The sequence below is a fragment of the Epinephelus lanceolatus genome, chromosome 24 (genome assembly GCF_041903045.1).
Source record: "Epinephelus lanceolatus isolate andai-2023 chromosome 24, ASM4190304v1, whole genome shotgun sequence".
Taxonomy (NCBI): domain Eukaryota; kingdom Metazoa; phylum Chordata; class Actinopteri; order Perciformes; family Serranidae; genus Epinephelus; species Epinephelus lanceolatus.
The window spans coordinates 12816286-12919805 of NC_135757.1; the positions used below are offsets into that span (position 1 = coordinate 12816286).

At 40.3% G+C, this 103520-nt stretch overlaps 6 protein-coding genes across 12 annotated transcripts; 4 read left to right on the top strand and 2 right to left on the bottom strand.

Annotated features, from left to right (window-relative positions):
- Positions 1 to 3475: 3475 nt before the first annotated feature.
- On the top strand, positions 3476 to 9456 carry mmadhca (metabolism of cobalamin associated Da). 2 transcript variants are annotated; one of them, XM_033615429.2, is made up of 8 exons: positions 3476 to 3547; positions 4055 to 4099; positions 5897 to 6038; positions 6352 to 6569; positions 8076 to 8181; positions 8269 to 8387; positions 8471 to 8557; positions 8736 to 9456. In XM_033615429.2, exons 3-8 carry the CDS (start codon positions 5897 to 5899, stop codon positions 8952 to 8954), a joined length of 891 nt encoding a protein of 296 aa, XP_033471320.2. In that variant the 5' UTR covers positions 3476 to 3547; positions 4055 to 4099; the 3' UTR covers positions 8955 to 9456. The 2 variants fall into 2 exon arrangements, with proteins under 2 accessions (XP_033471320.2, XP_033471321.2); XM_033615430.2 differs by having other exon boundaries at positions 3482 to 3547; positions 4058 to 4099.
- Positions 9457 to 12622: 3166 nt separating this feature from the next.
- Positions 12623 to 21451, bottom strand: lypd6 (LY6/PLAUR domain containing 6). Of its 2 annotated transcripts, XM_078165908.1 has the most exons (6): positions 21370 to 21407; positions 18411 to 18473; positions 15405 to 15571; positions 13546 to 13644; positions 13291 to 13421; positions 12623 to 13189 (listed from the first exon to the last, which is right to left on the bottom strand). In XM_078165908.1, exons 3-6 carry the CDS (start codon positions 15523 to 15525, stop codon positions 13022 to 13024), a joined length of 519 nt encoding a protein of 172 aa, XP_078022034.1. In that variant the 5' UTR covers positions 15526 to 15571; positions 18411 to 18473; positions 21370 to 21407; the 3' UTR covers positions 12623 to 13021. The 2 variants fall into 2 exon arrangements, with proteins under 2 accessions (XP_078022034.1, XP_033471525.1); XM_033615634.1 differs by lacking the exon at positions 18411 to 18473 and having other exon boundaries at positions 21370 to 21451.
- A 1419-nt stretch (positions 21452 to 22870) lies between these two features.
- pspc1 (paraspeckle component 1) lies at positions 22871 to 53774 on the top strand. 4 transcript variants are annotated; one of them, XM_033615934.2, is made up of 10 exons: positions 22871 to 23364; positions 23982 to 24131; positions 25232 to 25383; positions 25633 to 25728; positions 25932 to 26128; positions 27205 to 27289; positions 27395 to 27500; positions 38103 to 38160; positions 42554 to 42690; positions 44227 to 45112. In XM_033615934.2, exons 1-10 carry the CDS (start codon positions 22981 to 22983, stop codon positions 44440 to 44442), a joined length of 1581 nt encoding a protein of 526 aa, XP_033471825.1. In that variant the 5' UTR covers positions 22871 to 22980; the 3' UTR covers positions 44443 to 45112. The 4 variants fall into 4 exon arrangements, 3 of the variants coding, with proteins under 3 accessions (XP_033471825.1, XP_078022038.1, XP_033471826.1); XR_004501039.2 differs by lacking the exon at positions 38103 to 38160 and having other exon boundaries at positions 44227 to 44366; XM_078165912.1 differs by lacking the exons at positions 38103 to 38160; positions 42554 to 42690; positions 44227 to 45112 and adding exons at positions 47988 to 48022; positions 53638 to 53774.
- LOC117250006 (rho GTPase-activating protein 20-like) lies at positions 53755 to 85231 on the top strand. Its single transcript, XM_033615933.2, has 16 exons — positions 53755 to 53889; positions 59826 to 59911; positions 60953 to 61126; positions 61256 to 61405; positions 64053 to 64094; positions 64194 to 64278; positions 65934 to 66011; positions 71729 to 71795; positions 71994 to 72170; positions 72255 to 72427; positions 73401 to 73565; positions 74202 to 74314; positions 74419 to 74611; positions 75498 to 75612; positions 76053 to 77011; positions 82104 to 85231. Exons 1-16 carry the CDS (start codon positions 53818 to 53820, stop codon positions 82914 to 82916), a joined length of 3462 nt encoding a protein of 1153 aa, XP_033471824.1. The 5' UTR covers positions 53755 to 53817; the 3' UTR covers positions 82917 to 85231.
- Positions 75818 to 94162, bottom strand: LOC117250009 (adrenodoxin-like). Of its 2 annotated transcripts, XR_013490516.1 has the most exons (5): positions 93647 to 94162; positions 89144 to 89268; positions 88778 to 88907; positions 86176 to 86341; positions 75818 to 82008 (listed from the first exon to the last, which is right to left on the bottom strand). XR_013490516.1 is itself a non-coding variant. In XM_033615936.2 (4 exons), exons 1-4 carry the CDS (start codon positions 93778 to 93780, stop codon positions 86233 to 86235), a joined length of 498 nt encoding a protein of 165 aa, XP_033471827.1. In that variant the 5' UTR covers positions 93781 to 94162; the 3' UTR covers positions 85339 to 86232. The 2 variants fall into 2 exon arrangements, 1 of the variants encoding a protein (XP_033471827.1); XM_033615936.2 differs by lacking the exon at positions 75818 to 82008 and having other exon boundaries at positions 85339 to 86341.
- A 2157-nt stretch (positions 94163 to 96319) lies between these two features.
- LOC117249793 (uncharacterized) lies at positions 96320 to 101205 on the top strand. Its single transcript, XM_033615517.2, has 7 exons — positions 96320 to 96416; positions 96543 to 96580; positions 97540 to 97758; positions 98362 to 99494; positions 99666 to 99803; positions 100388 to 100499; positions 100985 to 101205. The coding sequence occupies exons 1-7, from the start codon at positions 96352 to 96354 to the stop codon at positions 101056 to 101058; spliced, it is 1779 nt and encodes a 592-aa protein (XP_033471408.2). The 5' UTR covers positions 96320 to 96351; the 3' UTR covers positions 101059 to 101205.
- The last annotated feature ends 2315 nt before the right edge of the window (positions 101206 to 103520 follow it).

Consider the following 103520-nt stretch of genomic DNA (forward strand, 5'->3'; position numbering starts at 1 on the left):
AAAATCAGTGTTGTCTGAAGAGCTGTAGGTCACATAGATATGCCAGGTTACCCTTTGTGTTGCTATGAGCTGCCGAGGGGAATGACAAAGTGTCGATATTTGACGTGCTGAATGAGTACAAATTTGGCAACCAGTGAAGACTCCAGAGAGTCACTGCTTCCATCCAAAAATGGTCCAAAATTTAACCCCTGTAATACCACAACTTATCATTTTTACTTTGGCTTTGTGCGAATCAAACAAACAAGATAAAACATGTTACTTTGACTGGATGATTTGTTAGAGCGTAGTAGCTGTTCCCCCCATTTCCAATCTTTACGCTTAACTAAGTTATTCAGCTTTATACTGAACCAACAAATATGACAGTGGTATTGATTAGGGATGTTCCTGGCGACTAATTTCCTTGTTGACTAAACAAAAATTTTAGTAAAGACTAGTCGACGAGTCTTAAAAAAAGAAAAAAAAAAGAAAAGGAAAACACTCAGAAAACAGTCCAAATTTAGCACAATTTATTAAGTATTTGAAACATTGTCCCAAAAAATATTGTGTGCTTTGAAGCCTTTAATAACGATCCTCAACAACCATGTTGGATTTTAAATGCCGCTTAAGTACGAGACACTTTGCGCCGTGCGTTATGAATGTGAACATGACAGCAGTCAAAAGTTAACCACTAGAATAACATCTAAAATACATTAATTGCCTCTAAAATGTGGGGCATATTGAACCTTGCAGATTATCTGACAGAAATGATAGCAATTCACTTTAAAGTTAATAAAACAACATCATAAATTATAATTAAATTTCAGCTGAAATGAGAGGCATTTTGCGCCGTGCAGTATGGTTGTAAACCTGCACATTATCTTACAACAACTCACTTAAAGTTAACAAATAATATAACATTTCAGAAACATTAATTGCTGCTGAATTCATTTTCTAGATCAGAGTTCTGCCAAACTGCGCTGGTTTAAAACTCCAGTCTCCTTTAGTATTACTGCAGCACCCACTAGTGGCGGGTGGTTGCATGACAGTTAAGCAGCCTTGTACATGAATAAAACACCAATAGGTTTAACTGACTAATATTTCTGGTGCCTACTAGCGAGGTGGTGGACGTTGAATCGTTAAGATGTCGAATCGTGCACATCCCTAGTATTGATCTTCTCATCTAACTCTCGACAAGATAGCAAATAAAGGTAGCTCCCAGGTTCTGCATCAAATTCTGCAAGCCTAGATTTTGTATTTTATACTTTTTGTATTTAGGTAAATACTGTCTGTCCTGACAGGTGTTGGTTTACAGCTGCAAGCCAGTAAGTAACCACTTGCAGGAATGTAAATGTCAGTGCCTTAGGGTTAAGTTTATAGTAGTGGCAAAGAGTAAACAAGGGCTGACATGGGGGACTAGACTGTAGCCTGGAGATACAGCCTTACACATGAATACCAGGGTTTTAAATCCAGCACCATCGAGCATGGATAAACAGTCAGGTGGAGGTGTTGGGAAACATGACCAAGTCCTGTTCTCTGGAATCCTATGTTTGTCATCCTCACATGCTGAGGAGATGGGTTATAGACTCTTCATGGCTCTCAATATATCATTAGTTAAGGAGTGAGTGCAGTTAATAGCATGCTGCTGACACAGGCAGGTAGCTCCGAATGCGACGTGGAAATGTGGTTTTCGACAGTGGATGAAATGGTAATAGAAAAGTGCTGATTCCAGACAAGATCCGATGTGGCCTGACAGCGCAGCAATAAAAGCAACTCGTCTGAGTCATGGCTTTGTCTGGAGGTCTCAAGGCTGCACCGCACTTAGGAATTCCACTCACAAGACCAGTCTCAGCTGTCCAGGGAAAAGTCTTTCACAGAAACAATTAGGCCTGATATTGAACTATTATATCACATTAAGTCCAGGCTGGTATGATAGGTTCCTCCCTGATCACAGCCAGAAATCAACAGACTGAAAAATGCTTAGTAAATTGTTTCTGTTTGCAAGTTTCGGTTTGATTACACAGTTATGTCAGACAAAACAAGCAAATTGAAGACGTCACCTTGGGATCAGGAACTTGTGATTTAGAGTTTGACTATTTTCTGATGTTTTATTGATAAATCGATTCATTTCAAGCACATTAATAATAAAAGAATTGTTAGATGCAGCTTTACTGTCAGAGCAGCTGCACATTATCTTACTACAAATCTGAGTATTGAATTTCCACCAGACTCAACTCGTCTTGATTCATTCAGTACTTTTCACCACCAAATAACAACACTGTGGAGAGAGCCTGAGGTGAAGAATTCATTTGGAAACTACTTTGGGATGCTGGTGCATATCAGTGTGTGTGTGTGTGTGTGTGTGTGTGTGTGTGTGTGTGTACATCCCACAGGGGCTCCATCTAGGGTGGATGCTGCGTTGCTGTTACAAATGATCCTGTGGGAGACTCACTGACAGCCAAGCTCTGTGCGGTTCCACATGCCTCATCACCACACACACATACACACACTTGATGTTGCTGCAGTAGCCCACAATGAGTGAAGCATGTTGGTCCCCGGGTAAACTCCCACTGCATATCCTGTCAGTTCAGAGAAAGTGTCAATCAGCTTGTCCAAGTCAGCTAAAGAGATGTGTCTACGCCAGCAAAATGTACTTTACTAGCTGTCCTTGTCCTTCACGTCTTCTGAAAGCAAGCGACACTGTTCTTGCCAGGACAATTCCTCTATTCTAGTTTTGAAACTTTATTGATCAAGGGAGGGGATTTTGCTGAGCATGTGTACCCTTTCTCCACAGTTTCCCGCCTGGGAGTTGCCCAGTACAAACACATTGTGTCTTTGATTCTGGACATTATACAGAGGTTAGCCAAGGTAAAGAGAAATAAAGGAGTTCTGGGAAATGAAGTAAAAGTGCTATTAATGCATTTTCCTGCCCTTTATTGTCCATTAAAGTTGTTTTCATGACACTGAGAGCAATGGGTGTTGATGTATATCGATATCTAAGAGTTCAAGTCTGTGACATCATCAGCCTAATCAATGCAGCTAGACAATCATCTGCCACACCTGGCATTAATTAGCTGCTGTTTCCCAACATAGTTAGTAAAGCTAAAGCTGGCAACAACCAATAGTCCCTTTTTTTGTCGGACACTTCCGTTATCATCATGATTTAACCAATAACTGTCAACAAAAGTAAGTCAGTGCCAACTAATACACTACTTTAAGGCCACAATGCAAAGCAGTGAGGAGCAGGGCTGCTGTTGTAATGAAGTCCTTGCTCTTGTTAACTTATAATTTGCCGCCATCTTGTGGTGAAACATTCGTAAAGACGGTCTGTAATATCTAAAGTGCAGCACTAGTTAAAAGTATAAGTGTATAAAGACAATGATTAAAAGTTTATGGTGTTATAAATTTAATATTGTTTCAAAAATAACACAATTTTACGCTGTTTAAAACCTTATTATGAAAATGTGAGTTGATATAACTGTTACGCAAACTGCGCACGAGCATTTTGTCCTTCGTCACTTCCCGTCGGTGTTTTGCGATAGCATAGAGTCGCGGACGTGCAAGTTGACAGGTAAGAACAACGTGTACTTTTCATAATATAATCCCATTAACAGGTGTATGTTTGTCCTTTTTAAAGCAAGGATATGATCGTGTTTACTATCCAGGTTGTGCTGTGTTTGTTGAAAGATGATATGACTTTAGGAAGTGTACAAAACAGTTTAAAAAGGGAAAGTGACATAAGAAGATCAGCTGACCTACCGTATGGGCTAATGTTAGCAAACAACGCGCTAAAGACAGTTAGCTGTTTTGTTTGTGTTAATCCCCTGACATTTTATGAGCATTTATTTATCTCTTACAAGTCAACCGCTGCTGTCACTCCTGAAGCAAATGTATATAGTCTCGACAGTTGATTCTTTTGCAGCCTCGTGAAAGATACATGTAACCGTTGCATCATGTCAGCTAGCAAATGCCAGGATAGCCTAGCAAATGTAAAGCTAACTTAGAGGTTGTTGTTTTTACTCAGTAAACACAGTGGAAGGTTTATTCTGTTGTACCAATCGTTGCTGTTTTTATCCAGCAGGTTTAAGCAAGCAGAAGAAGACGAACCTCAGTGTCTTGCAGTGTAAGTGACATAACAACAGTAGTTAGGTTAGCTAGTTAGCATGGTGCAGCTACTTAAACCCCTGTCCTTTTATGTAAAGAGTGTCAGTCAAACTTAAATTAAAACAGGCTTTTTTCAGGATATTGCTTATCGTACAAATTACATGCAAAATACAAAATGTCTCAGGGTCAGTGTTGCCAGATCTCACAGACAAATAAGCAACCAGGCCTGTGAAAACAAGCCCAAAACAAGCGACTTTTTCTACGGAGCCCCCCTAGGTTCCGGTGAGAGAAAATTAAATAAACTCTGTGCACGGTTTTACAATCCGTGGGGACGGATTTTAAACTGTGGGTACAGATTGTCAATTTACATCCATGTGGACAGATAAGTAAACTGTGCGCAGTTTTGCCAAACTGTACCCACGGTACACACTTTATTTATTTTTCTCCCCCCAGAGCTTCAGGACAATGACTACAAGAGGGAGTTTTTAACATTATTTAACATTAGAAAACAGATGGGATATCAAATATAGACTGATGTACCAAGTACATTATATACACAGTAAACCTCTGATAATTAAAATTTGCACACAAATAAATATCATCCTGAATTCACAAATTCTTTATTTATTATTGCTTTTTATGCACTTATCTAACTTTTTTCTTTTAGTTACAGGACTGATGTTTTCCTAACCAGAAAAAAAACACATTGCCCTGCTCTGCCTCTGATTGGCTAGTACTCGTTGCCATCAGGGTCAGAGCCAATTAGAAGCAGGATGCGGGTGGGAAAAAATCTCTGCTGTCTCCTGTGTGTATGGGGAAAGGGGAGGGACAGAGGGAACAGGCAAGACAAACTATCCTACGTTTAAATAACATATCGAAAATATCTGCTTGACAACTTATTATGGAGCTGGGAACAAGCCCAAATAAGCAACTACGCTTTAGAAACAAGCCCAAAAAAAAACGCGACCCGCGTCTACCAATATTTGTAAGTGACTTTACAGAAAAACAAGCCCAGAGTCGCTTATAATAACCGGACTTGGCAACACTGCTCAGCACATTTGTTTTTTTTTTGGTTGTTGTTGTTGTTGTTTTTTTGCACAATGTCTTTATTAGGTCTTTTTCAAAGTAGTGCAAGACATACAAGAAAAATAAGGATAAAGGTTAAAAAAAAGGCAAATAAAAGGAGTGAGTAAAACAAGAGCAAAAACTGAACAGGGCGTACACTTCAAGCAATGACATACATTGTTGCATCACTAGTACTCCAAGTTAAAACACAAATTCTCAAGGAAGAGGTGAGTGGCCTATTATAGATCTTATCAATGATCAGGGTCCCCATTAAACTTAGTAAGATAGTCTAAAAATGGCTGCCAAGTCTGGTAGAACTTCTTAAGATTGTTCATCATGCCATATCGAATTTTCTCCATGTGCAGTACAGAGGTAAGTTCTGTCAGCCATGTCTTGAAAACGGGTAGTCTCAGGATATTTCTGTATGCATATTTAGGTTATGACATTAGCTTGGCATTTGTTCAGTGTTAAAGCATTATGTGTTCTCTAGCTGTACACTTTACCCCCAACATTTCAGCATTAACTTTGGATTTTTGTTGAATCATCCAAATACTGAATTCACCATAACATTTCAAGCAAAAAGGAGGTTAAATTACATGTGCATGTTTACATAAAACAAGCAGGAGGAGTGTGTAGCTGCAGGGATACTGTTCACCATACTTAGAAGTAATCAAATACTGTCCCTGTTTTATGGAACAGGCTTTTTTAAAAATGTTTCTGACTGTTAACAGATGCTTTGATTTCTGTGTAGATGCTGTGTGGTCGAGGCAGGTTGGTCCTATCCAAGGCCAGTGGCCATCAAACATTTGCTGCCCGATGTGTCGGCAGAACCAGAACCTTCTCTGCTGCGAGCTCAGATGAGCCTTACATCGCCGTATCACCCACAGACTCAGGTGAGTCAAGCTGTGAATGAAACAGTCACCAGTTGCTGGTAAATGTGATCATAGTGTGAACAGTTTACAGCAGGATGTAATTTAGATCTGAAGGGATGTTATGAATTTCATTTTAGTGCAGTTGTTTCCTTGTGCTTGCTCCAGTCTGTTGGCTTGTGTTTCCAAAACAACATTTGACACAGTGAAGGGTTGGCGGGTCAAACATGGCTACAGACAGTGTTACAGATATGTTTTCAGCAGCAAACTGAGGGAGGAAAAAGCAAAGAAAAACAAAGGAGCAAACACACTCATATCTTTGTCACATTCCCTCCAGGCCCCAGGACTGTGTGGCCTGATGAGAACATGGGACCATTTGGACCTCAGGACCAGCGCTTTCAGTTACCAGGTAACTCGGGTTTTGACTGCCACCTGGAAGGCATGGGCAACCAAAAGAAGACCCCAGTCCACAGGACAGTGCCTGATGTACTGACAGTCCCAAGCAGCATTGAAAGACACCAGTTCATACTGGCCCAGTTTGTTAATGAGTTTCAGGTACGCTTTTGAATATATTTTTTTAATTGCAGCAGGGCTGCAGCTACTTTTATTCATTTATTTATTTGTGGGTTTCAGCAACTGGGCAGGGACTTAACATTTATCAGTGAAAAATCCCCAAACCACCTGTGAAGATTATAAAACTGTAAAGAAATTATAATATCTGGCTAATGTAACACTAAGATTTTGTTCTTATATTACCTGCCATGTATTTCATTAGTAGGTACATTTAACAATACGTTTTTAGTAGGGCTGAAACGATTCCTTGAGTAACTCGAATAATTCGATGACTTAAAAGCTGCAAGGCAAATTACTTGTCTTGAAGCTTCGTTAAATCCAGTGCAATTGGTTATTGGTTGGTTGGTTGGTTGGTTATTTCTGTGGCACGACACACTTATGTTACTTTTGCTGTTGATAGCCTACACAGCTGTCCTCAATGCTACAACATCTAAGTAGAAAACATCCAGTGTATGCGTCAAGTTCGCCGAGCGGACCCCACATGTCATGTTTAATTGCATTTAACCTCAGTCAGTGATTGCTAGCTGAGATTCCTAACGCATGTAAAGAACGTACGTGTATTATGGCCTTATATTGACTGATTAATAACAGAAATCAATGTGTTGGCCAGGGTTACCTGATGATGTATCGCGCGTATTAGCTAAGTTTTGCTAGAGAAAATCGCAACACATGGAGAATGAAATGCAGTTGTCAGTTGGTTAAATCTTTAGCTTCATTCGTGTTATGTTATGTCACACACAAATTAACACATATGCATCCTTTACTCACTCATGCACACATGCACCCCATCAATCATTCTCAGACACACACACAGTAGAAAATAGAGCCTAAATGCACCAATCAAGTATAGCAGGTATATTAATTGGATTGCAGTCAGTAGGGTCAGCAGGTGTAAGGCACCTTTGACCCCTTGAGTTTAAAGTAGCCAGTCACAGGAACTTAAAGTATGATATTTATGAAGGCCACATAGTAAATATCAATTCAAAGAAAAATGATTATACTCTTAAGTCGCAGAGTCGCACTTTGGACAGCTTTGTGCAGAGGGTTCCACTTGGGTTCAGCTGAGCTTAGCTTAGCTGAGTTTACAGACAGCAGATGCATCATTTGATCTGTCACAACTGTTAAAGTGCACACTGCAGACAAATGTTTTGCAGTTAAAGCAATGAAAAAGTTTCCTCTCACTTTTATTATTCTCTCTTTTATATATTACTCTTGTCCTTAAATGAAGCTACAGTAATTTAATAAAAACGTATTTCTTATCTGATTACTTGATAAATCGGCAGAATACTCAATTACTAAAAGAATCAATAGCTGCAGCCCAAGTTTTTAGCCATTCAATGGAATTACCTTTGGAAAGATTATGATTATTATGACACATGATAAAAAAACAACTATTACAAACATTATCCAAAACAGCTTTTGACACTGCATGTATTCCCAGGCCTCACAGCTGCTTTATCAATGTGTATTTGTGTGTTTGTTCTTCAGGGAACCTTGGGTACGATAGACATGCGAGTCAACAAAGCCGAGCAATACTTTAATCAGACAGACACGGACTGCTCCATAAATTCCTGCCCCGAGCTGTTAAGAAAAGGTAAGGGATGGTGACTTGGCATTAACTCATCTTACACACTGACTCATCATAAACTGAATTACCAAACTCTCTTTCTCTCTGTGTTAGAGCTTGAGCTCATGTTCCCCTCAGCGCCCACCAATTCCATCACAGTCGTGACGGTCACACAGAGTAACAGTTGGTGCGAGGGGGCAGTAGAACAGGACAGAGACCAGCTGCTCCACAAAGTGAGTCCTGTGATATTATCTTGTTATTATAGATGTGATGTAATGTTGAAACAGCTGCTGACTGAGTGTTCTTCTAACTGCAGTTTGTGAACGGAGCAAAGGAAATGTGCTTCGCTCTGTGGACTGCAGGCTACTGGGCGGACTTCATCGACCCAACAACAGGGGAAGCTGTGAGTTATTCTGCTTGTGGTTGAATTTCTTGCATTAACAGGGAATTCCAGGGCATTTTGAGTATTTGTAATTGTGGGGTATAGATTAATAAGAGAAGAAATGAATTTAAATGAAAGGGGGTCTGTATACTTTCTGAATGAGTCCAGTACATCACCATCACTTTATGTTCCTCAACAGTTCTTTGCATCACCACAAAGTCAACCCAAACTACGGACAGAGGAGGAACTGAGAGACTTGGGCTTCCACATCGAAGTGTCGGGCTCCTGCACAGTTATTCGCCACATCCTGAGAGGAACGCCTTTGTTTGTGGGGACTGTTTTCACCAATGCACCCACTCACAGTGCTGCTATCGCAAGACTACAAGGACTTTCAAATGCGCTCCCTGATGAGGAGTAGGCTTTTTACAATGCCTCTATTTATGGTTTGAAGAAGCTTGGAACTTAATATATGGTAGTGTTGGTACATCGTTGTGTCAGTGAGAGGTTATGCTGAGTTTGTCTTACTGTAACAAGGATTTGACGGAGACTCTAATGTCGACCTCGATGCTGTGCCTAACTGACAAGAGGTCAACGCTGCACTAAATCCAGGGACAAACACACACTCAGTGCAGCGTGAAGAGTTCTCATGACAAATGAAAGGCATTTCAACATGTGATATCTGCTGTTAGAAAACTTTACAGATGATGTTGATGCTTCAAAGGATGACAAAATCCATGTTTTATGATAGTAGGATCATGGATTTGAAATGTAAACCAAGTTGTCAGGTCAATAACTTTTCATACGAACATGTACAGTGTTATTTTTTTCTGTTGCACATAATCAAAAGAAACATGGACACTGTTTCTGTTTAAGCATCACAGTTGTGACAGAACTGTTGCAAATAAAGTGACTTCTCATCAGGTTGCAGTGACACTGTATTTCCTGTGCCTGTGAGTGTGTGCTCCTTCACATAAGTGCTTTCCCAAATTTACCGCTCCATTTTTCGTACATTGATAGCTGAGGAAAAGAGAATTCCTGCACTGTCTTTCTGCTTGCAAACAACTTTTGGTCCTCAGACCTTTATGAGGTTAAGTCAAATTTTCCCAGACTGAAATGTAATTCTCATAATGAAGAGTTACCTGTACTTTTATATGATAAAATGAGATTTGTACCTTAATAAAAGAAACAATCCAAATGTAATTTCAGATGTTGTGAGCAAAAAGACAAACTCAACAAAAGTATTCTGACAGTGGAGCCTGGCATTTAATTTGCCTGGCACACACACACACCAACAACACAAACTAATGTATTACTTTTGTGTACCTTTCATGAGAACATGGTCGAGTTGCATATATTCAAGCAAGCACTTCAGTCAAGTGGTGGATGCAAAGAAAATACAGAGTTCAGATAATATTTTCAGACCATCCCTTGTTGCAGATGCTTGTCACATATTTTCAAAATTCCCAAATACGCCAGTAACCCTCAGAATATGAATTCGACCGCGTCTATCATGGACATGGTGTTACTTTCCTTAACAACATACTGTATATGATATGCAAGGGGCTGATTTTGAATGTATTTGAATTTTAGGTTGTAGTGGTGAAAGAAATGGTAGAAACCTCAGGAGGAGCACCTTAAAAGCAATCCCATTCCCAGGACGGACAGACATGCAATAGATGTCGTACAGAACATAATAAAATTACAGTACTCCATCTGACAAAATCATACATAGAGATGCACAGCAACAACAATGATAATGATTGACAGTAATTATAGAAATATGAATAATAAGAAAAGTAGTTTATGATAGTATATGCCTGTGACAATAATAATCACACTTCCACTATATATATATATATAGTGGAAGTGTGACTTAAAATAATAGCAGTAGTAGTAGGCTTCAGACAGAACCATGGCAGCAGCGCAAACTGGACCAATAATCGAAGTGCAACTGTGATCCAAGGGAACCTGCCAGACATCAGAGCACAAAGGCTCCAGGGAAGAAGCTTGAGTTAGTGACATGCAGTAATATGATGCCTGATCTTAACTCAACTTTTGCCCATTTTCAAAGCCAAGTGTAATGGCAAATATTGGGCGTTATGAATAATATTTACAGGACTTTTTGTCTCTGACATTGTAACGGAAATCACTGTATAAAAAAATATATATATCAAAGTGATGTCTCAGTGTATGGAATGCAAAGAGATTTTATCACTATGCTATAACCCACTAATATTTATAGATAATTAATGTTAACAAAATGACCATTTTATGTTCTCTGCGAGGGAGAATTGTATGAGTGGACTGGTTTGGTTTGGTTTGGTTTGGTTTGGTTTGACTGCTGGATGCAACAAGGAACATTTGATTTGTCTGGATTTTGAACCTGAAACAAATTTAATGTTTGGAGACACATCTGGTACATTTGGCTACAGTTGGTAGCTTTTATGAAAATAACTCTTCATCATATTTGCTGAAACTGTCACTATAATCTACTCAGCTTTGTGGATCTGAGATAGTTTGTGAAAAAATGATGTTCCTTCTCCTCTTCCTTCTGCCTCTAATGGCATTCACTAGAATCAGACTGCAGGGCGGCAGCAACAACCAATCAAAGCCAACGAGTCTCTAACACACATCTGTAATGTCAGTCACCCCATGAACTGCAAACTATCAAAGTAGGCAGCCCTAATCAAATATGAATTGATATTCTTTTACTGCGTTTCCTCATGTTTTCAGAAACCTATTTTAGTGTACTGTTTAGCTGTCAAATGAGAAGGTTGGTCTGGCTGGTGGACGGCGTTTGGTACTTCAGTTCACTGTGTCCATTATGGTCTTTTGTTATAAACCTTTCTTATCATTGCAGATTTGTAATTTTCACCTGTGTCTTTTTTTCTTTTGTGTAAAATATATTCCTACTCAGGGCAGACTGCAGACGCCTCAGTGTAACGAATCAATCATCCCCCTGTTTCAAGGATAGTGTGCCAGCTATTGAGCCTTTCAAGAAGTGCAGACCAAATTTCACTGCACGTGTTGTACCCCAGTGATATGACATGATAGGACACCTTGACTTCTCCTTTTAACCTCCTGGGTTAGTACACCTTAATTTGACATTTGTCAGTGAATTCACTGTCCCAGCCTTCCTGATCCTCAGCTAGGGGGTAGCTAAGGGGCCACCTGTCACTTTAGCCCTATTTCCACCAAGCAGTGTGGTACAGTTCAGTTCAGTTCGGTACACATTTTTTCTGTTTCTACTGTGAAAAGTTGTGGATTGTACCAATGGAACCGTTCTGTACCGTCCCCATTTTTGGTCCCCCCTCTGTTGGGATACCTAGCACACAGATCTGGTACTAAAGGGTGGAGCTGTGAACACTGCAGTTTGTTGGTCAATAGAGGACTCTGTTCAGGGCTGAGTTGTGGCTGGTTTTGAGGCTCATATAACCACTGTTCATACCTTAAATATTTTAGTAAACTATAACTACAAAATAAAAGGATGTTTTGCTGTCTCTAGCAGTAGCTGTAGTCTGAGAAAAAAAAACCTTAAGTCACTGGGCCGACTGCCGGCAACTTTTAAGGTGGAACGTTAACTTGTAATGTTACTCAATGCATGAGTTGAAGACATGAATCCATCAGCACACCCTAAATTTCTGTGACAACTTCGACCATTACTTTTATTGTCTCTCTTGGATGACATTCACTTTCAGTAATGAATGGATCTTCAACAATTTAAAAATATATATTAATTTCAACCAGATTATGTGAACTGCATATATACTAATCCTATCGACAATAAACGAGGTCCAGTTTTCCATCTGTGCCACTGGCCGCCCACATATAAGTACTGTTTGAGGTGGAAACGCTAGGGTGGAGGCAGGGCCTTTAAGACCCTTAACCCGTGCCTGGTGGCTTTGCTCAGTAATCCATCCATAGCACATCCATACTCTGGTAAGGGGCCGATGAGGTTGCACTGGGGGCTCCTGACCCCCCCGGCCGTCACTTTGGCCTTGCCCTCCCAAAAGATGATTGCAGTTATGTCACTTGACATCAGTCTACATTTTGTATTCTCTTCTAACATACTAAAAAAGATTAGAATCAGTTACACAATCAATTTAATATTACAACCTTATAAAATACACACTGACATGGTTAAACAACACAGTCACATTAATACTGTTACAGCACACTTATCATGAATAAATTAACAGAAAAGCTTACACAAATTGTAAAATTGTCTGAGAGGAGGAAGGGAACCTAATTTGAAAGGAGTATGGTATAGTATTAACAGTTTTTTCTTTAATTCGATCGGCCCTAATTTTCTAAACATCCACATGATGGTAATCTAATAAATCTGGTACTCTGAGCAAGGTGAAATAAACATGAACTGATGATGCATGTAGCAGGTTTGTTAAAAAATTACAGTCACAGTTACACAAAAAGTGTCCTTTATCAAGTTGGGTTTGATATGCGATACATGTCCCACAGGTGTGGAGTTTAAACATGTCCAGCTGTGAAGAGGCCGATGATAATGTAGCTCAGCGTTGCAGGAAGAACCCCTCTGCTCGAGCTGACCAGAGGAGAAGTCGAGGAGAAGATGGCACTGCTCGCATTCCTCGGCACCAAAACGTTACAGATGTTCCCCTCACAGCAGGACGAGCACATCTGACCAATGAAATTTAAATGGTAAGAAGACGTCCTTATTTTGGAAAATCTTTTTCATAACATGAGCATCAGGTTGTTGATGCACTTTAATCTCCACACACCTTATAGCCATTATCAGTGACATCAGCACAGCCGGTAAACTGGCAGTCCTCCAGGGTCGCACAGCGCTTGGTCACAGAAACGCTGTCTCCGTGGTTATCCATCATGTGGAGTGTGTGGCAGTATCTGGCATCTGGAAGACATGGTACGCCTTCATCTCTGCATTATTTTACTACTGAGAAAAAACAGATCTTGTCTATAGGGAGGTTATTGTGTTGACTCATTCTTGCTGCACAGATGAGAAAAGTCCGACATACCTTTTGGACAGTAAATGTCCGGTGCCCAGCGGTTACACTCATAGTTATCTGCAGCATCTTCACACGTGAAGCACTTGAAGCTGCCAGGATGAGGAGTAGCTGTGGACATACACACGCACACACACACAATATCGTTTTAAAATCAAATTAATCATCATTGACGCTGAATAGAATAGTGACATTTTCTTCATATCTTTATTACTTACTTACTTAATTAATTAATTGAATTAATGCACAATTTAAATGCTAATTTAACTGAGTACTTCCTTACACCCATCGTTGGTAGAAATGAAAAAGAGGCAGTCTGCTTGGTCAAGTGGCATCAGCATTAAAGGAAAGAGTTTGGAGGCTTGGCTGCACTAAGTTGCTGTTAACAGTAATGGATTGACTTAAGGCAGCTCTTGCCAACCATAGATATAGAAAATTAGATGCTCAGTTGGCTCCCACCATATTGGGAAGAGAAAGAACTCCCTGTAAACAAATACAAGTAAAATGGGGAGTTGCATTTTTTTCTAGATAAAAAGTTCTTTAACATTACATTTTTCAAGTGATTGCAGTTACTTATTTTTATATTCATGGGTTTATTATCAACGTGTAGCAGAGGAAAAATAAAGTTTTGTCTCCTGTTAAGTAAAATCTCGATATTTTGGCTATAATCCTTGCTGGATGCTTAAAAGGGGAATGTGTGTTAGGCTTATATGAACTGAATACTTAGGTGGTGGGAAACAATTTATCGTCATGAGGAATGTAAAAACTAGTTGGTTTTGTTTTGTTTGCTCTGGGTAATACTTGACAGAGATATCCTCTATTTGATCTAATTTAATGTGGAAGTAGACAACTTTTCAACTAGTTAGCACTCTACCTAGCTACAGCTGTCTGGTTGTCAACTCCTTGATCATAACGGGACATAATAACTTTCACATTACTCATTTCAGAAAGGCCATCGCAAGAAAAACTGTTCCTTGTTTATGTAATATAATGTGCATTTAAATGTAGGAATGATCCTGGGAGAATAACTAGGCCCACTTAAGTTAGCATGCTAGCTCAGTTAGCTATCGCAAATAGCTGGCAGCAAGAAACACACATCTATGATCCATTGTCCATTTGATAATTTATACAAAGTACACTTTTTTCTTGCGGTGGCCTTTCTAAATGTGCAGTGGTGAAAGTTACTGTATTATGTTACCATCAATAGGTTGATAAGCAGACAGTGTTAGCTAGCAAGTTGAAAAGTTCCACATTAAATTATATATAGGGACCTATCCACGAGTATTAACCAAAGAAAATGAACCAACTCAATGCTGAACAAATGTGAGTTGAATTATAAATTATTTTCAACCACGTAACATTAATGTTGATTCAGTTTATGCCTATCACACACTCTCTTTTCAGCATCCAGCAGCGATTTTAGCCAAAATATTGAGATTCTCATTAACTGGAGACAAAATGTTTTTTTAATACTATACAGAGATCATAAACCTACACATATAAAAATGACACGTTGACATTGTTTGAGAAATATAAATGTTATACTGCTTTATCCAGAAAAATACTGCACAAAGGATGTGATCTCTATACTTGCTGGGAAACAGCAATTTTGGATGAAAAGGGCAGCTATGAAACAGGCTACAAAGCCTGTTAAATACAGTTCCCAAAGCTTTTGTCTCATGATTCTGTTGGAAGCAGGTTTGAACAAATATTTTTTAAGAATTAAAAAAGATGGGAATGTTTACTATTTTATTGACATCATTATGTGAATTTGAGAACATCTCCAAACACCTGCCAAAAGGTGATAAAGCAGCCCTAATGTTTTCACATTAAAAACGCACATTATGCACATAGTTTTATCATGCTCCTACTTGAGGGATGCAGCAGGATGATGTCCGTCATTGTAAAGTCCCGTGACTGGGCAGTTTTCAGCCAATCACCAATGCTGGTCATGAGCAGGACCCAGGCCACTGTCGGCCAGGCCTCCATCATCGCCCCAGAGTTCCCTCATGCACTTTTCTTTTTGGGCAGGCAAACTCTGTGGGAGAGAAGAGACTGTAAGCAGCTGAAACACACCACAGAGGTGGTTTCAAATAAATCCACAAGAAGACTATCTCAATAAATAGACTTTTTTTAACACCTTTATATTTATATTTCATAATTTTGGAGTTGCAGTGAATGGAGAAAATGAAAACAAATGTCTTGAATGAGTAAAGCAAAGCCAGCATCTAATAATAGAAAGAATTAGTCTATTAAAGTGATCAGCTGTGTGCTGCTCATGCTGCGAGCTCCCTTCATTATTTAAACGTCAAAAAGGACCCCTACCAGTCTGCAGACAAAGCACAGGAAGACATCTATTATAACTATTAACACTGTCACTTCTGACATAAACATGAGTAATGTTTCAATTACAAGCCCCTTTTGCCCTCCGGGAATTTAGCCATTAGTCCTTGCTCGCCAGATGGTTTTTTTTTTTTTTTTCGGTCATGCAATAGGTCATTTATTGGTAAAACCAAGTCAGCATGTGTATTGTCTTTTACTCTGACTTCTTTGCAACAGCAGGTCTGCTCAAGGAGGAAACATCCCCCTCCCAGACCTCCTTTACTTCCAAATTGGTTCCTTAGATAAATAGATTCACAGCCCCATTAATAAAGTCCTGGTGTTGGCCCTTTAGAGAGGGAGAGATTGGAAGCAGATATTTTTTGAGTGTGGAGCCAAGTGCTAATGTATCTCTAACAGAAATGTCAATTTCAGAAAAATCACTTCAAAAAATGTGGGAATAGTAATGACATCCAAAATGTTTTTTATTTATTTGAAAAAGGAAAAACTGTTAACCCTTTGAAACAACAGCCTGAGGCAGGAAGCAATTTGTTTTCATTCCAGACTCCAAAGGAGGATTTGACAAGTCAGTTACAAGCATATACTGTAGAGAATAAATCACGTCTCTCCCCAAACGTTTGAACTACATTCGGAATATCCGACAGCTTATTACTTCAAACAGGGCATGTGACACGTATCGTTTTAACACTGGACAGTCAGATGAGCTTTAAGAGGGGGCATTCCAGTTTGCAGAAATGTGAATGCTTTGTCACTATATGGGAGTAATTTACATAGTCTGAGAGACAATACCTGAATGTCCTTGGTTTATTAAGACTGAAAGTATTTTTTGTTTGCAAGAAAAAAACCTGAAATGTAAAATATGAAATTCATTGAAGTTATTTTCCTTGATGACATCTAATAATATTCACTTCAAATATTCAGTTACAGGCAGGACACACTCTGATAAATGTTCCTCTAAGATTCCTTGAGACATCAGTCAACGAATTAAATACCAGATGACCTGGTTTTGCCCCGTACATCAGAAGTGTAAGATCAGCGATGAGTTCAGATGCCTCTCTGACTCCATTTTATATTTTATCCCCAGGCATTGTGTGGTTGTAAATGCTTGTTTTCTTAGCGTTATGCATGCCCCAATAACATTGATCCATGTCTTGGGGGCAGACAGAACAACTACTGTACACAGAATACTTATTTTTGGTATCAAAGGCTCTGATTATTCAGTGTATCGTAAAAAATAATCAGTTTGACCACATTTAACATGTTGGCCCTGTGATAACAATATTACACCAAGAAAATACAGCATCTAAATCAATAATTCCAATATGTTATTTCCATGACCCAGGGGAGTTCAGTCAGTATTGGTGAATAAGATCTACTCTCTTACAAAGCCAGAAACTAGAGAAGTCAGAGAAGTAAGTCTCAGACTGATGATGTCATCAAGTATAAAATATAAAAATCACCCAAATGAGCAGTGTTCTCAGTTCTGACACATAAAATGTACCCATATACTCAGAACATTCCCCTGGGTGCTCTCTGTGTCATCTGTAACATCTTTCCCAATTCATTGTCATTGTCCAGACTTTACACTTGATGACATCACAACTCTGAGTGTCAGCACTCTAGTTCTTGGATTTGGGGGAGAGCTGTGAATGTACTAATATTTTTGGACTGTATTAGACCATGGGAATAACGTCTGAATTTTGGAAATTGGTTCCTCTTAAAGAGTAAGATCAGGTTGAATATTTTGCAAATATTTTTATTTTAAATATTTTTTTATATATTTTTCATCATGGGAAAGGTTACAATCGCCATACACATCCAAGTCAAATGATTCTACAGTAGTCAAGGGTGTTAATTGACTCTGGCTCCGACTGACATTGATGGCTCCGACTGACATTGATGGGACATTGTACCCCTTTAAAGTAAAATATCACTCCTAATGGGTCTGCACAGAGTTTGAAAAAGAGACTGAGTAAGTGAGAGATTTGTAAAGAAGTAACCACTGTAATATTTTACTGGCCTCCATGCTGCTCTCTACTGTTTACAAATCTGTATTCCGGCCTGTCTGTGACATCAAACCTGACACACCAGAAAACAAACAAAAAAACAGAAAGAGCAGTGTTTACAGCTCTAGTCTACTGCCAATGGGGAAGGAGTCTATAACCTATTTTCAGTAGGTTTTCCTGTGTTTAAAAAAAACAGAATACATGCGCTAATTTTTTGTGGGAAAAGGGGGTATTACAAAACCACTGTGTATTTACAGAAAGACAGCATGATGACACCTAGAGCTGAAACAATCAGTTGATTAATCAATTAGACGATTCATATTGATTGCCCAAGTCATTTTTTAGCTGCGACCTGTAGCTCTTCGGTTGCTCAGTCTGTCGGTCGGTTGGTTGGTCAGTCCACAAAATTTCCTTTAGTGTGTGTGTGAAGGTGTGTGTTTGTGTTCATGCCAATTGGTAAAAAGGAACATGGTAATGAGAATGGCTTATTGCAAAAAGTTGCATAACTTCCAAATGGATTCAGAGATTTACCCAAGATTTTGTGGAAAAATGGGTCATGAGCCAGAGGACAGCAGATTAACTGTTCATGCCAATCTGCAAAAAAAAAACACATGGATGCATGCGAGTATGTGATTGTAGCTACTGCAAATTCATGCTCATTTAGGCAAAAATGGCAAATTTTCACTGTTTCTACAGTCTCAGATATAAATATTTGCTGGTTTCCACATGTTTTATGATTGTAAACTGAATAAATTTGGAGTTTTGATAGCTGTTTTGACGAAACAAGACATTTCAATAGGTTAACCAGAGACTCTGAAATTATACAGACCAAACAAAACAATCCCAACGTTCTGGTATGAAGACCCATCACTTTGTACGCCCAACATCCTCAACAGCCACCTCATTCCAAAACCTATGTAGTACATGAATGTAGTGTTTTGTTACCTGAAAGAAACGTTGTCTCTGAACATAATCCAGGCAGCAACCTTTAGTTTTAATTTCTTGAACCTAGATTTCACTACAGAAGCTGAGTTCTGGGGACGCGGCTTAATAACATCATGAAACGATTCAGAGTCTTTTGGTCCATGGGTTTGCATTCATTAAGCTCCTCAGAGCACAACTGCTACTGTATAGCTCATAATGCCATTCTGTGTGCTGAAAGAAAAACTTTGAGCCGTCTCAGAGATGCAGAGCCTTCCCTGGAGTAAAATTTGGTCTGAGTCTGAGAGGCAGGGCCGTGGGGATTAGGCACAATAGCTCCCTGTTACAACTGGAGTGGGATGGAGAGGGTTTATATCACTCAGGGTTCAATCGGCGCCGACCAACTCCTTCGGGTCACAGGACTGAAAGAATCTGAAGGAGAGCAGGGTTTTAAATCTTTCTGTCACCCCTGACAACAGGACATTAAATCTGTAGATTGTGAGTGTCAAAGTTGGTGAGAAGAAGACTTTAAAATACTGTTTGCCTCATGACCCTGCCTATGACCTCTTCATACCAGAGAGAACTTGGGTTATCTCCAGTGCTCTAAATCAGTCATCAGAAGTACAGAGGTTGTTTTCTGAATATATATTACTTTAAAGGTGTTTCCAAGAGAAGACTCTTTCGGTAACATTCTGACAAACCTGTGACCAATTACTTCACACCTTCTGTCTGCAGGTACTGCTGTCAAAGATATTTATGACTGAAACCCACAGGAATGACCCAACTAATCGTAAATATCACTGGGAGAGTCATCCTCACCAAATTCTTGACGTCTTTCTCATAGATGTGCTAGTTTATGTGAGTGATTGATGTTTTTGCATATACAGGAGTGTTCGGTAAATACATTTTTTAGACGTCAGCTGTCCTTGTGCGCATTTTGTCAGAAACAGAGACGTTTAAATGTGCAAAAACACACCACTTGTGTAGGAGAGCATGAGGAACACATGAACGCAAGTTTACCAACAGACAAGACTTAAGAAAACTGGTTTAAACACCCAGAGGCCTCTACAGCTGTTCAAACTCATCTGTCAAACCTGAGAGCATCACATACTGTACAATTAAACATTACGAGCAGCTTTAGGAAATAATTTTCTTAGTTAAAAATCACTAGAATAATCCCAAAGTGATGTTGGCTGCTGTAGGGGGTAAAACAAATTGTCAAACGTGAACTGTTTAATTCCTTAGATGAAGGATAATTGCTCATGGTCGGTCATGCGTGTCAAAAGAATTCCAGATTTACACCACCAAGGTTGCCTTTGAAGATCAGCCGACGTCCAGCAGCTCAGCCCCATCGACCAGACACATATGGCAGAGGCTTAACTTCTGACATACAACTGCTCGTGTTTTTCAGCCCTGCGCCGAGGTCGGGGATACATGACTGCACTGGAGAAATTGCGGTAAGTGTTGCTGAATTCTCATGTCTTAAGCAGTTTAACACTTCACTGTTGACTGACACCTAAGTACTGTGTGTAAAGTTCAGCCTTCCAACACAAATACTGCAATGTGAAATCACTCTGCAACAAGCAATAGTCCTGAATTTAATAAATCCACTTAAGTATCAAAACTATGGATTATTCAAGAACATAGACATGGTGTCAACGCAAGGGGGGACCAACCTTGACCCACCCCCCACAAAAAATACGATGAATAAATAAAAAATCAAAACTTGAAAACCAATTTACTATTATATCATTTATCATAAGTATATGTATGATTATGGTTACATTTACCAATTATTATTCAAACCAGGGGTTACAGAAAGCCCAATTTATTTCACAATCACGGCTTGCTAAGTATGCAGAATTTTCTTTTAGTGTTTTATCATTACATACTATATTATTGTATTTCTATCACTGATGGATACTGTGACAGCAATATTTTAAATTATAGCTGGTGGAGGTGAAGCAACTGTTATATATTTTGGATATTTTCATCTTGTCAAATTAATATTGTGGAGAAAAAAATAAGTATTTCCCTCTGAATTGTGGTTATAGTAAGTTTTTAATAAGCCTTTCATGCACAACCACCATAATCACAATCACTGCACAGTGTAAATATGTGGCTCCATTCATATAGATAAATGTGCAGATATAGCAGTCTACATGTATTAAATGGCATTAATTATACAAAAATACCCCCTTTGTACTGTTGTGTCAGCGCACATGTGATGAAAGAGACCTGCTCAAAATGCGCTTCACATCTCAGCCACATAAATTAAAACAGCCTGAATAATTCAAAGCCTATAGGACGGTATACACACTACACTATTACACTATCTTACACTATCACACTCTGATATATCCTCACATGACGATTATTATACCTAATATTTATTCTCATAAATATGACTATAAACGCGATTGAATCAATTCACAAGTGGGTTTCAAATGTGATATCCTTAATTAACCTTAAATTAGTGCGCAGATTTTGACCAAAGCATGACATTTACAAACGCATTGACTTCTCATGTTCACACAGGCAGTCTGCGGTACTTTATAATACAACTTACCGGCTGTGTGTCCTCGGTCAGCCCGCAGGAGACTTGCAGCGCAGATGAAAAACAGAAGAAAGTACCGTGCGCTGTTCTGTGGAGCAGAGGGGGGAGGGTACTGTAGCGTCACTGTGACGTCAGTACTACTCCCATCAGCAGCACAGCAGCTGGACCAGTAAGGATCTATATTTACATTTCCTGGATCTTATCAGTAAACACTGAATTGGCATTATCAGTACTTATAATTGGATTTTAAAGTTGCTTCTAACATTCAGCATTGGCAGGTGCATGCACTGTGTTCAAGTGTACATGCAGCCAATACACGTCTAACAAACGAAACTTAATGAATCCTAAGATCAGTGTTATTCAGTTATGTACAAAATGCCCTAGGGCCTTGCTCAGGATCAAAAGAGATCAAACAGCAAGTCTTCCCTGTGCTATAATGAGCACACATTATATCTGTAGGCGAGTTACAAGACCCTATAAACCACTTGCTTGTTCACATTCCTTAAGTGAAAAACATGGTTTGCTGCCAACAGAGTCACACATCTGCTCATCAGCCACAGGCAGCAGTCCTCTGAACTGTCTGGATGTGGGATCCCTGACAGAAAAGCAAAGACCCTTGTCAAATAGAGGAATTTAAGTAGCATATGCACACAGATGTGCTTAATATCTGGACAGATGGCCAGTCCATCATGGAGACAGCTTTCAGCATGCGCCTCAGAAACTTGAACACTGCTGGAGTGACAAAAACTTAAAGCAAAAGACAAATGGTGGGTCAAAATGTTGGGTAGTGACTCCTGGATGAATTGATTAATAATACTGACTGATAATCAAAAGTTAATATTGTGATTCCTTTTCTCTGTAGTTTGATTTTCCTACTGTTATTTCTGTTTGGTCATATGGCATCTATTGCATGACCTGTCCACTCTGTCAGAGAGATCCCTCCTCTATTAAAGTTTTTTTGAGGGAGTATTTACCTATACAAACCAATGTCATAGGCTTTATTAAACCAAATTTGTGATTTTGGGTCATTTTCTTTTATAGTCAAAGCTTTGAAGTCTCTCCACATATTTATGTCATCACCATAAAAACCATCAGTTTGAATAAATTGATTTATCACATTCAATAAGTTAGTCTTTTTAAACTAAATCAACTTTCTTTAATGAATAATTGTAATTGATGGTGCTTTTAAATTGCTGCTAGACTGCCCTGTGCACAAACTAGTGTCCAAATATTCTCTTTATGCCCCTAGGTGGGTCCAAATATCAAATGCGCGCACCAACCGTTGCCACGAAGGGCGTTGCTAAGGGAGCTGTCAGATGTGGGTCTATCGGTTTACTCCTTCAAATCTATTTTTGCGTCTGAAGTGGAGTCCTGAACTTTCTCCGTGCTTCTGGACTACTCGCTTCTGGGCTTGAAATATAGGGTGCATTGTAAACTCTCACCTGTGGGGGGCAGCATTACGCTTTATTAGTGCACAGACTGCCGGAACTTGATTAGAAAAAGAAGAAGCATCGCGGCCATCTTTGAAAGTTGGGAGGTGTACATCACTACCGCTGGTCCTCAAGCCTTCTCTTCAAAGTTAGTTTAATTAAGATAACGTCACATAAACTGCTTTGCCCGAGCATGGCTAGCCGAAATATGCAACAAGCGAACATGCAGAGCTCTAACTCTCCACAACCGGCCAAACGCGGGACCGACTCCCCGGCCCCGGAGCAGTCACCGGCGAACAAAGACAGCCCAGCGCCGCCGCAGCAGCAGCAGTCACCGGCGGCCGAACAAACGGAGGGAGCCGGGGAAAGTAACGAAGAAGCCCGGGCTGAAATGACTCTGGATATCACCAATTTTCGGAAGCCCGGCGAGAAGACGTTCACCCAGCGCTCACGTCTTTTTGTCGGTAATCTCCCGCTGGATATCCCGGAGGACGAGTTCAAAAACATGTTTGCTAAATATGGGAACATTAGCGAGGTGTTCATCAACAGAGACCGGGGGTTCGGTTTCATCCGCCTGGTAAGTGCTGCTTATTGGGTTTGAAGTGTGCTGTTGTACCACAGTGTGTGCTGGTTTTAATTGTATTAAACTATTTCTGTATGTGGACCGAAATGTCTTAACTAAGAGGAGCTAGCTGCTATGTTAGCATTAGCACAAGGTGCATATTGACTTGACTGTATCTATCATTTAACAATAAAATATTAGCAGTTACTTCGTGTGACCAGTTGTATGTTTCTAAATTAGAAAGGTTCAACATATTTATTTTACATTTTATAGAGTATATTATCAAGGTTATGACCTATATTTCCACTTTAATGTGTTAAAATGATAGTAGGTTACATGAAATTCTTGTTTACCCTCTCTTCTGTGACATTACAATGCAGTATACTTGTTTCTACACAGAGCTATGTTAATAGAGCAAATAATACAGAAACATATTGTTTGAACTTAGGTGTGACACTCTTATTGATCATAGGAAATATAGAGCTGCAAGTTTTATACTCAGGTGCAAATTCTGGACTGTAAATAGCTTTAAGTGAAGATAACAATTCATTTATTCTACAGTCTTTGTGAATCCCAGAATGTGCCTTACTGCATATTCGTCATCCTTTTCCTGTTTATTCTATGTCTTCCAGGAAACCCGGACGCTGGCAGAGATTGCTAAAGCTGAACTGGATGGGACTATTTTGAATAATCGACCAATGAGGGTCCGCTTTGCGACACATGGTGCTGCGCTCACAGTGCGCAACCTGTTGCCTGCTGTCACAAATGAGCTGCTGGAACAGGTACGCTGGACAAGAGCTTCAAAGATATAGTATGCAGGATTCTCTTAAAAAAAACAGAACAGTGTATAGATGTATACAAAAATAATCCCTCTTAATCATCCCTTATGACCCACCAGAAGTGTGTAGCAGTGTATCTTTCAGCAGAGACTCATTTACCACTCCTGGTTCCCTCGTTTCAAAGTCGATACCCCCTATACCCCCACAGCGCTCAGGTTAGGTTGCGGCTTCATAAGAAGGTAGTAGGGTTGGGTCGGTATGAGGAAAAAAAAAGGGTCCGGTTTTTGTGAAAAACCGCATCAAGTCGGTAATACCAGATTTTTGCCACTTGGGGGCGCAATTGACTCATTTAAAATAAAAAACGACCATAGGACAAGTAACACGTTGTTTCTTTTATTCCTTACAAATAAATTTGCAGGTTTAGCTTACTCAGTTAGTGCAAACAAGGGCTACCTCCTTCGTCTGGCTCAAAGCCAAAGTGTTGCCATAATGGCGCATTCTTTGATTTCTTCGAGACTAAATTGTCCGCCATTATCGACTCCCCGTCACTGTTAAACAAACTCCAGGCTACAGTAGAGGCCTCGGCGCATGCGCACTCGCACTCGCACCCCCTAGCTCAGAGCTTTGTGCGCACAGGGCTTGCGGATGTCCGCTTTTAGTCCGGATGGACTTCCGTGGAGTCCACTCAGTGTACATTCCGCCCGACTATGTTTGGGCCTGATGTATGCGGTCCGGTTGGTCTCCAAAAAAAAAACCCGGTCCAAGACAGAGTACCGAACCAAATTGGTATTACCGAGAACCGACCCAACCCTAGAAGGTAGTGACCAGGTGCCAGACTGTAAGCAGCAGACATATAAGAGACACAGACCAGGAAAAAAATGCAAATAGAGGTTAAAAACGCCAAAAGAGAGTGAATCTGTGATTGGCTTTTGCTTTCACTTTCAGTGGCAAGTGTGTTTAAGACAGTAACCAACTATCCTGCATAGTATACCTTTCAAATCTCAAAAGTTCAACAGGATTGGGATGTTTGTCATTTTTAATTCAATGATTTCTGTTTTACGACATTTAATCTAAAAAAAAAAAAAAAAATCCTCTACCATCAGGCATTTTCTCAGTTTGGGCCAGTGGAACGGGCTATTGTTGTGACAGATGACCGTGGTCGTTCGACTGGGAGAGGCCTTGTGGAGTTTGCAAACAAAGCATCTGCACGTAAAGCCCTGGAGCGCTGCACAGAGGGAGCACTGCTGCTGACCACGTAAGGAGTCAGGGGTCGAAGTAGTTTGGAGGGCTGAACACACAGAACTTGCAAGGGGCACAAGTGTTTGATTCTGGATTTGTTATTTGCAAAATGAAGGTTCTTTGTGTATCTGCTCATCCTGAATCAATTGAAATCTTAAGTTTGTACAAAAAGAGTCATTTTAGTCTTTTTCTAACACATTACTGACTATTGCTGTCTTGTAACATCACAAGGCGTTTAATTTAGTGTTGTCCTTCCTTCCTTTAGTACACCTTGTCCAGCCATTGTGGAGCCCTCTGAGCACTTTGATGATGAGGATGGACAGCCTGAAAAATTGCTACAGAAGACTCCAAAGTACTATAAGTAAGTAAAGAGGTAATATGTAGTCATCTTAGAGTGCAAAGGCATGTATAGATTTTTGTTTATATTTTATATATATGTGTGTGTGTGTGTGTGTGTATATATATATATATATATATATATATATATATGTATATTATAATCTGAGGTGTCGTTTGTAAACCACTGGAGTTGTAGTTTATTTTTGTATTCATCTTCTTTGCCAGAGAAAGAGAGCACAAACCACGTTTCGCTCAGCCGGGGACATTTGAGTTTGAGTACTCATCTCGCTGGAAAGCTCTCCATGAGATGGAGAAACAGCAAAGAGAACAGGTGGACAAGAACATTAAAGAGGCCAAAGAGAAACTGGAGGCTGAGCTGGAGTCGGCTAAACATGAACATCAGCTCATGCTAATGAGACAAGGTAGGGACTGTGGGGCTACTTTTTTGTATTATGAACTTAAAGCCCTGTTTCCACCAAACACTTTCGGTATGGTACCGTTGTAACCAAAAGTAACCCTTCAGACATGGTACCTTGACCTTGGCGTTTCCACTGTTAACAGTGGGCGGCGTTGTTGCCACTCACTGTGTGTCTGCACCTCGTCTATCGTCCACAGAATGAGGCTGCACGCCGACATTTTCAGGGCAAAATAAAACAGGCTGCAGTGAGAGTCCCTCTTGATGGAATATTTAGTGACCAATCAATGGAGTGCAATGTTCACAGCTCCACCTTTTAGTACTAGATCTGTGTGCTAGGTACCCCAAAAGAGGGTGACCAAAAATGGGCATGGTAAAGAACGGTTCCATTGGTACCATCCACAACTTTTCACAGTGGAAACAGAAAAAAGTGTACTGAACTAAACTGTACCGTGTCTTACTGTTTGGTGGAAACGGGGCTTTAGTGTACTTGGTATCTGTCACATTTGCTCAGATGGGAAGTCTGAATAATACTAATTCATTGAGGTTTTTCAGTGGCTGCACCTTAGCTGCCTGTGGTGTTAAGACTGATAACAACTGTAGGTTAACATAGGATTTTACAGATTGACTGTCATAATGTTGCTGAAAGTCGTTATGGATGTTTTGTACATTATCAGAGAGTGTTGTGCCTAGGGCTGTAACAGTATGGATTTTTTGTTACCGCATTAAAAAAAAAAAGCACCATGAACACCACACCAGATACATTAAGAAAAACACACCATCAGTCTTGCAGTCTCCACATGGCCCACACTGTCCAACATTTAATTGCATTTTTTAAGTGATTAATGTCAGCTATAGTCAGACACTCTATATCTTCTGATGATGGATTGACTACAGTTGATAGTGTTTTAGGGAGAATGGATTATATGACCTGAACTGATTTTAATAAATGTGAAAATTTGGTGTGAGTTAAAAGCAATACAGTCATAATGGATGTTGCCTTTTATCCACAAAAATGTGATTGTTTGCATGTACGTATATCCATTCCTCTGCCAGTCTCTTACTTATATGGTCTTCTGTCAGATCTAATGAGACGTCAGGAGGAGCTGAGGAGGCTGGAAGAACTCCGCAACCAGGAGCTGCAAAGACGAAAGCAAATAGAGATGAGGTGTGTGTCCATTTTTGAGCAATGCCTCAGGGCATAGTGAGAAAGCTGTTGAGATTTGTATTTTTATTTTTGCCTCATTTCCCTCTTTACTCTCCCCGGATGTAGGCATGAAGAGGAGAGGAGGAGGAGAGAGGAGGAGATGATGAGACACAGGGAACAGGAGGACCTGAGACGCCACCCAGATGGCTTCAAACCAAACTACCTGGACAATGTGAGTAAAACTGGAATGCATATACAGGGTGTCCGCGGGGTCTTAAAAAGTATTAAAAGTTGATAAATCAAATGTTGGAAACTTAAGGCCCTTAAAAAGTATTAAAAAGTCTTAATCGCGAGTTTATGAAGTATTACATTTTCTTGGCATTCAAGCTTTGACAAAAAGTATCCATGAATGTATAATTTATTTTCCTCCTCGTGATTATTACAAACAAGGATGTGTAGGTAGACTAGGGCTGTCAAAATTGCTCAAAAATGACGTTCGAATAGTCCTTCTAAAAATAACTCATAGGTTTGAACCATTCAAAAAAAAAATTTTTCCGCATTATGTCCACAAGAGGGCAAACTAATACAAGGAAACATACTTGTATTAATACAAGGAAACATAACTACGCGTAGGTATATTTATTTCAACATAAACATCTTTGAAAACATTTACATACCTACACATTAAAAGACATAAAACAATTATCTATAACATTACGTTATAAAGGACCGCTGACCTCTCTCTCGCCCCCACTCTCTGACCCGTCAGGCCACACTGCCTGCGGAAGCGCTGCGAATAGCCTCGAAGCGCAGCCAGTTTCCTTTCGGCACCCATGTTAACCGATTGTGTCATCCACACCGTCTGCGCCGTGCCGCGCAGCTCCATGGCCGACTCGCACCCTGCAGCAACCATTTCGGCGTCTGGTCTATTTTCTGCGCAAGCCGCGAGCGAATATGTCAAGCCGGGTGACAGAGACAACAGCTGGGAGCAGAACCGCTTGTCGACCAGCGTGGAGAAATGTGCGTCTGATGTGAACGGAAGTGCTCCGGCTCGCGCGAGAATTTCGGTGCGCTGCGCTTCGCAGCACTTCTGCGGGCGGTGTGGCCTATGCAGTGCGTTCAGTGCAGCGGCCTAGGCCAACGCACACTCGCAAAGAGGACAGCTGCCATAATGTTTTTTTTCCATCCACAATCGAATATCAATTTTCACATTCGAAGGTCCATTTTTTTTTCCAAATTCGAATTTAAATTCGAATTTAGAATATTCTTTGACAGCCCTAAGGTAGACACACTCGGACTGCCACTCGGGGTGGGGGCTGAACAAAAAAAAAAAGTCCAAAAAAGTTAATAACTTAAAAATTATGGTGAAAAGGTAGTTTCTTGCAACCCTAGAATTAAGATAAAAATATTCACAAACTAAAAACACTTCTGGTTGCTGATAAGTAGTGTTTAACTTTTGATTTAACACTAAAATTTAAAACCCTCTGCGCGCACTGCAGCGCAAGCAGACAGATGCGCAACTCAGAGCAGCATGTGTCACTGACACCAGACTCAGAGCGCAGCGGACCGGTGGAAAATGTCACCATTAGCATATTATTTTACATCAATAAAATCTATTTTATCATTATTTTGAGTCACATTGTTGAAAGAATTTAGCCGTCTGTGTTCAAGCAGGATAATAGGTCTCCATTCATTGCATTTGGGTGTTCTATTTCCTTGTCGGAGATGTTTTCTTTTTTAATAACCAACCAAAAACAATCAATCAATTAAAAACACAAACTGGAACTGGAACATGAAATCTTATATGCCTAACAGACATTGCTTCTCGTTCTTTGAATTTACATATGGCTAAAGGGGAAAAAATCAACCGTAAACGGACAGCATGATTAGTGTTGCGTTCAAGGTCCCCCAAAAAAATGGGGAAAAAAAGGCTGAATATTCGAAAAAAAAAAAATTTCACACTCAAATCCCGTGCCATCAACTGAAGCTTTGAAGCTTCGACGCTTCGAATTTTTTGGGTCAGCCCTAAATTCCACATGTAAGGGCCAAGCCATAAGGTTGTTGTTTTCAGCAAGTTGGCCTTGAATAGTTGATGTTGAGCTGTAGAGCTGTATTACTTGTTATGACCTAAGGTGTATTTTAATAAACCTGCCTTTGGTTTAATTTATTCTTTCAAACTTTATTCCTTCTCATTTTATCTGAGTTCTGTTGTATGTTTGTGCGCCATAGATTTAATTGCAGACTACAACTGTTTAGTAAGTTAAAGATGCGTTGCTGCTAACGACAGCTTGAAGTGGCGATGAGGTCTTAAGGTTTTTTGGAAGGTCTTAAAAAAGTCTTAAAAAGGTATTGAAATTAACCTCAGGATTCCTGCATATAGCCTGATATAAATACTACACTGAAGCTTGTCCAGTTCCAGTCCTTTTACACTTTACATATTATAGTCGTGTGCACACACCTGTTATCAAGACTTCAAATCAATGAAACAGTTAAACAAAAGTTGTTGGGTTAACAAGTTATGATTCTACAAATGCATACACAACCTTTCTCCCTACTTTGAGCACCACCTAAGCACAAACTGAAAGTAGAAATACATAATGTAGTATTTTAACCTCTTTAAAACGTACCTCTAGCGGACAGCTGCAGGAGATTGTATTTTGCATGATCCTGTTTAAATACATCTAAGATAAAAACCATCATAGCTAGAGTATTCATTCTTTTTGGTGCAGAAAGGTCCGTGATCGCTTTCTACCCGGCCCCTTTCTCATCATACAGCAGTGTTTCCCCCACCATTATATTGCCCCGTTCCCACCATTATATTGCCCTCGTTCCCTTTCTTGGGAACGAGTTCTTCCCCGCTCGCTGCCATGATGTTTGTGTATCAAGCACGCAGGGGGGAAGGGTGAGCCCACTCTGAACTACGGGAGCCCAGCGGGGAGCGTCGGTGGCGGATGTTAAAGAGAAACTCGATTTTCATTAAAACAAATCAACCTAACCTATAATTTTCGAATTAATCGATAAAATCGATTTATCGCCCAGCCCTAGCTTCTATCCTCCCTGTCATCGAATCATGACCTTATGTAACCTGACTTTATATGCCATGCAAATGTGATATTTTGCAGTAATTACGCCAGAATTTCCCCATAATGGCAACGGGAGGTCGTTGTTCAATCTGACATAAAATCCATAATAGCTAGAGCATTCATTCTTCTTGTAGCAGAAAGCGAAGGCTTCTGTTTTTCCCGACATTACCTTATGATACCTTATCTTATATGTGGCGCAAACACATTTCGCCAGAATTTCCCCAGGAATTTTCCTATAATAGCTGCAGGAGATTGTTGTTTGCACAATCCTGTGTTAGCTTGTACTGGTATCATTGTGCTACGCTACGCACGCTAGCATCAAGGAATGAATGATACATTTATCACAATGCTATTTTACTCTGTTCATAAAAATGAGCATATCTCAAAACTAAATAATGTACATATTATAAATAATTTATGGAGTGTTAAGAAATATTTTCCTTGTGTCTCTATGTCTAAAATCATTTGGATTTTTTTTTTGTATTAATTTTGTAAAATCTGATGGAAAAACATATCCAATTTTTGTATTTTTTATGACATTTTCAATACTTTTATCAATTATTCTAGTTTATTGACTCATAAACCTTTTGCTTCAGTTGTACGGACATCTCAATAAGCAAAAATACCAGTGTAGGCACTGACAGACCATTTCTATTGCAGAGTTCAAAGGGTTAAACATGTTTGCCATAGAATACCAAAATTATCATAGTATACGTATACCATAGTGTGAAATGGATGTCAACAGCTTGTATAGTGTTCTTATTTTAACTGTTTCTTCTCCAGGTTAACATTACAGCAGCTGCAAAGTTTTATATTTTTCCAGCAGTTTTAAAGAGGCAACAGATTTTTTTTTTTTTTTGCTTGGCGCCACCTAGTGTCAGTGGTGTTGCGTCGCACTGTCGCAACGACCAAATTGACCGTGGGGATCAGAGATAATCAATAATATGACTCTATTAGACTCTCTAAATTAAATAAAATGTAGGCTGTAAAGCCACCAGTATACCTCTCTATATATGTAGAATGAGAAGGTGTGTGGACTAAATAAATGAGTAAAGAGACCGAGCAACAATTATCAGATTTATCTGAAGATAAAACAAATAGTGATGCAAATAATTATACCAGAATGCACAGTACCAGTGCAAACAGCTCACAGTTAATTATACCAATATGTATAGTATCAATACAAACAACAGTAGACACAGTGGAATTATACCAATATGCACATGTAAACAGTCCTGATTCTAGAATAAACGGTACCGTATGGAAACGATGCAGCCGGTTGGAGCTCAAATTGAATGGGAAATGTAACTTAGCTGGGCAGTGTCCGTTGATAGCTCTCTCCGTGAGAAGAGAACAGAAGGAAGGGAGGGGGGTATCACTGTCCGAGGGCTGCCGTAGAATGGCAACAAGGATGTCAGCCGACCAACACTTGCTACCCAGTCCCTGGTTGCGGCGATTTGCGATGCTGGCCAGCTAGGAATTAACTAGCAGCCAGTACAGTACAGTCCTCTCTTGTCTAGCTAACATTTAGCCGTATTACTTACTGATCCATTAGAAAGAAAGCTAGCTGGACATCGGTTTTGAAGCCTCTTTGGTCACGGAGCTCCCTCCATCTCTTGAACACCTGACTGAGGCTTACTCTTGTTTTTCCTCTTCTTTTATCACTCTCCTTTTTGTGCATCCTCGCCTCCTCAGAGGAGCTTGTTTTCTTTTGGGAGGCCGTTTTTTACTTGTCTCCAAACTTTGTCCGTCTGCCATTGTGCTCGTGACTCAACTATCTCATACCCAACTCCTCATAAGGACCAGCTCCAGTCCCTGATTGGTTGACCAACCAATGTCGCAATACATGACGCGTTTCCTGCCGTAAAGCAGATTTTTTTCCGCGAAATTTCGGCACCGGTGGCAGAAGATAATTGCAAAGATTGCAAAGCCACTAAGTAACCTATGTAAATGCTGATAGTCTGATTTTACTGTGGCCACTACCCTATGCAACCCACATTATTTTCATAATGATATATTTAGGAAAAAATGCTATCTGTTGCCTCTTTAAGTTTGAAGCTATAATTTTTTTTTCATCAAGGCAAATCTTGGATAAACAATTTTAACCTGTAGTACCACCAAGAATGATCTGCCAAAAAAAAAAAAAAAAAGTTTGAAGAAATGCGTAAAAGTTTTACCATGGTCCAGAGCCCAGTTTTGGTTAGGTATGCTCTTTCTTCAATTTTGATTCAGTAGCATTTCCTACCTTTTAAACAGCAGCTTGGCTGAATTGTGTTGCTGTGCAGGAATTTCTAATTTCCTCATAGTGTCATATCAGGTTTCAGTAACGTCTGTAGAGACAATATTTTCCATCTTTTTGATGTCATTGTGTGAAACTACACACCAGTAGGACAAACACCCACACTCATGGGTATTATATTATTTCACTTGCACTGTTTCTTTATTAGAAATGTTTTTATTGTTATAATCATCCCATTTTCATACTGCCTGACACAAAGTAAAGAAATTCATCACAATAGCTCCATGTCAAATGTCACGTCTCTGAGGCTTAAGATGTTGAATTTAGGTCCCGAGTCAGTCTTCCCTCAAAAGGTCGGGAGAAATGTATCACTGAAAGTTTCAAAACAGCAGCAGTAGTTGCAGGGCTATTGTATTGCTTCACATTATATTGTACAGGTGTTGCCTTTGTTTCCACCCTTTGAACCAATAAAAGTTAAACAAATGTAAGATCATAATCAAAGATCAGTGATGAGCTGCCATAAATAGCTTTATGGCTTTGGACTCAACAGTCTAATGTGCAGTTTCTTCATCTTTGTCCTATAATCTGTTTTTCTTTTTAAGCTCTGATGTAGCTGTACACCTGCTGTAGTTGTTTCCTGTAAGTCCAAGGAATCATTGTTTTCTTCAGTGAGTGTTAATTTCTGTCTCAAAAGTCAGGCACGATACTTCTCTTGCATTGCCAACTTTATATGTTAATCTTGATTAGAAATGGATGCTATTTAAAGGACAGGAATGTGGTTGGATATATGAATACAAACAGCAAGTCCAAGAGATATTTATAGAATAAGGAAACAAAGTCGATTTAGCTTGATTTATGTGGATGAGTGTAGAGTGTATAGTTTTGCTGTCACACTTAAAATATTTACGGCCTTCTTCTAGTGTTTCCTGGAAAATCAATTTTTCGAGCGAGAGCTGTCAAGTGTCAGCTTAGGCCAGAGATATATCTCGTTTGACCACATGCTTGTTTGCCTGTGACAGCTGCCTCAGGTATCCTGCATCTGTTTGGAGCTTTGGTTGTGTGTGTCAGAAATCAATGCAACGCATCCAGAAAATGCAGTATGCATATGAACGGTAGAGGCAGTATTGGTAGAAAGATAGAATCATACTGGCTACTGTCATAGTGGGCCTTATTCAGAAACAGTGCATACGCACAAATCTGTGCTTAAAACATGTATACAAACGTTTTTGTAGAAATCTGGGATTCAGTGTTTTCTAATCTGAATTTGCTCCTTCTCTGCGAACACAATTAGAACTGCCTCAGACCATGTGTACTCACAAATGATAGGCTTAGCTGTCTCAGAAGATGTAAACTTACACCTTTTAACTAAATGCCTAACGTATTAAAACTGTAATTATTTATAAAGGCTTCGATAGACAGTATTTAAAACTTTAGCTCACGGTACAGGTGGGATGTTTCCAGCACTGCTGGCACAGGGGCAACACAAGCACACACTCCTCACACCACGGTGACACAGAACTGGTTAAAAATTGGCAAAATATCCTTTTAACAGTGCCCCCTAGTGGAATCCTCTGGTTACATCAGTAAGTATGTGAACCATTCTGACACAGCTGGTTGTCTACGCGAATGTGTGGTGAAAAAGCAAATGTATCTCTGGCCTGAGGGGACATTTACATTGAAATTATGCAATATATCAAAGAAACAATAAGGTAAGAAAGTAGATTTCTGGTGATGGAAAGTCATCACGTAATCTGCAGAATTTACGGGATTTATTTGATCAAAAGCAAAGTTTGAGTGAATTCTACCAGTCATTATCATCCGTATGAGTGTCTGTTGGTGTGCTATGTCGTTGATTTCTATGTTATAACTTTTCTCTTCAAATCCTTTGCTCTGTTTAGAGGTCCTGTTGGAGTCTGCATCTTTACATGTATGAAACACGCGCACACGCTTAGAACTTGCATCAAGGACCATTCATTCAATTTGTACTGACTCCAGTACAGTGGCTTACTGTCCTCAACGTAAACCAAAGTAGTCTGTCTTCGCTCAGTTGACTAATAAAGCCAACAAGTAGTCTTACCAATAAACACATAGTTTTAAGTAGGGCACATGAGAAGTTACATTTGTATTTATTATTTTTCTTAATTGAGTGGGGCATGTGTGTTCTGTCATACAGAAGAACTTTGCAAATAATTACACTTAATGCACTTCATTTACTGAACAGTAATAATATGAACTCTACATTAGCTTCCTTAGCTATCCTGATTTTAAGTTCTATTTTACAAGTGTTGGTAAATCACTTGAATATGACAACAAGAATAGAACTCCTTCATGTTATTCATAACTACTTAAGATAAAAGTGCTGACCTGCTGTTTCTAGTATAATTCGAGTTCGTGATTATTGTTTGCCAGGAGGATTTTTGTGAAAGAGTGATGACTTCCAGAATATAAATGGTATCCGCTGTCATCTAGGGCTTATATTAGCTGCAGGTCAGGCATCACTTTTAGATTACCACTTTTCTTATTGTAATAGCAACATATTTAGAATTTAACAGGTAAGTACATGAAGTATACTGAGGTTGAGCTTCACAGTATTTGCAGAAATTTAACATATTTTCCCATTTCTTCTGAAGTTTTGTATGTGTGGGACCAATTCTACTGTTGCTGTGACTGTATAGTGTTGGTGCAGTAAATTAAACTTGCATACCCTGTAATGTGATAATAATATGATCTTGATGTCTATATATTCTACCTTTACAATAAAGAACATAAAAGCCATTTAGAATGGACAGATGGGCTACAGCTACATTTCACCACTTGAATCTGTGATAAGATGGTGAAAATGTATACATTAGTAAAACATTTATTGACCAGATCTAAACTAAGCACAAAAAGTAAGGAAATTTGTGTTTGGTAGATTATTTATTTGTTGTAACAATGTTCTTGGCAATAAATCTTATGCCATTGGAAAGCCTGTTTATTTCCCTTTTAAATAATGCCACATTTGTTAGGAACATGCATTTGTGGGATGAGCAGCAGAGCTGTGTATATGAGTTGCGCCCATGAAAAATTTGCCAAATCTTCTCTGCCAATGCCAAACACCTTTTTTTTGCTGTTACAATTGACTCTTGTTTTGAGCTTCTGGTACTCCCAGCTGCTGACAATCAGGTGCCAATCAGCACCTGTGAGCATGGACCCTGCTACAGTGGTCAGTTGGTGCCTGCTCCAAGAATAGGCATGCCATGTTTGCCTGATCTGGATAGGGCCCGTGCGATAGAGCAACTTCAAGCTGGTGTTCTGCAAAACCAAGTTGCGGCATTATTTGGAGTGAGCCCTAGTATCATCTGCAAACTGAAGGCCAAGTTCCATATAACGGGGGATGTCAGAGACAGGCCGCGAAGTGGGCGTCCCAAGAAGACGGCACCCCAAGAAGACAGTTTCCTCATCCTGTCACCACTTAGGAACCGTAGGTAGTCTTCTACAGATTTGCCGTCAAGGTTTGCAGGACGATATGGCCGACGGGACTCTGCCCTGACAACCGGGAACAGACTGCATGCAGCCAATCTCGGGTCTCACAGGGCTGCTAGGAGGCCTGCCATGACTGCCCTTCACCCTCAGGCCCGTCTGTGCTGGTGTCGGCAACACGTGCACTGGAACCTGAATATGTGGAGGAATGTTATGTTCAGCAATGAGTCCAGATTCTGCCTATGGCAGTTGGATCGTAGAGTCAAAGTGTAGAGGAGAATGCTTTGCTGATTGCTGCACCGATAGAGTAACATCTTTTGGTGGAGGCAGTGTGATGGTGTGGGGCGGACCTCCAGAATTTGGGAGTGGAGAGGATGGAGTGGCCTGCCAGCAGTCCTGACCTCAACCCCATTGAGGTGGGATCATCTTGGGCGTGTTGTTCATGCCAGAGTGACCAACACAACCAGCACAAGAATGGGATGCCATCCCACCCCAGTGTGTGATCAGGCTGGTGACCAGCATGAGGAGGAGGTGCCAGGCTGTTGTGGCTGTGTACGGTTCTTCCACACGCTACTGAGGCTCCTGTTTGTTAAATGAGTAAATTGTTAAATTGTCAATATGTCTTGTTTCTTCAGATTTCAATCATCCAATCCACCAAACAATACCAAACAAGAGTCAACAGCAATAAAAGGCTGTTTTGCATTTGCAGACAAGATTTTGTTAATTTTTCATGGGTGCAACCCACATACTCAGCTCTGCTGCTCATCCCACAAAAAGGAAATAAACAGGCTTTTCAATGGTATAAGCATTGTTACAACAAATAATTAATCTACCAAACACAAATTTCCTTAGGTTTTGTGCTTAGTATAGTAAGTTTATAATTTGATGTCCAACTGCTTTCACTGAGTTGGATTAAGCCTTGTCTCGATGCTTAATTGGGTTGTTTTTACTAAAAGCTTTAATCCTAAAGCAGACTCAGTCCAGGTCAGTGAAATGTGTTATTGCTGAATTGTATTCATTTTCTTGTGTATGTGTTGGTATGTGTGAAACAGAGAGAAAGGACTGTGTGTTAGTTTCTATGTGAATGAATTGAATCCCAAGTTGTGCTTCTTGTGAGATGACGTATGAATGAACAGATGATGGAGCGTCTACTTTTTGTGTTTGGGCCCTGAAACACCAAACTAATAGGCGCCACTCAGCAGCTGTGTTATGTGTGGCACCATTAACGATATTCAACCATTGTCAGCTGTTGTTTGCTTCTGATACAGATTTAGTGCAGTTAATCTTTTTTATTTTGCATTAACTTTTATTCCCTTAGAAGCAAAGGCCTTGGGCTGACAATAGCAATGCAAAACAAAAGTTGCTAGTTGATACAGCTAATGTATTCAAGAGTAAAATAAAACCTTTTAACAAGTATAACAGTGACAAAAACGGTGAAGAATATACTTGCATGCTGGTGTTTAGCTGCAGTCTTTGCTATGTGTTTATCTGCAACTCACAGAGAAGGTCTTTGTTCTTGCAAATTTCTAGTTAGACTTGGTGTGTCAGGGCCCTGTGTGAATGTTGGTGAATGTTCTAAAGAGTTTTGATATAACTTTTAGTCTGGATTTGGTCTAGAGGCTGACAGAATAAATGCTTTTAAATCAAACAACAAAAAAGCCTGAAGCCCATTTTATGGCTTATTATTTTAAGATGTGCTTGCACATTTCCAGATTTGATTAAAAGCCTCAATTTGCAAATGAGATTTGCATTGTGATTACAATAAGCTTGTCTGTGAACGGTACATCTCCAGACTAGCAAGAAGATGAAAAATGTTTCTGCCTTGCCAGATTTTAAATGGAAGCAAATAAGCATTGAGGCTGAACCTTAAGCTCACCTTTTCCATCAGTGATAAAGAGTAATAATTAAGTCCCCATGAGCCGTGGGCAATTTGTGTGGCTGTCATCAGTTTTGTGTAGAACACTGTGTGAGTGTTGTAAGATAGCCTATCCCCTGAAGATTTGTACGTTAGCAGAGTTTTGTTCTGAAGGCTCTTCTTCACTTCTTCCAGAGAGAACAGGAAATGAGAGTGGGTGAGCTGGGCCCTCGTGGAGCCATTAATATGGGAGGTACGGGCATGACTGTGTAAAGACTGGTTAACCAGAACAAGTCACAATGATGAGTGAATTATGACTGCCTTAATTTCATTTATAATTATTTTTCTTGCATCCCAAGTGGCTCCTTTTTTTGAACGACTAAAGTAATACTTGTGCTGTATGTTTTGACTCCCTTCTGGTGTAAATGGACTCACATGGGATGCAGTACAAAGGAGACAAAAACCATAATACTCCACATGACAACATAATGTACATACTAACAGAATATACAGTGCACTGAACGGGGTTGTTTAAGTTGGGGTGAGGTTTTATAGTTGGAGAAATATTTGGTCCCTGAGCTCTCATCCTCACTTGTATGCAGATTTGAAATAAGATTGCATAATACTTTCTTACTTTCTTTTCAGAAGCAAGTGATAAAAGTGCAAATTGTATTCTAAGAATTTACACACGATATTTTTTAGCTGCAGTGGCCTTCAATGTTATTCTTTAAGTACATTTTCAAAAAGAAGTCTAAAGGCCACATCACTTATTTTGCACTTTTTATAATTTTAAAGTGAATTATGGCTGGAAATAATTAAAGACAAGAAGTTAGGACAAATGTCTGTCGACTTTGATCAGAAATAAAAACTTCAAAACTGTCTGAGTGCAGGATGAGGGGCCAGGGACTGAGGTTTGAGTCTATAATGTGGGGCAGATAGTGGGGAAATCACAATGGCTCTTCATACACAAATTGTAACCGAGGATTGCACATCATCTACATGAACAAGACTGCTGTGTTTCATTTGTATTTTCGTTGTTGCATAAACTACAGTTGCATCCAGTTTTTACTTAAAATGTTTGTTTTTGGGGAGTGGGGTCAGTTATTCTCTTTTAAACTGTTAATGACAGCGTTTGGTTTTAACAGTGACATAGGAACTGTGGGTAATCTCCTCATAACTTTCATCTTTGCTGTTTTGTCTGCAATAATATTTACCAACAACCTGAATCATCAGACGATCTAAAACAATGTGAAAAACATGATGGAAATATGGCATTTCTGTTTGAGTCATGTAATAATTTGAGTCAGTTGACATTGAGTTGCATCCTGACTTTACGACATGATTTATTTGCTAAGTCGGTTGCCATTGCGTTAGTGTTTACATGTCAACCAAGTATTAAAACTTGTTGCGTTATTTCAGATTTTTTTTTAATTTCCATTGTTCCGCTCAGGTTTTATGACTGTATTGAAAATGGTGGACAGAAATGCACCCTTATCAAACTCTTACCTCATGTCATATTTTGAATGTTCTATGTTAAGTGTCAATATCCAACAGTTTATAGCCTCTAAAAAATTGCTGATTGGATTGTACTGGTATTGATGTTATTTTAATCTATTGTAGGTAATGTTCAGTTTGGCCGGGGAGGCCTGGGGCTTGGCTCAGGCAAACCGGTATGGAATAAAGCAGGTCTCAAAGATAAAAGAAAGCTGGTCGTGGAACAGATACGTAGACAGGAGGAGATATTAAGGGGTGCAAAGGTAGTGGCCCAGGCTAAACAGGGACAGTGGTTGAATTGGGAAAGTGTAGAGAAGAGGAAGCTTAGTTGGAGGGACCTGTGGAGTATGGAGGAGAATCGTATTAGATTCCTGGTAGGGGCTACATATGATGTGTTACCAACCCCCCAGAACCTGAAACTGTGGGTAAATGAGGACCCATCATGCCCATTGTGTTCAGGTACCGCAACCTTAAAGCATATTTTGTCAGGCTGTAAAGTTAGCTTGTCACAAGGCCGATATACATGGCGACATAACCAGGTGTTGAAATGTTTAGCTGCAGGCATTGAAGGGAAACGAAGACAGGTGAATTCAGAAGGTGTTAAGGATAGGAGTTTAGCAATTCAATTTGTCCGTGAGGGGGAGAAATACAGAAGGGATAAGTTAGTAAGGAGGCAAGGGTGTGGCCACCTAGAAGGTGCTTGTGATTAGGAAATGCAAGTAGATTTAGGGGGAAAGCTTGTTGTTCCCCAGGAAATAGTTTGTACCAAGCAGAGGCCTGACATAGTGTTGTGGTCAGTGAGTCAACAGATAGTTTATTTCATTGAGCTGACAGTTCCTTGGGAAGACTCAGTGGAAGAGACCTATGAAAGAAAAAAGCTTAGATATGCAGACTTAGGAGCAGAAGCTGAGCAGCAAGGATGGAAAACTAGGATTTGTCCAGTGGAGGTGGGGTGTAGGGGATTCATAGCAAGATCAGCTGTCTTGCTCCTGTGGGAACTCGGAGTGCGGGGACAGAGTTTGAGGAAGACATTGAGGGAAATGTCAGATGAAGCAGGTAGAGCAAGCCAATGGATCTGGGTGAGAAGAAATAATGTCAGTTGGGGGCCAGCAGGGAGAACTACTAAGCAGAGTACATAACTCCTTGAGATCAGGTGGAGAGATCCACATCCTCTCTGAGAAAGCCATGTGTAAGTAAGGTAAAGGAGGTTATTGGGTTGGTGTGGGGAGCAGTGAGACCTGGCATTAGGGGAGTGTCTCTGGGACACCAGAGATCACTGTCTAGCCTCCTGGAGGTGTCGTGGGACCAACTGGACGAAACACTGGTGAAAGGAGATTCCCACCCGATGACCCCAAAGACATGTTAGTTATCACTGCTCACTGGTTTGTATAGTTAAGCCTTGCCATAATAGCTTATCATAGGGCTTAGGAGGTTTTTCACTGAGTGCTGATCCTTTCTCTAGAGCACAAACTTCTTGTGTTTATTTAAATTAAACTAACTGCCAGTGGTGGGGAATGTGCAGCATTCTGTCGACAGTTTGTTGCCATGTCTGCAGTTATTTTCACAAAGTGGAGTTATCGTCAGTGTGAAAAATTTCTTATCTGTGACTCTGAATTTTAGTTGAAGGCTTATGTGAACAGTTATTCCCACTCGGCTGCTTGTACTTTCGGTTCAAATGATGTGTGGCAGACTGCCTCTCCATGGGTAACACTGGTGCTACCATCTTCCTCACTTGGTTGCACCAGCACATGATTTGTTCACGCCCTTTTTTTGGTTATTATTACTATTCTTTAATCTTTTTTCCCCTGATGGCTACTTAAATAAATTAATTTAGAAATATGCCACTTTGGCTCTGATGCAGCCACTGTCTGTGGTAGTCCTCACTGTTCAGTTTTGCTCAGTGTCTTGCCCAAAGCACTACCTGATTGCTTACACGTCATGGTAATAGCCATAAGGCTGCAGATATTACTGAATTTATAATAAACAGCACAGTCCTCTAGACTTTAGTTGCAAAACCACTCAGTGTTTCTGCTGCATTCTGCTGTTACTTATAGTGGTTATCAGATGTAGCCTCAGCTGTATGAGTGTGTAAACTGCAAGTGGAGGAAGAGGGAGTGAGATGTGCCTGGACATGGGTGAGAGATGTGATGGGTTTGTCATCGTTTGTAAAAATCCAGAATAGTGATAATAATACAGATATTTCATACACCAGACGTATATGTGGCGATGTGCGTTCAACCCCTTGGTGGATCTGCTGTCACTGTTTGTGGCTTTAGACTTCAGTCTGCAGTGTATGTAGTCATGGTGTGCACACGCATCATTGGCTGCATGTACTGTACCATGTGCTGGTGGGGGCAACAGTAATAATCATCATCATGCACTGGCATGGATGTAACCACATGAAATTTTAACTTGCACACATGGTTGCATATGTGACCATTCTGGTCTCAGTCTAGAGTCCTGTTTGGTATCGGCATGTAAGATTTTTTGCCTCGCTTGTCCATGCTGTGTACGGTTTGCATCAGTCATCAGATTGCAGTTCATAGATCTGTATGATAGCGGAGGATTCAGTTGTTTGTGTTTGATTGGGATTAAACCTGTGATGTTGTGCTGGTCTGACTGCTTTTTGAAATGGTCTAAGGTTTTTTCCTTACTACTCGGTATACTTCATGACGAAGATGATGTGCAATCCAAGGTTTAGTAAGCAAAAGATGTTTAGCTGTCAAAGTGAGAACCTCTCATCGTTAATTACACAATCTCTTTTGTATTTGTAAAATGGGACTGTTATCATGTTCTTTAACATAACACATGACCTGTTTACTGCTTTGTATTAACGTTGGTTTTTGGTGGTGTTGGTTTCATATTTATTCAAATGGGGTGTTGCTCAATGCTTTTTTTCAGAGGTTTTACTTCAAATTGATAAATTTAGTGTGCTTTTTAAATGAGTAGCCACAAAATACCAATTTTAAATGGTAGTCCTTATCAGATGACAAATAATCATATTAGCTGTTGACCAAAAGCCAACGTTAACATTTGCCTTGAAGTCATTGAGATTAGTTGTAGCATTTAGCTCTCACAGTTGTTGTGGGGCATTGCGTACATTACACTGACCCACCAAATGACAAACCAGTGCTCCGTTGTTTTGCGTGTAGATGGCTTTAACCAGGGTTCTCCAGGGCCCAGTGGTAACCAGGGTCAAATGATGGGCATGAGTGGAAGGGGAGGAGCCATTGGCCAAGAGGGAACCGCAAACATGGGGACACCATTGATGTCAGAGAATGGAGCCATGGTAATGTATCAGGAAAAATAAATTGAGCTTATCTCGCAATTAGTACATCTTCAATGTCAGAGCCACTGTCTTTATAGAATGTGAAAAACATTGCCTAATAACAATATCATTCAAACAGTCTGTTTAGGAAATTAAGGTAATTTGGCTTCTAAGGGCCTGTGTCCACATTGCATTTTTCTCTGAATGCCAGCGTCTTTTTTTAGTTGTTCCCAATCCCAGTGTTCATAACACTCAAGCTTTTTTGTGCGGCCACTCTTTACACTCACTCAAAAATCTCTACACTCCAGAAATGTGCAGGTGTTGTCAGTGTTGCTCCTGTAGCTACAGTCTCTCCCAAGCTGTTTGATACATCAGTCAGAAACTGTCACAGTTTGTGATCGGATTGCAATCGGATTGCTCTTGACCACATAAAAGTACAGGTGTAAATACACTCGAAACACATTGAGGACGGATTGTTATCCGATCTGCCAAACCACTTCTGAAGGTGGTCAGGGACGCATTGTGACCACATCGAACACAAGTGTAAATGCAAATGCGTCTCCAATCCACATGCAACAACTCCGTGGGCGAAAATATGTAAGCGAGGTGCGCCAGCTGGACACAGGAACAAGGAAGAAGACAACAACAACAACCCTCTCCGGGTAGAGACTGCCAAGAAAAAGAAAACACAGATGATAGCCAAGGATGGAGTCACGGTGAGACAAAGTGTCTGCTCTCCATTTGGTTCGACAAAAGTGTCCATACAATAACATGACTTCATGGGCGGCTAACATCTTGTTGTTATTGCAGCGCATAGTATATGACATTGTAGTCTGCTGCTGGAAATGTTTGCAGAAGAAGAAGAGGAGGATGTGACTTCAGCAGAATGGAGTGTGATCGGACAGCAAACAGATCTGGATGTGGACACCAGAGATGCATATTAATACCAGCTATAAATGTATGTGGTCAAGCGCTATCCGATTGCAGTCCGATCGCAAAAAACACGTTGATTTCAGGTGTAAAGGGGGCCAGTGTTGTCATAGAAACAAAACCCACGCACCACGGAACGTCAGTAAAAGCGCTGGGAGTGCTTTTTTTGTGTAGTGCTGGGATAAGTCACTCCCCAGTGCCCTGCCACTGCTTTTCTGCCAAAGAAAAATGTTATGTGGACACACGCCCTGAGGAATTACTACATTAAAAAGAACTGAAGTTGAGCATAGGCATTCATTAGAACCTTTATTTTGAAGCAGAAGTAAAAAAACAACAACCTCCGTTTAAGGAAAAAAAAAAAAAAAAAAATCTAATTGACCTTAAAACTGTAGGCTTAACTAATAGTCCTCTTCCTTTCTCTTCTTTTGTCTGCTTGGTTCACCACTCTCCTGGTACTCCTGGATGGCGACTCTTGGGTCAAACTAAACCCTGACTGATGAACTTTGACACTCCATTTCTGGAAACACTGTATTCGTGTCTGATGCCAAAACACGCTTCCGTGCCTGTCATACAATTGTTATTTTGATTTCCCACCATTCCTGTCTGTTTTGAAATGCTGACTCCAAGATACCACAGAGAAATGATAGATACCCACAGGGTGGATCAATGGGGGGGCGACCTGAAGTTGAGTCCCCAAAGCAGCAGCAGCAACAGCAGCAGCAGCAGCAGCAACAGCAGCAGCAGCCATTGGGCCCTCAAGCTGGACCAGCTCCAGGATTTGGTAGGGGGAGTCCAGTAGGGGGAGTTTTTGATGGGCCAAATAACAAGCGCCGCAGGTACTAACTTCTCTCTGATCATGGAGAAACAGTTCTCATGGATTCTTACGCCCCGGCCTGATCATCTCTTTTTCTGTTTGACATCGACCCACTTCCCTCCCTGTGGCAAATGTTTGCTGAAAATTCTTTTTTTTCCTGTTGGGCAAGTTGTCACTGAGGGGCATCTATTTTGTGATTGATGAAACGACCGATGCTTCTTATCTTGGTGCTTATTTGCAATCTTTATACGCAATATTTTTTACAGCATATATTTCTCCTGTGTTTTCTGAATTAAATGGTTTGTGCTTCTCTGTCTGCTGATTATTCACTGTGCAAACATGATTCAAAGCATGCCAAGGAAGGCCTTTGGGGATAGACATCTTTGCAGTTGCTATGGCTGCAGTTGTCTTATACACTTTATTAAGTTGCTGTATGGGAGTGTTAAATAACGATTAATTAGATTGGACATTAAAGTCAGAACAAGATTGCTGACTCTTGACACTGAAAAGTAGTGACACCCAAAAATGTTTCTGGGAGAATGGAGGGTTTTTTTACTTGTTGCATTTGTTTGTGACCCTCCCTTAAAACATACTTTTACTTTTAGGTAACTTGATGTTCAATCATAGACTGAGTAAATGTTCTGTAGCTTCAGTGAACCCTGTATTTGATGGTTAAGAGAAATAAAACATTTGCAAGAAGTTCTGTCTTTGTGTGATTTGAAAGAATTATCATTTTCTCCATAAACTTGACAGTTAATTAACCAAATACTGCCAAATATCATGAAACACCCAACACCTGACTCCCTTATACTTAAAGGAGCTCTATACAACATTCAGAGTATCTATGATTCAGAGTGTCGGCCCAGATTGCCTGCACACGATTCTGAATATGGAGTTTGCTGAGCTAGCAGCTAACAGTGCCAACAGTGCGAACAGTGCTAACAACAGCAACCCCACTGACAGAGCTACTGTGAGCTTTCGCAACGATGCTGTTCCACCACCGTAGGTCGGGAAGGTGTCACCAGTCTCAGTTGCGGTATGAGCGCAGTCCTGCATAGCAGCGACGATTAGCTTGCCAGTAGGATACACACACACAGAAACTCGCAAGCATTTTCGTGAGCACATCTAGACCCAAACAATGAAAAAAGAAGATTATATTCCAACACAGAAAAGTAGCGTGACTTCATTCTCTGCTCAGGACACATCACTCCACTATATCGTGACATAGCAAATGGTGGTTAGCTGCTATATTAATGCTCTGAATGTCATATAGAGCTCCTTTAACCTCCTCTTTATGTTTACAAGTTGGATACATTTTTTTATGCTTGCAGGTCAGTTCTGATCCAGAATGGCTAAATATCTTGTGTTTACAATAAATTGTGTATTCTCATTTGTCATTCACCTTATATAGCATACCGTAGAAACCCATTACTCCACTCAAGTCTGAAATGCCTTCATAAAATGCCTCACTTACCCTCTGCCTGGCTGTTTAAAGGGCACACCACTTCCTGCATTACCTCTGAGTTGTAATATTACACTGCGAAATCATCCAAGATGGCTTTAAGCCATTTAAGCTAAGTGTATAACAAGTCTAACAGTCTTCGAGACAGAAACTAGGGTTAGACAAAAAGCATGTTAAACCACATCTACTGAAGGATGCATGAGGTGTGGCTGAGTTTTGAAGATGGGATGGCAGAGTATCAGCTTAATGAGGTGTATTTGTGTGTGTGTGTGTGTGTGTGTGTGTGTGTGTGTGTGTGTGTGTGTGTGTGTGTGTGTGTGTGTGTGTTTGATCTATTTGGACAATAATACATTCTGAAAACATTGTAAATGCCAATTTTATGACCGACAGACAAATGGTACATTGTGCCCACATGGTGTGGTCAACTTATTAAATTGAAAATGTATAACTTTTTCTAAATGGCAAAAAATAGGTAAAAAAAAAAAAAAGACCATACAGTATCTCCATAATGTGTGTGTGAGTGTCTGGGAGCCTCATTTATAAAACATACAGACCATCCCTCTCCTCTGTGCTCAGGGGATGGGGAATGTGATAGTGAGACAGTGCTGATCAAATATTAAGCGGAATTTGATTTGACATTTGAGTTGACTTATTTCTTTTACAATTGAATGGTGCTTATGGAGTAGTTATGTCTCACTAGCACAAGCAGTAAAAACACTGCTGATTAAATGCTTATAAAGTGGATCTATAATTAATGTGTGACATGAAGTGAATTAAAATGTGTGAGAGGCATCCTTATGTGTATAGTTAATGATATAATTCACCACCTCACCATGTGCGTCTGTAAAATGTTTGTACTCATGGGAACTTTTGCGTGGGAAATGGCGTATGCCTCTTTTGGGCAAACGCTGCAGCTATAAATGAGGCCCCGGATATCTTTGTGAGATGTGTGTCTCTGTGTGTGAGTACTGTAACTGTGCATGTTGCATCAATTAAAAAAAAACAAACAGTGGTCCTGGCTGACTATGTGCTTGACACTAAGGTCTTCATTTCACTGGCTCAGGTGTCATGGAATCTAAAGAATAGTTTTATAACAGGTAAATACATTTCATTCTTCCTCTCTTGTGTCCATCCACAAATTATTTCTGCATATTTCACTTGTTTTATATTTCTGTATAGTCTGCAGTTCTTTATCAATTATGTACCAAGTGTATTTAACAAGTACTGTATCAGTGTCACTGCTAATGCATCAACATAACATCACCAGTTTTACCACAGTTAGAGTGAAGCTGACTTTGTTGAGAAGTTCGACAGGGCTGACTTTATTTTGAAGTCAAACCTAATGATGTGCAAACAGCAAAAGCTGAATGATAAAAGGAGAGAAAATAGCTGCGTGATGTTCATAAGTGTGTGTATGTGACATGCATATATGTGTTATGTTTATAATACATTTCTGTACAGCAAATAATGTGTCAATTTGTGACTCAGGACTCAGCATTATGATAAGTAAAAGGTTCTCAGGTTATTTGGACTGTAAAGACAGTTTATCGATTTCTTGTGTACCTTTATTTGATAGATCATAAAGTCAAAAGAATTAGCTATAAAAAAGATTTTGAATTTAGTGTTTTTTATCGCTGACAGAAGTAGGTGCCAACTTTATAAAATAAAACATTTTCAGCTTGCAAATTTTAATCCCAGACATCACAACTAGCTCTTGTATGTCTAAAAAAACAGGCTTTGTGACAAAATAAAATCTGGTCTTTCATCAGTAACAGATACCCATGCAAAGATTTTGCTGTAGCACAGTGTTAACATTTGATCGTTGTCATAAATTTGTTATTGTCAAAATGTGAGGTGAAAAGAGTCGATTGTTCAGAGGTTTTACACTGCAACACGAGTGGTTTGTCATTTGTATAAAAGAGAGAGTGGCTAAAAGAAGAATCATCTGATGATCTGCTTGTTAACACTGTCCACTGTCATCAAGTTCATCTATATTTTGCACATATTCCAGAGGCTACATAAATTAACACAGTTGGTGATATGTCAATTTTACCTGTATGCTCAGTGTTGCAGAATATTTGTTTTAAGTGTCTTCTTTCTAATCTTCTATAGGTCCTGTTGGTGTCCTGCCTCCAGTGAAGGAATAGGTAAATCCCAACACACACACACACACACACACACACACACACACACATAAACACAGTCTGTACACAGGACCATTGTGTTATATTTATTGTACTTTAAATAATGTAGACATACACTTTTGAATAATAATGGATATATTTTCTCACTGGCATCAGATCCCATTAATGAATACCTAGAGTCAAGGAGAAATGGAACATACTCAAGGGGCAGTTTGCCCAACAGACAGCAGGAAATGAATACAATTTAAAAAACTAAAGTGTTTATATGTCTTTTTACCTGTAATTTTGAAGTTGGCAGTGAGATGGTGAGGAAAAACAAGAGGACAGGGTTGAGGTCATCAATAAAAACACAGACAAATACAAAGGTAAAGTTAATTGCATGGAGATTCAAGCACCGTCACTCCTTCGTATTGACAACAAAAAGAGGAAACAAAGGAAAATGGTAGAAGAAACATTAATCAGTGTCTGTTTCCCTAGAGTAAGTTTTATCTAGTGTTTTCTATTTCTTGTCTATGTTTTTCTATAGTCAAAGACCATTGGTCATCTTTTCCATGAAGTGTAGTTAACAGTAGGAGGGGACAGTGATACTTTATCTTAGTTAGTTTTTCTCCAAAATATATAGAGAGAAACAAAGGCAGGTATATTTTTGAGTGCACAAGATAAAAAGAGCTTGACTTTGTTTGATTGTAATGTCTATGGAGAATAGAGACAGAGTTAGTGAGTCAGCATCAGTGTGCTGTTTTGGAAAAGTCAAGGACAATTCTCAGTCCTCTGTACTGTCACGGTACATTTTTGTTACAAGAAAAAAAAAAATGCTGATTTTATTGTCATTGTGACACCTCGCTGCTTATAAATAGCAGTTGGTTTAGATTTAACAGACAGTCATTTTTCAACTGCTGTTAATCTCTGTTGTTTAAAACTACACATCACTACTACCAAAGAGGGATCCATGGTTAAAGCTGCAGCTGGTAACATTCATGGAGATAATTTTTGTCATATTTGATGAAACTGTCAAAATATTCTGAAAGAAGTACATGAGAGAGACAGTCTGGAAAAAAAAAATCATGTCCCTACTCCCACTGCCTCTAATAGCATTTACGGCAGCACAGCAAAAACAACCAATCAGAGCCGAGTAGTACTTGTGAACTGCTGTCAGCCTGTCAAACAAGGCAGCACTAATCAAATATGAATCAAGATTCTGTAACTGCATTGTCCATTTATCTTCGCAATTGTTCTCAGAAACATGTTTTAGTGTACTGTTAAGATGAATTCTGCCTCGATTTCTCTGTCTCTTATTATGTCTCATTTTGTCATATGGATAACTGCAAATTTATAATGTTGATCTGTTCTGTACGTCATCTATTGCCTGTCTGTCCTGGAAGAGGGATCCCTCCTCAGTTGCTCTTCCTGAGGTTTCTGCCATTTTTTTCCCTGTTAAAGTTTTTCCTTATCTGCTGTGAGGGTCCGAGGACGTATGCTGTAAAGCCCTCTGAGGCAAACTGTGATTTGTGATATTGGGCTTTATAAATAAAATTTCACTGAATTGAATTAATGAAATTAGATTTCTGTGACTCAGCCCTAGTTGAACCAAAACGAAGCACTACCCCTCGGCTGGAGCAAACTTTCTCACTTTACAGCTAAACAGTACACTAAAATATGTTTCTAAAAACATCTAAGGAGAGAAGTAGGCAATGCAGTAATAGAATCTCGATTCATATTTAATCAGCGCTGCCTAGTTTGAAAGTTTACGAGCAGTGATCGAAATGATTGACAGCTGTGTTTAGGAGTCCTTTTCTCTGATTATATAGTGACAGTTTTAGTGAATATAAAAAGTTATTTAATAAAAGAGTTACCAACTTCAGCACATTTTCTTCCTTTAGTGTGTGACCAGTGTGTGATTCAGGTAAGTTTACAAACCTTGTGTTGTATGTACTTTGAATAAAGCTGATTTATAAAACCACAGTGCTGTTGATGCTTCTTATTCTTATACCTGCTGTTATTGATAAATGATGTGAATGGATTACTGTTGATTTTCATGAGATTTTTGATTTGATTAAGAAAATATTTATACTCAAACATAAATGACCCTAGAGTGATGATAATTCCCTGAATTTGAGTTGAGATAGTTAAATGTGTCATGCTTTAGAGGAGTTTTTCCTGTCCTATTAAACCCGAAACAATAAATGACAATCAACTAAATGAAAACCTTAAACATCTGATTTGTTAAGTGGGTCAGTGCTTTAATTGATGTACAAAGATAATTGTTTTATTATGGCTGGATCGCTTTTTCCCCCCAGACTTTGTGGTCCATATGTAGTGAAACAGAACAAGAAGGAACAGTGTGTATTGTGTTATATTTGTTAACACAAAGTATAAACTACAAAGAATTAGGGGCAACAGCAGATGTTGGTGAAGGTTATGTTTGTTTCTTTAATCAATAGGCATTTTATCTGTGGAAAGCACTGGGCTTTTGGCGTGACAGTTGTATATAAGTTGCAGTTGATGACTGTTGCTGCCAACATGTGGACTACCTGTTTGATACAGTCACAGCAAACTGATTGATGCTTTAAGTGTGGAAAAAAGTGTGTTTGTAGCAGGAGGGTTGGGAGCTCGTGAGGGGGGGTGCAGTGCTTTTCTTTGCCATGCCCAAGGCTGTTCATTATCAACATGAAGAAGGTAATCATTGAAGTGATCCAGTTTTTTTAACGGGGCTGATTGTGGCCAATTTGGGGAATGAATACTCTGTGTCTCTATTCTTCACTTTCTGGCCTTGTTCTGCTTTAGCCCAGTTTGTGGCCCAATTCTGTTTCTGGAAGGACAATCGATTTCGGGGCATTTGTGTTTTTGAAAGTGTCCTTTTAACAACTCTTTGTCTAGATTCCGTCCCTCCACATGGTCAGGTGTTACCTCCATCCAGTTTATATACAGACCTAAATGAATCTCATTAGTCACTATAAGAGTTTCATTACAGCTGTGGAACATTAATATCTGCTTCACAGGTCAAAGGTGATGTCTCCTTGTAGAGTTAATTGAAGGAGAATCATTTCATTTAAGGTTTGAATGTGTCTTGTGTGTATTACAACCTTTTGGCCTAGATATCAGTTAGTACTATTCATGACAGTTTCCCTGAGACCCTTAAAGCTAATAATGTGAATTCAGACTGATGGGGAGCCTGGAGCTGCTGTACTGACTGAGACCCTTAGTTTTATGACAGAACCAAATACCTTCTTTTAGTTCGGAAAATGTTTCCAGGATTCCTTTGAGTTTGTTCCTCTGCTCTGATTTTCATCTTTGGCATTTCTAACTTTGTGTTTTCTCGCTGTCTGGGCTCCCATAGAATCCAATAATAATTGCAAACAGAACCATTTGTATGCCTCCATGCTGGCGATAGCAGTGGCCGGACACATTATGTTTTATAGGTTTTTTAAATGTGTTTTCATGTTTTCAGTCCGTCCCATTCTTGTGAACAAGATATCCCAAGAACGCTTGAATGAATTTCTTCAAATTTGGCACAAATGTCTGCTTGGACTTAAAGATGAATTGATTCGTTTTTGGTTGTCAAAGGTAAAGGCCACTGTGACCTCATCTGTCTCATTGTCATGAACATGTGACCATGAACATATCTCAAGAGAGCCTTGAGGGATTTTTTTTTTTTTTTTTTTTTTTTTTTTTTTCAAATTTGGCACAAGCATCCACTTGGACTCAACAAAGAATTCTTTAGATTTTGGTGGTCAAAGGTCAAGGTCACCATGACCTTGCATCTGTGTCATTCTCGTGAGTGCGATACCTCAAAAACATCTCAAATAAACTTTTTAAAATTGGTAGTCAAAGGTGAATGTCACTGCAACCTTGTCCATTGCAGTATCTGAGGGACAACTTGAAGGATTTTTTTTTTCCAAATTTGGCACAAACATCTACTTGGACTCAGTAATGAACTGATTAAAAATTGGTGGTAATAGGTCAAGGTCTCTGTGATGTTGCATCCATTTCATTCCATATAGACAATATCTCAAGAACACTTTGAGGGAGTTTCCTTAAATTTGGCACAAACTTTCTCTTGGATTCAAGAATGAACTGATTAGAGTTTTATAGTTCAAAGTCGAAGGTCAGTGTGACCTCACAAACCATTTTTTGACCAACATGATAACATTAAGACATGCTGACATTTTATATCCAAAAAATCAAAGATCAACTTCACTGTGACATCATAATGTTCTGGAAAAACACTTCTGGCCATTATTCAACGTCATAACGTCACCATAAGGAACAGAAGAGAGGCATTTGATCAGATACTGAATTGGTGACACTTAGCTTGAGTGCCTATCTTGAAACTGTGCTGATTGTATAGACCTTCGGTGCTGCTGGAGAAAGATGTGTGTGAAGAATTCATGTTTTTACTGACATGGATGTAAACTGTCATTGCAACTTGACGGGTTGGTGGAGGAATAAAACTGCAAGGTCGTAATTCTTGTTTTTTTTTTTTTTAATCTTATTACCAAATGTAAAAAGTACTGTCCTGGTAATCCTCGATCATTGCCACAAGCTGGACTTGCATTTTTAATGATAGTGACATAATAATGAAAAGATCATAAAGCAGTGGATCCCAGCCTGCAGGTCAGGATCCCCAAAGGGTCCCAAGAAGAACCTGAGGGGTCACCAGAGGATTGAAGGGACAAGAGAGAGAGCAGCTGTCAATCACGTCTATCACTGCTTGTGAACTGCAGTCAAACTAGGCAGCACTGATCAAGTTTGAATCAAGATTCTGTTCCTGCATTGCTTATTTCTTGTTCCAGATGTTTTCAGAAACATATTTTAGTGTACTGTGTGGCTGTAAAATGAGAACATTTGTGACCTGGCTGCCATGTTGAAAACAGTCGAGCGGTGATTGGTTGTTTTCATGATTCTTGCAAATGCCATTAGGAGCACTACGAGGAGCATGATTTTTTTAGTCACCTACTGTAGCTTTAACTAATATATTTTTCCAATAAATCATATATGGTATGTAACATTATCATGTCATTTTAGAGGAGAGGGAAATATTAGTATAAATACTCAATAGTTGAAGACAATCTTTTACACTACTTTTTAACTTTACATTGTATGATGTGAGAATTATCATTTGGTTTAATGGACTGTAGCTAAATGTCTGATTTTTTAACAAACTGATATTTTTTTCTGCTGACAACAGTGATTTGCAGACAGATGTTGATTGGCAGCAAGGTGAAATAATTATATATTTTTTGTAATCTAGTTTGGTGGCAATATTGAAACTAGAATCTCCCGCAGATTTCTTGGAGCAGGCTGATCCCCAAAGCAAACACTGGGTATCAGGTTATTTACCCAGTAATCTGACCTTTTTCATTGTTTGTTTTAGTCTAAATCTGATTGTCAGCTGAATGAATGGACCAATTTGGCTAAAAATAGTTAGACCTATTTTTTTGCAGCGTGTTGGCGCCGCCTCTTCTCTGTGCGTAAAGACGCATTAAGAAGTGGCACAGCAGCTGATAATCCAGACAGGAGGTGCTTTTGGTTACAGCACAGCCTCTCACTGATGGTGAGGAGACACACAGAGACTAAACTTCTGTTTTTTAAAGTCATCTAATTTTTCCTCCCCGCAGATCACGCTCTCCATTTACGCGCCCTGCTCGCAGACTGAAACTTTTCAGTGACTTCATCTGACAAGCTTGTGTTGGGATGGTTGCTTTCTCCTGGAGACGGAGCTTATTAATGGGATTTCTCTCTCCCCTGCATCACCTGAGGGCAGTTGGACAGTGAGCCGCGGGGTGTCTGGAGGCTGGATGGACAACATGTCTCCACAGCAGCAACAGGACAGCCTCAGCCGAGGCGGTGGACAGCAAGAAAACAAACGGGTATGTGTTTTTGACGTTTCTATCAATCTTCCCTGGCTTTATTATTGGTAATAAACCGTTTATAATTGTAATGGAGAAGAGGTGGACGTGCAGATGTCGTGATTTTAAGGCTTTACTTAACTTGAACGTGAGTGCGGAAAGGAAGTAGGCTACAGTTGGTTAAATTTACCGGATCTATTGAGAATAACGATCATGTTTTCCTCGGAGCTAACGGACATATGAATGAATGAGTGTATTGTAAACGCGGTCCAGTCGGGTGAGAGGTGAGTTCAGAGTTCAAGGCTTTTACCCAAGTGACACCGCGCCTCCGTAAAGTCGGTCAAACAATGTAAACAGAGTTAGGAGGATTTCAGGATGATGGTGTACAAAATATTACAGACAAGAAAATATATATCTATAAATGTATATCAGTGATTATATACTCCATCAATTCAGCTGACAGTTCATTATGTGAACTTATTCTGTTTTATTTCCCAGTGTGGTAACATTTTAGTAGCAGTAGCATAAAATAAGCAGTATAATCAGTGTATGAATTTTTAAAAATACACTGTTAGTTGTGAAAAGATGTAGGCTATGCAGATTTGAAGTGTTTAGAAATGTAATTGTGAACAGATAACAGTACAGTTATCACTGGATGCCTCACAGAGGCAGCCATAGATGATGAAATAATAAATGTCTTATAATGCCTATAAATGCTTAAATAAACGCACAAAAAGGTGTGGTTTAAATAAAGTTTTATGAACTAGATTATTAATTTAATCATTAAATTTGATATCAGTTGTTGGCAAATTTTACAATACATCAATAAGCCCAGTTTCTGCTGGGACTCATGTTTCTGTAGCTCCAGTAACAGCTAAATAGTGAAAACTAAATCTATGTAGTGTATGTTGCTATTTGATTGTCGTATTTGTAAATGAATAATTCATATAGAAAATCATGACCGTAGTCTTGATATCGGATCCACTGGACAGCAGTTGGGTTGTTGATTATGTCAGTTTTTGCTCTGTGAAGGAGCTGACAGTATTCAGAAAATTAATCAACTGTTTTGATCATCGTGAAAGTTAATATCTGCTCTTTCCAGCTTCTCAAATGTGAAGATTTGCTGCTTCTCTCTGTTTTCTATCACTGTAAATTGGTTGCATTGGTTCTTAGATTACTTGTCAGACTCTGAAAAATAGTGATGAATTTTTGTTCACTGTTTTCTGACATATAGTGACAAAATAAGTAATCAGTCATTCAAGAAAATTGTTTGCAGATTAATTGAAAGGAAAATAATGGTTCGTTGCGGTGCTACTATACTGTGCTACTGGTGTGGTTTCGTATACATCTGTTGTTAACATCACTGACAGAAAGTATGATACAATCCCATGGAAGACACTTGGCCGAAACTTTAAACATGTTTTTCTCCCACAGTCGTTTATAAATTACCATATACCCTTCTGTTTCAGTGCAGTTCTCCTGCTTGATAATTTCACTAGTTTTTTGATCGATTGATCGATTTATTCATTCACTTATTCAGAGTCAGTGACAGTGTTCAGTAGTGACTGCAAGAAGTCCTGGTGACGCACAGATAACTTTCCTGCTGCACCGTGCTGCGTCCTTGTTTTCATTAATGATTCATTCCACATTGGCTCCGACTTCTCACCTGTATGTTCTGACTGAAACAGCCGTGGAAAAACAGTATATCCATCATGCCATTGATCCCTCCCTGCTGGGACTATGACAACCTCTTGTGAGTAAATGCAGTGAACGCAGAGACGTGCAGTTCACCTGTAATGAACCCAAATCCTTTAACAGTTACTGAAACAGCTCATAAAGCTCAGGGGAAGAGCGCTTATGATACATTATGTTCATTTGAACGGGGTCTGTGAATATGGACTTAAAATCATAGTTAAAAGTTTAAAGCTGGTAGCTGCAGTATCAGCCTTCATCTGTTAAGTTCCAGTATGTTCAGTTCTCTGGCACCTGTCTGGAAACAGTCTCTGAATGAACTTCATCTCAAACTGCTCTGTGTTGTAATATAGTCAGTAGTATAAAGCTGGGCTGACATTGGTCACTAGATTTGTTTCCCAACACAGAACCCATAGCTCCGTGCAAGCTTATGTTTATTTTTAGGAGTGAACGGTAACATGTTAGGGTCATGTTGTGGCTGGAGTGTGAGGAATGTTTCACCACTGTGTGACCCTGCTGAATCAATGGTATTACACTGTGAAATGTCAGAAATGCGTGAAGGTGGGATTGATCTTTTCTCACTGTGGAGCTTTTGATTTTGAAGGCCTACAGTGGTCCACCACTTCAGTCTAGACTCAAATATCTCAACAAGTATTAAATCAAGTATGAGATGGATAGCTATGAAGCTGTACTTTGCATTGGAGACTCTGAATGATTTATGTGACCAAGGTAGCTTAGCTAGCACCATCCAGGCCCCAAGAAAATGTGCCGGACTTTTAAGCCAATGGCCAAACTGTGTAGCTACAACTTTCAGGTCCATCAAAAGTCGAGAAGAGCTGCACAATGTAATGTAATGTAATGTAATGTAATGTCAAGTTAGCAGGGGGCTCAACTGGAAGGTAGCTGTTAGGCCAGCAAAGTCTGTAGTGCACTTGTTCCATGGGCCCCAATGATGCAGTATATTGAGGTCATTTTACACTTGGAAGTCGAACTTTTTGGGCTTCATGCGCCACCGAGCAACTTTATTAGGATGAACAGGGCCCTGCCTCCAACACTATATCAAGTTCTCCTCATACATCCATGGCACTACTGCCTGAACTTTACTGACTGTTGAGCTGTTGCAATCACTTCGTTTACATGCACAAAATATTCTGATTTTTGCCCTCATTCCGAAAAAGACAACATTCCTACGAAGCCTATGGGTGGCGAACTTATTGGACCATATGAACACAGCCTCCCTCTCTCATTCCTGAAAAGGTTGGTGTTGCAAAAATGCTACATGCGTAATAAGACCTAACTCAGATGATCCAAATGGAACATGCTGTTTACACGACCCGCATCAAATTCTGATTTGGAATAATAGGGTAATATATGTGTGCATGTAAACATATCCAATGTTACAGAACACACTGGCTGTTGGTGTGACCATGTCCTTTTAGATATACACAAACTAGCAGGGCTAGCCTACTGGCGCCTTTGGTTGTCCGTGTTGGTCACTTTGCAAGTTGTAGTGGTCCATTGAGAGCCTCGCTTTTGGTGTTTCATGCTAGTTAGCCAGCGTTAGCATGCTGACATGCTCAACTCAGATGGTGAATATTGTAAAGATAATACCTGTTAAACATCAGCATGTTGGAGTTGTCATTGTGAGCATGTTAGCATTTAGCTCAAATAATATAATTATAATAATCTTTAACACTTTTCTTTAAAAAGTCACATAGTGCCTTTAATAACATTAAAAACAATCAGGGATAAATAAAATATAAAATATCCAGAGAATGAAAACTAATATTCGTATTTAAAAGTTCAATTATAAAACTTCCAAAACAACAAAAATAATAACAAAAAATAATAAAATAAATTGTGTCTGTGTCCGTCTGACCATAGTTAACAACCAGTATTGGCTGACCATGTCAGAGAGTGTGTAAACTGACATACAATGAAAGAACTGTGGTTATGTAATGGCTGTTTGTCACCTCGGTTCACACTCACAAATCCTTCTACAATTAGATTAAATGAAACTTTAATGACCCTCATGGGGAAACTGGGATAATAGGATCCAGCAAAGAGAAAATAGGATCTCAATATGGCTGCAAGCAGAAGCTGGTGGAGTGAAGTGAAGTGGAACAGCAGATTCATTCACCACTGAATCGACATATTTTCATCTATTTCATTTCAATTTAAAAGTCTGCTTAAGATTTTGGATAGAAAAAATGTAGTTATGAATATATGTTTACTGTGGAGCCACAAACATCGAAAATGACACATGACAGACACTTAAACATTTCCAGCTGGCTCGTAATGAGCAGCTGAAGTGCGAGAGAGGTCAGGAGGTTCATGAGACTGATGCTGCATACTGAAGGTGGTACAGACTGTGAAATGTTGTCACCTGGCTAACCTTCATGCTCTGACATTCCTCCATGTTTAAATTCTCCTGCTTCAGTCTGCTGTTCCCGTCCCTTTGGAGGCCACAGTCAGTCCTAATGATGTGATGGATGTGTTGAACATTAGGATGCTTATGTAATGAATGAGGGAAGTGTAAACATGACATCAGCATGGAGTAAACGCTGTACGCCTCTCTTTGTGGGCTTTGAGCCTTTTAGTTGTATTAGCAGATAAAAGTTAATGGTTTAATTGAGCTGTTTTTTGTGTTACTAAAGTTTTCAGTGGAGACGTATATGAGACTCATGAGGTTATAATGTACAGGTATGTTTTGGGAAAGTAACCTGGACTCACTAGAGATGTTGAAATGATGTAGACGATGATGTAGTGATGTAGGATCTTAATTAGCACCAGCTACCCACCAAACGAAGGTAAATATTTAGCAATGGCTTGTAAAGTCACCAGGCCATACACCACTGTGGCATACAGAGAAAAGGCACAACAGAAAGACTTGATGGACTGTTATATAAAGGCAACGATATTGGCCCTAGAACTTTTGATTGACAGTCGAGGTTCACTTAAATCTAACCGACAGCCAACAATAAAAAGATGGCCACACACGTACGATACAGGCCCACTTGTTACTGCATCAACTTCAGTACCTCACATGTCAATTTTCATGTGAAGGAAGAGCTCAGGATGTAGCGAGTGTGCACCGGCCAAGAGAGAGTGATGTTGGATGTGCGTTGAGCAGGCAGGTGTTGGCGATTGGAAAAATTAAGCAGTAAAGTGGTGGTAAAGATGCAGTGTAGGTTTCAGTTTGCCCACGACTAAAGTCCTCAAGTCTTGGTTCCCAGCATAGGCCGGAATGTTCATGTATGCATGTGTACAATATCCTCCCACCCCTTAAAAGTAGGGCTGCCCTGAAAGCCATGGTGTGATTCAAACACTGGAATTTAACAGAGGTTGAAGAAGTACTCAAATCTTTTTCTCCAGTAAAAGTAGTAACACATCCTACTGCAGTGTAAAAATATAAAATTGTACTAGCATCAAAATATCCTTAACGCACCAAAAATAAAAGTACTCATTGCAGAATGGCTCATTTGAGAGTAATATACATTATGTTATTAGATTATGATTATTGATGCATTAACATGTTCATCACTTTAATATTGTTCATTGAGGACAAAGATTTCAAAGCTGGCAGATATGATTTCTGAGTGGCAGACAAAAAATGCTTGCCACAATGGCAAGTAGTCAAGGTGGGGGAAGAAATCAATACAGCATAGTAGCGAGATGTTTTTGTGTGGCAATACTGTATCGTCACACAGTGCCATGTATTGATTTTTTATTACATAAATTATTAATATTACAAATACAAATTAAACTTTAGGTAGCCTACTAGAATAATAAAATCAATAGCTTTTTCAGTCCACTAGATACATTTTTCTGCGTGAGATGAACAGACTGAAAACTTTATCTTGTTAGATCAAACAGATGTTCACAAGTTGACAAAAGGTACATATACATATTTAAAGTCACAATAATATTGTAATGTGACTCAAGTATCATGATAATATATCGTGGATCCTCTGGTGATTCCCACCCAGAGTAGGAAGTATAAACATTAACTTCAGACTCTGGACGTAGAGCTAAATACTACACAAAAGAAAATCATATTTTCAGAAAATGTTCCGTCGATGCATACTGTAGTATCAAAACTGGTTATAAAACAATCTAAACAAAGAAACTTAATTCTCTCCCACCGAAAAAGACATGAGTAAAGTGAGTTTAAGCATCGACTGTCTGTTCCACCCAAGATACATAAATATTAGTAATGCATCAGTCAGACAATATTTTGATTTGTGTATCTTTGTCTTTTATAGCGGATGAAGTCCCAGAGCTATCGGCGCCAGTCAGCCCCGTCTATGGTCATCAGCAAAGCTCTCACCAGGTCCAAGACTCTCTCCAGGTAAACTACAAGACAACAAGGCTTGAGGCTTGGCTGCACTGCCAGTGTATGTTGCGGTTTACAGTGAATTTGCAGCCACAATTCCAGCCCATACTTATATATACATGTGTATGCACTCACACAGCAGTTTAAGTCATCCCAGTTGTGTTCATGTTGTAAATCCTGCAGGTGTTAGTTGATATTCAGTGTCTTAACAGGTACCAGCTCATCAGGGTGAGCAGGTCAGTTACAACATCCTTAGAATCATCCAGTTCACTTACACAGAGGTCAGTGTGGTCAGGACGCTGAAACAAACCCTCAAGCTACACTCTCAAACACGTGTACACACACACACACACACACGCTTGCACGCCCCAGGCACAACCCCGAGTGAGGTGTTGAATCCACTTGGATAGATAATCCTCCTGTAACCAGACTTATCAGAGGATCAGGCATCTATTAATAGCTCTTTCTTTGAACACACTGACTGAGAAAGTGAAGAAGAAATAACCTTGTTAAAAAGCTCTTGCACAGGTGGAGCAGCTCACTGGACAACACCCACCAACCACACCCCTCAAAGACAGGGTGATGACAGTGTGTATGTCCCTGCACGAAACTCTCACTCTGACTGTCGACATGGTTAATAGGACATAACACTCACAGATGAAATCACACCATGTAATAATGTTTACAACTTTTTTTATTCTTTATCCAACGAGCACTTTTTCGGTATGACTTGAGATCTGACTTTCTGAAATCTGTAGATTCCCAGACTCCTTAATGCACTCAGCTCTCAACCTAATCACCTATAGCTTGAAATGACATAACACGATTTATATAATGAAGTCCTTTGATCTCTTATTAATCTCTATTGAATCCCAAACACAAGTCAAAATGGGTCATGCAAAATCAGTGTACATATATACAGTATATATATCAGTATCTGTTGCAAGGCAGTGATTATAATTGATATTTAGAGAGAGTTTTTGATCAGCTGAATAATTAAAAAAGACCCAGAATATTTTAACATGTAAAATTCGTGTCACTGTTTTTGTGTTCCAGAGACAGCGTCCTGGTTTCTCTGTGCCCAGAGACGTGCTCACTGGTCCAGTCCTTCCTCACCGGCTCTGATAGGTCCTTTCTTCTTCACGGACATGCTCAGCTGAAGACTGGGATGCAGACTCAGGACAGACACCTGTTCCTGTTCAATGACACACTGGTGATCGCCAAAGCCAAGTAAGCACAAGTGTGTTTTGTTGTAATTTTATCCTTGTGCGGAGCCGTTTGGGAACGTTTTGGCTGCTCCACACCTTGGTCTAAGTGTTTTGTCACTCTGGTGCTCACGCCTCTCTCTGCTGCTCCCAGGTCAGCCAACCACTTCAAGCAGAAGGCTCAGGTGTGTGTGTGTGAAATGTGGACGGCAAGCTGCATGGACGAGGTGTGTGAGGGAAGCACGAACCCAGAAAGGAGCTTCGTTATGGGCTGGCCCACCTGTAACTGTGTGGCTACATTTAGGTGACACATATACACTTATATACACCTTTCGCTAATACAGATGCTGTATGTCCCTGATGGATTGTAGCTACACTGGTCCAATGAGATAATGGCCACACTTTGTGCTGATGTCTCCTGAAGATTTACATACATCTTCCACTCACTCTCAAAGTCTCTCACACTAATGTCCATTGATAGCAGTCCAAAACACATTAGCGCAACAGAAATGTCCTGAAATAAAATAAAATAACTTTAAATGCACCATTAATGTCCACATAAAAGCACGTCATCAAAACTATACATAAAAGTGAAACAAATAAAAGACAATTACCGTGTGCACCTCAAGGTCCATGTATAGAATATTGTTACTCTGGAGTCGTATGTTCTTTGTCTGCAGCCATGTTGCTCTGGCCCACAATGCCACTGACCACATAACATCACATTTGCTACAATGCCCTCAACTAGACTGTGGTTTAGACATGTTTTTACCTTTTTAACACCTTATGTATTACATTTTCAATCACCTTTTAATGACTATATGAACTTTAATGCTTATGAATTTATAACTGAGACATACACAATAAACATATCCATGTAACTGCGTTACATGGCTAATTGCACAGGATAATTGTAAAATACGTATTAGTGTGCGTATCATTAAAATGTATAAGTTTATAAATATGAATATGAAAAAATGAAGCCAACTCGGAAGTGCCAAAAACTGCAGTTCCTCTAGTGGCCACTTGAGGCTGGCTCCAGAAGCAAGTCAATCCCCATAGACCCCCACGTTAAAATACCAACTTTACCAGCTGAAATAAACATGTTTACAGCCTGGTACAAAAAACAGTTTTAATGTCCATAGCTAACTTCCCATTTCATGACAACTTTACGGGTAGTGAATTTTATATATAACTCACCATTTACATTTTATTAAGGCTTAAAGTTACGCATGATTAAGGCTGAGTGACAGGCTGTCTGCTGATAGGCAGATAGTGTCCTCGACTTTTCAGTCAGATGCACCCCTCGCTCCTCCACAGTGCCAGCCATTCATCCAAATATGATCACCTCTGACTCAAAAAAAAAACAAAAAAAACCAAACAAACAAGATGGCTTTGGCCGAAATACTGAACTCGAGGTTTCAGAATGGCAGTCCACAAACCAATGGGTGATGTCATGGTAGTGGTGTACATTATTTTTAACAGTCTGTGATAAGCATATGTATATCCTCCTGAGACCCATGCTTGTTTTTATGTATGTATTTTAATTTCTCCAAGCTATTTGGGATCAAACACTGTTAACGATAATTAAGTCCCAATGTCCTCAAACGAGACAATAATAAAGTCGCAATGTCTTCAAGTGACTACTTTCTAATTAACAGCGTCTTTGCTTGTTACTGTTGCTAAACTTGTCAAATTTGTATGGCGTATCATACTACTAATATCCTTGATCATAAAAAACAAATTTAAACCATTAAACTTTATCAGTTTTTGTCGACTTTTGCGTCGCGGTCAGCTGCAGTCTGAATTGGCTTAGGTGGCCGCCATCTTGTTTACATGATGGATAACATGAATTTGTGTAGCGTGGTCTTACTACCAAGAGATGGCACAAAAAGTGTCCACGAATTAGACCTCGGTTAAGCAGAAGGTATAAGGTCCAGTAAAACCAAAATGTAATGTCCTCTAATGAGAACACAAGGTCTCAGGAGGATATAGACCAATATATAATAATTATGTAATGATAGATATGAAGAATACTTGCGTACAAGTAATGTGTAGTCTGTGTAAAATATGTACAATATATAAAACATTATTATTTGAAATAAGTATAGAAATATATTTATTGAATATAGAAAAATAGATAAATGAAATTAATATTTTATAACTTATATACACCATATATAAATAACAATGTAATAGGTATGTGTATACAGTAATATAACATTAATGAGGTAAGATGCTACAAAGTAGCTGTCATGTTGTAAGTGGTGGTTGACGGTGACAGAGACAACAGTGTTAAGCTCTTGTTAAAAGTCTGACTGCTGTCAGAATAAAGGACCTGCAGTAGCGCTTCCTCTTACACTGTGAGTGTCTGTTGCTGAAGGAGCTGTTTAAGGCCCTCACAGTCTCATACAAGGGGTGATGGGTGCTGTCCATGATTGACGTCAGCTCCGCTAACATCCTCCTCTTACCCACCTCCTCAGTTAAATCATTAGGACAGCCCAAGACAGAGCTAGTCTCATTATTACTGTAAAGCAGTTCAGTCATTTATGTTGCTATTAATCTGCACACTCAAAGACACAGAAACAATATTAACACATTTTATTGTATTTGTTTTATACCACAGTACTCTGCAGGTCTCAACCTGGACTGATGATATTTTAATGGGATTCCAAGTGACACAGTTAAACTCAAACATTATCTTTCTGTAAACTTTGCTCAGCTTCACAGTTTACGTTCACACCACCCCACGTCAGAGGCTGTAAAATGTGTTAATGTTTCAGTAGGAAATATGTTGGTGATGCTGTAAACTTGACCTGAAATGCCAAATGAACAGAAAACAGACAGGATGAGCTGTAAGCACTTGGAGTCACGATGAATTATATTTCAGCAGTTTTCTATCCTGCTTGACCGGAAGTTAAATAACATCTTCTTCTCCTTGTTCACCTCAGCTCAGCAGAGCAGAAGGAGAAATGGCTCTCCCTCCTCAAAAGGTAAACTCTACCTTCATGTATCCACATAAAGTGTGTTCGTATGTGTGTGAAGAGAAGAGAAACCTGACGCATCATGTCTCCTCTGTGTTCTCTTTCCAGTCGGATAAAAGAAGAGAAAGAGAAGGAAGAACCTAAAACCATTCCTCTGAGAGTGTACGGGAAGGGAATCAATACTTTTGCTGTTGTAAGTTCACTCTGATAGTGCCTCTACTTTCACATGTGTGCACTAACATTTTCTATACAAACACTTGTCCTATTTAAACCTCAGACAATTAGTTTGGTATGCTCCTGACTTCTGAAGTGAGAGTGAACACCATGGTGAGATTGAAAGAGCTGTCTGAGGCCATCAGAAAGAAGATTGTAGCAGCTTATGAGTCTGGTAGAGGTTTAAAAAAATCTCAAAAGAATTTGAAATCAGCCATTCCACTGTCCTGAAAGTGGTCTACAGGTGGAGGACATTCAAAACAACTGCCAACATGCCCAGATCTGGCCGTCCAAGCAAGTTCACCCAGAGAGCAAACCGCAAGATGCTAAAAGAAGTCTCCAAAAACCCTACAATGTCATCATGGGACCAACAGCAGGCAGGCTCTTGCTCCAAGTTTAACTTTCATGGGAGGTGTGCAAGAAGGAAACCTTTGCTCTCTAAGAGAAACATGAAGGTCAGACTGACGTTTGCCAGAGAGAACCTAGACAAAGACCAGGACGTCTGGAATGATGTGCTTTGGACAGATGAGTCTAAAATTGAATTATTTGGACACCATAACAAAGGGCATGTTTGGCATAAACCAAATACAGCATTCCAGGACAAGAACCTCATACCAACTGTGAAACATGGAGGATGAAGTGTCATGGTTTGGGTAGTTTGAGTGGGTGGAAGTTCGCTGCATAGATCAGCCTCTCATTGGGCGGAACGAGCCACCCGCTGAAGTCCCGCCCTACCACCTCCGGTTGTGTAGCAGTTTTCAACACGTCCTTTACTAACTTTTGCAGTGTTTGATCTTGCAGGGATGTAGCCATTTTTCTGCCATGGTTCACGTCCTGTAGGTGATATTTTTGTGGGCATGGTACACCAAAACCTGTTTCTCCCCCGGCAATATTTTTGCAAGCGCACCGTTGCTGTGGCACCGCCCAGAACGATTGTGATTGGTTGAAAGAAATACAAGCAGCCGGGGCGTTTTTTTCTCCAATCTTAAAGTGAGAGTCGGCCCAGCCAGACCTTTCTTTTCTTGAGAAAGGTCTGGTGAGTGAGACTGTGGTTTGGGGAACTGGCCAGCTCACCATCATAGAATCCACCATGAATTCTACCGTGTATCAGAGGGTGCTTGAGGAACGCTTGGACCCTGCAACATGACAATGACCCAAAACATAACAGTAAATCCACCAAGGACTGGCTGGAAACCAAAAAATGGAGAGTCCTGGAATGGCCGAGTCAAAGCCCAGATCTTAATCCCATTGAGATGCTGTGGGGTGACTTGAGACGGGCTACAAGAAGCGTCTCAAGTCAAGTCAAGTCACAAGTTATTTTCAGCTAAAGGGGGTAGCTATTAGGGGGTAGGATGTCCTAACGTCTTCCTCAGTTAGAATACGCCTTTATGTTGATATCTTTTGTTTAATGAGTAAAACAAGGTAATTTTTGTTGTTTACGTGCAATTAAATCACTTCACGATATGTGAACATTTCTTAATAAAGAACTGAATATTTAATGGGGTGTCCTATTTTCTCACGACTGTATATATGTAGTGATACTTCTTGTGTTTGCTCTGTCCTCACAGTGTAGAGTATGTGATGTCATGTTGATCCTGTACCATATATGTCCGTGTGTCCTTCTCCCCCCATTAGACCAAGACGCTCCCAGTCAGCAACTCAGATTCAACCAATGAGGTGGTGCGACTGGCCCTGCAGCAGTTCAGCATCATAGTAAGTGAAGAAAAATTTTCACTTGCGTTTATAAAAGTGTAGTATGTGACATGACAACAGTTCATATTTAACATATGAAAATGGAGTGGGCATGAAGAAGCAATAAAAACTGATATCAGCACTTTAAATAAAACGTATAACTTTAGGCTGAGACTATTGTAAGACCAATTACAATCACAACTGTGTGTCTGTTTAGGTCAAATATACAGATAGGCTGCCTCATTTTTCCTGGACAAACCAAGATACACAAGATACAGTTAAATTAAAGGATGACAAGAAGAACAGATTATGTGTTTTGACTTATTACAAAAAAGTACACAGTAGTTTTTAGTTTGATGATTTCTTGTACAACTGCAAAATAACCCTTAGAGACTCATCTTTGTCTTTTTTAGGGGAACAGGGTGCCTTTGGGGGACATAGCAGGTCGACTGTATATGCCACATAGAAGTGATATACATCATCTGAAAGCTGGGAACCTGAAAATTAATTTGAGATTCAGCTCAGCACTGGGTGTCAAGTTGTTCTAGTAAGGGCTTAGACATTCCCATTCCCATGCTCAACTAAGTCCCATAACTTGTTGAATCCATTTTTTGGGTTGATGCCAAGTGTTACACAGATTTGGAGCTAAATTTAGGCATTTTTGACTGCTCTACAGTTGATAAAAATGGTCAAAATCCATCACAAATACCACACTGGGGTTCAAACTTGCCTCCTTATTGCAAAAATTTCTGTCTAGGATCCAAAATGGGTCATTTGTAAGATTTGTGTAGATTGAGGATTTTTTGAAATGAGTCATAGGAGTTATGTGATGTCAGTGTTTGACTGTCCAAACTCGTTAAGGCCTAAATGTGCAGTGTGTAAATTTAAGTGAGATTTAATGGCATCTAGCAGTGAGGATCGCAGTGTGCAACAGGCTGAAACTTCTCTCAGTTGGAATTCTTTCAGAGTTCATTGTTCAGGAGGCATGGAAATAAACGGACCCAGTGTTTAAAACAGGTAAAACACTGAATAAAGCAGTTTCACATGACAATTGAGTGTGTCTCCTACACTGTTTAATCTGTACTCACTTTTTAATCTGACAATTTAAGATGGATAAATTCAGAGGGTTTTCACCAGGAGACAAATGATCTGTAGAGGTCTTTTCCTCTCGAAAACAGTCTCCTTGATTAAAACACCAAATGAAGCAGTTTCACTTTAAAAGCGTGTCCGCAGCGAAACGCTCATGCCCCTATGTAGAGTTAATGTTTGGTTTGTCCCTTCAGGACTACTGTAGAAACATGGCGGTGCAACACGGTAATGGGGCAGCCTGCGAAAAAACAAATATTGCTAGTATTTTCAGGTGATTATACACACAAAAAAAACATACTATATTATCTTATATTTAATTTTTGTCAGTGTTTCCCCTGTATCCTCCACACTGGAGCTGTAAGGTAAGACTCTGACAGTAGCGTCATGATAACCTCACCTGTATGAACATGTGTCAGTGTTGAGGCTGTTAATTAGCCTCATACCATTGTGTTTTATTGATTTAGCAAATGTTTGGTGGTCCACCTGTATTAGCGCTCTAGGACTACTCGTTAATCGTCGCAAATGTCGCCGTTTCGCCGACAATACCAACAGAAGTTAAACTGCTTAGCTGAAGTGTGAGCTAACTGCAGCTGCAGCCTGTTGAGCTCTCATTATGAGGCGGAGCTAACAAGATGGCCGCCATCATTGAATTAATTGCAGCGTCACCAGAGTATGTCAATTAGCGCAGTGAGACAAAAACATGAAGGGAGGTGAGATTCACACCGTGATGAAGAATTACTTAATGACATGGAAAGTTTATTGCTACATGTAGGCTATATATATATATATATATATATATACAGTACAGGCCAAAAGTTTGGACACACCTTCTCATTCAATGTGTTTTCTTTATTTTCATGACTATTTACATTGTAGATTCTCACTGAAGGCATCAAAACTATGAATGAACACATGTGGAGTTATGTACTTAACAAAAAAAGGTGAAATAACTGAAAACATGTTTTATATTCTAGTTTCTTCAAAATAGCCACCCTTTGCTCTGATTACTGCTTTGCACACTCTTGGCATTCTCTCCATGAGCTTCAAGAGGTAGTCACCTGAAATGGTTTTCCAACAGTCTTGAAGGAGTTCCCAGAGGTGTTTAGCACTTGTTGGCCCCTTTGCCTTCACTCTGCGGTCCAGCTCACCCCAAACCATCTCGATTAGGTTCAGGTCCGGTGACTGTGGAGGCCAGGTCATCTGCCGCAGCACTCCATCGCTCTCCTTCTTGGTCAAATAGCCCTTACACAGCCTGGAGGTGTGTTTGGGGTCATTGTCCTGTTGAAAAAGAAATGATCGTCCAACTAAACGCAAACCGGATGGGATGGCATGTCGCTGCAGGATGCTGTGGTAGCCATGCTGGTTCAGTGTGCCTTCAATTTTGAATAAATCCCCAACAGTGTCACCAGCAAAACACCCCCACACCATCACACCTCCTCCTCCATGCTTCACAGTGGGAACCAGGCATGTGGAATCCATCCGTTCACCTTTTCTGCGTCTCACAAAGACACGGCGGTTGGAACCAAAGATCTCAAATTTGGACTCATCAGACCAAAGAACAGATTTCCACTGGTCTAATGTCCATTCCTTGTGTTTCTTGGCCCAAACAAATCTCTTCTGCTTGTTGCCTCTCCTTAGCAGTGGTTTCCTAGCAGCTATTTGACCATGAAGGCCTGATTGGCGCAGTCTTCTCTTAACAGTTGTTCTAGAGATGGGTCTGCTGCTAGAACTCTGTGTGGCATTCATCTGGTCTCTGATCTGAGCTGCTGTTAACTTGCGATTTCTGAGGCTGGTGACTCGGATGAACTTATCCTCAGAAGCAGAGGTGACTCTTGGTCTTCCTTTCCTGGGTTGGTCCTCATGTGTGCCAGTTTCGTTGTAGCGCTTGATGGTTTTTGCGACTCCACTTGGGGACACATTTAAAGTTTTTGCAATTTTCCGGACTGACTGACCTTCATTTCTTAAAGTAATGATGGCCACTCGTTTTTCTTTAGTTAGCTGATTGGTTCTTGCCATAATATGAATTTTAACAGTTGTCCAATAGGGCTGTCGGCTGTGTATTAACCTGACTTCTGCACAACACAACTGATGGTCCCAACCCCATTGATAAAGCAAGAAATTCCACTAATTAACCCTGATAAGGCACACCTGTGAAGTGGAAACCATTTCAGGTGACTACCTCTTGAAGCTCATCGAGAGAATGCCAAGAGTGTGCAAAGCAGTAATCAGAGCAAAGGGTGGCTATTTTGAAGAAACTAGAATATAAAACATGTTTTCAGTTATTTCACCTTTTTTTGTTAAGTACATAACTCCACATGTGTTCATTCATAGTTTTGATGCCTTCAGTGAGAATCTACAATGTAAATAGTCATGAAAATAAAGAAAACGCATTGAATGAGAAGGTGTGTCCAAACTTTTGGCCTGTACTGTATATATATATATATATATATATATATATATATATATACTCACAGTATAAAATATGAACCACTACTGAATGTTTAAATTTTTCAAAGTAAATGAAAAAATATTGGCAATTACCTATAATAGACTTAATGATGTAATTAAACAAGGTTTGTTACAGTAGCCTAATTATGTCACCTGAGAAGGGGACAAATGCTGAGCTCACTATAAACGGCAGAAGCTGAAATGAAATTACTTTATGACTCTATTTTTACTTTTATTGTAGTGGTTGTGAAATTAATTTATAAACGTCTTATCTAAGCTCTGTCTTTTAATTGACCAAGCAACAGTTGGAACAGCTGTAAAGAGGAGCAAAAACAATGTACAAAAAGTACAATGTAAAGGTGCCCTGAAGTGATGCCCACTTTTGTAGCAGTCACATTACAATATTGCATCATTTCTGGAGTGAGCTTTCCCCCTATATCCTCATTATGAAATTGGCTACAAATCCATATTTTAAAGCTGATACTTAAAAAAAACTCTTCCCTAGGCAGGATTCCCACAGTCATTAAAAACCTCGAAAAGTCATGCAATTTCACTGTTACATTTTCCAGGCCAGGAAAAGTCATGACATTGGTATAAATCATTGAGAGTTTGGGAAAAAACATGTAATCTGTTGTGTGTAATGAAATTGTCACTGTAATCTTCTGTGGATAATCTTACACATAATGTAACGTAACATAATGGAGAATTTATTTCCTGTAGCTGTCGACGTATTGTTGCTCTAATAATTCATGAGGCTGTGATTATCCTAGAGGTCACCAGAGGTAATTTTATACAGTGATGTCTGTTTAAAAATGGTCTCACTACATTGAAATGGCTACTATGGGGGCGAACATCATCACACATGAATACAAATTGGGCTAATTATATCCACAAGAGTCTCAGCTTTCCAGTCTTACCCAAGTCATGCAATTTCAAACACTCTTTGAAATTCATGCAATTTCAAAGAGTGTTTAGTGACCTCAGTATGAAGAAATATTCAAATACACCAATTTTAGAATAGGTGATAAAAATACATTTATACTGCATGCAGAAAACTGAATGTGAATAGTATAAAGTGGACATGTCTGTAAAGGGGAGACTCGTGGGTACCTATAAAACCTATCTTCATTCAGATATCTTGTGTTGAGAGAGGTCAGGGGATTTTTTTAAACTCCCAAATACTGTTATCAGTATAAAGCTGTTTCCACAGCAGCCAGCTGCTCCGCTAACTGACCCATCATATCAGCTGACCAATCACTCAGAAAATTCATTTATTTGAGGGTGTGTTGCTCTTCCATTTTTTTTTCCACACGTTCCTCATCTTTAAACATCCTTCACGATGGCAGTCCTTGAATGGAACACGCCCCTTTTTGCCAACTTTGTGGCCGCACACAATGCATGCTTAAATTCATTGTTTTAAATGTAGAGGTGCAGCAGGCGTGCTGAAACACCAGAGCGACACCAGAGTGATGTGCAAGCATTCCTGAGCACCATTTTTTCAGGGTGCGATGGCTGTGTCCTGAGATAAACAGAGTTAAACACAGCATCACACACTGCACATCGTATGTCGAGGAAAAAATGATCACAGCCGACAGATATCTTTCTCCTCTTCTGTAAATATCAGTGGTAAATTTGGTCTTTGGTCAAAGTTGGTCATGTCAGTGCTGGGCTACCCAGAGCTTTACATCAGTGTCATGGACATTATTTTAGGTGGACACACTTAAAAAAACAGTGCCTGAAAGAAAATCAGCCCTGCACTCAGGATTTCAGGTCAGTAGGGTATGATACAGTGCTTGTTATGGTTGCCAAGCAACCTCAGATACATCCTGCCTCCCTGCTTTTTAAAGTTCACACAAGATTAGCACCCTGCGTCCAACCTTGTGTTTTCAAAGACCTGGCATGTGTACGGCCCCTTAGTTCAGCAGCACGAACATTTCCTTATCAAACACAGACAACAAAGGACAATGTTTTCACAGAGACCCCCGTAGGCTAATGTCCGCTCAGTTGTGCTAGTTGCATGTGATGTAAACACACAGCATGTGAAAACTGAAAGAGAATACTTTCCTTTGTCACATCTGAGCTTCCTAAAATGTGTTCCTCCTCTGCAGGACAGGCTGTGTGGTGTTTAAGGCATCTTGTTCTCTGAGGCTGTGCAGAGTGTGTCCTGTTTTCCTGACTGTCTTTGTCTCTGTTTTGCTCAGGGGAATGTAAAAGACTTCCAGCTGTGGGTCATCTCCAAGAGGGACAACACCCCCTATCCTCTAATAGGTCAGTGAGTGAGCTTTGACACCGGGATGAGATGTTTTTAGACTCACTAGTTCCATTCATTCCTACAGAAGAGTGTGTGTTGTGTTGCCCAGGTCCTGCAGGATGCAAGCGAGGGGTCCCAGTGTGTGTGCTGTAATGTTATGGTGCTGTTGAGGTTTAAGGCAGCTGTATCAAGCCTCCTCTTGTCCTCTGTCTCAGGTCATGAGTTCCCCTTCAGTATCCAGATGAGTCATGTGAGACAGACGATGTCTCAGGGAGGTGGGAGCAGGGACGTGGACAGACAGAAGGCCATGCAGGTGGAGCAGATGCAGGTGTACAAGCAGTGTCAGTTCATCATGAAGCCTCGACCTGCTGAAACACTGCAAGTATCTGCAGGTGAGATCGTTATTCATTCATAACTAAAATAGTAGATTAACTCTGTGTGCTGATGCATTCTGGGATACTGTGTTGTTTCTTCAGAGTGGTCTCAGAAGACATTTAAAAGGAGGCGTTCTCTCATCACCTGGGCCTTCTGGCGAGGCTCCTCCTCTCACCTAAATGAGCTGTCTCTCGCCGGCGCACCCCGCGGCTGCCTGTTCGGACAGCCGCTCAGCTCTGTTTGTGTAGATGACACTCTGCCAAAACCAGTGATGGTGAGTGATGGTGATTAAAATCAGTCATGCCTTGTTTCTCCTTTTCTCTCACTCAGTATTGTAACGATAAAGAAATACAGAGTTCCGACATTTTAAAGCAACTTAGATATAAGTATTTTTAGAACGTTTCTAATGCCACACAGAATGACATTTAACCAAAAAAGCCGCAGCCAACACCCAACCGGCCCGTTCTCCCTGTCAAACAAGCCGTATGTGTTGTGAGACTCTCTCCACCTCTGTCTGCAGGAGACCAGAGAGAAAGGCGTTTTTAAAAGTCTCTGTGTGTTCAGCTCTCAGTACGTCTGTAGCTTCTCTCTGAATCTCTGTGGTTTAGAGTTCAGTTTCTCTCCTGCGTCCTGTTTTTACTTTAGCTATCTGCTTTATTTCACTGTTTCATGTTCACTATCCGCCATATTGGAAGTTGTGTGAAGTTGCTGCTTGAAAACTCAACATTTCCTGATTTTGCTGCTTCACAATTAAAGTTTTTACATAACAAAATAACAGAGAATTTTATTTTGAAGACTCTATAGGAATTAAAATATGTTTATTACAGAATTGGCCAAACTTTGTTAGCAGCTTTTCTTCAATAAAATCAAGTGTAATAATACGGCAGGGAGGAAAAGTAAAAGCAGAATCAGCCGGTGAGATGCTGATGAAGAGCTGCAGACAACAGGCTGCAACCTGATGAAGACGTTAATGTGAGAGGCATCCTGTAAATTATTTTTTAAAAAAAATAGATGCCACCATTTATTTTGAGATGCAATGGCAGAAAAAACAATGCATAAAATTCTTACTCCCCATGTGTTATCATTTTTAAAACTTTTTAAAGATTGATTTAAGACATTTTAATTCTAATTTAGACCTTATGTTTAGATTATATAGTTAAGTGGCTATTAAGACCATCTAAGGATCTGCAGGAACCCTCAAACAGCTGGAAATAATCTCCCTTACGTTCTCTCTTCTCCCTATCAAGGACATGATGGCCTTCTTGTACCACGAGGGTTCTTGGACACGGGGGATCTTCCGGCGGCCAGCGGGGGCTCGGGCAGTCAGGGAACTGCGGGAGTCTATCGACAGCGGAGAGTTTCAACTTCCTCTGACAAGAGACCATGTCTTTGTCATTGCCGGAGTATTTAAGGTGAGACAGTGTGAGATTGTGAATTTGAATTGGATAGATGGGTTTAAAGAAAAATCCCCATCTTTTTTGCTCATAAACACAATTTAATGAAACTAAGTGGCTATAAAACCCAAACCAGCATCATGGTGACACAGTTTCTGAGTGTATTTGTTTACACGCATCGCTGTTAGTTACTTTAATGACCCACATCTGTAAGCACAACATTAATCCGCTTCCATCCACCTGAGCCTCTGTGTGACACGCCATGCAGCTTCGTTAACAGGACAAGCTGTTCACAACAGAGGTGCCGAGATTGGCTTGTTAATGTAATCTGGATTATAATCTGTTATTATCTGGAGGGATAACAGAGAGCCTCTGTGCACGAGTGCTTTAATGTGTCCTATGTTTACATGACAACACACGAGATTTCTTATTTATATTCACTAATATATGTTGCAGCTGTGATACTGTCGATCAATTTTTGAGTTCAGTTAATGGGAGTACACATCTCTTCATCATATCGAGTAATCAAAATATCTTAAGTACAGGAACAAAGTGAAGGAATAAACATTGATTTGTTTTTTTTTGTTTTGTTTTTTTATTCTGAATGATCATTTTCATATGTTTTATGATTTACTGATGTGTGTGTGTTTTCAGGATTTCTTGCGCAGCATCCCAGGCAGCTTGCTGTGTTGTGAACTGCACGAAGAATGGATGGACGTGCTGGAGGAAGAGGAGGAGGAGGAAGAGCAAGTGCAGGACATAAAGAGGTAGCATGCATGTTGGAACACATGCTTTTTCAGATGCTCAGAGATTTGGCTGTTCTTCATGTCTAATTATTCTCTTCCTGTTTCCTGGTTCTGTCTCTCTGCAGGATGATTCGTCGTCTGCCCAAAGAAAATGCCCTGCTGCTACGCCACCTGTTGGCCATGCTACACGGTATCGTGGGAAACGCCCACGAGAACCAGATGACGAGCTTCAATTTATCAGTGTGCATTGCTCCCAGCATGCTTTGGCCTCCTGGAGTGCCCTGTAGCCCGGAAGTGGAGGGAGAAGGAACTAAGAAGGTAAGGAAGGGGCAGGAAGAATAGTGTAAGACAGGTTCTCTTTATCAGTTACATGATCGATGGCTGTGTCTCAATTCAGGGGCATTTGAAGACCGATTGCGTCACATCAGTGCGACCAAGGCTGTCCCATTTCTGCTACTGCCATTTTGACTTGGACACGCAGGATTGTTGTAATGTTGCAATGCAGTTAAATCAGTCTGTCTGGGCCACGTCACAGTTTAGGAACAAAGACAAGTTTGTTAGTTGTGTCTGCGGGCTATAAAAAGACACAGAAAAACATAGTGAGCCAAATGCCACCTTTAGTTTCTTAACTCCTGCGATCCTGGGATCAGGAGAACTTCATTTACTCTGTGGTTTGGAAATAAAAGTGGTTGCAAAAAAAGTTTTACACCACAGCCGTCATTAACTGAACGGCTCAGTTATGTTTGTGTTATAAGTATCATGCACTCTAATGTTGAGCTGCCTAAACTGAATGTTATTTTTGGAACAAGATTGTTGTTTGTTATTTCACCTGCTAACGAGCACTTTGTAACGCCTCTAAAGCACAACAAGCTTTCCTCAATGTAATGTCTCAAATCAGCTTTATAGACGGGTGAAAGCTCTCATTTACAACAGGTTGACTGTGACAGGAAAAAAGCAAACTGCAGTTAAAATGTCCTGTAAAAGCACTCTGTTCCATAAAGTATTTATCATTGTAACGTTAACTGCTCTGAAATGATGCACTTTAAATGTTGGGGGCAGAGACAGGAGTGTCAAAGTGCTTCCACACAGCCTTGGAAATTTTGAACACTGTGAAATGCTGAGCAATTGTCACACTGTTATGATTGAACCTTTAGTTGTTACACTAGTTTAATATCAACCTGTCTCTTCCTCTTGTGTGATGCAGGTGTGTGAGCTGGTCAAGTTTATGATTGAACACTGTCAGCAGATTCTGGGAGAGATTCCCTCCACCCTGTTTGGAGGGCCGCCACAAAGACTCAACACTGACGAGATGGGATCAGGTACAGATGTGTTTCTGTCTTTAACTGGAGAGAGATGATAGATTCATGGTTACTGTCTATTTCACATGCATTTCCTGCATAGATTTAGATTTTTTCAGTGTTTGTTTACAATAACTTCCTGGTAGAAACCCATTGGGTCAGAGAGAAAAACATTTTGTCATGTTTGGCATATAACGAGAAAGAATTGCACAAGTCACACAAGATTAGAAACTGGAAAATGTGATTTTTATTTCATTATTTCTTTAAAATGATATCTTGTAAATGTCACTGAACCCCCACAGAGTACAGAAAGTCTCTATAAAGAGTTTACTGACTGGCATCTGCAGATTCTGAGCTATGAAAGAAAAGTTTTCACAGATAGTTTGTCTCTCACAGTCTTCATACGTGCGTCTCATTTATGTCTTCTGTTTTGTGTCTTCGTCCTTTCTCTGGACCGTCAGACTCCTGGCTGTACTCTCTGACCGACTCGTCCTACGACAGTCTAGAGAACGAGTTGGACAACAGCAGCGGTGGCTCACCGGGCTTCAGCAGCAGGAGGCACATTCGACTCAAACCACTGCGAGGCAGCCTGGACTCCATCACAGTCAGTGACTATGACCAGGACACAGACCCAGATAACCCCCAGGCCCAAGCTGACAGCCCACAGGGTCAGAAGTTACACCCACTGGGGAGAAGCAGAGGCAGGAGACAGGACGCAGACCTCTCCTGCTCCACCCAGGACTCACTGACCGTGGACTCCACCCTTGACTCACTGTCCCTGGATGGTCGGCACAGGCAGCGGAGGCGTTCAGAGCCAGCGATAGCGTACATGGCCAAGTTCCGGCCATGCGCCTCAGAGAATACTGATGGTCTCTCTGGTGAGGATGAAGATGATGAGGAAGAGCTTTCCAAGAAGCCCATCTACCACACACTCGCTCATACACACTCTAGAGGTCACACTCGGAGGGGTGGAGGTGAATCCGTGTTTAAGCTCCATGATGTGAGGTCAGCAGCTCAGGAAGTGAGCTCCCCCAGCCTTTCCTCCACCCCCAACTCCCCTGCACCAACCCGCTCCTCCCTGGACTCTCTCGACTCCCTGCACTCCCTCAGCAGCGACCACACCTGCACAATCAAACGGGGGCTCCACCCAACCAAGACACATCTGTCCTCCAGCTCTCCCCCTCTACCTGTCCCTTTATCCGTCCCCACCTTACCATTCACCATAGGCTCTGCTCTGACCCCTGGTGGACAACCAGACCTGGGGACCTGTCCAAAAGACTCCGCACCAAAAGAAGCACCCAACTGGGGAACATTAAAAGGCTGCGGGGGCCTCCACCCAAACTCTTGGCTGAAAAAAGGTCGCAGGCTGTCACTAACCCAACAAGACAACTTGGACAAGGAAGAGGAGGACAAGACAGGGGTGAGTAAAATAATCTTTATTCATTATATATGTACCTTGACCTGCTGAAACACTGCATGTATCTGCAGGTGAGACTGTTATTCATTCAAAGCAAAAATAGTAGATACCTCAGCTGCAGAGAGAACCAGGCCTTTATTTCTTATTTACCATTTTAACTGGTTGTTAAAGCTACAGCTGGTACTTTAAATGTCATATTTGCTGAACTATATCCACACAGTAGTACATGAGGAGGATAATCTGTGGAAAGAATCATGTTCCTCCTCCTCATAGTGCTGCTAATGGCATTGCAGCACGTGACTGAAAACAACCAGAGTCAAGGAGTCCCTAACATAGCTGTCAATTTGTTTTTTTGTTTTTTAAATAAAGTTACCAGCTGTAGCTTTATGCAAACTCTGCACGTCCATGTTTCGCAGTCATCATGATAAATTCAGCATAAAGTACATTATCACAGCACTAATTTCATTTCAAGTGCTTTTAAGCTACTGCTAATTAAATGACACGTACTGCACAGATGTTCCACATGCTATTCATAAAAAGCCTTTAATTTGAAACATCTGCAGGAAGTAACAAGTTTAATTGACATTTACTTAAGAGCTCTCATAAATAACAGTTGATTATAAGTGATAACCATTAATTAGATGATTAAAACAGTATTTGTGTTAAAGCAACAAAGGAGTTAGTTACATAACAGCTTTTGTATTAATGGTGAAAGCACTTTATGCTGGATTTAGCATGAATAGTCATGGTGCAGGTACTTCCTCAATAAACTTTCACTCATGTAACATGTAGGGGAGAACATGGTGCTTGTCTTGGTTGGAGTGGTTACTGGTGTCAGATAACCTCCTTGATCTTTCTCTGGCTGTTGACTGGCTCTTGGTTGATGACCTTTGACCCCTGCACAGTAAATGTTGTCACGGGTTTTGACCTGGTGTTCACTCAGTCTATCGTCGGGGCTCCCTTCTGTTTCAACCATGTGATAATGATGTCATATACCTCTTCATTCTTCTTTGTTAGGGTGTACCAGCAGATATCTTAAAGGGATAATTTGGACCCCAGCTGAACCATAGTCAGTGTATTAAATACATTAGCTAAGCAATGGGGTGGATGTCAGCAACAAGATGTTTTTAGTGTAGTTTAAGTGTAAACCATACAGAGTATTTTCACTGCTTTACTTTGCTGTCAGACAGCAGTTTCAGACAGGAAAATGATGCCCTGATATCATTCTCTTCAAAGTCAGACTCCATTGAGAAAAACAGTGATTAAACATTGCTGAACACAAGAGCTGCTGGTCTACTGCCATCAGTTTATTTATTTGTGTTATTGAGTGACTTTGGCATTTAACAGGTTGGTTTGGATTCACCAAAGTCACACAATAACACAAACTATCAAACTGATTGATACAGCGTTGGACCAGCAGCCCCACACAACGTGATTTTGCCAAGTAGGACATGTTCTTGGATCAACATCCCACACTGCGTTCCTGGAACTTCTGACTCTCTGACATCAGTGTGCTGCTCCTGTGCTTCTCTCAAAAATCCTTTGTGCTTCTTCAGAGCTAAGCTACTTTTCCAAATTGAAGTTAGTACAACTAAAAAGTAAAACTGAACAAAAACCTTGAAAACAACTGCAGGGTCAGAGAGATTGCTTGCTAACTAGGTTGGCTATGCTAGTAAGTAAACTTGCCAATAGACAAGAATATTAGCGAGCTAGCTTGCTAATAGGTAGGCTATGCTAACAAGTAAACGGTTCACTAACAAAGAGTAAGGATAAAAGCATTTTCAGTTGCAAATTCCTGCAGTTAACACATTTTCCCTCCTTTTTTTGTGGATGATTTGTTTACGTCGACATCAACATAGCAGTATTGGTGCTGGATCAACATGGCAATGATGGCCCTGGATCAACACCAGCACTGCAATCTTGCAAAAGGATAGCTTTGGCAATTAAGAGGGAGGGAAAATGTGTCCTTCACAGGTCTTTGCAACTGCAAAAATGACATTATCCTTACTCTTTACGTTAATTAACATTATTTTAGCCTATTGTCATGCTTACTTGTTAACATAGCCTACCTAGTTAGCAAGCTAACTCGCTAAAAAGCTAGTTTAGTTCTGAGGTAGCACAAACAAATTTGAGAGAAGCACAGGAGCAGCACACTGATGATGTCAGAGGCATGTCCTACTTGGCAAAATCACGTCATGCCAGCAGCTCCTATGTTCAGTGAGCTAAAATTGCTGTTTTTCTCAATGTAATCTGTTGGCTTTGATGAGAGCATAGATTGGAAACTACAGCTGTTAACGGCCTTGCTGTCTGACAGCGAGGTAAAGCTGTTAAAATACTCTCAGCATAGCATACACCTAAACTCTTAAGAGTTTCACAACAACAAAGGGGACTAAAATACATTTTGCTGCTGCCCACCCATCCACAGCAGTATATGCTTAGAATCTGTGTTGGACTCCAGCCTGCTTCTCCTAACTGGGGGTGTGTCAACTGACATCTACTGTATGTAATACACCGACTATGAATGTGAAAACATCCGAATTGTACCTGTAATGTGTTGAATTGTTTGTGGTAGGTGCTGATTACCTGTCACTTAAAAATCTCAGGTAGATGTTCTTACAGTCCAGACACATAAGAGGGGGGGTCACATGGGATACCTCATGTAGTCCCTGTTCTGTCTGTCATTGGTATAAGGTAGGGCAGGATTTTAATCATCCATTCCTGTAGGTCTGACATGCTGCCGTGTCTTAACTGACTACATATTTTGCTCCGTGTAGGAAGGTCCTAATAGTAATCCCGTGTTGTCGGTGGTGGTTACAGTTGAACTTGAGGGTGAGTTTCCTGTGCACTGGTCTTTATCTTCACATGAACAGCAGCGTACTGTCTTGTTCCTGCTCACTGGTTAGGCTGATGTGAGTTAAAGGAATGCTACACCAGCAAAATGACTATTTGTATATAAATTACTCACCACGTTACCTTGATTCCTGAGGAAACTTTTTCTTGCATGCCTCCACAGTGAACGGAGAATCCAAAAAAGGTCAACATTCTCTCATTATTTGAGGCACAGCAAAACTATATCAAAACAAACTCAGACTGGATTATACTGTATGAGATGTAAACAGATGTTTTGCTTTTGTTAAACAGTCATTCATAAATAATGTTAACCATTTCTGAATTCTTTGTTTATCATGGAGGCTTGGGTGAAAAGCAAAGTTTCCTTCATGAAATTAAGATAACATGTGGTGAGTAATTTATGTACATGTGTAATGGTAATTTTGTGGGTGAAGTATTCCTTCAATGCTGTGGATGTTGGATCAGTGCAATACAGTCATCCTTGTAGCAGGTGTCAGGTGGGTGCTGTTATCAAAGCAGCTGTTCAAAATACTCCAGGTTAGCTACAAATGGGGAAGATGGGTGATGCCATCGCTGTGCCTTTAGTGTGTGTGTGTGTGTAGGCAATATGTTGTGTCTGGACACATCTCTGGCAGTTGGAGGATAAGTTGTCCTTCAGCAGAGGTTGCCAGTAAACGGTACACTGACATCTAAAGACACCAGTCTAAGTGTGAGGGAGTCCAAAAGATCAAAGACTTGAAGTGTCCTCTTACTTACACTGGTGTTTTTAGATGTCAGTGTACCGTTTCCAGCACCTTACATAAGACCTCTGCCCAGAGATAAAAACCAGCTGCTGGAGATGTGTCAAGGTGCAACTAAAGGCACAGCCATGAGCTCACTCATCTCCCCTCATGTAGCCAACATATGCACTAAATATTTTAACACCCCCACCTGACCATCTGTACTTGGACGACATATTCCCTAAACAATGCTGCTCCAACATCTTCACCTGACACATCAATAGTACCAACTCACACAACAGGTTACTGGTGAGCAGGAGCAAAGCAGTAAGCAGGGGATAAAGTGTGAACAGGAAACTCACCCTCATAAATCAATATCTCAGTTCAAACTGAAACCACTTCTTCCAACACAAGACTAGTAGTAAAAACCTAAGGCACAGAGCAGAGTATCTAATCTGGGAGGAGGACACAGAGGAGGTGCAGCAGGTCCAGGGACACTCAAAGCTATTAGCAGAGGGAGTAATGATTAAAATCCCCCCGTCATTAAGACCATGATGCTAATATCACAACGGGGACCACTACAGGCAATCCAGTGGACTCCCTTATGGAGCCAGGACAGTGACTTTAAAGGGATGGCTAGGAGCTTTGGAAGTGGGGTTGTGTGAGGTACTTACACTTGATGTACTTGCTCTCAGTTTGGAAAAGCAGGCTGGAGTCTGACATGGAAGCTAAGCAATGTAGTGGTGTCAACAGGGTCAGCTAGAAAAAAATCTATCAGTTTTAGTGTATACTACATTAACAGTATTTTTGCTGCTTTACCTTAGTGTCAAACAGCGATTTCCGACAGGGAACTGAAGCTGTTAGCCTACCCTTCAAAGCCAGACTCCACTGAGAAACAGTGATTTAACATACTCCGCAGCAGTACATTGCTTAGCTCCTGTGTCAGCACTCCAAACTGGGGGGCGTGCCAACAGACATCTACTGTAGGTACTGTAATACACTGACTGTGGTTAAGTACCTTGTACAACCCCACTTCAAAAAAAATCAGAACTATCCCTTTAAATTTTGGAATCAAATATTAAAAATAGAATAAAAAAAATTTAAATGTCTACATTTCCTTTATCAGTTTAGGTTTTGTATTTAATGACTTTTTTTTTTTCAATGCCAAAAGTTTAAAGTCCTGTCTTGCTCCATGCTCCCTCACAATGCTGGACTGTCAGAACAGAACGTTCCACAAATTACCCAACACTTTAAGATCTCTGCTGGTACGACCTGGGTAAAGAAGAATGGAGAGGTATAAGGCATCACTTACAGTGGCTGTGGGGAAGAGAGGTGAACACCAGATCAAAACCAGCCAAGGCATCTATTGATCAACTAAGAGCCTGTGAACAGCCGTGGGAAGATCAGGGAATCCATCCAAGACAGACCATCCTAGAACCAAAGCAGAGAAATGTCATATAATCATCAATATGTGGTGAAGAAAATCTGAACTCAAAGGTCAATGCACTCCATGTTTCTACCAACAGGGAGGACCTGCTGATAAGTTGCTCACACTTGGGAAACCCGGCCCAGAGAAAGGAAAAGCAGGTGAAAGGGGACGAGGGAAAGTGATGTCCAGCAGCCAACCCAAGCCCAAAACCTCCAGCAGAGCCTCTAAGGACGCAGGAGGAGGAGGGAGCCGAGTAAAGGGGCGGCCTGGCCTGGACACCAACAAGCCCAGACACCTGAAACAGGACTCATACAGCCCACCTTCCCACCACCGCTCTACAGGGAGTCTCAACCTCCCCAAATCCCACTCATTCAATTCAGAATCCACGCTAACCATCAGGCAGCTCAACAACACCAACACCGATGGTGACATCACCAACCACAGATGTGCAGCTGAAGGTGAAGTGAATGAGCTGAAGCAGCCATCACCACCTTCCCTCTACAAGCAGAGTGGGCCATCCCTGTCCCTGTTTAAGCAACACAAGTCTCACTCTGTCGAGGAGGCATGCAAAACCAAGACCCACAAGCGCCGGGGGTCAGAACCCGGACGGCAGGTTGTGGACCGAGCCTCCACCTTGACACGGGCGAGGCTACCCAGCGACCCAGGACTGAAGGTCTCAGAGGCAGAGTCACAGGGAGGGACTTCAGAGGCCCGTTTCTGCCTCTCCCCGTACGCTGCCAAAGCAGTGAGGGACTATTTCTCCTCTCACCCACGCAGCAGCCCTCAGAGCAGCCAACAGGTGGCGCTGGCCCTGGTGGAGAGTCGCAGGGAGTGGCTGAAGAGATGCAGTGACCCCACAGCAGAGCCAGACTTTGACCAGCTCCTGTTTGCTGAAGAGTCTTACGTCTGATTATGACACAGCACAACAAATCACTAAAATAAAACTCAGTAGAAACACGTCACTGCCGTTTTCAACCTGAGAATAAAATGATTAGTTAGTATACTCTGCACCTTAAATACATGAAGGCTTTCTGGTGTGTGATTAGACGCTTTTAAACGTGAGTAAATAAGTCCATTTTAAACTTTGCCTAGAGCTTACTGCCATTAAGAGAACATTTTTGCTTGAATATCCTCGAGGCTGCATTTACACATGCAGAAAGAACACTACTTTGTAACCTCATTTATATTGACACAATAGATTCATCAGTCTAAACTAAGTTCTATCTGATCTTGACTTAATGGGTTTTGTTTAAGAAATGTCACCATTGTGGTTTTTTTTTTTTTTAAAAAACTTATATTAGGCCAAAGTTAAAACCTGCCAATTTTAACTACCTGCTGTTGCCTTCTTTCATCATGATCAAGTAGAATCTCTCATTAATCATTGGATTGCCTGCATTTGGACATTCAAATCTGTAAAGTACAGTTAGTAAATGGTTACAGCATAATGAGTGTCACTGTTCTCCTGCATTGGCACTTGATTAAATAATTAACTCACAATACTTGCATCTGGATATAATTATGACATTAATGGTTTTTGTAGTAGGTCTGTGGTATCAATGCAGCCTGGGTTCACACTGTGACTCTGCCTCTGCCTCGAGCTTCATTTTGCTTTTTACACCAAGTTATGCCTGGTTCACACTATACGACATTTTTGTCCGTACCGATGGTGATTATGTCAGATTAGGCAATTGTGGAGTCAAAAAATCGTGCTGTGACTTGGCCGACCGACATGACAGACTACACAGTGTCTTTCACGACGTGTGATGTCGTCAGGTTATTCTGGTCCTATTTCAATTATTTTTACTGTTCAGTCACTGGCTGTTCCTTTTTATCCTCCATTATGAAGAAGTAACATTGTTTACGAGCTTGAGCTTGATGCTAATGGTAGTACACGTCAGGTTGATAAAGTGCTTCTGCTGTTTCACATCATCATTTTTCCCTTTTTTTGCGACAAAAAGAAAATCAAACATGCTAGACTTTCTGTGGCGTCTGTTGTCATCTACTATGACACACTACACAAGATGAAACGATGGATTATTGTATATGACACATTAGTGTACATAACAAAAGAACAGCTTATATAATGGCTTATACATCGTGGTTATAGTTTTGATTCAGAATTGTAACTTAATGTAACTTCAAGTATCTAAATTTAGTTGAGTTTTGTAGATTAAGGTTGTAGGATTACTCACATTTTATGGTTTAAAAAGGAAAATCTTAAGTTTCCCCTTAATTACTTTAAGGAAGTTCTTAAGTATTTTTCAGCCTGGACTATATTTTCTCATGTTTTTGTATCGATGTGACGAGCAATGAAACAGATTGCAATGTATTCCTTAAGGACAACTGTGTACAGTCAGTTAATGTTCCCTAAAAATGCTTGTTTTTGCCATTGATGGGCTCAGATTGTTATTCAAAGTGTGTGACATTACAGGGAAGACCCTATAGAGAAAGATCCACTCTGTTTGTTACTGTGTGTGACCAAGTCTCGCACAATGAGAAGTCTCATCCTGAGTTTAACTTCTCCTTGAGCGAGGCCTGCTCACGGAAAAACGAATCACAGGGTTCATAAAACGGTCAGACACTTCTAATAACAATCTGAGCCTGTCAGAGGTAACAAGCACTTTCAGTGGACATAAATTGGTCTCTTTCAATACTAGGATCAATTTCAAACATTGTTATCTCCATTTGACACACAGAAAATAGGGTCCAGGTTTAAAAATAAAAACGTTTCCCTTTGAGTCTGTACTGATGTTCCTACTGCTTTTTACCAACTGTAGAGTCAACGGAGGTCAATAGTTGTAGGCGACACTGATTAGGTTTTGCTGTCTTTCAATATTTGGTCATAAATGCTATCAGCTGTTCTCTAAGTATTTTTTTAATGCTTCTTAGCAGTGGCACTTAAATTTTGTTTTCCAGCACATGCTTGCAGTCGCACAATTTGAAGGTACGATCCTTGTTTTGTATTTGTTGCCAACAGTGTGGTTTCCGCACCAGCCTGAATCGATTTGCATTAATCACATGTTCTGTCCCAATTTTTCTGTAATGTAAATATAATCCCTTCAGGGGGAAATGTTTTTCAAGCTTTATATTTTATGCAGCTTTATAAACTTTAGACTGTTGCTTTATTATATTGTCTATGCCTCCTTTCTATATACGTATTAATACGCTGTGTTAACGAGCCTAAAAATCTGCATTTGCAAATAAAATGACCTGATTAATGTGTGACGTAATTATTGGGTGACATTTGTGGTCGTATATTTTTCATACTGTGTCATATTTTCATTTCAAACATTAGATACAGAACATGTAAAAACTGACAGTTCAACACGCCATTAGAAAGGTGATTTTTTTTTTATTACATTATTTTTCACTCTATACATGGATGTAGGTTTGTGTTCTAGCTATGTACAATCACATGATGGAATTATATGGTTACATGAAGGATCTGATCAACAATAGTAGGGGTATACATGTGTAGAATAAAATAAGAGGGGGAGGGGTGTCGACATCAGCACAATCTCTAAGGCGTCGAGAACTGTTAGTTGTATTGGTTCACAGACATTTCAGTCACTGGCTGCAGTCAGCGGGCTACCGTCATCTTGTTGAGTGAATATGACTGAATTTACACACAAAGAGAGGATCTAGTTTTTAAACAAGTGTCAGTGTAAAGTCAGTTATATTTTTACAAGAAAAGCATATGGTACGTAATTAGATAATTGAAGGCACAGCCACAAACTAGAGGTGTTTAGCAGCATGATGGAGTTTGAGGTTAATAAATGACTGAGCCACTGCAAACTGATGTTCATGTGTCAGCCTGTGCGACTCACACGTTTCAAAAAAATCCAAATCAGGATGGATAAGGAGTTTATAAGATATATAGTAGGTTTATCTGAGATTATACTTTATGTCGTAATACTACAAGGGTGGCAAGATTCTTTAACGGTTACAGAGTTTACAGTTTTACTAAAGCTTGCCGAGTGTAGTTTACGTCTATAAAAAAATTATTTTCTCTTTATTTAAAAAGTCAAATATTGTATTCTTACATCCTGGTTATTGAGAGCTGTGACTTGGACATTTGTTTTTCTTTAAAGAAGGAGAGAAGAGTAGGCAGTCCAGTGGATGCAGCAGTGCTGACAGATTTTCACCCACCATCGTCCCTATGCACATACCCTCAGTTCTGACCAGGCACAACCACACTGTGGACATTCACGTTTCCCCGCCGCAGGTTAAGATGATCCGTCTTTGCTCTGTCGGATGTCTGCTACACTCTCTGGAACCCTGGCCACCATGCCCTCCAGAGACTTTGTCAGGCAGATCTGGCAACCCAGTCGAGATCTGTGGGGAGAAAGAGTTAGAGTTAATGGTCGCCATATTCTCAGCAACAGGCATAACATCTCTGTGCCTGGAGAACTAGAGATCGTTGGTTCGGTCCTTATTGAGGCTAGTATTGAGGTGAATTTAAAAGGTCGCTGTCCAGGAGAGAGTGAAAGGCTTTGTGAAACACAGTGGAAGTGTGAGGTGGAATAGCTCAGGCTGTTGAAGAGCTGTTTGAAGAGCTGTATGAAGAGCTGCTTTGAGATCATGAGTTTGAAGGATCGATCCTTATCCAAAGCAGGTGAATTTTAAAGTCCAACACCCAAATGAAAAGGTTAAATGCGCCCGGAGAAAAAGTATATCTATAGTCAGTATAACTCAGTGGTTAAGGCTACTGGCCTTAGTGCGGGAGACTGGGGTTCAAATCTGGTCAGGTTGATGGTTTGATTCTTATCCAGGGCAGGTGAAATTTAGTGTCCAACGCCCAAATGAAAAGGTTAAATGCGCCCAGAAAAAAAGGTATATGTACAGCAGCAGCTTAGCTCAGTAGGTAAGGCTACTGGCCTTGGTGTGGGAGACTGGGGTTCAAATCTGGTCAGGTTGATGGTTTGATTCTTATCCAGGGCAGGTGAAATTTAAAGTCTGACACCCAAATGAAAAGGTTAAATACGCCCGGAGAAAAGGTCTCAGTGTGAAGGGTGCTCGGTGGCGTGGTGGCATTAAGATGCCAGCTACCCAAAATGTGGGTTCGAATCCTGCCCGTTGTCAGTACCTGGAGCAAATAGATAGTCCTGCAGTAGCGGGGTCAGGAGGGGGGCTGTGGGTGCTCCTGGCATTTCACAGAGGTACAAAGGAGGGGTTATGCAAATTTTTATGGGAAACTCAACAGAATTTGAGATGAGCTGCTGGGGGCGGGGCTTTAAGTGTAGTGCAGCCACCTGCCAGAACAAAGTTGTGCAACTTTCTTCTTCAGTGGATATTGATATGCATATTCAACATGTAGTTGGATGCATAATATCGCATATTGACACCACATGATGAATATGCATATCAATATCCATTGAGGAAGAAAGTTGAACAACTTTACTCTGGCTACACTTCTGGTCTTGCCACTTGGGGGGCAGCAGAAACTACCTGTGAACACAACAGGCATGAAGTTAAGGGGGGACTACACCCATTTTCAAAATTCATACGTTATTCTGATGGTCTGAGACAGTGGTTCCCAACCTTTCTCCTCAAGGGACCCCTTTTGAGTAAACGGATTACCTTTTACAAGGTACATATTTTATAATTAATACTGTGAGTATTGCATCAAAGATGAGTGTTCTTAATATTTTAGTGGGGGGTGGGAGTCCCAATTTGGAAACCAGTGGTCTAAGACAGCCAAAAAATGTTGGTAAACATGAACAACTCTGCCCCAAAGCCAAAATCTAGAGTGCTAAAACTCAAACTTGTGATGTCATAGGGTATACAGTCTGGAGCTGCTCCAAAGACAATGAATTGGGAGAGATGTTCACAGTTGGGAACACTACAATAGAATTAAGCTCATTTGGGTATGAAATATAAAACAGTGATTCTATGTGTCCACAAAATCAGACTTTATACCCTATGACATCACAAGTTTGAGACTTACTTCTCTGGTTTCTGGCTTTGGGAGAGAGCAGCTCATGCTCATACTGAATGAACTTCCCTGGGCCATGGAAATAACATATCCTCCTGAGACCCAAGCTTCTTTTTATGTATGTATTTTTAATTTCTCTGAGCTATTTGGGATCAGTAAGACCTGATAAGTATAAAAAATTAAACACTGTTAACGATAATTAAGTCCCAATGTCCTCAAACGAGACAATAATAAAGTCGCAATGTCTTCAAATGACTACTTTCTAATAAACAGCGTCTTTGCTTGTTACTGTTGCTAAAATTTGTCAAATTTGTATGGCATATCATACTACTAATATCCTTGATCATAAAAAACAAATTCAAACCATTAAACTTTATCAGTTTTTGTCCACTTTTGCGCCGCGGTCAGCTGCAGACTGAATTGGCTTAGGTGGCCGCCATCTTGTTTACATGATGGATAACATGAATTTGTGTAGCGTGGTCTTACTACCAAGAGATGGCACAGAAAAGCGTCCACGAATTAGACCTCGGTTAAGCAGAATGAGGTATAAGGTCTAGTAAAACCAAAATGTAATGTCCTCACATGAGGACACAAGGTCTCGGGAGGATATAAGAATTCTTAATTTAGGTACACATTTCCATAGAAAAAAAACATTCATCTAATTAACTAGTATTGTGTATGTAGACATGCTGCTACTGAAAAATGTTAATAATTCCCATATTAGTCCCATTAAAGTTGATGTGGTCGATATAATCCCTCGACTGGATAAACCGGTCTGGCCCTCAGTAGTAAATGGTGTGTGTGTTTACACAGGTGTGTGTTTGTGTTCTCCTTACGTGTCAGTCAAGCCATAGGCTAAGTCTAGCATGTCCATCTCCTCATCTGTGATGGGCCCCAGAGTCTTGTAGACATCCTCGTCAAAGATCAGATGGCATGTGGAGCACGCCAGGGTTCCCTCACACGCCCCTGAAACCACACAAACACACTTTCATTACTTTATCTGATGGATGGCATTCAGCTCAGATGCAGACAGGCAGCTATCTGCCATGATTCTCACTGTTACTGTAGAATAAGACAAGTCTGATCATGCCAGTGAGGAGCTCTGATGTCACGGCACAAGACAGAAAGGAGTGATGAAAGGAGCGAGCAGGAGTAAGGGGGGGGGGGGGGGGGGGGGGGGCTGTGTGCGTGTGCTTACATACCAAAGCCATCAAAGTCGAGGTCTTCATTGATGACAAGATCTAGCAGTGAGTCTCCAGGCGACCCCTTCACTGTGATCTTCTCCCCATCTCTGTTGATGAAGTGGACCGTCACCTTGTTGTCTGCTCTGAAACACACACACACAAACACAGTTTTAGTTTACCATTATCTACACACAAAAACTGACTCATTTTTAATCACAGCCGTGAGTATTTCCACAACACTTCACTCCCTCTAGTGGCCACAGCTCAACACTACACTCAGTTTAACAACTGCCAAAGTAATCTCTCAAGACAGATTCTGCAATTTACATTGTTTACCGATGGATTTCCAGATTGCTGCCAAAGTGCTTCAAAATCTCAGCGTGAGGAAACACATAGCGTAATTTTTTACTGTTGTTTATTTATACGAGCACAATTAATTCCCATATTATACCAAATTTGTAGAAATGCTTCATTTTTTAAGACTTTGTGGTTTAACTCAAACAGATACACATGCGCCCCCATCATCCCCCCTTTAAGTGAAGTATAAGTGAGATAAATTCTTCAGACAAAAATATCGTAGCTTATGATTGTGAACAATTCTAGAGCTGAAACTATGAGGTGAGAACAGAAAAATAGTCTGCAGCTATATGATCAGCAATTAATCATTAAAACTACATACATACAAGGTAAAATCTGTACAAAATAAAACAAACAAACAAAAACAAAAAATAGCCTTGTCTTCATATATATTTGTATGAATGGAGGCCAGATTAAATAATGTGAAAAATACCTGGGGGGCATCTGCTTTTTGCATCATGTGGGTTATAAAACAAACAAAACAAAACAAAACAAAAAACAAAACAGAAAAACCACATAGTAATGAGACAAACGCAACTTTTTCACCTTTCAGGAAAAAAGTATTCAACTTATCACAGCTGCTCCTGTAAGCAGTGGCCCTTGCTTTTGACTTAATGCTTCTTTGCTTTGGTCATGTCTGTTACCACACAGGAAATGTCTGCTGCTTGTTTGCTTGTTTACCCTCTGTTTATGCAAACACATTAATTCTACCTGCGTAGTTACGACGACTTGGAGCATGTCTACAAACTATATGATAGTCTTGAAATCGTGAGGTGAACAGAAAAAAATATAGAGAACTTGCTTGATTAACCAATATTGTGTGGTGGGCCACATAATATATTTCAAAAGACAAGACGCAGGCCGCAATGGGCACAGAGGCCGGACAACAGACATGCCTGATATCGAGTAAAGGAGTTCTATAAACCTAACTCAAGAAGAAGAATTATGACGCACATTAAAATAAAATGATATTCATGTGTAGCAGCAGGCGTTGCTTTCTATGGCCGAGTTCCGTCTACAGTCAAACTTTTCCTGACAGTCTTATATTTTTGCAATGAGCTCTCCAGCCCTGAATATTTAAGGCCAACCCAGCTTCTAAATTAGAAGATAGCAACCAGCTAAAAATTAATGATCCCTTCTAACCCATCAGGGAAAAAAAACAAATGGACTAAAGTCTCACCAAATGAAAGGTGTAATTTCAACATTTTTGTCATACACCTATGAAAATATTATGATATATTATATCATGAATAATGTCAGAATTAAACTTGATAAAATTAGTGATTTGGCTCTCTTGTGAGACAATTTAGAGTGATACATCATTTTAAAAATGTGAGTATGATTGAGTTTTATTATACAGCGCAATTCCAATGTTAATGTTTGGCATATGGCAGCAGATATAACTGAAAATCTATGGAAAGGAACTCTTCAAAAACCACACTAAGCCCCTGTTTATCTGTCACTACATAACCTATACATAAAGACAATGAATTTTACAGATTGTTTGGCATTTTAACAGTGTTGAATGAGACATTTGTCCATTGTGCAGTCAATGAATGTTTCTGTTCAGCATAAAGAAGGCCAAGGGGAAATGTTCTTAATCTGTTTAGCGTCACCGGTCAAGTGGTCACATTTAATTGCAGTTAATGTTCTTTCCAAGTTTTTTTTTTTTTTTTTTTTTTTTAACCCCAATTTTATTTTCAATTTCAAAACACAGTAGAAAGCAGACATGCAACCCTTGCCAGCTCCAGCCCCAGGTCAGGAGCAAATAAATAGGTTGTATAATAAATATAATATAAGAGAGCATTATATCACATTTTAGGGGCCAGACATCCTGGAACAAAGAATACAGAAGATAATACTGCGCTATCCAGAAGCTAATGTGGAAGGGTGAGCAAAAAGCGGTGAGAAATGAACCCCAAACCTTATGAAACTTTTTCTCTGACCCTTCTGATGCTTATCTTTTTTCAGTTTTAGGCATGACAATATGGCACTGGGGATGTCTGGGATCTGCAACTGTCTTCTACTGAAGTAAAATCACGAGATGCGCTACCCACAAGTTATTTTATCTGGTAGAAATCCAAAAACTGTGACAAGGGGATTTGGCTCAAATACAGTAGTTAGAGTCAAGGACAGTGATTCAAACACACATCTCCAAAATTGTTCTTATCCTGGGTGCAATCAATACATAATAAACCCTCTGCGCTCTTACACCTGTGTGAATATCAAAATGGGCATCAAATTAAGATGCCAACCCATTTCAGCTTTTCCAGTTTTAAATAGTATTTGAAAAAAATATGTGGGAAAGGAGCTGTTAACTTTGATATCACTGAGCATAACATTTTTACAAAATTGGAGCACAGAGCTAAGAAGATGGAGCAGTGAGCCCTTTCAGAGACTGCTCACCTTCACAATTAACAATAAAATAAAAATGAGAATCATAGTACACATTATTCCTGTTAAATGACCCCATTTATAAAATTTCCGACACTCTCAACAAACCTATGAAATTCTCTCATTTCCCTGCCCACAAGTATTGAACTCAATGACCTCCTGGAAAAATCTCAGGACCAGAGGGAACCATGTATAATCTGCTTTAAAAATATGTCAATCATCAAACTCCATACCACCTCCTGCACTACATAACCTCTTGAAACAAAACAAACATGGGACTTGGAAATCTGTCCATGAAACTTTGATCGCACAAGTGGATTTTTCGACACGATAGTTACAAGAGGGTCAGGGCCAGCCATGTGTGCCTGACGTGAGCCCACAGGGACAGGGTATTCAGTTTAAGGCCAGTGCAGGATTGTGCAATTCAACAAGTTGTCTAACCCTGAGAAGCAAGCCTTGGGCAAAGCCTTGCACCTGAGATGCATCACTTTTGCCTCAGTCTTCACTTCATCCAAGGTTCAACCAAAAAAAGAGAGATCCTGACAGTTAAAACTGTTTCTCTGCAGCTATTTTGTGGCATACACACTATAGGTTTCACACCCTTAAATCTCATTTTCACTATTTAATAAAAATCCAAAGCAGCCTATCATTATTGCTGCAAGTATTTTTGTTGATTTTTCTTTAAAAAACCCATCAAACTCCATTCACAAATTTGACACTTGAGTGATGCAACACACTAAATATTGACACAACCCACACTAGAGGCCACAGGCCAAGTGAATCAGCAGTGCATTTCAGTGTAACCTCAAGGCTATTGTACTGTAGTAATGGTAAGACTGGTCTCACCACTGGCATTACCGTTACGCCGGATTTCCACTGGATGCGTGTCCGTTGCGGAACGGCAGCGCTGGTTATCCGCTGCGTGCTCCGCCGTCCGTCAATACCCACCGGCTGCGTTTGCTGTGCGGTGCAGCTCTGCCGAAAGACATCTCAGTGCACTGCCATGATTAATATCTCCTCGTCCATGGTGTTCACGGGGTGAAATGACGTCTGAAAACCTCTGACCTGTTGACTTCAGGCCTGCCTATGCCCATTATGTAGTTTTTAAGGTGTAGTGCAGGGAAATATGATCCGCCGTGAACACTATGTATTTTATTTTGAAAATTAACCGGATGTTTTATTGTGTTTCTGTGCACGAGTTCCTGCCCCGCACAATCTGCTCTGTGCTGAATTGCTGCGTTGTGCTCCGGCGTCCGGCAAAAATAGAAGTCCTGCGTATCTGTTGCGGAGGGCTCCGGAGTGCCGGAGCTGAGACGGAGCCGGAACGCAGCACAGCCGCAGCTGGTGGAAACAAACACATTGACTAGAATGGAATCCTATCGGCTCCGCTGCCGTGCCGGAGCGCAGACGCAACCAACACGCATCTGGTGGAAACTGCCCTTTAGTGATGCTACTGGGGGACCAGCCGCGGACACAAAACACACAATTCAAAAAGTTAAAACGTAAATTAAATGTTTGGCGTTTCCTGCACAGGGTCTCATTTAGAGGTACAGCTCGACACCAGCAAAGCAAACAGCAATGGCCGTAACAAAACGTTCTCATTGAATATCTGATTGCTGCCAGGTGTGTGCTGATTGCAAAGGTCACAGATAACTCCCTGTTTCCTAAATGAAGCGTGCAAACAAGCCACACATGAACTTCCTGACCAGTTCAGTTAGGTACAAACACTGACATGCTTTTGAGCAGTAATTTAAAAGTGGAGTTACTCACCTCAGAGGCTGTGTGCCGGTGGTGAAACTCCTCTGACCAGTCAGCCAGGCAGTGGAAGTTACTGCCGCCGTCCTCCACGAATATTCTCGTAACCTTACGTGAGCCAGTCTTCGTAGCGCCGTTACCAAAGCCATTTGAGGAAACGTTACAGACTATTCAAAAAGAAGCTAAGAGATATCCGAGCTGCTGAAAACGCCGACACAGTCCACTTCGGTCGAGCTCTTCTCAGCGGACAGACCCGAAGTTGTCTAACTTAGCTCCTGCGCTAACTTAGCTTGCTAGGCTAGCTTGTTTTAGCTGCGAGAAGTCACTCTGTCACTGTCGCGTTCATTGCGTAACGGAGCTATGGTCGCTGTCTGGGGTCAATTAAGTTACGTGACTGAGCTGTCGTAATCGGATAGTTCATAAAAAGCAAAGCAGAAAGACGCTATCGGGTTCAATCACACAAGGTTTATGTGGTCAATCGGCAAATGTGAGATATCCCGATGTATTCCCAAGGAAACGGTGTCAGAGGAGGCATCACGCGACAACTTCCGGTATAGACTTTAAAAATAAAAGCTTTAGCAACCAACGTATGCATCATCTTTATTTTATTTTGTATTTATGATTAGTGTGCATTTATTTTTATTAATTTGTTTTTTCAGCCGACACATTCTTCTATTTCATTACTTATTTATTTATTGACGGATCTGAAATTGTTTTTATCCTGCCACTGGTGTTTCCTCACTTCCTGTGCTGTTATAATTTTAGTCCTCACCATTACAGTCTCTGAATTAATGTGTGTGTTTATTGTGTTGCATTCTATTTGTATGAAAAGTGCTATATAAATAAAGATTGACTGATTGAAAATTGATAATGTTGCCAGAGGTTAAAATTTAAAGGGATACTTCTGATTTTTGGAAGTGTGGTTTTATGGGGTGCTTATCCATACTCAGCTTACTAAACACAGTCGATGTCAGCCCCAAGTTTGGAGAAGCAGGCTGGAGTCTGATACAGAAGCTACGCAGTGAGCTGCTGTGGATAGGGGTCAGTGGCAAAATGTATTATACCCACCTTAATAAACTTCCACCCAACAAAATCAGTTTAAGTGTACTCTTAAAACTAAGACTATTTTTACTCATTTACCTTTCTGCCAGACAGCCCATTTTGACAGGCAAGATACCATCTTCAGTTTCTTAACGCCACCAGACTCCATTGACAAAAAACAGTAATTTTAGCTTGCTGAACATGGTAGCTGCTGGTCTACCTCTACCTTCATCAGATAGTTAGTTTGTGTTACTGTGTGACTTTGGTGAATCTGACCCAATCCTTTTTAACACCAAAGTCACACAATAACACAAATTAACAAACTGATTGAGGCAGCAGGATAACAGCGGCACCTGTTTTTGGTGATCTTACATCACTGTTTTTCTTAATGGAGTCTGGTTTTGAAGAGAGAGCAATATAATGGCTTAATTCCCCATTGGAAATCACTGTCATTCACTCTCAATGTGGCTTACATTTTATTTAGGTGGCTAAAATACATTTTGTAGCTGACCACTCGACAACAGCAGATTGCCCAGCTTTCATGCCAAACTCCACACTGGCATCTACTTTATGTAATACACTGACTATGTATAAGTACCCCCTTCAATCCCACTTAAAAAAGTCTTAACTATCCCTTTATGTTCATACTTAGTAAGGCAACTAGAGATAGTTATCCAAATTTTTGTTTGCAGACATTACTTTTATTTTGAAAGCTAAACCGACAATCTTCCTGCTGGGTGCGGATTAATCATCGCCGGCTTGACGCCGCTGACAGAAAATGCTCCGTACATGTCCATGTGATTGCTTAAAGTCTACCAATCAGGGTGTGCGTGAGTTTTATTGCTCGTTTTGAATTACAGCGTCAGCCGGCAGAGCGGAGTTAGAGCAGTTACAGCAGTTTTCGCTATGGGAGCGTTCACCGCCCCGCTGTGCAGACGAGTATGAACAACCCCACACACTGAAGTGTTGCCTAACAAAGGTCAAAGCGTTCCACATCTGCACCTCCACACCCTTCTCTCCCGCCAAGATAGAAAAAAATAAAGTAAATCAAATTCCACACGCCCCTTTGGACTTTTGTTAAATCCTCCACAGCTTGTTATAAGTCCTCATGACACTAAGGGTTGGATAGCTTCTGTGTGTTGCTGCATACACAGCAGGTGGAGCCAGAGATGTAATTCATCACCTCTTTCATGAAGATCCCAACTGTATCTTTAGACTCTAACATTGCTGATATGTGGTGATAGCTCTGGATAGGAAATGCAAACATTCCAGTATCACAATATAGTGTTTTGAAAACAGGGACCTTGAATTCCTCCCTCCGACCTTGTGTTTACGTCAACAGTACCAACAAGGTCCAGCAATAACATCAAAACATGAATCCCCTCCACCATCACATTTACTATTTGTTCACCTGCTGTGATCTCTCTCTGTCCACATTCACAGATATTGATTAGGCTACCCTTTAAACCAAGTGCCATTCACCTTCGACGTATTGACAAAACCTGGAAAACAGGATGTGTACAGTATACTATGATGTCAAGGTAAATTAGCTGCATGGTGTTCAAACCTTTATCAGGCCAGACCTAAGGGCAAAGTGCATCTAATATCAGTTATCATCAGACTATGGGAGGTGCAGACTGATCAATAATCTCATTCAAAGTGTTATTATGTAGGGGTTTATGACCGGGAGTGATATATTAACGGGTGGCCTATTGTTTCTGCGTGTTCATCACTGCGGTCTCAGGTAAGCAACACATGAACTGACACCGTCTCTACGCTGCAACAGTCTCTAGGTTTACAGGTGCTTATACAGCTAAAGATCAAATCGTGCAGCAGCTTAAAGTTGCTCTGTTTATTGTTGTGTTTACAGGATGTTCAAGTTAGTGCTGCTATTCCTGGCGCTGTCAGGTAAGCTCTCACTCCTTTCATCTCTGATTGTATTTAGAAAGATCATTTCTGTGCTCGCTTTTTGTCATGATTTTCCGAATGATTTAATTTGCAGACAATGCCATGCTTTTAGTTTATCATGATTATAAAATGCCTGTTTCTTGATAGTGACATACATTTCTTACTTAAGATAATGATGTTATTACAGATGGCCATGGAGGTGTATTATGATCCTATTTTTCAAAATAAAATAAAGAATTCTGATATCATGACATAATGGGTTTAATAATGCATTAATGAGATCTTTCCTGTGATCACAAGAAAACCTAATAGAGACATTTAGTTTTTATCATTGATTTTTCGTCTCCCGACATAAGCTTTTCTTTTAGAACATAAAATTCGAATAATCCAATAATACATAGTATAACTATCTTTCTCACAGTCTCTATGAAATTATGTTTTATACTCTGACCCTCAGTTTCTTTCCTTGTATCATATTACCTTTGATTTATTTGGAGAATTTAAACATTCCCATAGCTAACTAGAGACTTTGGATAGACGAGGAGATTTAGTATTTAGTATTTATACCGTCTATCTATGGTCTATCCCATATTTGACCATTTCCATGTCATAGTTTATTTTGGCAGCATGGTCGGTTGCCTTGGCACTAAAACTGTTGAGTGTGGCAAACAGCAATGAAATCAAAGCAACTGGCCAGTAAAGAAATTAGACTTTGACCATTATTGATTTATTACACTGTTAAAGAAAAGCCTACATATTATTCTGGCACAATCGTTAATCATTTATGTAAAGGGCCAAACAGCCATTAATCTGTCAACTGACAAGGGTGGTTGTTTAATCAGCAAGGTTATCGCCAGGTTCCTGCCTGTATGTGAGAATCTCTGACACTGAATAAATAAGCAGGATGACTTGCATTCATTTAGGTTTTCATGACTAACTGTAAAATAAACCCCTCACAGGCCTCCAGGCTCTCCCACTTGGAGACCCCAGAAGTTTGCAGGAGACATCTTCCACCTACCAACTCCCTGATGGCTTTCGACAGGGCACTGAACACTCTGACATCGGTGAACCTGTTCCTGACAGCTTCCGACAAGGTACTGAGCCCTCCAGGAGATTCCTTGTTGACCTCAACACCGGCCTGGTGCAGGAATACATCAGTGAGATGGACAGGAGAGTGGGTCAGTATACAATCACACCAATGAAGAACTAATTACTTAAACTTTTTTTTTGTTTTTCATGTGTAAAATATGTCTTGTAGCATTTGTCCCTCCTTCTCTAGGAGAGGGATTTGGAGAGATAGAGAGAAGACACTGGCTGACTGATGAGGCTGAGGAAGCCAGAGAGTGAAATTGTCCCACTTTATGGAAATTCAAATTACATTTCACTACTTTCAGCCACTACCCACAAGAAACTACAAAGACATGGCAGAGATATCTGTAAAACCACATACTTTGGTCATACTAGATTCATAGCTCAAGGGATTGGTCGCTCAACCACTGTGATCCACACTGAAACATCTCAATAATGATTGGACAGATTGGAAGAAATTTTGTCATGACACTCATGTTCCCAAAATAATGAGTCCTAATAACTCTGGTGTTTCGTGCTAACACACTAAACTAAGGCAGTGAACATCGTAAACCTGCTAAACATCCGAGTATTGTCATCATGAGCTTGTTAGCATGGAGATAGACCCTTCATCTTGTCTTCTTTTATGTACTCACTGGAACCTCACTACACTTAAACAAGCTTGTATAATCTTATGGTCTTCTGTCTTCTAGTCCCTGTTGATGTTCCAGCCCAGAAAAACGGCGGTGGTTGGGTCCGGGTGGAGGATCCTTCTGCTCCTTATCTCCCAGATGGTTTCAGGCAGGGAACCGAACCCATGAGGTCTATCCCAGATGGTTTCAGGCAGGGAACAGAACCCATGAGGTCTATCCCAGATGGTTTCAGACAGGGGACTGAACCCATGAGGTCTATCCCAGATGGTTTCAGGCAGGGAACCGAACCCATGAGGTCTATCCCAGATGGTTTCAGGCAGGGAACAGAACCCATGAGGTCTATCCCAGATGGTTTCAGACAGGGGACTGAACCCATGAGGTCTATCCCAGATGGTTTCAGGCAGGGAACAGAACCCATGAGGTCTATCCCAGATGGTTTCAGGCAGGGAACCGAACCCATGGGGTCTATCCCAGATGGTTTCAGGCAGGGAACAGAACCCATGAGGTCTATTCCAGATGGTTTCAGGCAGGGAACCGAACCCATGGGGTCTATCCCAGATGGTTTCGGACAGGGCAGCGAACCCATGAGGTTTGTCCCAGATGGTTTCAGACAGGGAACTGAACCCATGATATCTATCCAAGATGGGTTCAGACAGGGAACCGAACCTGTGATGTCTGCCTCAGATGGCCTTAGGCTAGTTGCTGAACCTATTGTGGCTATCCCGGCTGGTTTCAGACAGGGAACTGAACCCATGAGGTTCGTTTCTGCTGGTTTCAGACAGGGAACTGAACCCATGAGGTCTATCCCAGATGGTTTTAGACAGGGAACCGAACCCATGAGGTCTATCCCAGATGGTTTCAGACAGGGCACAGAACCCTTCAGGTCTATCCCAGATGGTTTCAGACAGGGAACTGAACCTATGAGGTCTATCCCAGATGGTTTCAGACAGGGAACAGAACCCTTCAGGTCTATCCCAGATGGTTTCAGACAGGGAACAGAACCCTTCAGGTCTATCCCAGATGGTTTCAGACAGGGTACTGAACCTTTTATTACAATCCCAGAGGGCTTTAGACAGGGAACAGAACGCTCCACACCTGGTCTCCAAACGAAGACGCTGGCATGTAAAGGGGAGGTCATCAATGGAAAATGCTACGAGTTCAACCCCACACCACTGGCCTTCCAAGATGCACAGGTTAGACACATTACATCTCATATTACAATTACAGACAGGGAGATAATAACTTTTCAGTTGTGAATTCATGTCACCCATACTATTTTGTCTCAAAGACCTTCCCACAATAAAAGTCTGTGTTTGTGGCTCTACAAATTAAATCTCACACTTTTCTATGTCCAATGTCTCCAGGCCTTATGCAGAGCTCTTGCCCCAAATGCTGAGCTTGCATCTGTAACAACCAGCGATCTGCATTCCCGCCTGGTCTCCCTGGTGACCAAGGGTGGTGAGAGCAACCCTGTGTTGACCTGGCTGGGAGGGACGGTCGAGGCAAGTTCATCTCGTCAACAGTCAGCTACTCACATTTAGAATAACGTTCTGGAAAACTACCTCACATCACCATTTCTATGAATGTGCTTACTGGTTGTGACGCCAACAGTCTGGTCCTGTACTGCTACACAAAATGGAGGCCAAGGAGAGTGCCATCAGATATGTTATCATCAGGACAGATAGTGTTATTCTTACGTTGGTAAAACATTGACCTTTAAACTTTTATTTTGAAATGCAACATCTGTTTCCTTGCAGTCACAAAACAAGGCCACAATCACAAACTACATATGTAAAAACCTTCTTACGCAATGATGTAACAGTATTAGCCATTTACTCATATACGTCAGTAACAAGGGCAAATCTCTTTATTGAGTACTTTTACTTTTGAAACTTGAAGCATATTTTGCTGATAATATTTCTGTACTTTTACTTAAATAAGACTTCTAAACGGGACTTAAACTTTCAACAGAGTATTTTTTAAGTATGTTAATATGCTAACTCTCAGTTTGAATAGAATGGTTTATGTGTGCATAAATGTGCATATTTTCTGATATATGTGTATGTGTTGGTGTTGCACACCTCAGAACCAGCAGGCATCATGGGTAGATGGGTCAGAGTGGAGTTACAGCGATTGGATGCCAGGTCACCCCAACATTCACACTGAAAAACCTGTTTGTGTGGAGATGTTCAAGATAGGTAAGAACACACCACAGACACATTAACACACACTAACTGATTATTTATGTATATATTTTCTGGAAAACATCTGTATCAGACTGACACGTTTCTTTAAAAAAAAAAGAGATAGCACATTTATTGTCTTTAAAATGACGCCTATAGGTGCCCTATTAATTAAAAGGTTAAAATTAGAGAAGCTCAAACAACTGTCTGGCCACGTCAAGGAAAGTTTGATAAGATAAAATATTAACTTGTATGAAGGAATCTTTGCCCTTTGGCACCAAGGGCAACCTGACTACTGCTGTTTAGACAGATATCATTCTGTCTCTTTAGTGCAATTATACAACATTTAATATGACTTAAACTGCAGAAATACTGTGAATACCAGTCACCAGACATGTTTGGCTCAGGCATATTTTTACAAAATGGTCTTACAAATACCCTAGAAATGTGTTTTACGTTATGCGAGCATTTTTACAATTCTGTCCCTACCCTTTTTGCAGATGAGAGCTGGTGGACAGCCGCTGACTGTGAACTGAAGAGAGCGTCCATCTGCTCGTACCAGATCACTGCATGAGAACCACATAGAAACACAACATGAGAGGAAGCCTCTCCTGATTGGTTTCCTCTTGAATAATCTCACAGACAATATTGTCTTCATTAGTTCTGGCTACCATTGTCTGCATTATCTTAAATCTCCTTGAATTAAACTAAGCATACTACATCTGTGTTTCTGTTTTATACCTGTGCACAAAACTGAGATAAGGAAAAAATAAGACAGTTTTACCTTTGCCATGCAGTCACTCTTCTCCTTTGACGGGTAACAATAAACCACAGGTGATATACATTTAAATTTAGACAAGACTTTAATGATCATTTTTCACTTGTGTATACAAAGCAGTTTATACAGATTAGGGAGCCAAGTTAAAACAATTTGTTACAATTTAGTACCTGGAAAGTGCAAAAGTACATTTCAAATACGCTGAAATAAAAATCATGCTGTACATTATATACTGTATTCATAAATAATCACAGATATACACACATCCATTTGGTGACAGTCACAGAGAATGTTGCTAAGACACAAAATAGTACTTTTTGATTTTGCTTTGAAGTCCTATATTCTTGGTTCCCGTTGAAATCTGTGGAGGTTTAACATCTGGAATGCTGCTTTCATTTGATTTAAGCTAAAGTCGGGGACGATAAGCTTCGGTAATGAGAGAAACCTAGCTCTATGTTAAAACCACACTGGGATAAAGGCACTCCGTTTGTTGCAGTCGTGGAACAACTCAAACAGTGGTCTTTTGTCTGAATGACGAATGTGGATGAACGAAAGACGAAAAACATTTTATGCACCTTTCACAGAAATCTCATAAAGAAGGACACAGATTGGTCTTTGCACACCATCTCGCTGTGACATTTAAATAAAAACTAAATACAAAATCATGTTCCAAAAAAAAAATAAAATAAAATGAAGAGACAAAAACACTAGAGCAACCCTGTGTCCAATGCTGAACCCATGAGCCAAAACAATCAAAGGCTGCCTTGGCTCACAGAAACTGAGACACAGCATCAACAGAATTTGGCTATAAAAAATAAAACATGCATCACTGGCATGTCCTCAGACACACACACTCAATCAGACACACACACAGGTATGGTGCAAAAATATAAATCACACAGTCTCATCCACAGGAACTTCATACTGTGGCTTTTTGTGATTTGGATATTACAGAGTAAAGAAATCACATTCACACACTTGAACAACACATCTTCCAAGCGACCGAGACAAGGCATGCCAACCTTCTTGATGCCCCGTAAATAAAAAAAACTCCTCTGAAATCAGTCACTTCACAATGAGCAGGAAGGAGAATGAGATGTAAAAATAATAAAGGATGATAGTTTGGAGGCAATGGTGAGAGCTAAAGGAAAGGGAGGGAGTTCAGAAACATTTACTGTCACAGTTAAGCTATAGGAAGACTAGAGATAGAGGGCTGGCAGAGCAACCGAGACAGGACAGAAAAACAGGAAGAAAGCATCGACAGCCACCCGACGAAGGAGCTGTATTGCTGTTAACACTGACATCTCATAAAGCCCTTGAGGATTTCTTCTCTCTCCTTCTTTTGCAGCTGTCTGAACAGTCAGAACAGTTTAAAAAAATGCCATCCCGGTGTCTGTATTCACGAGACAAAGTGTGATTTTAACAACTGCTACTTTTACTTATAAATAAACACGGATTCAAGTAACTTAAAAACATTCGATGAAGTGTTTTATGACTTTAAAGTCACTGTACTGCTGTGATAAATTCACATGGAAGCTTCTTGTGTTTGAGAATGTAGTGTTTTGAGTTAAATGAGAATATTTTCTTTTACAAAACTATATCTTAAATGACATGTCAACACGAAAAGGATAGTTCTGATTTCTTTAAGTGGGTTTGTGTGAAGTACTTATCTGTCAGTGTATTTCATACTGTAGACATCAGACACGCCCCCATTTTAGAGAGGCAGGCTGGAGTCTGACACAGATGCTAAGCAGTGTACAGCTGTGGAAGGGGGCAGCAGGAAAATGTATTTTAGAATAACTGTTTCTCTCAATGGAGTCTGGTGGCTTTAACGAGAACATAGATGAAAACTGAGGCTGCTCAGGGCTTTCCTGTCGGATCTGACAATATAGCATACATTTCTTATGCAAGACTTTTGTAAGCTGGCTAAAATATATTTTGCTGCTGCCCCCGTCCACAGCTGTACATGCTTAGCTTCTGTGTGGGCACTTGTGCCTGCTTCTCCAAACTAAGGGTGTGCCGTTTGACTTCTACTGTACCGACTATGTATAAACACCTCATACAAGCACACTTCAAAAAATCCAAACTGCTCCTTTAAAGACGGATGCTACAGATGTTTCTACAACAAAACAAGTCAGCTATATCCAAAAGTTAAAAAAAGACTTCTCCATCACCATGTCATCTACCTAATCTCAAACTGGACCAAAAATGCCATGCATACCGACAGATGCCAAGTTGGCGGGCACATGCATAAATCT

Excerpts from the sequence above, each read along its gene's own strand:
- mmadhca (XM_033615429.2), top strand. The coding sequence starts at position 5,897 with ATGCTGTGTGGTCGAGGCAGGTTGGTCCTATCCAAGGCCAGTGGCCAT. Across the intron at positions 8,182-8,268 it reads CCCCGAGCTGTTAAGAAAAG|AGCTTGAGCTCATGTTCCCC; the intron begins GTAAGGGATGGT and ends TCTCTGTGTTAG. Across the intron at positions 8,558-8,735 it reads ACCCAACAACAGGGGAAGCT|TTCTTTGCATCACCACAAAG; the intron begins GTGAGTTATTCT and ends GTTCCTCAACAG.
- LOC117250006 (XM_033615933.2), top strand. The coding sequence starts at position 53,818 with ATGGACAACATGTCTCCACAGCAGCAACAGGACAGCCTCAGCCGAGGC. Across the intron at positions 59,912-60,952 it reads AGGTCCAAGACTCTCTCCAG|AGACAGCGTCCTGGTTTCTC; the intron begins GTAAACTACAAG and ends TTTGTGTTCCAG. Across the intron at positions 71,796-71,993 it reads CACCCCCTATCCTCTAATAG|GTCATGAGTTCCCCTTCAGT; the intron begins GTCAGTGAGTGA and ends CCTCTGTCTCAG.
- LOC117250009 (XM_033615936.2), bottom strand. The coding sequence starts at position 93,780 with ATGGCTTTGGTAACGGCGCTACGAAGACTGGCTCACGTAAGGTTACGA. Across the intron at positions 89,269-93,646 it reads ACCGGCACACAGCCTCTGAG|AGCAGACAACAAGGTGACGG; the intron begins GTGAGTAACTCC and ends TGTGTGTTTCAG. Across the intron at positions 86,342-88,777 it reads GCCTATGGCTTGACTGACAC|ATCTCGACTGGGTTGCCAGA; the intron begins GTAAGGAGAACA and ends TTCTCCCCACAG.
- lypd6 (XM_033615634.1), bottom strand. The coding sequence starts at position 15,525 with ATGATGGAGGCCTGGCCGACAGTGGCCTGGGTCCTGCTCATGACCAGC. Across the intron at positions 13,645-15,404 it reads CATCCTGCTGCATCCCTCAA|CTACTCCTCATCCTGGCAGC; the intron begins GTAGGAGCATGA and ends GTATGTCCACAG. Across the intron at positions 13,422-13,545 it reads GGACATTTACTGTCCAAAAG|ATGCCAGATACTGCCACACA; the intron begins GTATGTCGGACT and ends CATGTCTTCCAG.
- LOC117249793 (XM_033615517.2), top strand. The coding sequence starts at position 96,352 with ATGACCGGGAGTGATATATTAACGGGTGGCCTATTGTTTCTGCGTGTT. Across the intron at positions 96,581-97,539 it reads GCTATTCCTGGCGCTGTCAG|GCCTCCAGGCTCTCCCACTT; the intron begins GTAAGCTCTCAC and ends AACCCCTCACAG. Across the intron at positions 97,759-98,361 it reads TGAGATGGACAGGAGAGTGG|TCCCTGTTGATGTTCCAGCC; the intron begins GTCAGTATACAA and ends TCTGTCTTCTAG.
- pspc1 (XM_033615934.2), top strand. The coding sequence starts at position 22,981 with ATGGCTAGCCGAAATATGCAACAAGCGAACATGCAGAGCTCTAACTCT. Across the intron at positions 27,290-27,394 it reads CGAAAGCAAATAGAGATGAG|GCATGAAGAGGAGAGGAGGA; the intron begins GTGTGTGTCCAT and ends CCCCGGATGTAG. Across the intron at positions 27,501-38,102 it reads AACCAAACTACCTGGACAAT|AGAGAACAGGAAATGAGAGT; the intron begins GTGAGTAAAACT and ends CACTTCTTCCAG.